Source organism: Calonectris borealis, chromosome 3 (genome assembly GCF_964195595.1).
Source record: "Calonectris borealis chromosome 3, bCalBor7.hap1.2, whole genome shotgun sequence".
NCBI lineage: Eukaryota > Metazoa > Chordata > Aves > Procellariiformes > Procellariidae > Calonectris > Calonectris borealis.
Genome location: NC_134314.1, coordinates 22,916,826 through 23,061,004, shown reverse-complemented (window position 1 = coordinate 23,061,004; position 144,179 = coordinate 22,916,826). Strand labels below are relative to the sequence as shown.

Sequence of the window (144,179 nt, the reverse complement as noted above, 5' to 3'; positions counted from 1 at the left end):
TTGTATTTCAAGAGTGTTCTCACTGGCAAGACCGTGGCCAGCCTATAAAACATTTCACTCATTCACTCTGAACAGATCTATTCCCATTAAGTGATTCCCATGACATCTCTTAGACAAGTCAGGAATGGAAGGACGGCTGCAAGCTACTGGGAAAGCGAGCCTCCATGCAGCAGGGCAAAAGGGCAAAAGATATTTTGAAAGTGTGAAGCACCAATAGGTAAGTTCCTAACCTGGACAAAATTTTTACTTGAGAGCATGGGCAATGTAACGTACATTCATTGAGTGTGTCCATGGTTTTATTTTTAAAAGAAACTACCACCAAAAAAACCCCAACCGTAATCATTCAGTCTATTGACAGAAGAGCTGAACGGTGTGCATACAGAAGAAACGTGAAATCTTAGTCAGGAATGAGAGATGTGTCAAACCACCTATGTGAACTGTGCTTTCTTAACAATAAACCTGAATTTCTAACTAATTAAATATTTTCCAGAAGGTCCTCAGTGATAGTACTTTATGGGGGTAAATATGTCCAAAATAAAGTGTAGCACATAAGCAATGTTCAGAAGAGCATTAAACGTAATGAACAGTACAGAATAATGAAGATACTCTCAAGTCTACTTGATGTGGGAGTATCTGATGAGGAGTGACATGTACCCAGCAACCCCTGCAAGATGTAAAATAGATTATTTATGCAAAAGAATCTGCCAGAGATTGATATTCATAACAACCACATGACTTCTCGGGTAGTCTGCACTGAAATGCGATTGTCCAAGTTGAAGGGCAAGACTATTATTGCTTTGATCGCGGTCATTAGAAAGGCATTACCTTAAGGCCAATATGCTCAAGCCAGGACTCAGAAGGAGTAAGACTGGCTGCAGCCAACTCTTAAAGATAGATGCATTTCTGGCTTTGCGATGGAAAGTTCTGATTTGGCCACCACAGACAGAAAACACACTAACTGCAACAGATAACAGCAAGGCAAGCCTGAGGTGGCATTGCTTGGCTGCTTTTATGTGCCATCCATCCATAACTTCTATTCTTCCAGGACACAGGGCTACGGCTGATGCCGGGCGATCGCGTGGAAGCTATCCACGCTCTCCTCCATGCGTACAGCTGAAAGAGAGAGAATAACAAAGAATACAGCAGAGCTCTCATACAGCTCCGGGAATATTTGTGCAAGCCAAAGTGCTGTATATGAAGATCCAAGAAGCAAATTAGGGCCTGGTTCCCTGCATCTGAGGTCACGAGGAAGGGCTGGCGTTTAGAAAGCAGGTTCGGCTTCTGTGACTGACGGAAGGACCAGCCCCAGGATCAGTTCACGTGACTCGACTGCGTTAATCTTGGCCACCGACATGAAACACACTCGAGACTTTCGGGGGGCTGCAGACAACCAGATCTGCTCTCCCTCGCCTTGCCCAGGTCCTTCCCACCCCCTCACTGCGTGTCCTGCTGTGATGGCACAGAGGCCGGATCCCCGCGCTGGTTTGCCCCATGCTTGCTGCTAAAAAAATGGGTTTTCCATTCCCTCGTGGTGCCCTGAAGCGGCTCCTCAGCTCAAGCGAAGCCGAGGAGGCTGGCGCAGGGTGAGCCGCACACCAGCAGAGCCAGCTGCAATTCACCACGGGTGCCACCCCTAGAAAAGGCCCATAATAGCACTGAAATTGCCATGAAAAATGGAAAAAATGTGCCCGAAGCCCACAAAGCTAGCTAATCCTAAGTAAAACGTTTCAGAGATTTGACACATCCTGGCTACCCAACAGATGTTTCGGAAATCAAAACCTGCGGCTTCTGTGTTTCTCCTCATTTCACTGCTCAGACACAAAACTCAATAGCTTTTCTTCGGTACGTGTCACAAGGCAGCTCTTCCTTCATTTTAAGGCCGTTTAAATTCTCCTCCTCTACCCGCTACCCGTGCTCCAGCAAAACAAGCGTTTCACCTCTCCGGTGAGCAAGACACCAGCTAAGCTGACCTGCCACGTCTCATCAGAGCTGCCCAAACCCCGGCACTCGGCTTACCCCTCGCTGGGGGTGTCCGTGCCCTCCGGGCTCCCGATGCTGGGTGCCCAGCGACACCCCCGGGCTCCAGCTCCCTCCCCAGACACGCATGGCTCCACCGCAGATCTGGCCCCAGCCCCAGCGAGATGCCGTGGGCACCCGTGAGCACCTCAAGAGGAGGCAGAAGGCGCCGGCAGCTGGATTGAGCCCTTTGTGTTTAACTGCCCTTCACGCACGATCCTGCCCTGAATTTGCCTGATTTGAAAGCTCTGAAACTCCCGGCACCTGAAGGGTCCTGTGGCAAGGAGTATCACAATTTGTCCGTGCGATGTATGCAGAGCCCTCGCCTCTCACATTTCGAACCTGCCACCTGCAAGTTTTAGCTGATGCCCCTTTGTTCCCACGCAGGAAGAAAGAGGTTTCCCTCCTCACCTTCTTCCTATCACTTGCGACTTTTAGACCTCTCCCAGCTGTTTCTTTCCCAGCCTGACCCATTCCAAGCTACGTAACCATTCAGAAGCTATTCCAGATCTTTCTCTATCCTCTTTCCTCTTTGCTGTGGTTTTTCCACTTCTGCTAAATGTTTTTCAGATGATCAGCTTTAGGAAAATCAAAATGTCTGCTTGTTTTTTATCAGTGATATATTAGCTGCAGCCTTTGTTTGAGTAACTCCAAGTCTCATTACTATTTATTTTTGTTGTTAAAAAGAACGGGTGACTAATGGGCTTAGTTTTCCCTATAATTTGGATCGGTGGTGAATTTCTATGTGACTGGATTTGAATACAACCGGAGAAGTAAATAAGCAGATCTGTAGTTGAAGTTTACAGCATGCACACCAGAGGGAAAAGGTTCTTTGTATTGGCCATGAGGATAAATAACATCCGTGTCTCTAGTCCTGGAACCCTGAAATTTAGAATATCACAGTTCAGCAGCCTAACCAAAATGAGACACATATCCACCCTCCACTTCAAGTGGCAGCAGAGTTATCAGCTCTTGTGGAACCGTTTCTGTAAGCTTTTACTCCCCTGCTCAGAAAAGGTATAATTTGACCTTGGAAGGTAACTAACACATAAGCTACACTGAAGAAAAAGCACTTTAGCTGCATCATGAGGTAAACTAGGCCAGATCAACCACACCAGAGATGTCATTTGATCCTCCAGATGTTTCACCTTTTGTGAAAAACCCATTGTGTTTTCTTACAGTGACTTTATCTCAGGATGGTTTGTGTCAATTAGTTACCCTGCAGCAAAAACATGTTTTTCAAGCCAAAACTACATGCTGTAGTCAAGTACTAAGAGCAGAGATGAAGACAGCAACCAGCCCCCTCTTTGGGGTGGAGCCTGGCTGGTGATCGGACACAAGGCAATTATTGATGGGCAAACAGCACTTTGCACCCAGTTTTAATTTATATATTTAAATAGAGGACACAGATTCCACTAAATCTGTTATGTGCATACCCTTCCCCTGCAACAAAAAATTACTTTTGCAAATTAAATTCATTTGATCACAATATGAAGGTTCAGTACCATGTTCGCCAAAAGCAAATACAATACGTTTTCCCAGTCCCCAGTTTTAGTTGGTACCTTTCTTTTTAAAGAAACACAATGTTACAATGTTTTCCTGTTTTTCATCACTTTTATTTTTAAATTTCTGAGGCTGGAATTATTCCTACAGCAATTTATACCTCCCCACATCAGTTGCCTTTCCTTGCCCTTAGCAGTAGCCCAGCAAATGGAGAGAGTCCCTAAAACTTGCTCTGCCATTACATGCAGTCACACACAGAAAACGTTCAGAATCACTGGCTTGGGTGCAAAATGGTTTTGGGGCAAAGGGACAATGGAAGACCTGTGAGTTGTGAATAATTTACTTATTATCTTTCTGTTGTATACAATGCAGACCTCATTTTGACATCTCACAATCAGAGTTATTGTACAGTCTCTCAAATTAACAGTCAGTTTAAACAGGAGAAGACTGTTAGCCTTGGAGGAGCTGGAAATAAACACAAATTCAGTGCAAGTGCCTTTAAACACAGAATATCTTAAAAGTGTTAATATATTATGGTAGTTTTCAAATTAAAAATGTCTTCTGATATTTACATTACTTACTGTAAAACATTCTTTAAAAATAATTTTTAACATGCTAATCTTTCACTGTATGTCTACATGAGTTACTACTTGATGATGAAAAGAATCTATGCTTCTTACTAATTTAAGCTCTGCTTAAGCCCTCAGAAAGCACAGACTGGACCCCGAGTCTTCACAAAGACATAGGCTTCTTACTTTGCTTGGTTAGCAACGGATTCTGGGCATAGTGGGTGCACCAGGATAACTGCATGCAGATATAGCAGATGCTAGATATTTTGCCAAGTAAGTCGCTAGAGTTGTGGTTATAAAGTATCTGATGCTGAAAATAAGCTGAAGGGTAAAACAGAGCAAAATGCAGTTCAAAGGCTGCTGTACACTGGTGCCACATATACACAGACAGTGAACTGAAAGCATGATTCTAGAGGTCATTATATGTTTGCAGTTGGTCTACTCCAGAGAAACCACAGCACTTGGTAGTTATGTAGGTAAGCATCTAAGAAAAGAACATTGAAAATATTAAGATTTTCATCTAGGTCAGCATGAGTGGCTACAAAAGAAATATTAGAAAAGAAAACAATGGAATAAAGAAGATAGATTTCAAGATTATAGCTATAGTATATTCAACCAAATACATTTAAATTGCTAAGCTTGCAAAAGGTCATGGTCTTTATGAATCATTCATAATGCATTTCTTACTGGATTACTTTACATATGACGACATGTATCTTCCTCTTTATAGGGACACGTATTTACATCTCAGGCACAGCCTGTGAGCGGAAGGCTATCTAGTAACGTAATTGCTTATATCACTGCAAAGAGAAGTAGCCCGCTCATACTAACAGCCAATAGTTTACTTGCAAAGCAGATAAGGAACTGAGAGCCGTTAAAAGTAATACCCCTCAGTATTTCAAAGTTAGTGAATCTATAATATAAAAAAAACAATAAGCTTCACCCAGTCTGAAGCATGTATCTGGAAAAGATGGGCTTGGATTAATTTCCTTTGGTATACTCTAGTTTGTATATTCCACGGAATTCCTGTATTGTGGCCTTAATTCCTCCAGAAACACTTTTGATGTCAAAATGTATTCTTAAAGTATGTGAGATAAATAACTTAAATTGCATTTTGTACTGCATCCATCACCTCTTCACTTTCACTGTTCATTTTTCACCATTGTATGATTACTGTGTGTAATTAGAAACCAAAGTGAATGCCTACAAAGCAGACAGCTTGAACAGGATTGTAAATCATGCTATGATGAGAGTTTGGGGATGAACTTTACATCCACATTTTTAGATATATCTTTAATAACAATCAAAGACTATAGAAATATTAACAAAGAATGACCACACAAAGAAAATGGAACCTATACAGCTATACGTACAAGGTGTATATATATTGTATAATACTTACTGTTATTTAAGCTAATGTAGTTTATAATCCACTCTATCATCAGATACCATAACCCAAAATTGTACTTCAGGTCCTGCTTTCTTACTTACAGCACTGTTACTTAATTAATTATTAACAAATAAAAACCCCTACGCTTAGTTCAGTTCAAGCATTTTCCGAATTACAGTAACATATTGATACCTTCAATGTAATAAAACTAAATCAAATCCCAACAGCACATGAACACCTAAAATGGACTTAGGGCTTAGAGTTTTTCTCTATCTTTATTTCTTGAGTTGTAAGCTCAGGGGGGAAAAAAAAATTACGGTAGAAAATTATTATAGTTTTGTAAAATCATTCAGTCCATTAAAAAAAAAAAGAAATATAGATAACTAAACATACACGCACAGACTCATACTTTTTTTTTTTAGGCACATAATTTCCTCCTAGGAGACGGTCAAACGGCCAGATCCTGACCTGTTCCCGACGCGCTCTGTGCCAAGGGCTGGCCCAGGCCAGCAGCGGCCGGCGGCCGCAGCCTCCTGCCGCGGGGGTCCGCCCGGCAGCCGCTCTCGCCCGGAGGCAGCCAGCGCTAGAGGGCATTGCTGTCGCGTCCTTAGCACGGAGCCTGGCAGCGTCAGTGCCTTTCTTCCCGCGAATGTTAATTGTCTCCAGTTTTAACAGCATCGCTCTGCTTGTTAGCTTGTTGCAATAGCGAAGTGTCAGCCATAAAAACTTCGTTGCGTTCAAGCAGCCAAAGACCTTTCTGGAAAACATGTTAATGCCCAGGGTTTTCTGCCCAGTCGTCCAGGAGCGTGGTCAGGCACAAATAATTCTCCTCTGGGTCGTGACCTGCCACTTCTGCCCAGCCGGCATGGGTGCCCCTGCCTCAACCTCCCCACAGCAGCAACCCACGGCAGCGATGGCACGGGGGCACACGTCTGGGGCTGTTCTGGCTGTTACTGCATGGCAGACGGGCGAAGAAGGAGAGTTTGGGGAGGTTTCGGGAGTGCCACTGCAAGCGGAGCGACAAGCATTGCCCAGGAGCAATGACCTCCTCTTGGTCTCCCCACCCCAGAGGTGGTATCACACATGGACCACACCATTGCGGTGAGGCCTGAATACCACACTGTATCGTCAGCCCACTGCCTTCTCCAGAAATACAGGTTGTTGTCCTGGGCGCTGAGAGCGGTCCCAGAGCTGTCCCCATGTCTGAGCCTTGTGCAATGCTGCAGGGACATGGAGCAGCAGTGGGTGAGCTTGGCCTTCTCATCCTCATGCTTCAGAGGATGAGAAACCCTAAGGTGAGGAATGAATAGCAATGGGGGAAATATGATAAAAATGCAGAAGACTCCACCCCAAAAGAAAGAGAGAAAGAGAAAAAAAGGGAACGGGTTTTAAGTTCTTGTGGTGTGCACATAAAGCAAAAATAAAACCATGGCCCCAAGAACGCTTTAATTTAATTAAGCATAGCAATGTTGCATGAAACAAGCAAGCATAGGGACACATGCTGCATGTTAACCACCATACGATGGAAAACCTTTTTGTTGTATTCAATTTAAATATACTGCAAACGTTTATAACAATCCTTTTGCTCCTTACATGCAAGATACAGGAAAAGAGAAACAATCTGTAATTGCTCCATCTAGTCGTTCATTCACCAAGTAGGATGGACATTACCTGCTGGAAACACATATAAGTGATTAAATTAAAGAAAGAACTGAGCTTATTTAGGATAATCAGCATAGCAATATAGGCAATCAAAGTCCACTGAGTGGAAAATGCAATGTATTACTATACTGAACCCTCAAGAAATGCGATACCACAATGGAAAAAAGGAAATGTCACTTAACTAAGAAAATGAGTTAAAATAATGATCCTAACTAATACCCAGTGCCTCCTGCGTCAAATCAATAAAATCAGCAATGCAGTCAGACAAGTTTTGTATTGTGTAAAAAAAAAAAAGCATAAAGGTGCATCTTTTGGGAAGGTTGTTTAACTCTTGTTTGGAAATTTGCAAATGGTAAAACTATATAGTACATTCACAGTGAATGTGAGATATCTGAGACACATCAGACCCATAGAGCTGACCCCATATACGTGTGCCCCACAGAGCTGACCTGGGCATGAGCAGGGATCATGTCTGGAGGACATGTTAAACTAATGTGTGTCAAAGCTCTAGGGGTATCCAAGGGACACTTTGAACAACATGGCAACTCAGCTGACAGGCAGGAATTTGTTAATCTGCCATAATCCGGGCTCATTGCATTATGTACTCACACCCTGTCCTTGGTTGACTAATTGATGAAACAGCAGAAGCTGAAGTTCATGGGAAAATGTGATTATCCCCAGCAGAAGCTTCACTGAGGTGGCCCTGAGGGGTTCCCTGGGCAGACGCAAGGAATAGGACGTTGACATATTGGCAGCTATTTGTCCAAGTGTCTATGAAAGGAGCTAAAAAATAAGGAGACAGGAAGAAAAAGCTAATAACCTGGACCTGAAAGGGCACAGACAAGGCCTTACATAGCACAGAAAGCTAGCTGAGGCATACACTGCCATTATTTGTACAGCGTTCAAGGAATTCAGGTTTTGGCTTTATTCCACATTGCTAAGCAATGCAGTACCTCTACTCCAAGTGATTGTCCTCACTTGGAACCAACAACATCAAATGGTGTAGGCTTCCTACACCATTTCCAAAGAAATCTGAAGTACCTAAGGATGGGTCCCACATGAGCCAGCATATTAAAGCACTCGAGCACTGGAAATTATGGAGATGGTTGAATTTTACTACTTATTTTTCTCTGGAATTCAGGAGCTTTCCAGCAAACAGTGGAAAGGAACTTCTTTCTCTTTGGGGACTGAAGCACTAAGCTGTGAGCCCTGGAGCTTCATGAGGAAATACCTTTTTTCTTTCAAAAACTATGGAACTATGTCCTTTCTTTTGGAAAATGCCCAGAGAAATCCCACTTGGTAGTGGCAAGATGTGGGTTCCAGAAAATACTCCCATGAATTCTCTCTAGAAATATGGCCACTTCAATGCTTAGGAGCAAGTGGAGCCTTACCAACAGAAAGTCTCATCTTTTAGGACTTTTTTGGATTATATGCCTATCTCCTGCCTACAGTTCTTTGAAGATTTAGCTCTCTACATACATCCTTTGTAGACAGGGCTACACTAAGGAGAGAGCTGCCTTATCAATCTGTAATTCCATCTACTGGGAGCACCTCAAAACACTCCGAACACACTGCAGAGCTAAACTCAGGGTGCGCTGGTATTTAATTGCCATCAGCATCTTAGCAAGCCCAAAACCCTTCTCAGTATTCTGTGCCTCGATTTCCCTGCAATAGCATTCCCTTAGCTCACTGTGCTGGAGTGAAGATAGGTACCATGGGGCCTGGATGATGCTCAGATATCACCTGCAACACCAGCAAGAAAGTACGGAAAAGCTCAGAAACGCCTGCAAGAAAGTAAACTGAGTCATCTTCTCAGCCACGCGACCCCAAAGGCAAATAAAACAGCTGAAGTCCTGGAGCCATTCACTCTTGAGGTAAGGGCACTCTGAGGGACAGGGTCACCTCTTAATAAAAGGACATCTAAGTTCCCTACCTTCAAGAAAATACAGGGCTGCAGGAGAGCAGGTTGCAGGGGGTGCTGCGACAGGCAAGCACTGTGGCTGTGCAGCAACGATAGTCTCGATCTACTCCTGAGAGCTGCACACAGCCGTGCAGACACAGCCAAAAACACTTGTGTTAGATATATTGGCATTTAAATCTGAGTTAAGCTCTTTGGTTGATTTACAGTAGAAATAGGGCATTTTTACTTTAGCAAAATCAAATCAAATCAAAACAAGTTAATTCCTATTCAGAAACCAGTAAAGTATTTTTTTCTGTAGCCATTAGAAATGGAATGTTAGTTTGACTTGCCTGTCAGCACTGAACACTGAATTACAGCTCACCTTCTCTCAGCCTAATAAACACTGTTTGTAGATATCAAGTCAGCTTGTATGATGTTGGAGAATTCATCCCTGCTACCCACCAGCTTCAGTCTACCCAGCCTGGTCTACATTCTTGCTTGATGTTTATTTGCCCGCTGTTCCACTCTGTTGGTTCACAGAGAAAAGGCACCAGCTTACCTGAACTACCAGGATGGTCTTACATGGGAAACGGGGTTCAGCATTACAGGATAAAGGGACAATTTGGCTTTCTCAGAAGTTTACCTCAAACACAGCCAAAGTGACAAAAACCACGTTAACACATACCATAGCAGCTGATGCCTCACAGCAGAGTGCATCCACCTGTATGGTAGATAATAATGAAGCATTAACCAACATTAATCAGCATTAACCAGCTGTGCTGCCCACAGACCCACATCTACCAGCAGTGGGGGAAGAAGCCCACCAGGCAAACTCAGAAACAAGAGCCTCGAAATTGGAGGACAAGCCAGGAGCGGGTGAGCGCAGCCTGTCCCTACCCACGGGCTTGAGGCCAGGGTGGGCTCAGCCCCTCTGGCAGTGTGGCAGCCGCCAGCCCCTCACCTGACTTCCCCCTCCAGGCTCTGCGCAACCACCCTTCTGGGCTGAAACGCTGGGTTTTAGGTCAAATCACTGCAGGAAATGTGCCTCAGTGCAGAGAAAGAGGCACTGGCAGGCAGAAAGGGTGGTGGAGAGGAGGTCAGAGCCACAACAGCTTATTTAGTAGCTGGCTGCCCCAGGGCCACAGCATCTCATTCCTCCTTCAGCCTCAGAGCCAGCATTTCACGCTCTCTCCAGGCTGTTTCTGTGCAAAGGAGTGAGGAAACCCAGCCCCAGGCTGCTGCAGTTCGAAACCACAGCCACCACGTCGCTTCCCTGTGCAGCCTCCTGCAGAAAGGGGGGTGCAGGACAAGAACAGCCTTTCCTGCTCCCCATGTCCCGGCGGGAAGGTCCCCCACCCTGTGAAAGCCTTTTCTTTCACCTCTGTCCCCGCCGCCTCTGGAGACATCCTTGGAGACAGCATGAGGAGCAACGTTAGCAAAACTAGTTATTCCTCATTAATATTTTTAAATGTTATTATTTATATTTATTATTGCTTATATTATTACTTATTGTTTGAAATAGTAAATTGGATTTATTTGGATAGGATTGCATTAACTGTGTTAGTTTATTTAAATTTGATTTATTTAGTAGTGCTCGCCAACTCCTCACCTGACCCTCAGGACAGAAAGTAGTTGAGACCAATCACCTATTTCAGGTAGAAGGGAAAATTAAAGACCAGATGATGCCTTTTGTGAATGCTCCAGAACTCAGAACAGGACCAAAACCACAGCAGGACATCGGTTTTGCTTCAAAATAAAACCTCAGAATAAAATAAAGAACGAAAGGGTGTAATCATACGTGTTTATGAGAAGTTAATAATTTCAAATCCGGAGCAGAGGGAGGTCCCTGCCATATGTATCTAAATCTTGCAGAGGTCTAAAATGTAGGTCACATCTATTTAGGACACTGAGCATCCCTTTTGGCTAGTTCTACATGGCTTCACACTGAGCTACTTGAAGAGCTGTCTGGTTCAACGTGCTAGGCACTTCACATCCAATGCTGGAACACCCTTCTCTCATCCCAGGTGCTGGATAAAGTTTCGATGGGCTTCGTCTCAGGACTGAGGCCTCTGCTTTCGGGAGACAGGACCAAAAAACAGGCACTGCCGTGCTGGGAATGGGAGTGCACATGTCTTTCACGGATGCTTCCCTGAGATCTCTCAAAGTGCTTCATTGATAAAGGTGCGTTAAAGTGAGCGTGCTAATTTAAGTCATCTGACTAGCACACAGTTCCTTTGTGTAACAAAGAATCTGGCCAAACTTACTCATATTTGAGTCAAAAATTAGGAAAATTCAACAGGATTGTAAAGAATGATTTCTCATAGGCATATGCATGGCCAGTTCTTAATCCTGGACTCTCCTATTCCTCCAAACCGCCAAGACTAACTGAATTCCTCCAAACAGTTGTTATATCAAAGCTTTTGCATAAATCTATGAATCAAAGAACATGTTCAGTCCTGTGTATATTCTTTGCTTGATGCTAGACTCCCTGCTGATTCAGGAAAATATAGATGTAATTTTAGAGGGTCATTTGGTTAAAGTTTCCTTTGAAGACAAAGGATATGTAGTAACTCAGACAAACACAACCAATGCATCTAAGAACTGAACAGTAAAACATGCATCAACTTGATGTTTTCGTGTTACTTTAAGCTAGTACATTACTTTGTTGCTCATTGTTCTTTGAACTAACACAACACTTAGGAAATTTTGAAGTAGGAAATACAGGAGATAAAGGGAAAGCAAAGCATCTCATCCTCAGATGGGGTTTTACAACTATCAGATTTAATATAAAGATTATTGACATTTATAAGCTCATTTTTAACATGGCAGTCTGGGGCCTTGTTTTCAAACTAGGTAGTGCATTTGGGCATTATTTTAGACTTTGGCCCAAGCAGAAGTATAACTCCAAATCAAGGGTTATTTCTGCGTGGTTTTGGTAATATGTGTCAGAAAGGACAAGTATAAATAGGCAAGAGCAATGTTTACCTTTGTGAATTAAAGATTTCTCCTTCCATTTGATAACTTGCAGTAACATAGGGGCTGGAAATATATGCCCTCACTGCTACAGGGAAGGCAGAAGATATTTTTCAACTCTTTTTACAGAGCAGTTTGTCTGCTTATCCATGTGTATCTACCAAAGGCTAAAGAAGTACCGGGTAGCAAAGGTTATCCAAACTCGAGAGAAGGAGCATGCTGGAGTGAGAAACGAATTGGCTATAAACAGCTAATTGTTGAAAAAATAATCTTTTTCTTAGGAATACAGTGAAACTGAGTCATTAACTTCTCATTTGCTCAAGTAACCGTCTTGCACTTCAATTGATTTATTGATGAAGAACTTAGAAAAAGAGCTAGTAAGCATCTTGGAAACTTTAAGGCACATTTTTATGGCTCACAGTTGAGATCCCTTGAGCTTGCAACACTACTGCAGATGAGTAAGCTGGATGGCCATCATTTTTTGTCTGAAAATGTTTCTCTACAACAAACTTATTTGCTGTAGAACAGATTTCCATAACAATGTAAAAATGAATAATAATAAAAGAAGTACAATGTATTTCTACAATGTCAGGTCATTGCAATATTACCTTTCCATTAATAGAACTAGTCTTTTCATACACAACCTTTTCCATAGATGAGATGCTTGGAGAATATAAGAATTTACAAGCTTAGGCTTTCCTTGCTTATCTGAATTTCACAAATATTCAAGATAATTATGGCAAAGATTTTCTTTCATTGTGGAAGATCTCTATGCATTAATGAAGATGCTCATCCTTGTAGCTATAAATCTGTATCTACTGTCTCAGCACACGTGTCTCAGGTCTGGAACAAAACTTTAAAACGCCTGTTTTGTTTAGGGTTCAGCATTAACTTACTTGGTAGTAGTTTGTAAGGATTAGTCAATGCTGGTTTAGGCATATGTAGAACATTTTAGGGAAACCTTTAATTACATATTACTGATACAGTACGATTGCTAAGTCATATCTGGGACCATTTATTCAGCAAAGCAAACGAATGTAAATCTTCTAAAAAAATAGAGAAAGGGAAAAAGAGAGACTTTTCTTGCGTAGATTTCAGGCTGCAACAGGTATGGTCTCTACCCCAAAACCACCACGATTTTAACACACTCTATAAAAGAATACAAAGATGGTCCCCATTTGCAATGAAAGAGAAGTGAAACTGAGGAAAGTGTTTTTGAAATATAAACTTCTTTACACAGTCTTATTTTTCTCTTCAGAGAAAAAAATGAGACCAACTTTTAAGAGTTTTAGAACTCTTAAAGCAACTGGGTTTTTAATAAGCACTTTAGGGTCTTTATCTTTTGGACCCTAAGGAGACCATGTCCTGGGTATGGTCTGGAAATGCTTCATTTAAGACAATGTTTTAGTAACAGTGAAGTGTGAGTATACGAGTAGTAGCGTAAACCTTGTATTTACATTTGAATCTGGCAAGCTTTTATACAGTAATTTTTTGACACTGTAGTTATGAAAGTAGTAAAATGTTTCACATATACATGCAGCAAGTTCATCTGCAGAATGAGTTTGGTACCTAGCAGTAGCGATGCCTCATCTCTGCTATTGAAGGCTGATGAAATGTAAGGAGTAACACTGGCAGAGGCCTGAATCAGTGCAGGAAACCTAATGATGCTTTGAGAGGTTCCTCATAAACGAAAAACACTTTCAACTCCGTGGCATATGTATCAGCAGATTGCAAATTCATGTGTTGGAGGGGCTCCCAAAACCATCTCGCAGACAGCTGAACACCAATGAAAGGCCAACAGTGGCTGGTATTTAAATCTAGCCAGCCCACTAAAGTGTGGGTTTTTTCTGCCTTTCCTCTTTCTTCAAAGAGATTTGGGAAAGAAAGGACATGAATCTCTCTGAACCGAGAGAATAAAGAGCAATACTTTCAATTCCAGCCTATTAATTTCCACAAGCTACCAGGAGCCGCAAGGTATAAAGAAGAGAGAACAAAACACTGAGTAACTTGATCCTTTTATCAGCATTTTTGCAATGTGATGGCACCCCTGAGATTTTAATATCATTGATGAAAGGGATTTTAAGCACTGCACTGCAGTGCCAGTTTGCTTGGAAATCGCATTATAACCTCTATTTGCTAGACCAGTTGAAGCTTGTCCTCCTGTACCTTAGCCTGTGACTTGAGTGACAGCTGAAGGATGCCACTCGCATTGGTTTCTTGTCAACTTTAAGAAACAGCCTAACAAAATTATAAAAACTAAAAAAAACCACCTGCATCAATGCACCTTCCTGGGCTGGAGGAGAGAAACTGCAGCCCATAGTGAAATTTTAAAAACGATCCATTTATGAGTCAAAACAATTGGAAATGGACTCTTTCAGAAGCACAACCACTAGCTATCACTTTTCTTTGGATCAGACAGTTTCAGTAATGAAATAACATTGAAACTTCCCAGCTAAGCAGTCCGAGTCTGTGCTGTGATAGCAGACTCATTGGTGGGAAGTGCAGGCACAGTCCAAGGTGGATGTTGACTCCTGCCCAAACCGTAGCTTGAAGTTGATGAGTGGGACCATCAGAGAGTAATAAACACTTCCAGATAATTGTCCCACAGACACCAAGTAGCAACCAAAAGCCTTTGATGTTAAATGGGTGCAACAGGCAAACTGCTGGGCCATCACCTTAGCAGGGTACTCTTGGGCTAACTGGTCAGCTAAGGAACAGAGGCATTTGGTACAAAATAAGGGCTTTTGCCTGAAAAACTGTTGTCTGAATTGAGTTCAGGCCCCGCTGTGCCAGGAATAAAAGTGGGACGTGGAGTTTCCCAGGCTGGGCCCCCGGATGAACAGGCAGTGGGGAGGCAGCGGCGGAGGTCTGGGGAAGGGGAAGGTGCCGGGGAAGGAGCGGGGCTGAGCGGGGCTAACCCAAACGCCAGCTCCTGGACTAGCTCCAAAGGGACCCGTGGCCGGAGGGAAGAAGCAGACAGGGTAGTGAGGGGAGAGGAGAAAGCAAAATCACTGAGAAATGCCTAAGAATGTTTGGAACTGCTACACTGAAAATATTTAACTTTCTTAAAAGGAATTGGCTTTATCCCTTGAAATAAGAAGTCACTGACTTGACTGCATGGTGCAGCATAAGATAGCGTACAACCAGATAAACACGTAAATTGGCTATGGCTTTAAAATAGTTTCCTCTAACGTTTTGTCTCACTGGCTAAATACTGCCTACATAGTAGCTTGAGAAAAGCAAAACGAAGAAACAGGAGCCTTCAAACAGACAACTTGAATACGAGCTGAGTAACTCGAAGAAGAGCTGGAACGGCACCTAGATTCTGGTCGCAATGTAGGTTAAAGGCTGAGCTTACACCCAGACACAGGACCAGGCATCAGACCTGACACCTGGAGGACTCATTCCAGGGGGACCAGAAATGGGACAGAGATACTATTAATTCCGTAACTGTGTCACCAATCTTAAGCAAGGACTCATGGCTAGAAACTTCATAGAACTATACAAACCTATCTCTTATTGCTACTCCGTCTATGTATTATATATATATATGATTGCCTGTATCTTTAAAAAAAATGCCAAACCTTTTCTGGTCTGGTAATACAGTCCTTGAAATACTCTCCATAGGAATATAATAATAATAATAATAATAATAATAATAATAATAACAACAACAACAACAATAATACCACCATCAAGTGTCCTCTATAGAAAAAGATGCTCTAAAACTATAAATCGTTCACACAAGAAACAAAGGCTTAATATTTTAATCTTTACCCCCACTGGTTACTAAGAAAAATTTTGTAATAAAAACAAAGGATTCCCAATTGTTTCTGAATACCTTCTGAGCAAAAATAAATCATTTGAACTCCAGAGATATTTTTGACAGTGAGCTAAAGATGTATTATGAGAGAGTAGGAGGCTCGGTGGGTGAATATAATTGCTGCTTACCTATGAGGGGTGTATTAGAATCTATAAAGAAAAATGTGTGGTTGCTCCATTCAATGGACATTGGCCAGACAAGTAGTCACACAGTTTATCTTTGCTAGCAATTCCAGTGAGTGTGGTAGGGATTTTAGAGCAGAGCCATACATCAGCATAAAACACAATTATTCAGTTGGATGGCAAAAGCTAGTGCAGCACCTCTGCTTCTGGTAAATGCTCTTGTTCGCATTTTCATAAGCACAGGAGAACCAAAAAGGAGTAAACATTTTCATTTTTGGCATTCCACTTCAGATTTCTTATCTAGATCTTCATGTAGCTAACTGTTACTGTTTTCTCAGTATTTTCTAATAACTTCAAAAGCATCTAAATGTAAACCTGCAATCAAGCACTGACAGTTTGAAAAATATGCTTTGCCCTATTGAGAGAATTCCTTTGAAATGCAGATAGTGTTTTCTTTTAAAATATTTTGTTAAATTATCATGTAATGTTAGTATATATAGTGCATTATATACCACGCTCTCTACTGAGTCTTGACAAAACAGCTTTAAAAGAGATAGGAACTTAGATAATGTGGTTTGGTTATGTAAGATGTTGTTAAATTCTGTTTCTGTGTGGGATCTCCTCTTCTATATGTTCATATTAGGACACTGTGTCAGGATTTGGCTTTGGCCAAACAGGCCAATACAAAGAAAATCCATCACAGTTGCAGCTCCGCATTTAACATGGGCAATTTTATTCAGATTAGTGTCATTCATATAGTAAATTAAGCGACCAGTAGATTGTTTTAATACACTGAATTAAAGATGGTTTAAATATCTTTGTTAATTTCTAATAATTTCAGCTGAACCTTCATTCACAGGGCAATGTAATCCATGACTAACACCCATATTACGATTTTCTTCTGCTACAGTGTTCCTTACCTTCAAGACTCATCTTTGCTGAATCTTACTTAGCATCTGATTTGCAAAGCCAGGGATGCTGTCCAAAAATATGTTCCAGTTTCCGTACAGTATGTACTCCCAACAAAGTGTTTCACTTATACATTTTTAGTTAGAGCTCAGTATTCCACATTAAGCCTAGCTGTCAGTTCCAGCATTCATAATTACATTGCTTAACCATACAAACAAAGCTGAGGTCTGTTTGGTTTTCACTAATTTGACCAATATAATTAGCATTTCATAAGCCTTCCTATAAACAAAATATTGGGTCAAATCAGCTATTGGTATAACTCCATTGAAAACAACATTCTCTGAGTGACCCCAGAGAATAATCTAGCCTATTTAGTTTTCATTTAATTGTGAATACTTAACCTATAATTATCTGCTTATTAAAACACAGCTACGTCCATTCTAGCTGATGGGTCTGGGCCACATCCAAAGGCCATCCTAACAGGTGGAAGACTGTCCAGTGACCTCGGAGAGCCTTAGGTTGGGTCCAAAATACACTACACTCAAGACTTCAAATTCAGCAGAAAATGCATTATTCAGTATCTTGGTCACCGAGCTGAGGGTATCGCCTTAAAATGAGACCTCCTTTCCCTGACCAAACAGCCCTATAGCTCAAGAGAGGCTCAACATCCGTCCCTCTCCAAGATCCACAGTCGAAGCAGCGGGATAAAATAGGAAAGGCAGAGGAGGGAAGGTATAAGTGGGACTATAAATCATAACACTTGAAATGGCAGCCCAGAATGAAAAATCTGATGAATACCTGGCAATGTTTTATGCCATCCCAATACCCTGCTTTACTGCTTCCCCAGCAGAAGAAACTCTTACACAAGCACCTCCTGTCACAAGCAAATAGGCACATTTCGGAGTTTATAGCAAGAGTCCTGTGCCCTTAAATTCAAAACTTCTAATAAAGAGAAAGGAAGCACCTGAGTCTCTTCTATACCATAATGAAAATACAATAGATTTCTAGGTGGGAGCCAAATGCTGGCTGCGACCTACAATGCCTTGTGTGATTTGGGACCATATTACCTGAGAAATTGCTTCTGTCCCTGTGAAATCTTACTGCAGCCAAGATCCGCAGGGATGCTCAATTGTGGTTTTATGGTATAAATGAGAAGGCTTTTTTTGTGATGGGGGCTCAGTTTGGGATTCACTTACCCCCAGGGTTTCTGAAAGCTCAGGTTTGTTAACCTTCAAAGTGTGCTGTAAAACTCCTCTCTCTCTCTTTTCTTAGGCTGCAGTACAAGGACAAGCTAAAAGCAGTGTAAAATGTTATATTCATGAGCTGTCCCCTAGTACTATTTAATGTGTGTTAATGTACAGAAAAGATAAGTAGAACACAGCTGTACTTGTTGCACTGCCTGTAACGATAGCTGATGTATGGAAAGAAGAGGGGCATGTAGAACAGGTGAAGGAAAAGTGCTGACTGGCGAGTTATTAAACCTGCCTAATCAGCACTGGCCACGCAGTAAGCTTAGAACTGGAAATTCAGCCGACTATTCTGCTCATAACAGTATTGCCTTCTCTCTCTTACTGCTTCATTGCTATTGTCTTGTTTAATTCCTTTTGTTTGAAAAAACAAATAATCTCTATTATTTCCCTTCTCTATTTTCCCCTATTTCACCTACTTTTGTTCCTTTTCTTTCTGTAGAACAGTAACTTCCATTTTCTTTCAAGAAGTTGATGACTTGAGGCAGGAATTCTTGGATGAAATTTTAGGGGAGGAAGCTCCTGCTCTTTCCTGACTGATGGGCAGCAATCACTGGTAACCAGTTCTGGAAAACGCCGTATTTTGCTGTGTCAGCCTCAGTTTTAGACTTCTTAATTTCAAGTTTCCCTAAGCAACAACAGGCAGTCTTGAGAGGAGCACGGGTTGAGAATCATTGGTCCCTCACCAGCAACATTCAGGAGGCAAGTTAGGTATTTACGGTAGCACTTTTAGCCTTAAATTCTGTGAATCAGTGAAGCTCTACTCACTACCCCACAGTGTCATCATCTTTCTAGACCATGTCCTATAACATAAGCATAAATAAGAGGTCACTATACCTGCCTCACTGCAGTGCCTCAAGCAGGTGTCCAGGCCATTCCCACGCTTTTACACGTGGTGGATGGAATGTGATACGCCGTAGAAACACCACCTGATACGGAGCATTTATAGATAGGAAAGGATATTTCTACAAAAGGAAGAGAGGGAAAGCCAAATGATGATGGAAACAACTTAAGTTCCCATGACACTACACTCAATATGTGAGGAACAGGGATTTCCTGACAGTGCTGCATCCTGCCCAAGAGAAATGAGTGTGAAGTAGACCTGTCAAATCACCAGCAAAACTGCTTGAAAAGACAAAAAGGGACAGAGGACTCTGACGTATCAGTCATGATGTCCAGGAGAGGAATTCTGATGGGAGAAAGGCCTGGAGGGAGCTAAGAAAAAAGGTGCACTGTTGAGGAAGCTGAAGCAGCATTTAGAATGTGTGGTCCCAAACCTGCAAACATGCAGCTAACCTAAACTATGAGAGTTAACTCAATCCATTTAAGTGGGTAATTCCACAAATAGAAGTATTGGCTGAATTGGGTACTATCTTTCTGTAGACTCTGAGATACACTGAACAGGGAAGAAGCAGCAACCCTTATATTTCTATTATTATAATAGAATAACTCTTATAATATCTATTATTTCCTCTATAAAATGTTTGCCGTTTCCTTTGAAATGTTCTCTTCACAATTTTCTGCAGACTTCAAACTTCAGCAGGCACATAAATCATGGAGGTACTTCTTGCCTTGCCCTGGAAAAAATCCATTTTTATTTGGAGAAGATCACTGAATGCTGGCATTTCTTGTCCATGTGTTAGACAGCACTGGGCACTGTTGTCAGCTTGGTAACAATCTTCAATATTTTATTTCTACTCTGTATACATTGCCTTAGAATTAATATTGATTAGGAACAATTTGATAACATAGATATTTTACTTGGAACAATACTCAGTTCCTGAAAACACTTCTCAAGTTAAAAGTGATATTTTAGTGAGAGTGGGGAAAACAGCTAATAGTCTTTCATCTTGAGCACTGACCAGTGATGTGAAAAAGACAAATTAAGTTAAGCCACTATATCTATGCACAATAAGAATTGAATATTGGTCTTCCACTTTCTAGACAAACACCTTAAGCATCCTGACGGTATTGTGGTGAGAGAGGAAGGGAAGGGAAGGAAAGGCTATCTGATATAGCCAGAATTAAATTTAGTTTGCTTTAAACACTTGGAGTTGCAAGGATCTAGAACAGCTTTCCAAAATACGAAATAAGGACAAAAATAAAAATAACCAACAGCAAATAAAAATGGAATTTAAATCAGTCTTATTGAGATATATGATGATGTTATCTCACTGATCCAAGTGATTCTTTTCAGTCCTGAATGCTGTATTCCTAACAGAGTCATTTTTAATGAAATTCTTGTTCATTGGGCAGGGCCTATTCCAGCACCTCACTATCGCAGTCAAACAGCTACATCGGAGGGGGGGGGAAGGAAGAAAATAATAAACAATCATCAAATGCTTCTGCTGCATCTTTTATTTCTTTATCTGTTTATCTATTTACTTGTTGATTTGCTGCTCCTCTGGCCATGAGGAAGCTGTGTGGCTCTGGGAAGCAGAGCACCATCCCTTCCAGCTTCACTCCTGCGGGTCTCTGAATCCTGCGTGCTTCCAGGGCTGTACGACGGAGCAGAGCTGTACAACCTTGTCTGGCGTGGTGTCGTCTTGTGGAGAAGACACTTGTTTTGTAACCTCAGACAAGACACTACGCTTCTCTGTAAGTGCTTTTCCTTTCGACAGTGTTATGCAGATTGTGAGAAACAAATGCAGTCAGGACCTATATGCACTACTGCAATGCAAATAAAAAAGGGTAAGAGAAATACAGCAAAACTATGCTGTGTAGGTACACTGTCTCTCAAAGTCACCCAGGTATCTGTGTGTAGCTACTGCTGAAGGCATTTCCCATCACTCCCAATTATTACCCGTCTTCTCCCCATGGCTGGTCTAACTAGAATAAATGCCTTCTACGCTTGGATAAATGTCATTCTTACGCATGGGTGACAGAGGTGTGTTGTAGCTAGCAAGTGTGCTACTGATGCGAAATTCATTAACAAGAAAAACTCTTTTTTTTTTTAATCCAAAAGGATCTACAAAAGTAAATGAAAATAAAATATTTTAGGTTGTGAAGTCAGGCACTTGAAAGTCAGGGAACATGAAATGCCTTTATCTGGGCACTTCTGAATATGCATTAGGATACAAACTTAAATTACACAGTGACTGAGTGATGACCAGAAGGACTCCCATTTCATCCATTCAGTGCAAAAAATAATTGTCACCTTGTACATAAAGTCACGTTAATGATTAAGGAAACTCCAGTGTTGCTAAGGGTAATAGCAGCCATACTTCACTAAATATACACGCAAGAGGACATTAAATTACTTCAGAGAACAAGATAAATGAAACAACAGGAGCACATCCAACATCTAGGCCACATACAGAATGGTTCAGAAGAGATTAACCAAGTCCTTAGTGCAACGTGCAAGAGGGAGTTGAAACTGCAAGCAAAGAAATAGTTCCATGTTTCTCAGGGCAAGGCGGGGGAAGACATGACTTGTGTCTCTAAAATTTAACAAGGAAATCAAATCTATGCTCCAATAAAACAACCTGAAAAGCTCAAAGCAGTGATAACCTTTTAATCTGTAAAGTGATAACAATATGTAATTACAGATTTAGACAGCCAAAGTCTGATAGCCAAAGGCTTACATGGGATATGTTAATTAAAGTAGTTTTGATAATTTACTTTCCTTGCTGATGAGCAGTTTTCAAAGCTATTGACTGGGAAGCTGAATACTTTTTTATATGTAAGTCATTCTTAAAGACTAGAATTAAATTCTGTAAGTCCCTATACATGGTTGATACTTTCAAAGAAGCACCAGACACAAGACAGAAACTTAGTTTATGTAAAGTGCTTTAATTTTTCTAATGCAAATATAAAGAATTTTATTAACTCAGGATTTGGCCAAATGTCCACATCCTTAAGAGATTAACCCAAGAATGGCTACACCAGCTCAGACCAGCAGCCCATGTAACACTAGTGCCCTGCTTTCACCCACGGTTAGTAGAAGACACTTCAGAAAGGTGAAGAAACGGAATGACCCTTCTCTGGATACATACTCCTGGCTTTCAACAGTCAATGGTTTGAGATCCTCCTGCCTAGAAGCTGCATCTGATCACTCTGTGAAATAGCTGTTATAAGAGCTCATTCTTCTACCTTATGTTCAGGAACGTAATTCTTTTTTGATCGGCAAACACGTAGAAATCAATAGAACAATTATATGAATGAAATTACTTGCATGTTTAAAAGTCTAGGCCAGTACAGTGAGCCTTTCTGAATGTAGCCATGTCTGCCACTCTCCTGGCTCCTCGCTCCCTTCTCAAGTCAACTTCTCACATGCCGTCCTTTGAGTCTGAGCTGACGACAGCTGGTCATAAACAACTGAAATGCAAGTCCTTAACGGCTGGGAGAGCTGTTTCCAATAGCAGGGACTCCGGGAGGATACACAGGCTTTTCGAAAAGCATTGCTCACAGAGAAGTTCCCAGAAGCGGAGTTATGGCTCAGCCACAAGAACCGAGAAGCAAGGGCGTGGAGGTAAGAGCCGGGGAATACAAATGGATGATTAATGGTGTGACTAGGGTATGATAAAGCAAAACAAGTAAAAATGGAAAACAGCAGAAAGAAGAACAGAGCCACAAGCCATACAATGAAAGGTTTTGTAGACAATATAAGCTCCCATTTGATGAAGCTTAGTGTTGCATTAAGCTCTTTTAATAATCTGATCATATTTTGAACTGCTTCTCTTTCATATAATGTAGGTTTCTTTTGTCAGCTCTTGATTTTTACAATATCTGTTCACACTTCTAGAGTAATTTTTTTACCACAGTCACACCCATTCTGGATTTCAAAATCTGCATTTTATATTCTTATTATACTGATGTAAATTTAGAGAGAAAATCTGGATAGCAAGTGAAGAAGTTGCACTGCTAGGCTGCCTTTCATTCTTCATTTAGGACAGGAACGCTTTGATTCAAAAGCAATCACATAAAAGCACACTAAAACGTTCAATAGGACTGATCTAAAAATGTTTGTTGAAGAGAGACAACAGTGCTTGACAGATTTTAAGAGATGAAATAATAAACCACATTCATATATGGACTAATAAAACTCCCACTGAAATTAATATCAGGATTGCAGGTTTGAACACAACTCCCCTTTGTATTTATGAGTAATACTATCACAGCATTGTGTTACCACACTAATGGCACGAGAAACTACTGAACTGCTACAGACTGCACACAACAGACAACTCAGTTTATCCTCTGTTTAATTATTTACTTACATCTTTTCTAAGTGAGGGCAAGGTGACTAAAATATACCATCATCCCAATCTGTTTACCCTCTCACCAAGCAAAAACTTCTTCACAAATGCAAGACAAAAAAGTTATCCTCCCCTACAAAAATCAAAGTGCCTGAATTGAGATGATAGGTTAATCCAAAAAGATATTTGTATATGAAGTTTTTATAAGCCTTGATGAGTTTACAGACGCTAAAATTTTAGAATAAATTTCAGAGTGGTGCTAAATGTAACAGAAAGCTTCCTTTCTACACACTCAATCTGAAATATTAGTTAATTTCTAATGGTTATCTCTTAAATGTCAGTCATGTCATTTCTGAATATGCATGATGAGTTGCCATTTTCCCAAGATACACCATGGCCAAGCCCTCATGCTCATCAGCAAAAGTGGCAAGAAAAATCATTTAAAACTGCAATTTAACACATTTGTTCACAGACACAGTAGGGCTTATTAGACTGTTCAGAGCACCACCCTCACGTGATACAAGATACTTTACAGTTTGCTTTCCCACCCCTCCATTTAGTTATGCCATTTACACTGCTCCTGACGGAGACGGTGAATATAAGGCTGCTGTGCAGTAGGTACAGGTAAAGCAAATACACACTTGTCCACCGCTCCGCTTAGATACACACAGCTTCTTAACATGACTCACATTATTCTTTCTGTAACCCCCATCGTTTATAATTTGCCTTTCCTGTGGAGTCCCTGACTGGCAGACTGCTAACACTTCTGACCTTTTTTCTTGCCTGGCATTTTCACTAGCAAGAGTAAGGGCTCTGGAGTTGGTACTAAATCCAGATTGGTACTAAATCCAGATTGGTACTAATGGACTTGCCCTTCCAAATTATCATAGCTTACATTTGAACTTTCCCGAGTTTAAACACTAAAAATTTATGATTGATTTTAAAATATAAGATATTAAATACATGCCTTGTGGCTACAGCACTTGAGCAGGTTTCAGGATATCTGAGTTCTGTGGCTTGACTGGCCACACTGACTTAGAATATTTATTCCTTAGAAAAAACACCAGATGAATCACTTAATACTCTTTTGCGACTGCTATGGATATCCCACAATGCACCACTTGTGGTTTCATAGCAAACGTAGAGCTTAAATATTCATCCACTTTAATGTGAATTAGCAACATGCTGTTTCTTCTTCATATTTAAATCATCTAGCGTTTGAATGCAGAATGGAATTTCAAAGAATTTCCTAGTAAATTGTGTGATCAGCATGTGAATAACATTATTTAAAAAAAAATCTGTAAGAAATTCAGCGTCAAACTCTCTATTGGTTTCAGTAAAAGTGATGCAGGTCCCACACATACAAATTTACTAAAATCTTACATAAAGACTTTCTTAGTCTTTTAAGTTGCTTCACAATTTTTTTTTTGAGGGGGGTATTTTTGTTTATTCGTTTGTTTGGAAGTGGGGTATTTTTGCTGTATTGCTGATTACTTAGACATCCCCTACCAGTAAAAGCTGGCACAAAACTACCATCACTCATAGGATCCCATAGAGATCTGCTTTTTTCCAATATGAAGCAATCTCCAAGTCTTTTGAAAGCTGTCAAAATCCACTAAAAGAACTCTTGGATTAATTTGTGAGGTACAATGTCAATATCCAACTATTGCTGTAGAAGAAACATTTCATTATAGAGAATAACAAAAAATATACCATTAATCCTACTCACTTACTTTAAAAGACTAATGTATTTTGCCAGTAGGAGAATCAGGCATGACTGTGAAAGAAACAGGGCAGAAGGAAACTACAGATAATTAGGATGAGAATGAGAGCTCAGGTCAGGAAATGCTTGCAGTTCCAGCGTGGATCATCTGTGCTTGCTCTGAAATTCTCAGTGCGGCAAACTACTGTCTAGAACATGATTTTCTTCTAGATGAGGATAACTTTGAGTTTAAGACATCCAGACATAGTTTTTTACACATATGTACCTACAGATATGCTAGGTATAAAGCTCTTCTTCTACTCAGGTGAGATCTAGGAATTAATACAGTTGCTTAAATGCAGCTGTCCAGTGCTTTTGAGATTCTTTTGGAGACAAACCTAACTTTTTGCTCTGTGGATGCCAAGTTTAGATACCTTAGCAGTAAGGAACGTGCAAGGCGGATGACTCTCTTCTCCATCTCCTGAGTATGCATGTTTTACTCCATTAAATAATGAGTTGAATCAATCAATTGACCATGAAAACATAAAGACTTAGCATACTGGCACCCTCTTACATGTAGACGAGTAAATTTACAGACCTTAATCTTGACATAAATCTTATCAACTGCCCATATATGATGTCCAGTGCCATTCTAAGACACTCAGGCACCAGTACCCAAGTCGCCTGCACAGTGGCAGGTAAGGTACAGAACCTATAGAAGACCACACCTTCCCTAAGTGCCAGCTGGCGATAAACATGGTTACACGAGGGCACCTAGTATTGCATTAGATGCGTGGGGAACCTGAACAAAGTTCCAAGAGATCACGTTAAGAAAGAATGTAGAAGTCCTAGAAATTAAGAAGTCCTAGAAATTTTCCTCAGTCCTCCACTGTGAAACCTTGTTCATCGCCTTGCTTGCTGCTCCAGATGACCCACGCAGACATCATGGGTATTCGCCTCATGTTTGTGTAAAATGATGAAACAATTATTTGGTATTTTTCATTAAGTGAAAATTCTGATATGACAATCTGTGGTAAATGCTTAGAACAGACTTATTCTGAGACACTTCTACATCTGGTGTGCTAACTGTGGCTCAGTGAAGTTATATGTATATTTTTAAAGACAAAATTATAGCAGTTTTGCCCACGGAACAGGTAGGAGGAAATTCAGTTCTCCTACATCTGAACTAGTCACCCCCATGCGTCCTTTGCAGTCAGTCTGCTCTATTCAGACACCTACTTTAGAACGAGATTAATTGCACTTTACACTGACTAGACCTCCATTGACTGTAAAAAAATGCAAGGGCAACAAGCTCAGATGGAGACATCTGCACTGTATGAATTCCACACATTGTGATAAATGCAAAAAAGAAGTGTGCACTGAGTCCCTATTTGCACTATTTTTGGCTGCAAAAACACCCCTGCACTTGCCATTTTAGACAGCAATACCCTCCCAGCTAGCATAGCCTCCCAGCTCCCCACTGAATACAGAAGAAGCACTACTACCCAGCTAAAGTAGAAGTTAACAGTATGAATGATTTTCCTAAGGTCTCAGGAAGAGTTTATAGCTTCTTTTTTTATTCAGTACTCATTCTCACAGACATGGGTATAAGCTAATAATACACACTTCACTCTGTCATGACGTTAATTAATATTTGCAAAACACATTTAAATCCTTCGATGATCCAGAATTGTGAGGTATTGCTATTGTGGTTATTACGTAGTTTGACTTTGGCCCTGACTTCTGTGCATGCTGCCTAGCTGTACTCTGATGGGAAGGCTGCCACGAACCTCAGATTCCCACACTTCAAGCATTTGAACTTCATAAAATTGAAGCGATGTTTCAGTAGTAGAAGGTCAATAAAGGATTCAATAAAGAGCTTGTAGACATGACTTGCCAATCATGGTCCTAGGTACTCGGATGTTGGTTCATTAAAATTAGTAATACTTGCTCAAAGATTTAATTAGGCACAGAAGATGTACAAAATAGGGTATTGTTTGGATTTCAAGTGAAAATCTTGAATAAGATTTATAGGCCAAACAGCAGAGAAGGTTAGTTTATGGGAATGGGACTCTTCAGTTGATGGACTAGTAGTTTCTCGTATATACGTGACAATGAAGTCTTGAGTTACCACATACAAACAGCCGAACAAGAAAATTATGTTAAATTAATATCCAGGTCCTCAATGAGGTGGAATTCAGTTCATAGATCGGCAATGCTCAAATTCAGGTGTCTACAGTTACCAAAGTGCCTATGCCTCTAGTACAGTCAACGGTACCTATGATCGTACATTGAGGGCTCAACGCCGTTGCTCACATACCAGTGCCTAGTGTCACTGCAGGTGCTCTCAGATACCATGCCTAACCTCCAATTGCCATTTCTAAAGAACATACACCCTCTGTACGTCCTACAACATATGTTCTAGCCCATGCAGATGTCTCAGATAACCTAAAGCATCTGAAATACCATAGGATGCTTAAGTTTACTGCACACATAGTGGCTGATCAGCTGAATTTCTCGGTTGCCTTTGCTGTACCACCATGCACCATAGTGGGATCTTAGGTGTGTAGGGATTGAGTCAGTGCATAAATACAGGTGTCTAATGACTTCTGGGGCTGCCTATTTACTCAAGAGCTCTGCTGAGACTGGGAGACATTACACAGGACCTAAAAAGGACTGGAGTCCTTTAGCGTTGTAGCTGAGAGCCACATGGAATAACTTAGGGCTTCTGAAAAGGCACTAGATGTCTGAGTTGATGCAGCTCAATCCCGTCACATATTGGCAGACAACTACATTCAGGTGTCTTAATCCTGAACTGAATATCATCTTTAGTTTCTGACAAGAAACTTTTTAGTACCCCAAGAATTTGTAGCTAGACTGTAGAGCTGATCAGAGCAATAAGTCATAAAGAATGTAATTTTCAAAAGAAACTATTTATGCTCACAGAGAAGTGAAAAGGAGTCTGACGGAAGCAAAGACAGTGGTGCACACAACAGTGACATTTAATAGCTTAGTAGAAAACACCAACATGCCTTGCACATGAACTTTTTTTAACCAAAGAATTTACTGCCGGAATGGTGACAATGCATACAGGCTGTGCAGAAGAAAAAAGGTTACGGTCATCTTCCCTACAAAGTATTATTTATCTATGCTTAAATCTAATTTATAGATATGTACTACATCTATGTATAGTTAATCTATAAACTACTTATTTCTCTTATTTTATGAATAAGAAATGTAAATGTTTTACATGTCTCTACAGTATTAGAATACAACTGATAATGACAGCGTTGATGAGGATTGGAGAGAGAATAGTCATACCTATACTACACAGTTAACTTCTTTTTCCTCAGTGCCCTGCAGAACTAAGCTAACCTAAATATTCAATAATCAAAAGCAATAGAAACAGTTTAGAAGTCAGCTGGACACAAAAAATGTAACCTGTCCATGCAGCTTAAACACAAAGCATACAGGCTCTCTGGAGGAAAAAAAATGCTGAATTTCTAATAATAAAAATATTTAGGGATCTATTTGGAATAAAGAACCACAAAAATTGATTTCATGCTTACATGGACAAAAGAGAAGGCTCTATATTTATGCATGTTCCTATTGAGGATGCTGAACTCAGTAGGACTAGGATGACTTACAGAAGTTTCATATGGAGCAACGCCGATATCTATTACGGCTTTCTTAGGTATTACAAGTATCCGAATATAGAATGTTTTGCATATTTTTTTTACTTTTACGTATAAAAAAATTGAAGTCTTACTCTGAATCATTCCAAGCATTCCCAGTTAAAACCTTCCAACATTGACTCAGTTTGAAAGAAACTTTGTATCGCTTCTAAAAACAGTTGTGTGTGCAGCTTGGTAAAACAGAACTTCACAAGCTTTTAAATCCCAACAATAAGGGCTTCATTTAATTAAAATAATTTTTAAAAACCTTGAAAATTGTCAGATATATCTGCTACTGACAAAGATAATGGGTATGTGTATAATGATGTGCATAATGTATACTGATAATTTATCCCTTTTATGTTAGTAGGATTATGGAAGTATAACTTTTGACTAAACATGTAGTTTCAATTTTTTCTTTAACGTTCTAATGGTCAGCAGCAGATTTAATTCACAAAAATGCCAAAATAAGGTGGAATTAAAATGCGCAAGAATTGTTCTCATTCTAAGACAATGAGATTCTTCTCTTACTTTTTATTTGTTTTGTTATTTTAACTCTGGGATAAGTTAAAGGCAGCACAGTACTGTGTTGCCACTTCTGAAACCGACAACCAATCAGCCAAGTAAATCAGGACGCATACGTTCCTAGAGCACTACGGATGGAGCTGGCGTTTCCAGGTCACTACAGGGCTTTCTACTTTTTAGCATTTTGAAACCAGCACCACAACCATCTAGAAATGAAAAATCTTCCTATTAAAAGGACCAACTTAGAGATCAAAGCTCTCCAGTTCAAACGTAACTGGTGAGGGAACACAAGTATGTTTCTTACGTTTCTGCTAAACTTCCCTCACCGATACTTGAAGCAAAGGCAGTATCAGGTATTCCAAGACACTTTTGCCTCTGCCTTATATTCCTGAATTCTTAACTGCACCCTATTTCTTTACCCATCTACTTTTTTTAATGCCAGAATATTTTATGCTTCTGATATTTTTATGTACTTAACTACAGGCAGCAATTAGAATGCTGGCACTTCCTGGCTACTAACATTTAAAGCTTCTATCACAAGAGAGAAGGAGCATGTCATGTACTCATAAGGAATAGAATCATTACCAACAACTGCTATTATTGGCATGTTCCAAATAAGCTCCAAAGCAGCCTTTTTCTATGCCTTAATCTCCTGTTGCTCAGCAAAGAATAGAATCACTAAGTGTCTCAGGAGATCAGGCAAAAATGTATTTACTGATTTTTAAAAAAAAACAAGAAAAAGGAAAAAAAAGCATGAACCCCAACCCTGCTGATGTGTGGGACTACTCGAAATCAGAGTTCGTCTGCTACAAAAAAAAGAGTGTGCATGCAGGGCATACAACTCAAAGTTAATGCAATCTTATGACACAATTTTCAACTTCCTGTAGAATTCAATGCATGAGAACAGTGGCCTCAATTGCAGCCTTACACCAATGAAAAATCAGTTATTTCTGATGTCTTTATGCATAGATGCTGATCTTAAAAGCATCTCGAGCAACAGTGAGAAACTACAACTAAAAGATTCATTCCTTCACGACCTTTTTAACAGTATGGACAAAATTCTACTGGAATGTGTCAGAAAGAGACTACCTGTAGATTTCCCCAATGGAATTCACCATACCAATATATACATCCTTCATGATAGAAATCCGCCTCTGGGCCAGCCATCCCAAGCTCCGGTGTTGAGATAGCTGGCACTTCTCAGGTGTGATGCAGCTAACCTGCTTTAGGGAGAGGCTGCATCGCCCCTTAGGGCTGCCCATCTCACTCCACTCACCACACAGGGAACCAAGAAGTACCAGTGGACTTACAGTAACCGCTAGTTACTGCTCAAATGGATTCAGCTACAACTTCTAAATTAAATACACATTTAATCAGATGAATCTCATGTCCAGCAACAAAAGTCTCAAAGAAAGAACTGAGTCCATGAGTCCACTTGGCCACAATTTCTCTTTCCTTTAAAATCAGGATCACAAAAGCATGTAAAATATATCAAATACTGTGAGAAATAACAGATGTAAGTTATGAAAAGGAACTAACATATTTCATCAAGATTCACAGAATTTGCTAGGCAACACTTCCCAGCACCGTACATATGGGACCAGCATTATCCACAGATGTAAGCAATGTTCTTATTTATTTCAGAAAATATTAAATACAGCAAACGTCAATACAACATCAGAATTATAATGGTGAGGCAAGGAAACAGCAAAGAGAGAGTGTTAGGGAGAAAAAAGCTAGCAAGGGAGAGCTGCATTAATTTTTATATATTTTTTATAAAGAACTTAAAAATGCTTCTCTGTTGGGAAAATCCAATCCACCCCAAGATCTTTGACTGTGCGAGCAGGGGCAGAGGAGAGGTGATCTCCATAAGGCAAGGCAGGAGCATCGCTTTACGCACCCCAGCGCCCGCGGAGCTCAACCGTGCAGTACCAGCACAGAGGAGTCCATAACAGCACAGGCGAGGGAGGCGCAAATCGGGATTTTACCAGCACCTGACTTCGTGGTGGCTACACAGACCAGGCTTGGGAAGATGTCCTGACGCACACAAGGAAGGCAGGGAGAACAAGCTCCAGGACTCTGAGGAATAGGGACCCCAGAGAGGAAAAGGAATAAAGGAGGAGACACCACATCTGCACCTGTTACTACTCATGCCTTTGAAGGGCTTCAGAGAGAGAAGGTTTCGTCGGTTTTAGTAAGCTGTCTGCTTTACAGAAAGGGGCTATTAATTAGCTAATAAAGGTTGTCATATCAGCCCTGACACATACGATAAATACCGAGGGTCACTGGATTTTTTTTTTGCTCGCTTAAACCTTATCTTATATTTAATACTGCTTATTGATTTCATTTAGACCAAAAATAATTTCATCTTCTGAAGCAGCATTTAAAATAGATCACGCATTGTCAGCTCTTTCAAAGGCAATTTCTGAAAATGATGGAAAAGCACATGCAGCCCTGTTCAGGATAAACACTAAACCTGTCCCCCTTCTCAGTCCTTACGGCAGATCAGCAGAGAGGAGTGCTGACCGCCGCCTTCCCCAACACAGCCACCTGAAGGGAGGTCGGTGTCCATGCGGCGGGGTGAGCTTTAGAGCTTGCAGTTGTGGTTTGGTAGTGAAACGCGATATGCTGCTCAGTGTTAGTATGGCCTGAAGACGTCACCTTGGACAGAAAAGGCAGCAATCTTCAGGTGCCCCCGCCAGGCACCTCCTTCAGGTTTCTCTGACGTCAGCAAAGGAATGGCCCAAAATACTCCAGTAATTCCCATCGTGCTGGTGACTGGGGCAGCTCGCAGCAAGTTCAGAGAGATGGGCAACTCACTGACACCACAGAAAAATGGACTTGCCCACTTGCAGACAATTTACAGTTGGCCACAAGCCCCAAAGGTGGTACGTTCATCAACAGTGCAGAGGCAGTGGAGGGAAGTCTTGGTCCCAGGGACCTGGCACACCTTCCGTGGTCATCGATGGAAGGGGAGGCTATCAAACAAAGGGGACTGCAAGAAGAATAACTTGGTGATGCTCTCTCTTCAGGCACCAGTAAACCAATACGCCAGCCCAGTGTTTTGGGGTATTTGGCTACTTTTCTAACAAGAGCAAGAACAAAAAGAAAACGCTGTTTCCCAGTTTTCCATTACAAGAAAAATAACATAGATTATTTGCTCACATAGGACATAGCGGAGCCCAAAATACAGCTCCTCTTGTAAGCAGTCTTAGCTCTTTCTGACTTGAAAATGCCCATACTTGCTCTGTCCAAATTAGGTGATTTTTTTTTAAGCACATTTTGCTCAAAGAGTTAATAAATTCAAGTCACTCCTGGGTAAGGCTAAGGTATGAAAATAGCTGAAGTACGACACAGCCCAAATACGATGCCAAAACCGAAAGCCCTGCTCACGGCAAGGTGTGTGCTCAGGGATGTCTTTGCCAGCCGGCGCCTAAAAACCAGGTCTGAGTTCAGTGGCAAAACCTTCCTTGTTCACCCGTAACTCAAATGGCTGAATTCAAACATTTCAAATATCTGAGGTGGCTGGATTTCACCAGGAAGTAGGCTAATTTGTGAAAACCAAATACAAATAAACTGAAGATTGAGCAACTGACAGCTCAAATTTGCACACAGGCAGCACAATGTTCTCCAAGCATATCTGGAGAGCACTTTTATGTGTGCTCATTTATTATATCAAATAACAAACACAAATGCATTTACATCTCTAGGATCCGTTCATTTTAAATTTGTTTTCCCTGTGAAGTTGTTTCCATCAAAGTCGATACTTACAGTTAGGTACAGCCTCTTAAACAGCTCCCCTTGGTGTGATGGAAACACGCCTAGGGCAGGATTTGGTTGCTTGCAAATTGGTTATTTGAGAAACCTCGAGATACCCGAGGTCAGTAGATACGTATCAAGTTGGCACATGGGTCACACGGGACCCTTCTGGAGCAACGGCTGAAGGGCAGAAGGCTGAATACCTAGAGTCCCTAATGTGGCCCTGAGCTCCTCAGTGATGGCAGGGGAAGGCCATCTTGGGCAGCTGGTGCTCCCCAAGAGGTGCTGGGTGCCCCCGGCCCAGACTCCAGCCACTCTTCTTTGTACCGGCCAGGTCTGCATGGGCGTCTTGGAGATGCTAAGGCACCTCAAGTGATGCCGGGCCCTAATGGGAGCCCAACGGCATCTAGTCGCTAGCGCAAGCCAGTGCTATCAAAATGTTTCCTCCTGTCAAAAATGAGGATGCTGCTCTCTCCTTCGCCTCCCGACTCACCCAGATGACACAGAATCAAGCACAGCTAAAGCAAAGAAACAGCCAGTGTGAAAGAGAAAGCCTGCAATTTTCATAGGGGCCAAACCACAAACGGAAACAGCGATTTCAGTCAGCCCCTTGTACTGCATCAAGAAACTGAGTGACGGCCCAGGTTCCAGCACAAACACGTGTGGAGGGTATTTTTAAGTGAATTCACATCTATATCACTTCAGCGCCAACTGAAATTTCCAAGTAGTCTGCTGTGGGAAAAAAACAATGAAATTCAGAGAGATGTCTTGTTTCCTGGTGACAACAGGCAACATTCCAGGAAATTCTTCTCGTTGATTTCTGACTAAAAATTTTAAGTCACGCGTGAGGAAGAAAAAAATTCTACACATAATCACTAAATGATATTACATCATATTTCAATTTTTACAGGAATCAGTTCTATTCTGTTTTAGTCTTTCAGTTCATGAGTTTTTCCATATACTTAGGAACAATTAACTGCCTCCATATGGAAAAAAGTGAAATTATTACTAGCTTCATCTTCATAATGACTATATGAATACTAATTTGCTATTGCTCAGCATTGTTAATTCTATATTATCTTCTGACTTTCCACTTTGTTTCGTTTCATTTTATTACACTTTAGTCACTTCTTTTATCTTTTTTTTTTCCTGTGGGAATATTTAAATTATTCTTAAAATTTCTGTGAAATCTAAGGATACTAAAGATGTTGAAAAGTTATGGTTAGGTCTGCAATCTTAACTCTTTGTCCACTCTCGTTTGTGGAAGGTATATAAATGCTTGGGTATAATCACAATTTGTTGCTTAGGTATACAGTCAATTTTTCTAATAGGTTTATGGTATATAGGTTGGCACAGATTTGTGTTAAAACAATACATGAAAAATCAATCAATTAAGAAGAATACCACAAAATCCTCTAGATCAAACCACACAGTATTAGTAGCTATAGCCAAAAAATAGTAGTAGTGGATGGTAAAGTAAATTTTCACAGATACAGTTTTAAAGGGAACGCATCAAGAAGTTTTTACTGAGTAATATTTTAGTGTATCCATTATTCTTTCATAACCAGGACATCTTGCATGCACACACATTGCTGTTTGTATTTGTACTTCTTGCAAATCTTTCAGATGAGATTTCACCAGTGGTAGTGATTACAAGAGCTGGATGTATTTACGAAGGGAGGACAAGGCTGGAGAAGACGTTTTTATGTTTTGCTCTGAAAAAAAATGAAGACTAATGATCACACTGATGTCTTTCAGAAGAGAATTCTCATGGGAACAGCCTGGCTGCCAAGAATACTTTGTTCCTTGTGCTCCAAAATCAGAAACATAGGAAAAATTTGTTCCATTGGTCAAGAGGAATGCAGCTTACGTGGCAAGTCGTGATACTAACGAGTAAGATATTTCTTCAGGGTAACTTGGACCAGCCCCATGAAAGATGTTGAAAAAGAGAGGCAAATTTTATTCATCATTATGTGGAATTATGCAACTGAAATTAAGAGCGGTGTAATGTTTTCTTGCAGTAAATGACTTCCTGGGGGGTTTTTTGACAAGCTATCGTATTTTACGGGCAATCTGTTTTCCAAGAAAAAAACACTGCAAACGCAGCCTGGCAGCCACCTCACATCAGCTGAGCCCCTTCTACACATTTTTACATATCAAGATGCATTATATGATGCTGATGACTGTTTCCATAGGCTGTGCAGTTTTACCTTGTACACGTGAAAATATTTAAGCGTTAATCTTTCGTGATGCAGTTTGTGAAACCTGTACAATACCTCAGGAAAGAGATGTTATGCAGCTTGTTCCTGCCCCTTACATGTAACCAGAACAAGACAACCAAAACAGTCATCCCCTGTACTGCCCTATTAGGATCTCTTCACTGTTACGTTCAGGCACTTTCATCTATATCCTTGATCATTTGTCTCCTTTTCTTCTGGTGCCAAGCAGTATCACGAGGCTTCCCTAAACCCCTCCATAATACTCTCCCTTTTTTCCAACGTTAACCTGGGCTTGCTCTTGCGTCTGCTCGCCCTTCGGCTGATACGTTGCAACATTAAGAAGTGCAGGAAAACACAAATGTTAACACGACAAGCTGTACTTAGAGCACTGATTTTTCAAGCGGTGAAGCAAAACGTTATCTTTCATTTCAACACTGTAATCAGAATGTAAGGCTTCACACATTCTCTTGGTTCTCAGGCATCACACTAGTTTGCTAAGTTTCAGTGTCCATGTACATGCTGTGGAGTAACAGATGGACATTTGTCAGAACATTTTAAATGAAATTCCATCAAATTAGGAACCGTATCACAAAGTTTTTAAAATAATGGAGTGTAATTTAAAGAAATTAATAAACACATAGAAAATATTCTATTAAAGGAAGTTTGGAAAAGGCATCTGTTATCTTTCTAAAAAAACAGGAAAAAAAAAAAGTATTACATTATTTGGGTATGCAACTAAATAGAAGGTTACCTACAAGCAGATGCCAAGAAAGCTCCTGAAAGAGATTGCAGTCTGAATGTGATAAGGTACATAGGAAAAACTTTTCTATTTTATTGACCAAAGCAGCATTCTACAGCCTGGCACACACTGCACTTCTCAGCTTTGTATTTTGCTCTTTCTGCATCATTTTTAGGACAGCAATTCATGACAATTTTGGAAAGTAAAAAGAAATAGCAAATCACAGGGAATTGATCAGAGACCTGACACTGGTTAGCAAAGGAAGTGTGTTTCGTAATTTACCCACAACAAGGAGTATTTGAGTGACTTTCACCCTGCTCTAAATCATAAGCACAGTACACGTTAAAAATATTAATGTATCAGATAAGACATTTACTAAGGAATGTACAATCTCCAAAAGCCCCATAAAATGAAAATGCTATTTTGAAATACAATAATTAAGAAAAAGAAGAATGAAATGTATGTCAAAAAGAAAACTCAAAACCAAACAATATAAAAGAACATTAACTGCACTATAAATGACCTCAAGAATGAACAGACATTACTACAGGAGATCTTTTATTGGTGGATGTAAGAATATTTCCACTGATTTATGTAACCTTTAACAATTTATTTTAGCTGTGGAGAAACATTTTTAGGGAGGAAAAAGAGAAAAACTTTGGGAAGCATCCAAAATTAACATATCGCTTCTTAATTTGAAAAGAAATATATCAGACCTTCAAACTGTTGAATTTAACTATTTAGATCTATTATAATGCATTGGTCATCTGTTTCATTATTTTCAAAGGTCAGTGTATGTGCCTTTGAATTCATAAAGTAAAATATAACTTTCTAAATCTCGTTGCAGCTGAAAACTTGAAGTGTAGAAAGTTCAAGTTTTCCTAAGAAAGGTCAGTGCAATATAAGAATGCATCATTTTACAAAAGGAGGAATGAGGCTGAAACGTAACGTAGAGACAAGCTTTCTCTTTTAGAAGTGTCATAAGGTTAGGATTTTGGAGTAGTAAGTTCTAAATTACCATTTAAGAAAACTGTTATCAAATTAGTTACCATTCATATTATTATAAAAGTACAGGATATCAGAACTAATTGCATCCCTCTTCAAATTTATCAAAAGAATTTCTTCTGAAACATATACCCACTTCTTGCATAAGGAATTTCAGGACTGGTAGCAAAAGTGATGCTGCATTTTCAGATGTACTGCTGCCTTTTCTGCATGTAATGCTATAAACTGCAGATACTTGTGACAAAAACACTCTGATCTACAAATCATAGTGCTGTGAAGGAGCCATGCCTAGTCTATGTGTAACATTTTGATTTCTCAGCCTACTAAAACTTATGGGAAAAAAGCAGCAGTCCTGTTTATCCATTTGAATTCCAGAAAGGAAAAGAGTAAATTTAAATTTCTGTTAAGCTACTAAGAAAACATCACTTACATTAGTTATTTTAAAATGAATCTCTTAAATATCGGAGTTATTTGCTTAAATCCAATAATTTATCTAGCTCTGAAAACTAATTTTGGACATTTGCTGTATGAATAGTAGCTATTCCTAAATGACACCATTTGTAGAAGACCCTCAAATGAGTGAGATTAAAATCTCAGACTGAAATAAAAATCAAATTACAGTGTACACAATGTATAACAGGAACACTTAAAAATCACATTTTAAAAATGTCTTGCCTTTAAGTAAAACGTTATGGCAAAGATAACCCCAAAATAGCCAAAAACAGGCCAGATGCTGGATAACAAAGCCACAAGTCGCGATCAAAGAAAAGTTCAGTTTCACGTCCTGCAGCCAGAAATGGCTGGAAACGTCAGAGGGGCTTGAATTCTCCTTCAGAGGGAAGGTGAACCTTGTGTCACTCTTACCAGTGGGAGCCCAAAGTCTTTCCAGCTAGAGGATATTAACACTTCTTACTCATACACAACATCTTCTTGCTACGTGATGTCTTCATGCCCCAATTTAAAAAAAAAAAAAGCATTATTAAATCTACATATTATTTCCTCTACATCGTTTTATCATGAGGAAGCCTGGTTAAGAGTATGATAAAGAATTCAGACAGATGCATAGTCTTTTCAAGAAACTTGATTGTGCTTTTTCATTTCCTTTTCTAGCATAAAAAAAGGCCCAGATTCTTCCTGTAGATTCAACTACGCAGGATTTGAAAAGCTGCAAGATGAAGGGAAGTAAATCAAAGGAAGAAAAGCAAGCTTTGTCCTCCTTTCTGCTCATCAGGGAAGATAATTGTTTTCCATCTCTAAAACTAAAGAATGTATTTGTTCATTTAAGTGAAATCTGCTGTTGCGCAGGGGATAAATGTGGCCTTATACCGACGCTCTTTGGAAAGAATTTCACTCTGCATGAATGAAGCAAAAGTGTCGTCTTTTATCTTACTTGGATTCTGTTTAGACAAATTCGATAGAGTAAGAGTGTTTATGCTCTGTAGCTGTATATCCCAATGACTTATTAAGCCATAAATCAATAAGAATGTGAAAGTGGAAGATCCTCTGGGTTTTCTTCCTTCCCCTCCTATTTCTAGATTACTCTATAAGAAATAAAAGGAGTAGTAACTACTTGAGATTCTCTCTCTACTGTCTGCCATTCAGGGGAAAAAAAGAGGGTCAAAAATAACGTCCCACTTGTGGCGATTGAAGCTATTAGTTCTGTTTTTTTTTTATGGGCTACTTGTGAAACTAGAGGCAGGCGTGAAAGCTGGGAAGTTCTTTCTACTCCTCGCTGCCAGTAAAACACACAATAATACAAGAACCTACTTCTGCACCCCTGCAGCTGCACAAGCTCTAAAAACGACCATGCAAGAGTGAAATGGTTTGGACTAAGTTGATTATCTGCATCATTAATAATATCATAATATGGTTTCTATGAAAAGTCACCAGCCTATCCAGTTGCGGAACTAGAAGAATTGCTGGAGACTTTGCTGATATTTTATGATATGTAATTTGCATAACATTATTAAGGGATTAAAATGTTTTACAATACAAGTCATACTGTCAAGAAGTAAAGAATTACAGGAAACTAATTCAGTTGACCTCCGATGCACAAAAATAAACCTCATGGAGGAAACCAACGTATTAAAAAACACTGGCATGCTAAGGACAATTACAGTCCAGCTTAAACAATTAATTTGCATTCTCCCCCACACCTTAGGGATTATGAAAATACAGTATCACCTAAATTAAAGAAGAAAGATAATAAGGACGTAGTCCAAAAAAATGTTTTGAATTGTTATTCTCAGTACTGACCTGCTACCTCTCCAGGGCAATGCAGGAGAGTTGTTCCCTCTGAAAGGCAGCACTCCAGAGGCTGAACACCGCTCGAGCAGCCTCTCAGCTTCCTGGATGAAATATGTATCAGAGACACCTTAAATGATGACTACACAAGAAGAGGCTGGTGTCCAATTTCTTCCTAAATCTGTGTTTCTTAGTTTTATGCTTTCCTAAGTGCTTTCAACTTCATTATCAAGACTTAACCTTTACATTTGCTGGAATAAACTTTGGCTTGCAACAACTTTTTGTGTTCAAACTGAGCTCAGGTCAATCTGACTACCCTAAGATGCTCTTCTTTCCTTTGACGTAACAAATATGCTTTTTAAAGAGAGTAAGATGGAAGATACAAAATTGAGAGTGGTGGGAGGATTTTGGGTGGAGAACGAGCAGCTAGGAAGGACCCAAGATGGGGAACTATAGACAGACAGAAAGCTCTGGCTATAGATAGATAGAATACGCTCTTTCTATTATTTGCGTATATGTACAATCTGAATCTCTAAATTACTGATTTTTGCCTTTTTGGATTTACGTATGTATTTGACCATATTTTTGACATGTTTCATTACTGTCAATTTATCTACTTTATCTACACACAGCGGTAGCAGCATCTCCTGAAGATAACAGACACTGATTCCCCTTGTGAGATAAAAGCCTTCATCTACGACATACCTCATGCATCTCTGCTAACTGCAGGTGTATACTACATTTACTACCAAAAGTGGAAAGAAAGGCTTTTTAGATTGTAAGAACATATGGTTATAAAAGCACAAAAAAATTTAGAGGGCTAAAGGCCAATGCCATACTGGAAGCCATTTGTTGTTCATTTTCAAAACTGGCAAGGACAGAGAAATGTGACAAACGTGGAATGAAAATGCATGGAAGATAAGTAAATTTTATGCACAAAACAAGTATTTAAGAAAGTACAGTGAGAAACAGATAAAAGCAAAGTGAGACCAAATATATATGCATGCGTAGAACCACTGATTGAGAAATCTAACTGCAGTGATTTCCATCCCTCTCATCACAACTGAGCGTGTACTAAATGAATAAACTGCTACTTGACATTTCCTAAATAAATATCATGGGAAGAGTACTTATTTTACTTTAATGAATCATTTTGGCCCCTACAACAGAAAGGAGCTGTGATGAACCATAATCTGTTTTGGGAAATATAATTCTATAATGGAGATATATATGGACTGAAATATGAGAAGTTTTGGTCTCCAACAGGTCTACTTTAAAAGAGATTCTGATTCACCCATGCCCACTTCTACTTATATTTGATCACAGCTGTTGACATACTGTATCTGCCATGCAGAGAGATATTTCTCTACTAGAGGTAAGAAAGCCATATGGTTCGTGGATGACTATGACTTTTCACAAGGCAAACAACTACGTATTTTTTTTTCTGTAGTTATTCAAACAAAACTACCCATTTAGCAAACAGAATATTTTAGATTCAGGTGGGATATTTTGGCCCATGTAATACATTTCTAAGAACTGAAAGTCTCTCTTAAATACAATCATAATTGATGAGCTAACACTAACTTTCTGCATTAGTGGTTCTCTTGTTCACCATGCATGGTTAGATAAACAAATTCACTGTAGTGATGAACTGAAGCAGCAAATAAGACTTGTCTTGTTCATGGAGTAGAACTGAAGCAGCTGTTTTTGTTTGACTGATGCAGTTTGAAAGGGCCCCCTGATGGTATACCTTAGAAAAAACAAGGCTTTATTTCAATGTTCTTTTTATTACCAAAACTACTCATAGGATTAGCATAGCTATACAAGGAAATTGCTTTGACTACATGTAACTGCAAACAGGAAAAAAGTTCCTGCCAAAGGCAGGTGTAAAATAGCATTTTATCACCTTTGTTAAGTCACACAAAAACTATCCCAATAATTACTCCAATGTCCATAATTTAGCCAGACAAAGCTCTTAATCAAGCTGAAATTTAGTCATCCAGACCGCGTCTACGAATATTTCCTATTAGAACATCCGCTGTCAGAAAAAATCTGTTGTAACTGTGAAGTGGTAACTTGACCAGGATGAGCAATGTTCAGGAGAGCCTGCAGAGGGTACCCTCTGGGTGGGATGCTACCTGGTGTCCAGACACAGTGAAAACTGAATCCACGCTGTCCTCAGGATCAGGTATGAATGTCCTATTCAGGGATACATTTCTCCTATCACAACTACCAACTAATATGAAAGTAAGTTGCTTCATATATTGGAATTTATTAAAATATAATTTTTAGTTAGCCATAATGGACCTTGACATTTTTGTCTTGATTTTGTAAATTTTTCTTTTAATAGCTTGGCATAGCCAACAATATCACCATTAATACTGGTGGGACTTTGCGCTACACAAATGTGAAATTCCGATCACATTAAGTCATTAGGAATATTATCACCGATTCAGCAAATCTTGGGTTCCACTGTGCGGTTTTGCATGTTATATAGGCAAAACACATTCTCCTCAACACCTCTGTCAAAAGCACTCTGTGTTTGCAGGTTGTTAAATGCTTGCTTAAAGCATTTCTGACTTCACTTTAAGTGTAACTTCAACTTGTACCAGAAATTTAAACTCATTTCAGAGGGACAGAAATTCTAAAAAGTTAAGAAAGAGGTATGCCCTATACCGTTCTAGTGCAAGCTAGATATATGTGTAACTAAATGCAAATAGCACTTTATAGTACTAAAATGAAAAGCTAAAAATAATCTAAAATAGAATCAACTAATTTATTTCACAGTCCTAGATTTTACTTTGTGTGTAACTGAACAATGGCATAATAAATGCATTCTTTAACTTAGGAATATTATGTCAGATCACACAGAGTCTGACTACAGCACTCAGAATTAAATCTCCAAAGCATAACACTGTAATTCATAAAACTATTAAAGATCATCTGAGTCCATTTTAACCACATACCAGCGGTCTTGAAAAGCATGAAAAATGATGGGGGGGGACCAACCTTTCAAATATAAACGATAAAATCTGGTTAGCACTGTAAAAATAGCTACACGCAGTAAAATTAAAACTTGGAATTCTGAAAGAAAGTTCTTTCTGCAAACCATCTGGAAATGACTTGAAAGTATAATTGCTATATTGCTGAAAGCACAGAAATATAAAACTTCTACTCTTCCTATTTTACCTGTTTTCCAGATAAAACACAAAGACGGCAATGAAACTAACCACAGATGTGAAAGGCTGATACCTCAAATACATTTGCATTATAAAATAGTATCATCCCCTGCTCTAGACCAGAGTAACTTTTTAAAATAAGCCCAGTACAACAAATAGGGTCCCCCGACATATCCCAAGCTGCAGTACAAAGCATTCAGCTACTAAGACCCCACACGAGATTTCTCAGTCATCTGCACTTGGATTTGCACTCAGTCACATTCAGGTGACCCCTCCTCCTAGCAGGATGCCCCCTTGCAGCCACCTACTACCTAAATAACTTAAGGTATTCAGTATTTCAAATTTTGCTACTGCTCTGCTTGTGATGCGCTTGTGAAGCACCCAGAAATACACACAAAACACTCCAGCACTGAGAAAGGCACTTGAGTTTCACAGCCTTGTTCTTGGGCTCACAGCACCTAGAGTGATTGGAGCACTCGATCTCGTTCTAAGTGCTTTAATTTGGAAGAGATTCAAGCATCATCTGCTCCCAACACACATTAAGTCGGTGTAAGCCTGTGCCGTAACGAAGCACAATCGGAAACAAACCACAAAAGGGTCGTCGCTGCAGATTAGAAACCCTCGGAAGTTTCAGGGAAGTTGAGGCCGAAGCACTTATATACGCATTTATCGCTAAACGCCAAGCTGCAGGGCACCGGCACCGCTACTGGAACTGGGGCACCAGCAGTGTAAGAATCAGGTTACGAAGGCGACAGAACGCGGGGCCGCAGGAGAAAGCCCCTTCGGCACTTTCCGCCGTCTGGAGGGCTCCCCCCGCTCCCCTCCGCCGGACCGACTCGCACCGGACCCGCCGCACTGCACCGCGCCGGGGCCGCCGCTCGTCCCCGCCCGAGGTGGCGGCCGCCGGGCGCTTCGCCGGCTCCGCTGCGGGAGGCGAGTTTCGGGGAGCCGGGGCGCGCTGCCGTTTTCGTATGATGCTGGCTAACGAGGCAGATGGTGTTTGAAAGGACCGCGGAAGCGCCCAGCCAAGCCGGCTGCAAACACCACTCTCCCCGTGGGGAGAGCCACCCGTGACTGCCCCGGCCACCCCGGGCAGCGCGGCAGATGCGTCCGGCACCGCCTCCGCGCTCCGCCTGCGCGCCCGCGGGCTCTTCCAACTGCGCCGAGCCCTGCGGTGGGGCAGGTGCGCGGAGCCGGCGCGGATAACGCGCGGGACGCACCTGCCGCCCGCCCCTCCTCGGATGCCGGGCTGCGGCCCCGCCGCCCCTCGGGGCCGGGCCGCCCCTCCGGGGGGCTGCGAGAGGCCGGGGGGAGCACCGCGGCCCCTCCGACGTACCCGCGCCCTCCGCGGCACGGCGGCCGGGAAGGAAAAGGGGGGAAGCGGTGCAGGAGGCGGCGCGGCTGCAGCCCCGGTTCCCCCGGCTGCCCTGGCCCCTCCTCGCGGGGCAGCGCCGAGAATCACGCGCTCCCAAAATTTAAATCGCCGCCGGTACTGCGGCTCCGCGCGCAGCATCCCCCGCCCCGCCGCTCCCTCCGGCCGCACGGAGGGTCCGTCCGTGCCGCCCCCGCCGCCTCTCCCCGCGCTCCGCGGCCGGAGCCAGCCCGCTGCCGCCCCGCGCCGGCACAGGGCACCCCGCCGCGCAACCGTCCTGCCCGGGCTGTGCCGAGGGGAGACCCCGCCGCGGCCAGCGCGGCGCCGGGAGGCGCGGATGATGGGGGAGGACACCACAACCGACGGCGCGGCTGGCGCGCCCTCGCCCCGCTGCCCGGGCACCCGTCCCCGACGGCGGCGGTCCCGCGGCACCGGCACCCCCGTTTCCTCCGCTGCCTGGGCGGGGGCACCCCGCGAGCGGCGCGCCCGCCGCCCCGACGGCGGCCCCCTCCCCTCCCCTCCCCTCCCCTCCCTCCCTCCCCTCCCTACCTTTTTCAGCGCTGACATTCTAGTGCATTATTAACGCGGCGGGTGCGGGCTGCGCGCGGGGCTGCCGGTCAGGAGAAGGAGACGCCCGGCCGGCAGCGGGAGCCGCGCCGCGCGCCCAGCATCCCCCCGGCGCCACTCACCCCGCCGGGGCGCCGCCGCCGCCCGCTCCCCGCGCGCCGCCGGGGCCGCCCGCCGCGCGCCGCCCCCCCTCCCCGCGCGCACCCCCGCCCTCGCTCCCGCGCGCGCGGCGGCGGCGCCTGCCGGCTCTGCGCAGCCGCGCTCCCCCTGCCGGAGCCCGCGGGCACCGTGCCGGCCACGGCGGGCGGGCGGGCGGGCGAGCGGGGCGGGGCCGCGCGGCACCCAGCCGGCGGCGCGGGCACGCCCCCGCCCCCGCCTCCGCCAATGGCGCGCCTCCAATCCCGTGACGGACAGGCGCGGCGGCGAGCAGGAAGGAGGGCGAGCGCGGAGCTGCCGGCGGCGCGGGGCAGGTTGGGCTCCTTGGAGGGGGCCGCCCGTGCGCCTGGGGCCATGGCCCTGAGCAGGAGGGAAGGTAAGGCAAGGCAAGGCAGGGCCGCGCCGCGCCGCGCCGCGCCGCGCCGGGCGAGGGGGCATCGAGCGGGGGCGTCACTGCTGCCGTGCCCGCTCCTTGGGGCTGGGGACAGGGAAGGCTGGGGGGACGGCCGTTAACGGGCCCAGGCGCGGCTGCCCTCGTCTGAGGCGCGTTTCTGTCCGGGCGTACCGTGCGGCTCGCGTCTCCCTCGCCGCGGCGCCCTTCCCCGCTGGTGAGGGCGGTGGAAAGCCGGGGTGGGCGGGGAGGGGAGCCCGGCAGCGGGGGAGGCGGGCGGCCTGGGGCCGTCTTGGGGGATGGCTCCCCGCGGGAGGGACCCTGAGGAGGAGCGGGGGAAGCGCGAGGTGGTGGGCGAGCAGGGTGGGCAGAGGCACGGCCGTCCGGGCGGCAGCAGCGCGGCCTCGTGGTCCGAGCCCTTCTCGGAGCTCCTGTCCTGTACCCCTCTGGCTCGCAGGCGATATTCCTGACTGGGGGCTGGAGTAAATAAAATTACTTTAATCACAAAGTATTTTAAGATGAACACCTTTTTTCTCAGTGTGCGTATACACGTGTGCTTGTTAGTGGCCACACAGCCTGGCTTATTTAAAGCGAGTTAGCATGATTCTGAAATAACCACGGTACTGTGCTTGCAAAGAAAAAAAAATGCCTCCCCCAATCCAAGCATAACCAGTCCATTTGGTTTGCCTTTATGTTTTATAAGATGTGGCCTTGCACAGGAAGAGTGCAATAATAAAAGTACAGGTGTTCTTTAAGTGATATCTTGTTCTTAAGGGTGGTTGAGTAGGGCTGAGCTATAAGAGAGCTGAATGCTTGCCTGCTGTAGTGACTTTGTGGCTGGCTCTTGAGTTTTCAAACAGTTCCAGCATCCTGAAACTCAAATCCTTCCTGCGAGGATAACAACGTGAGAGTGAGGCTGAACAGCAAGGGTTAGTGTTTAAGCTATTTGGCGGCTGACTGCAACTAGTGATAGTTTTGAAGGAAGAATAAAAACAGAGTAGTGTGCTCTGTGTTTTAGATGCAGCTTCATTGCGAGAAATGAAGAAGGCTGATGGAGTAACAGTTTTGCTTCTACTGTGAGTTCCTTTGAGGAAAGGCAGAGAATTACAAACTGATGTCTTCTGGGAGAACGTTAGAGAGTTGGGAAGAGTGAGTTCATTCCCCTGTAAATAAACGCGTGACTCTTGAGCTGAGAGTGGGAGAAACAAATTCCAAAGCACTCAAATTGTTTAAAACGAAAGGTCAAATAAAGAACCGTTTGTTTCTGTGGGGGGGAAGAGAAAGTTAAAATGATTGTGCTGAGTGACCATCTTTACTGTGTAGTTAGAAATCACTCAAGTTTTCTTCATCCACTCTAAGGAGTGATGACTTGAGATTGGGAAGAAAATACAGCGAGGAATAAAAGGATGATGGGATGCCACGTGGTCACTGGGGATGAAATAACAAGATTGAAAGAGTTTATAACCTCATCTGATCAGCCTCTGCAGCTGATAACGTATATGGAAACTGTTGACTTTCTGTTGTGTAAAACTGTATACATTTTAAAAAAGACAGGTGTCTCAGAAAAGAGCTGAAAAAGAAGGTTTAGGTGCTTCTCTTTTAAGGTTGTTTTTACTTCTGTGTATAGGAGTAGGTTGAAGATGCTGAAGGTAGACTTTTGTCTGCATTACAAGTGAACACTGAAGCTCTTTTATTTTGTATTGAACTAGGCCATAATACAGAATAAATGGGATGGTCAACAGGTTGTAGGTTGTGGGTCTAATTCTTAATGAACAGAATCTAAACAACTGAAAGACAGTAAGCCAGCAGTGCAGGTAAGTGAAATTCACTTTGCCAGGAAAGGGTGGGGCAGGTGTAACTGAGAAAGTGCAGGTTTTTTGAGTTTTGTGGGTCTTTTTGTTTTTCAGTTGCTCATGTACCAATGATTCGTAACAGGGCTTAGAGGTACTAGTAGTTGTCATTATATGTATTACTGACAGGATGACTATCCTCTCTGGGACAGCTGGATTCATAATTCATAGCTGTTAAGCATCATCAATTGCATCTTAAAAGCTGTAGTCATCATTCTTGAAAGTTCGTGCAGCCCCAAGGTAACACTATCATAAAGGGTTATAGAGTGGCGTTCCAGTTTCTAAAGGGTAGCGTTAAGATATTGGTGTAGGTGTAGTATACATTACTGACCTTAACTGCTAATAAGAAGTGATACAAAAGTTAGTATGCCGTACAAAGGATGATCTAGTGGTACTACAGAAGACTTCACATTTGAGAGACTAAACTGAAAATCAAATGCGGCCAATTGGTAGTCATCAGTAGCAACAGTAACAAAAGGTTTTAAACAGGGAAAGTATTGCATGGAGGAGTGCTGTTTTCATCTCTTTGTGATGAGTCAAATGACTTGGGCTTGGGGCAGGAAGCTCATAGTTGTAATAGGGATTGACATGAGATTGCAGTTCCTTAGTTTTAGGGTTTTGTTGGTTTGTTGGTTTTTTTTTTTAAATGGACATATCAGCTATAAAATAGCTTAATTCTTGCAGAAAAACACACCAGTGTTTTTCCTTTTTTCTAATTGTTTAAGAACAACCTTGCTTCTTACAGGTCTTGATTTTTTTATTATTTATTTATTTATTTTTGTTTTTTAAACTCAACATAACTTTTGGGAAAAACTTTGAGACTTTTTCTGGGAAAAAAAAAGTATAAACATATTTTTTACAGTGGATGTCTTTTCTTTCATCAATATATGTTTATCAGTAAGGGAAATATTAATTAGAAATGGAGTTTGATGCCTGATACTACTTTCTTTTGCTCTGGGAGAGGTATCTTGCCCCCTCCCCTGGCTTTCAGTGACCTAAGATTTATTACAGCTTACCAAGATCTAAATTTTATTTGGATTGTAGTTGAATAAATCAGGAATATCTGGGGTTTTGTGATTAAATGTAGAAGTTGCACTAGAGCAAGTGTAATTGACTCTGCCATTAAAACCTTTTGGGGGAGGGGAGGAATCTTAGGCCTTTTTTTGTTGCTGACTTCAACCTTGTGCCTGGATGAGAAATCTAGCCAAGGAGAAAGGCCAACATGGTGACAAAAGAAGAAGGAAATCATAGATCAAATGGCTTTGTATTTAGAAAGTCTGTGAGGGTAACTCATGCTCACAGATAGCTGAATATGTAGAGCCTGACATAATGTGGTCTTCAGAGTTCTGTGTTTGTGGGGGTGTTTTTTTTCTTTGGGGGTTGGTTTTGGAATTTTTAAGAATTGCTCCAAAGTATAATTTCTAATCTACTTTGCAGTGAGATAGGATGGTCCACAAGAGATAGATAGGACGGTCCACAAGAGATAGATAGGACTCTGTTTAAACATACTAGGATGTTTTTAGGAACAGGTATATGTGTTTGTGTTGTTTAATAAAAGTGATATGTGGGGGAGGATGTGTGCCATTTTGGTGTGTGGTGTGGGGTTATTTTACCTTTTTAAACAATCAATATGTGATGCTTTTCACTCAACACTGGTTTTGAGCTTGTTATTAGTAGATTTCTGGAACCTATAGGCTATCTCGGAGCAATCCATAAAAAGTTAAGATTGTGTCATGGTTTAACCTCAGCTGGCAACTAAGCTGCACACAGCTGCTCGCTCACTCCCCCTGCAGTCGGATGGGGGAGAGAATCGGAAGACTAAAAGTGAGAAAACTTGTGGGTTGAGATAAAGACAGTTTAATAGGTAAAGCAAAAGCCGCACATGCAAGCAGAGCAAAACAAGGAATTCAGTCACTACTTCCCATCAGCAGGCAGGTGTTCAGCCATCTCCAGGAAAGCAGGGCTCCATCACGTGTAATGGTGACTTGGGAAGACAAACACCATCACTCAGAACGTCCCCCCCTTCCTTCTTCTTTCCCCAGCTTTATATGCTGAGCATGACATCATATGGTATGGAATATCCCTTTGGTCAGTTGGGGTCAGCTGTCCCAGCTGTGTCCCCTCCCAGCTTCTTGTGCACCCCCAGCCTACTCGCTGGTGGGGTGGGGTGAGAAGAAGAAAAGGCCTTGACTCTGTGTAAGCACTGCTCAGCAATAATGAAAACATCCCTGTATGATCAGTACTGTTTTCAGCACAAATCCAAAACACAGCCCCATACTAGCTACCATGAAGAAAATTAACTCTATCCCAGCCAAAACCAGCACAGATTATTTCCAGCAGGCAATATGTGGTTTCTTATGTTTTCAGTTGTCTTTAGTTCAAAAGGTTGAAAACTGTTCTCTAGAAGTTAGCATTTCAACGGCTTAAATTAGACTAGAAAGAAAAGAAAAATTCTCTCTCATTGAAACTTCCAGTACTTTGTAATTATGGGATATTTGGTATGATATTGATTTCTTTTATATGTATATGTGGGGATGCTTGCAGAAATTGCTGGATATTATGTTACAATCAAATACTGAAGTCACAGCAAAATGTGATGTATTTACTCCCTGAAGCAGGCTATGTAGACATTCAATTGTATTTATATTTTATATAATATGAACTTATGAAGATTCCTTTTAAATAAAACTTAAATGATACACAGTCTTGTTGAACTCTTGCCTATTCTCAGTGACATTACCCCTGCCAGTTTCACGGTTTGTTTTGTAAATACTAGTATATTGAGCTTCATTTGAGTTTCATATGAGCAGAGGGAGCAAGCTGTCTCTTTAAAATTTCTAGATTTTTTTTCTCTTCAGTAATCTGAACTCTGAATGACTTTTTTTACTGTTTTCAGCTATTCTTATGGCAGTGCTTTAGGCCATTATAGTACTATTTGTCTGTTTCCCATGTTACCCCCAGCATCTACCATAACATTTAACTTTAGCCCACACATGTGGTATAGTTTGATGTTCACTTCAAGTCATATGCTGTTTGCATCCGGATAAGAGTTCTTTAGGTTGAAGTAAGGTTTAAACTTACTGAAATTTAGAAAGTTTACACCTGTGCTGGCAGGGGACTGGTCTTGGTGACCAGTGATGTTATAAGTGCACAGCCTTTTCTTTTTTTTCCTTCCCCCCAAAGTCTGTCTCAGAAGAGAGAGGGGGGAAAAAAGAAGTCTCTTACAACTATGGTTTACAGTTGGCCCAACTTTGATGAGCTAGAATTCTTATTATTAATAATAATAATATTCAGAAAAGTTGAGCTTCTTCAGTAAGGGTGGGTGAGATATCTTTAGATGTTTTGAGTGAGGTCTGTTTGATTGTGCCAAGTAAGATCAATAATGGTGCAGTACGAGAAATGTATTGTTAGGTATTGTGAAAGATACTTAGAAAGATGTATAGTGTGCACAAACTGAAATAATGGTGAAGCTGCTGTGTTTTCCCAGGACTGTAGTAGGGAGTACACGTCTTACAAGGTTTCACTACAAGGCATTCAGTGTTTTTATGAACAGCTGGAACAAAATCCTGACGTTCTCATGGTATTGGTTATGTAGCTTCTTATCATCTGTGTCATGTCAAGTTTATTAGATGTCTAGGAGCTTGCATTTGCAATTAAGGTGGCCTACTGAGAGATCTCTAAAGCCTTTGTTGAGACAGCGTGGCACGATCTATTAGTTAGATTCTTTTTGAACTACAGAGTCATACAGAATTTGCTGACAAATGTAACACCAGTCTTACTGATTTGAAACTGCAGTGTGACACAGATCATGCTGGCTGAAGCTGGATCAGTTTCATCTAAGCTAAGAAGAGAAAACAAATGTCTACTTTTTGTAGAGAGTAACTTACTGTTTTGTATCTGCAATTGCTATGAGCTGTGTTGGCCTGGATGCACACAGGTCAATCTTTGAGTGGTAAATCACTCTCCCATTGTGACTCATTCCTTAATTTAGGTGAATACATAAATGTGGGGTATGTAATCACTATATTTTTTTTTTCTTTCCTTTCTTTCTACCCTACTGACATGTGCTATATACTTAAATAAGCTGCTCTTGTTCAAAGGTTGCCTCAAAAATAGGAGAATGGTATATTACTGAATTTCAGATAACATTTCGTATATTATAAAAATTAGTGCTACGTGAAAAGATAAATGGAGCCATGTTTTATGGACTGCTATATTAGAGCACAAAACTGGAGTTTTTTACACTATGTGGTTCTTGAACTGTAATAAAGAATAAGATGGGAGTAAAATCTAGGCAATTAGCATCTGCTTTTAATGTCTAATGGGATGTAGAACACTAGTAGATGCTGTTTCAGTGAGAGTAATGTCAGAGGTCTTAAGATGAACCTTGATATCGCGAAGTTACTATTACACGCTAGATTTAAAATGGCAGGATCTGAGCTTCTTGTGCAGCGCTCTGTGATGTTTTGGTTAACAACCATGCTGAGATGCAGACAGCTGATACCTAGTAGTTCAAGCACAGAATTCATGTGAGCTTGAATACAAATAAATCCTTCTGTTATTTGATTCCCAAACACTACATGCGGGTTCTCCTTTATCCCACTAAATATATAATAATAGCTTTAGCAGTTAAAAGTAAACCGATCTATGTTATATGGAATGTCAATGAGATCAATTGTAAAACCGGGAAAAAGGCCCATTCCCGCATTACGTGTTGACATTCTGTTTAAAACTGTACAAATTTGTCCCTTGAAGTTGTCATTCAAGTTTTATGAGGCTAGTACAACTAAAAGATTGTGTAAGGAGCTAGTCAAGTTAAAAATAATGAGGTTGTGATATCAGCATTTCACCATGGTGTTCCTACTGAGTCTTAATTCCAGAGTTTTGTAGTTCCAAAAATCCCAAAACCAAGCAATCCACCCTCCTTGACATCTGCTGACCAAGGTGGTAGTAGCTTGGGGGGGGAAATGGGGTGAACAGCCTTTGTTCAAAAAAGCACTTTCTTTGCGAAGGCAGATAGTTAAAAGTAAGGGATATGAGGCTGAGAGACTGTACCCTCCAGACCAAAAGACTCTTCTTCAGAATCAAGGTTTCTAACCTGTGGGGAGATCTTCATAGGAAACAAATTACTGTAATGTAGGATTGCTTAATATAGTAAGGAGAGGCAGAAAAAGGACCAAGGTCAAAAAACCTCGAGCTTTTCAAATGTGAGTAACAAACATGGTGTGTGTTTTATGCCAAAGGTGATTAAGCTCTGGAAAAAAACTAATGTGAACTATTTAGTTCCTGCAGTTCTTGAAGGCCTCCAGAGTCTTTTGAAATATATTAAAAGTATTCAGACACAAGTTGTTGGTCTCAGTGTGGGTAGGTGTGTAAAATTAGTTCTTCCAGTCATTCAGACAAGATAGCCTAGTGCTTTTTCTGGCCTTAAGGTGCAGGTGAATTCCACCCTGAAATTTGAAGCTGAAAAATTACTTGGTGTCTTCCTCAAGAAAGAATTTCAGAGAGTAACAGTGCTGTTTGGAAACAAGGACTATAAATTTATAGATAGATGCAGTTAACTCTGAAGTATGAAAACTGAAGATGTTGTAGATGATCTGCAGAATGGCGTCTTCTCTGACCAAACACAAGATCCTGTAAGATGTTAGCTTCTGTGTTTGTCTACAAGTGCCTCTTTTAAGAGATAGTCAGCTTCAACCTGAATTTGCTGCAGCAGATCTTTCAGTCCATACTTTTATCTTGTTTTGTCCTTCAGCTACTCTTGTAAGAGCCTGTTACCATAGCTTCAACTGCTTGCAGACTGTGAACACAAAGCAAAATACTGTAAAATTGGAGGCTTCCCATTTCTATGTACATAAAACTGTACCTCGACCACAGCTAGGATTCTGCATATTTCACACTTTTCCCCACCACCACTTTGAAAAGATCAGTTTTGTTATTATCATGACAGTGCTTTGCTTTGGTTTGCACACACTCTATCTATGATGGAATGGAAGTATGTCACTTTTGGCAAAGCTGACCTTGCTGGTAGCAGGAAAATTACATTTTCCTTTTCTTCCTCCTGCCTTGAACAAGAGCATCTCTTCTTAAATATAACGTACACCCTTATGATGATCTGAACCATCAGGCTATACAGGATATAATTGCATGTCACTGCATTCTTCTTTTCTTCATATCTCTGTGCAGCTTGAACATTTTTGGAAATGGGAAAGTCCTATAAGAATGAGGGGGGGTGGGAAAAGGATACCCTGTTCAGCTGCTGTGGAAAGTTTTGTTCTAGTTAATTCCTCCCTTTCCTCTTTGTTTGATTTTAATCTGTTGGTAGACTGAACTGATATCCCAAGTCTGGGAATCTTCTCTGCAGCTAAGTGATTTTTGAAGTTAATGTTTAAATAGCTAGTCATTGCCCTCAGGGCTAGAACCTGTGTGTGTCTGTCTTGACTTAATCCAAGCCTCTGGTCTCTGCCATTTCTAGCAATGGTCTGGGGTCTTTGAGCTTTCAGCTGTGTCCTTTTTGTTTCGCTTGTGGGGTTTTGGCTGCAGGGGTTGATGATTGGAGATCTTGTTTTTGTCTGGGAGTGATGCATGTGTGGCTTTTGTTGTATTGTGAAATTCGGGTCAAGATTAATAAATTTGACTGTTCTCAGAGGTCCTGTGTATTGGTTTCCATTGACTATAACGGGGGCTTGTACTCATTGCAGTATCATCTGTACTGAATACATCTTGGAGACCAAGTGACTGGTCAGCAGAATTGGTGTCTTGTACACACTAGGTCTCTGCAGGGGTGTCTAATGTGTAAAAGGAGTATGATGCCTTGCATGTGTCTACCATTAGGCATCATAACTGCAAACTGAATTTTGCCCTTAGTGTCTGAAATATAAACTAGGTGCCTTTGTCTTTTTGAGACTTACGGAGCCATGATCGAAGAATCACTGTGTGTTAGGCCAAACAAATACAGAGTGAAGACCTTTGTTGATCAGTTTGGCCAGTTGAGCAACTCCTTCAGAAAGAATCCAGAAAACATGAAACTCCATGCAAGTAAGCTTTGTGGGGAATGGTTAAAGGGAATGGATAGTAACTCCTAGCCAATGTCTTCCACTTGCTAGCTGGTAAGAATGGCAGTCTGGCTAACATTTTCTGTGTGTAGCAGTCTCTTAAAATTAAAGTGCTTTTATACCCTGTTGCTTTGCGTCCTAATGAAATCCAGGTATCTCTTTTTCAAGAGCCACTCTTTTTCAAGGGGTCCCCTTGAGCATCTCCGGTCAAGAGTTGACTTTCCAGCCATGATTAGAGAAGAGGAGATTATCCAGGCAATGGGGTTGTTATACCCAACTAGGCAAGGCCCTAAGCAATCTGCTCTAGTTGATCCTACTCTGAGCATTAAGATTAGACTAGATGATATCTAGAGGTCCCTTCCAACCTTAATGGTTCTGTGATTTTTATGACCATTGTGTAAAGTCATGGCCTTCGTAGGAGAGCTGATACTTAAATACTAAAAGAGACTTCAAGGATTTAAATCCTTTTTATATCAGAGAGTAATTCTGCACTAACAGAGATGAACTGAACATTTTAATGAAGCCTTGTCCATATGTTCTGCATGTGGATTATCATTCTGTCTGCTCTTTCCATCCTCTTCTATTCTGCTGTACTATCTTTTCTTCTGCTTTAGCAGAAATAACATGTTAACACATCTTACACATGGGATGGTTTCAGAAGAAATTCCTGACTCTTCCTTTTTTGGGAAAACTCTTCCGTTTGTGGGAGAGAGAGACCAAGTAGGGCAACTTGCAAGCTTCACAGAGTTCTAATGTGTTCAGCGCTCTTGATGCCACTTATTTTATTCTTGCTGCCCAATTTGCATTTGAGTAGGCAGAAGGCAACCAATTGAGAAATGTGGTGGGGGGTGCTTACAGTATGTATGGCAAGTAGCCAAAAGTATGTGGCAAGCATTGTCCACAGAAATGGTTAGGAGGAAACCGTCGCCTCCTATACTCAGCTGGACAAGAACACTTCTGATGTCGTATTTGCTTAGTTATTCAGCATGCTTTTAGAACCATAGAATCATAGAATCGTTTAGGTTGGAAAAGACCCTTAAAGATCATCAAGTCCAACCATAAACCTAGCATGACAAGTCCACCGTTCAACCACATCCCTAAGCACCACATCTACATGCCTTTTAAATACCTCCAGGGATGGCGACTCAACCACTTCCCTGGGCAGCCTGTTCCAATGCTTGACAACCCTTTCGGTGAAGAAATTGTTCCTAATATCCAATCTAAATCTCCCCTGGCGCACTTTGAGGACATTTTCTCTTGTCCTATCGCTTGTTGCTTGGCAGAAGAGACTGACGCCCACCTCGCTACAACCTCTTTTCAGGTAGTTGTAGAGCGCGATGAGGTCTCCCCTCAGCCTCCTCTTCTCCAGACTAAACAACCCCAGTTCCCTCAGCTGCTCCTCATAGGGTTTGTTCTCCAGGCCCTTCACCAGCTTCCTTGCCCTTCTCTGGACACGCTCCAGCACCTCAATGTCTTCCTTGTAGTGAAGGGCCCAAAACTGAACACAGTATTTGAGGTGAGGCCCCACCAGTGCCGAGTACAGGGGCACGATCACCTCCCTACTCCTGCTGGCCACACTATTTCTGATACAGGCCAGGATGTCATTGGCCTTCTTGGCCACCTGGGCACACTGCTGGCTCATATTCAGCTGCTGTTGACCAACCCCCCCAGGTTCTTTCCTACCAGGCAGCTTTCCAGCCCCTCTTGTCCAAGCCTGTAGCATTGCATGGGGTTGTTGTGACCCAAGTGCAGGACCCGGCACTTGGCCTTGTTGAACCTCATACAGTTGGCCTCAGCCCATCGATCCAGCCTGTCCAGGTCCCTCTGCAGAGCCTTCCTACCCTCCAGCAGATCAACACTCCCGCCCAGCTTGGTGTCGTCTGCAAACTTACTGAGGGAGCACTCGATCCCTTTGTCCAGATCATTGATAAAGATATTGAACAGGACCGGCCCCAAAACTGAGCCCTGGGGAACACCGCTCGTGACCGGCCACCAACTGGATTTAACTCCATTCACCACAACTCTCTGGGCCCGGCCGTCCAGCCAGTTTTTTACTCAGCAAAGAGTACGCACGTCCAAGCCATGAGCAGCCAGTTTCTTCAGGAGAATGCTGTGGGAAGAGGTTTCAAAGGCTTTGCTAAAGTCTAGGTAGACCACATCCACAGCCTTTCCCTCATCCACTAAGGGGGTCACCTTGTCATTGAAGGAGATCAGGTTAGTCAAGCAGGACCTGCCTTTCATAAACCCATGCTGACTGGGCCTGACCACCTGGTTGTCCTGTAAGTGCCACGTGATGGCACTCAAGGTGGTCTTGCTCCATAATGTTTCCTGGCACTGAGGTCAGACTGACAGCCCTATAGTTCCCCAGATCCTCCTTCCGGCCCGTTTTGTAGATGGGCATCACATTTGCTAACCTCCAGTCAACTGGGACCTCTCCAGTTAGCCAGGACTGCTGCTAAAGGATTGAAAGTGGCTTGGTGAGCACTTCTGCCAGCTCCCTCAACACCCTTGAGTGGATCGTATCTGGCCCCATAGACTTGTGTGTGTCTAAGTGGTGTAGCAGGTGGCTAACCCTTTCCCCTTGGGTTATGAGGGCTTCATTCTGCTCCTGTCCCTGTCTTCCAGGCTAGGGGGCTGGGTACCCAGAGAACAACTGGTCTTACTATTAAAGACCTGAGGCAAAGAAGGCATTAGGCACCTGAGCCTTTTCCTCACCCTTTGCCACTATGTTTCTCCCCACATCCAATAAAGGATGGAGATTGTCCTTCACCCTCCTTTTGTTGCTAATGCATTTATAGAAACATTTTTATTGTCTTTTATGGCAGTAGGCAGATTAAGTTCTAGTTGGGTTTTGGCCCTTCTAATTTTCTCCCTGCATAACCTCATGACATCCTTGTAGTCCTCCTGAGTTGCCTACCCCTTCTTCCAAAGGTCATAAACTCTCCTGTTTTCTCTTGAGTTCCAGCCAAAGCTCTCTGTTTAGCCAGGCCGGTCGTCTTTCCGGCCAGCTCGTCTTTCGGCACATGGGGACAGCCTGCTCCTGCACCTTTAAGATTTCCTTCTTGAAGAATGTCCAGCCTTCCTGGACTCCTTTGCCCTTCAGGACTGCCTCCCAAGGCTCCTTAACAGGCCAAAGTCTGCCCTCCGGAAGAACAAGGTAGCAGTTCTGCTGACCCCCCTCCTTACTTCTTTGAGAATCGAAAACTCTATGATTTCGTGGTCGCTATGCCCAAGATGGCCTCCAGCCGTCACATCACCCACAAGTCCTTCTCTGTTCACAAATAACAGGTCCAGGGGATGCCTTCCCTAGTTGGCTCCCTCACCAGCTGTGTCAGGAAGTTATCTTCCACACGCTCCAGGAACCTCCTCGACTGTTTCCTCTCCACTGTACTGTATTTCCAGCAGACATCTGGTAAGTTGAAGTCCCCCATGAGAACAAGGGCTAGCGATTGTGAGACTTCTCCCAGCTGCTTATAGAATATTTCATCTGCCTCTTCAACCTGGCTGGGTGGTCTGTAACAGACTCCCACCATATCTGCCTTGTTGTTCCCCCTGATTCTTACCCATAAACACTCAACCCTATCATCACCACTGTCAACCTCTAGACAACCAAAACACTCCCTAACATACAGGGCTACCCCACTGCCTCTCCTTCTTTGCCTATCCCTTCTGAAGAGTTTATAGCCATCCATTGCAGCACTCCAGTTGTGTGAGTCGTCCCACCATGTTTCCGTGATGGCAACTATATCATAGTTTTCCAGCTGCGCAATGGCTTCCAGCTCCTCCTGTTTGTTGCCCATGCTGTATGCATTGGTGTAGATGTACTTCAGTTGGGCTGTTGATCCCACCACCTTTTTGGAGGAAGAACCCCCAATTCCTACGTGACCATTCTTAGGCACTTCCGTGGTTTCTAACACGTTCATAACGCTTGAGTCTTTGCTGCCACATGGATCTCCATCTCCTGCCTCCACTGAGACAGCAGACTGAAGGACCTCTTCTGTACAGTTTGTAGTCTTAACTAAGTTTTAAGTCATGCTGTCAACCCCAGGAGAAACTTTATAAATCTGCAGTGCTATTCCAGTGTTAGCACGTGTGTGTTTGTGGGTAGTCTGCTTATGTACATAAGAAACTTACAGTGTGTCAATTTAATACATAGATGCCAAACAATACATTTATTTAAAGGAGGTTTTTTACTCTTCTCACAAAATTGTGGTAGAAAGATCCTGGATGTTCACAATTTGTATCACTAGCCAGTGTGTGTTCTGCACTCTATTTCTTGGGATTATATTTTGCTCTGTTGATTTTATGTCAAACTGTAGAGACCTGGTGCTTTTTCAGTTTTCTGATGTATTTGTACTTCACTGTAACCACACATGAGTTGTCAAGAATTAGCCATGGAACTAGTTCGGTACCTATGGCAGCTTGTTCTCATTTCTGAAAATACTGGGTCTTTTTCGTCACTGAGGAATTCCTGCAAAGATACGTCTTCTGGTGTTGCTTCAGCTCATTGCATGGTAGGAACATTCAGTGCTTTCAATTACAGGCTGGGTATTTTGATAGTGTTGTATGTTTTCAGCTGGAAAGTGGATTTGTATCACTTTTGAAATCTAAATAGAAAACTTACTTGGAAGACAGGACTAGAGTATGTAAGCTTTTCACATTTTTATGTCTGTTAGAACTGAAGTTTTCTACTGAAAACTTGCAGGCAGTTGGACTGGATGATCGTTGTAGGTCCCTTCCAACTGAAATATTCTTTTCTATGCAGAAATACATCAACTGCTCTCTTCATCTTGTGTTTACAGCTCTCTACATTTCAGACACAAGACCACATTGTTTTTTGAAGCTGTAGAAGTACACAGAAGCCACGTACTTCACTGTAAAATGGCGTAGGCTCTTAATAATGCTGTGAGGAAAGTTCATGTGTTTAAATATAGTTATGTTTTGAATGTACAGTGGCTCTACAGATTAAAAGCTTCCACTCTTGGCTTTTTAATCTGTGTTATTTGCCACTAATATATGCCAAACTACACTTCCTTTTCTTTAAGTGGAAAAACTTGATGTCAGTGAGGAAGCTGAGCAAAATCTCATCCTAATGCTCTAAATGAGTTGTGTATATGCATTTTTATGTTCTGCCCTTAAACTTGACTGTGCCTTAGGTACTGCTGAAGTACTAAGCAAAGTTCAGGATCTTGGTTACTGCACTAAGATGTTATGTAGTTTTTACCCCTTTAAAAAAGCAGCAGCCATGCAGTGGGTATAGCTAGTAACTTATTCTTTCTTTATGAATGTCTGTCTTGTACACTATTAGTGTACCTAATGAAAGGCAACTTAGCTGGTATTTTTTGACATGTGATGACTCCTTTTTGCTAGCTTTAGCTTCAGAGACCTGTTTTAGACTTCTTGTTGGTCTAAATTTATCATACAGTGGTCTAAATCTATCATACATGTAATGAATCCAAAATCTGTTTTGTGTAATAGATCTACTATTATGTTAGGAAAGCTTTTCCACCATTATGTTGGAAAAACTTTTCCACTGTTATGTTAGGAAAATTTTTCTTTCCCTGGTGACCTTTGTAATAACTAAGATAAATTTTGTCTACTTCCTTTTAACAAATAAAAAGATCCAGTATGTTCACGTATATCTGATCTCTGGCTTAGTTTGTGTACATGTCAGTAACCAAATGTAAGGAACCCTGGAGTGATCTATGAAGAAGATAGTATTAAAAGCAGTCTTCAGTGCATTTGGTTCAAGTACTTTCTGTTTGCAGTTAGCCCTGTAGTGTTCATAGGAGTTAGAGCTCAATGTAAGAGACTTCTCTAACTACACTGTTTTATTTTCTCCTGTTAGTTTACTAGAAGAATGTTGCAATACTTCTAGATGCTCATCAGTGCATTGAGATTGGCAATTCTCATTCATCATTAGTATCTAATATTTTTGTGGCATGATCTAATGCAATCTTATCCTTGAGCTACATAATGCTTCTCACTACTTGCTTAAAATTTTTTTGGTATTTGTTTGCTTATGCTAAACAGCCCAAGCTTTCCTTGTTCTTCTATGTCTTGTTGGTTATTGTAAAAATTTTTCTCTGTGTCTGCTCAGGTTTGAGTTCATCTGGTTTGTACACAGCAGACTTAAGGCTGTACAAGGTTTTCAGTGAGATCTTTCTAGATTCATATATCAATGTAGTTCATTTTCCTGTCTCAGATTAAAAAATACTTGGCCCAGTAGGGTCCTGCATCACGTTGTCATTGTATGTGACCTCCATTACAGTGGTGGCTCAGTCTTCTCATTATTGATTAAACATGCAGGTTTTCATCTGTAGTCACCTCCAGCTTAGTAATCTCCCCTGAGGAATGTTTGCTTGTCCCCCTAAGTGTGGAGCCTCCCCACACCTGGGGGGGAAAAAGTACGTAAGGTTTCATTTCTCTCTTTAATTTTTATAACCTTGTTAACAGAGGCAGTGTCAGTGTAGCCTGGTCTTCCCCTAGAGCAAAAGAGTGAAGACTCTCTTTAAACCTTTAGGATTTGGGCCAGGTATTTCTGTTAATATTATTACCGTGCAGTACTTCCTTTTGGCCATATGTCTAGCTCTAACGTTGTGAAGTTTCCTTTGTATAATCTTGAACTGTGATCAATCTATTCCACAAAACTGGTGTGGCGTGCACAACTCTTGTCCTCACCACCACATGTGTGCACACATACAGTCTGATGTCTGGCAAATCCAGGTAGATTCAGAACACAAAGTCATCTTTAGTTGATGATTATAAAAAGTTTAATGCTTCTCTCACCTTTACTCACCTTCAGTGCCTTGTTTTCAACACTGTACATCTTGCAGCATAAAGAATCTATCCATTGTAGTGTTAAAGTCCTGTCAGATTCCTGGAGGTGAAAGAGCACACAAAATGTGGCAAGCACTTCTTCCTAGTTCTATTTGTGCTTCTGTTTTAACTCTGGAGACATCAGCAATGGAAAAATATTTCTACACACTACTCGGAACTAAAATGGCAACTAAGTCTGCTATGAGAACACAGAATGCCAAAATACGGCAGTCCCTGGGCCATGCTCATCTAACCTAGAGACTTAGAGCTTCCTCCAGCTGTCACTGTGTGGCCAGGTGTTCAGAGCTATGTCTTCCTTCAGTAATGTATAGCTATGGGGAAATTTTTCTTCACATTACAGAATACATTCCCTATAGAACTCAGAAAGCATCTTTAGTCTTCAGTAGGTTGGGAGTAATGAGCTATCAATTATACCTCAGAGAAACAGAGCCGTGATAAGCTACTGTGGTAGTTTTTAAAGACTTACCGTGGATTGGGTGAACTGAAGTCTTCCTTTTCATTGATTCTTGCCTGGTCTATACCCTATTGGATAACTATCTGCTGTCCTAGATTTTGTAGGGAAATAAGGACAGTTGAAAGCAATGCAGAGCTAATGCTAACAAACATTCTGTGTTGCTTTCAGCTGCATCCACATCACTGCCATTCCTGGCCCCTAAACCTTTTTAGCTTATCTGCTTTCCTCTCTTGCTTTCAATTTCTCATCTGTTAGTTCCGGAGACTGCTTTGTTCTAAGAGGAGAGATATATTTGAAGTAGTCTGTGAAACAAGGTTTCCCCTTTTTTCCTTGTAATTGGCTTGTTATTGCTGTTCGCATTTCTTTCCTGTTCAATTACAGGCTCAGTTCCAGAGATAATTCCCCTCAAACTATTCTTTCTCTTCCAGACCAGAACACCAGGTTTTGTAATGTGTGAATACAATTTTCAAGAATGTCCTCAAAAACATACCCAGTAGAATATATTAAATTTACTCCCTTGTACCTTGTGCATTAACGCTGTATGTAAATTTGGCAATTTTTATTAGTTCTGACTCCAAATAGTGTATCCCTCATCTTTCTGTGGTCTCCCTTGTCTTTTCTTGAGGTCTTTTTAAAAACACATCTCAAAATTGTATATGCTTGTGTAGGGACATTAGTCAGCTACAAAAAGTGGAAAAGTGTTCCCAGATCGGTCTATTAGAAGACCATATGAATCTGTACAGGTCCTCCATCAGTTATGTTGACTGGAAAACAACAGCAACAAATAACCATATGTACTTGGCTATGCTATGGGTATGGTGAGAGCAAGTCTTATTCCATTTTGGAATTCTGATAGGTTAGATATGTCTCTGTTAGTAGATAGTTTTCCTTGCATTTTCTTTATTGCTAACCTCCTGTTAGAGATAGTTACTTTTAAGGATTTGAGCAGTTCTTACCAGATGGACTGATCTCTGATACTGCATAGTACCAAAGACATCAGGCTAGGGAGAGTTTTGAATAGGGGAGAAAAGCTGCAGCATCAGGCATCTGTAGCATCAGGCAAGACCAACCTCCTGTGGTTAAGCCAATGCTCATGGATATCACAGGATATCTTTTTTTAAGTAATTGCAACAATAAAACCCTAAGGAAAGAGCATCCTCTGTCATCTGAAAAACATTTTGGTAGCTCAGCTCTGAGACTCTTAACTGCAAAGCAGAGTGCTTCTTTGGAGCATGTAAAGCTGCTGAGTATGGCAGGATAGATATTCCTCAGAGCCTAATTTCCTTGTTCATTCATACGCAGGACAAACTTGTTCAAAAAGTTTTGGGCTGCAGGCAGATTTTTTTTTTTTTCTTCAGGCTAGACTATACTTAGGATTCTAAATAGTTCAGACTAAATAGTCAGTTTTTTCAGCTGCTCTCTAGCGATACCACCTTCTTCATTCTCCCAAGGAAGGTGTACTGCTGGGATACATTGCTTCCTGCTGTCTTCAGAAGGCTTGAACTACATCATGTTCCAAACAGGGACCTAGTCATGCCTAGGTGTCATCGCTGCTCATTTCCATTCTGTTGTGGTTATTGGGTATTACTGGTCATCTTAAGAGACAACTTTGCAGTGCTGAGATGCACTGACACAGGTGTGAAAGCTTTGTGCGCAATAAAGAACTCTCCCTCTCTGCACCCAGCTGCTTCTTCCTGTGTCTGCTGAAAACTCCAGCCTGTAACATTGGATACTGCTTTGGTGTTGGCAGTTAACCCACATCTTTGCTGAAGTAAATCTATCACTGCTACTGATCTAGATATTTCTTTCTAAGCAAGAGAGATTTTTGTGAAAGAATACTTTCCTCAGTATTCATACCCTCCCAAGGCAGGCATTGTTTCAGCTTGCTTTCTCAAGCATAGGTATTAGAGATGGGGAGAGCCCTGTATGAATGAGAAGGAATGAATGCATCAAAACTGGTCTCGTATTGCTTTCTGAAGCAATACTAATGTGTGTATGAGTATAGTCCTTCTATTTTAAAAAGGAAAGAAAAAGAGTGAAGTCATTTTTTTTTGGGGGGGTAACTGAACAGATGACTAGAGAAATCAGATTTCAAGATGGGGAGCATGAAATCCACTGTAGCTATGAGGAGGCTGGCTCTCCTCAGCAGATTTGGAGAAAATGTATTTCCATATATAGATTCATCAGTATCTCAATGATCATTTGTTTTGGAAGAATACTTCCTCAATACAAGTGCTTGAATGTTAGTTTTGTGTACTGGTTTTGGCTGTGCTAGTTTTCTTCATAACAGCTCCTGTGGTGCTATGTTTTTTGGATTTGTGCTGAAAACAGTGTTGATAACACACCAGTGTCTTGGTTATTGCTGAGCAGTGCTTGCACAGATCAAGGCCTTCTGTTTCTCACACACCCCAGTAGCGAGTAGGCTGGGGGTGCACAAGAAGTTGGGAGGGGACACGGCTGGGACAGCTGACCCCAACTGACCAAAGAGATATTCCATACCATATGACATCATGCTCAGCATATAAAGCTGGGGGAAGAAAAAGGAGGGGGGAGGGGCATTCGGAGTGATGGTGTTTGTCCTCCCAAGTCACCGTTATGCATCCTCCTGCTTTCCTGGAGATGGCTGAACACCTGCCTGCTGATGGGAAGTAGTGACTGAATTCCTTGTTTTGCTTTGCTTGCATGCACGGCTTTTGCTTTACTTATTAAACTGTCTTTATCTCAACCCACGAGTTTTCTCACTTTTGCTCTTCCGATTCTCTCCCCCATCCAACTGCAGGGGGAGTGAGCAAGTGGCTGTGTGGGGCTTAGCTGCCCACTGGGGTTAAACCATGACATTTAGTAACGGCTCTACTGGAGTTCATTAAAATGCTGCAGTGTTATTAGCAGTACTGAGGGAAAGGATCCAGGATAAACCTCTTAGATAACTTGCTTTAGAGTCAGAGATCTGCAAAGGGCAGTTAACTTTGTCTTATTACAGTGCTTATTTCTGTCTACTTTCTCTAGTTGTCCTCTGAGGAGAGTAACTGTGGATTTTATCTTTCTAGCTGTAGAATATCCTGGCAAGGGAACCTTATGAAAAGAAAATATACAGTCACTTGTTGATGTCTGTCTTTCTGGGAATGGTAGTCTTAACCCATAACTTGCAAAATGGATTGTGCTTACTTGATGGGGACATCACTGGCAGCTTGTCACAGGTTTTTTCATGTCACTGAATGATGGATAAGTGTAGAAAAACTAGAATTCGGGCTTCATAAGTAAAGCTTTCTGCACAAGTATCTCTTCAGGCTTACATCTTGTTATAGGCCTTTTATAAGGTCCCCGATTATTCAAGAGATTGGGCACAAGCAAAGAGTAAGTGATCATGTATAAACTAGTAAGAGCTCAAAAAAAGTCTAATAAGACATTCTCCCCTGTAGTTAGTCATTTACATGAAGCATATCGCCAAGGTACATGTGAAGATAAAGTTTGTCTATCAAGGACTGGTAGTTCAAGGATTTCCCACCTCGATGAAGGTGATTTTTTTTCAGTTGTGCAGGTAAGTAATTTATTGAAGAGAGTTACATGATGATAGTATGTTCTTCTGTTAAGCTGCGGTAGGAGCCATTCTTCTTATAACAGCGTAAGTCCTTTTCTCTTGGCAGAAATATTTTGTTAGGAATCTGCACCAGGTTGCTTGTGTAGTGTCCATACACTGTATATTAAATTTAAAATTGGAGTTTAGATAACAACATGTTTTTCTCTAAATCTCTCTTTTTTCCTCCTCCTCCCATCCCACAATATCTGCTTGACCATGTAGAATTCATGAAACTGGGGATGTTGTTTTGCAATAGATAAAAAATTTCTTAGTATTACTTCATATTTTTATATAATATGTGATTTCAAGTGATCGAAATATGCATGCATCCATATAAAGATGATAGTTTTGTTGAGGAGTAGATTATTTGCATATATTTCTTTTCTTTAATCAAATGATGCTTGCATTTGAGTAGCTAGTAGCAGATTGCCAGTGTCGTCAGAAGGGGGCCCATAAGAGGAAGAGGCGTATAAGAATACTGCTAATTTTGTAGAAATAATTGTGTTACCATGTGTTTCTGCTGCTGTCTACTTCTAGTTTTTCTATGTGATTAAATAGTTGTAGCTTACCGATTTTAATGAGTGATTCAATTGCAATGCTTCTGTGCCAGAAGAGGCCTGCATTTTGAGCAGCCTTTATAACACTTGTGTAGGAAGATACTTGTTTTAAAAGATATCTAAAAAATTAATGTGTTTTTAGTCTGTAAATGTACTGTATTAATTTTTGCCAAAATGTAGTCAAATTGAAGACTTTAAATGTAACCTTGCTAGTGAATTCTGGGGTTTTAAAGCTGCTTTTCTGACTCAAGTTTAGGACTTCAGTATATTATTTTCAGCTTTACCTGTGAGAGGCAGGGACTACTGAAGACAGACCTGGATGGAATATGGGGCAAACTATCTTGTACTAATTAGCTGTTGTTTTTTAGTGTTAAAATACCTTTAAAACACTGCATTTCTTTCTGTTTAAAAAAGTTTTCTTACCTCACAGTGTTCATAGGGAAAGTACTGAAACGACTCTATGCTGAAACTTCATCATCTTCTCTTGTGCATACTTCAAGTAGAGAAGAGGAGGCGGTTCTCAGAAATCTGGGCTCAAAATCCAAAGAAAAGAATTTGGATAATGTTCAGACTTCAGCAGCAGATGCTAGCACATCAACAGATACACCCTGCAAATCATTTCAAGGTGAGACTGCATGGTCCTTTTTCTGATAATATGCTTTTAAATATAGTTACTTTACTTGAGAGCAGTATAGTATCTACTTTTTTCATCTATTGATACCAACAGACAAATTTGAATACAAGTGCTATAGTGGTGCTTAATATCTAGAACACTTGAGGTCAGTGCTTAAGTCCCGTGAAAGCCAAGAAATAGTCTTGGTGTATATGCGTGAACGCAGCGTTTAACAGTAGCTAATAGAAACTTCAGTGTAAGCTATAACTGTCTTTGGTGAGCAGTGAGAGTGTCTGTTGAGCAGTGAGAAAATTACTTATACTGGTACAGCTCTGCTCAGCTATTAGAGATACACTCAAAGATTGGTGGGAATACATGATCCAGCACTTCCTCGTGCCCTCATGTTGCAACAGAAACCCCATGGGGAACGTAAACCTAACAGAAGGCAAATATCAATTCAGGCACTATGTTAGTACCCTGCTAAAGAGCATTATTTTGTGTGTGTAATGGAAATGGCACGTGAATATTTTGACAGGTAAGTAAAAGACCTTTTTCAAATGGGTTGTAGAATGTGGATGCTATGCCAAAAGATGAAGGAATTGCAAAATGAGATAGCTGTGGTATTACTTGTGGGTGAAAGGCTCTGCCTAAGTATAGAAGAATTGTGAATTGCTTTGTGTTGGAACTCATCTAAAACCAAATTTTGTCATAACTGAAAGAGGTTGTTAAACTGACTTGAAATAAAAAGGCATGTTTCCTGAGAGTATAAAAAGCTTTCTCTAGGGGAGGTGCTCAGCTAGACCTGTTACTCACAAACAAGGAAGAACTGATTGTGGATTGGGGCAGGAGACTATAAAGTCCTGAAAGAAGTGAACAAAATGAGTAGTAGGATTAGAACCCTGTACTACAGAAGAACAGATGTTTGTCTTGGTCAGGGCTCTGCTTGGTAGGATCTGCTTGAATGGAAGACTGGTCTGAATTGCAAAGGAGCGCTCGAGAGCTGGCTGATCTTCAAGAGTAACCTTCTCAAAGCACAAGAATGGCTCATTTTGACATGCAGAAAAGTGAGCAAGTGTGGCAGGATGCCTAACTGAGCTCAGGTGTGTCAGGGAGTAGCAAGGGGAAGGTGAGGGAAGGCTAGCTGGGACAAGGCAGGCACAGGAGCTGTGTCATCACTGTGGAAGCAGTCCCACAGTACCTGAAAAAGGAGAGCAGAGCGTGTCCGGTAACAGTAACCAGGTTCAGCCAACAGTCTGGTGACACCAGGCAAGTCAATAGTGACAAGGCAGGTCTGAGGTCAAGCCAGTATGCAAAGTTTGTGAGTCAGGGTGTGTATCAATTGGGGTATGTGCCCAGGCACAGTCATGGCTGCAGTCTGGCTCAGGCTGGGAGCTGCTTAAAAGCCTCAGCTTAAAAGCAGCTCCTGAGTGATGTGAGGGGAGCCCCTGCTGAGGGGGCTTCTTACAGGTCTTTAATAAGCAGCTCGTTCTTCACAAGAGTCTGGATCAACAGCTGTGTGACATTAGAGAGCTGCCCAAAAGTGCAGGCAGCGAAGCTCCTAAGAGGTAGCTCTGAGCCCTTACAACACAAAAAGGAAATAGGGAGGAGATGAAAGCAGGTATTAGCTACCCAGGAGACATATAGAGATGTTGCCTGAGTATGCTGGGATGGAGTTAGGAAGGCCAAAGCTCAGCTGGAGTTGAAACTCATGAGGGATGTGAGAAGAAACAAGAAGGACGGGGCAACAACTGGAAGGCTAAAGAAAATGTGGGCCCACTGCTCAATGGGCAAGGGACTAGTGATAGAAGACAAGGAAAAGGCTGAGGTACTTGGAGCCTTTTTTTGCCTGTTTTTACTGGTAAGGTTTGTCCTCGGGCCTCCCAGGCCCCTGAGCCTAATGATAAAGTCTATGGGAGAGAAGCATTATTCACAGTAGATGACAATAGCTGGGGAGTAGTCAAGCAAGTTGTGCAATTGCATGTCAGTGAGACAAGATGGTGTGCCCGCAGGGATGCTGTCTGATGTCATTGTGAGGCTGGTTTCTATCCTTTTTGAGTAGTTACCGCAATTGGGAGGTTCCTCAGTGACTGGAAAAGGCAAACATCATACCCATTTTCAAGAAGGGCAAGAAGGAACGTCTGGAAAACTGTGAGCATGTTACGGAGTAAATCCTTCTGGAAGCTCTTTCCAAGCATGTGAAGGATAAAAAGGGAATTAGGAACAGTAAGTCTTGATTTACCAAAGGCAGGTTGTGCAACCCGGTTGCCTTGTATGATGACATGACTGGCTTATAGATAGGGAGGGCACAGTGCATGTTCTTTATTTTTTTTAGGAGGGCCTTCAACATAGTCTCCCGTAGTCTTATAGCCAAGAAGGTGAAATATCAACTGGGTAAGTGAATGGTCAGATAGATAGACTGCCAGGGTCAAAGGTTGGTGATCAGCAGTACAAAGTTTGATAGATGGCCATGTGCCAGTGGTGCACTTTGGGGATTAATACTGGAATGCAGAGTCCTGTGTCTGACATGCAATAACCAACAATACAGGCTGGGGGTAACCTGGTTGGAAGCAGCTCCACTGAAAAGGACCTAGGGGTTCTGGTGGATACCCAGTTGAACATGAGTCAGCATTGCATCCTTGCCACAAAGGCAGCTGACGACATATTGTGCTGTATTAGCAATGTAACCAGCAGTTTGAAGGAAACAATCGTTCCTTTTGTGAGACCACGCTGGAGCAGCATTTGTGAGTCCATACTGGCAGTACCGTGACCAGTGGGCTCCTTCATACAAGAAAGGTAGTGACAAAGTAGAGTGAGTCCAACGGAGGGCACCGTAATGGCCAGAGAGCCAGATGACGTTACGTATGAGGAGAGACTGCGAGAATTGAGTTTGTTCAGTCGTAAGAAAAGAAGGTTAAGAGGAAATCTCATTACTTCAACTACTAAACAGGAAGGAGGAGTATAGAGAAGACTGAGCCGTGCGCTTTTTGGAGGTGCTCAGCAACAGGAGAAGGGGCAACAAACAAGTTGTGGCAAGAGTAATTCCAACTAGATGGGGGAGGGAATTCCACCTTGGCGATGATCAAACATTGGAGAATGGGCTGCCCAGAGAGAGTTTTGGTATCTCCATCCTTGGAGGAGCTGAAAACTGAACAGTGTACTAGAAAACTTGATATAATTGGGTCAAATTTTAATGGAGTTTAGGCTAATGACCTCCGAAAGTCCTTTCCAACACACATTACTCTAGAAGTCTGTGTTACTGGGGGGGAGGGGGGGAGAGGGGTTTGTTTGGGTTTTTTTAATTAAAAAAAAAAGGCACTGCATCCAATAACAAGGATGGCTAGTAACAGGTTGGCTACAGAGCTTTCTTGCATATGTCTGTGGTATAATTTGCTTTTGAAGGATTGTGTGGCTGTTGTCCTATATTGCATCCCATTACTGTGACAGAAGATTGCCTGGAAATCTCAATTTGTTGCAGTTCCATTTGTTTGATATCCATTTTGTTTTTCTAGATCAGTACTTCTAGTACTTGTTTTGCATAGTCAATAATGAGAGGCACTTTTTCAAAAGGCTGATAAAGCATTAAGCTTATTCTATGAAATGATATTTGATAGCATTGGGAACTAATTGTCCTTTCGAAATACGTAACAGGCTGTTTATTGGCTCTATGATGAAGATGTGCTAAATAAGCATGACTATGGAGTAATTTCTTAAGCTAAAAACACCTTCATTTGTAGTGAGTCTATACCATTACTTATAAATTAGGGCCTGCCCAAACTCCCATTGAAGTGGGAGGTGAGGGGGAGAATTTAGTTGACCTTGTGATATATAACTCCTCTGATTGTTTATACCTGGTTCCTGATACAATGTTCTTCAAGCTAATAAACAAAAGCTTTTGATCCAGAATCCTAATACAGTTAAAATATAGCTCATGGGAAAAGGAACATGGAGCAAAAAGAACAGTTCCATAGTTAGGATTTTCACAGCAAAGCAACAAGGCTCATCGAGAGGGCTTTAAACTAGGTTCGAAGGGGGAAGGGGATAAAACCAGGCTCACTAGAGGAGAGCCTAGGGGCAGCACGCCAATGTCGGGGGAGAAATCGGCAGCCCAGCTCAAGTGCATCTACACCAATGCACGCAGCATGGGCGGCAAACAGGAGGAGCTGGAAGCCATTGTGCAGCGGGGTAGCTATGACTTAGTCGCCATCACGGAAACATGGTGGGATGAGTCTCACGACTGGAGTGCTGCAATGGATGGCTATAAGCTCTTCAGAAGGGACAGGCGAGGAAGGAGAGGCGGTGGGGTAGCCCTGTATGTTAGGGAGTGCTTCGACTGTCTGGAGCTCAATGGTAGTGCTGACGAGGTCGAGTGCTTGTGGGTAAGGATGAGGGGGAAGGCCAACAAGGCAGATATCCTGCTGGGAGTCTGTTATAGACCACCTAACCGGGATGAGGAGGCAGACGAAATATTCTACCAGAGGCTGGCAGAAGTCTCCCAGTCGCTAGCCCTTGTTCTCGTGGGGGACTTCAACTTTCCGGACGTCTGCTGGAAATACCACACGGTAGAGAGGAAACAGTCGAAGAGGTTCCTGGAGTGTGTGGAGGATAACTTCCTGACGCAGCTGGTAAGCGAGCCCACCAGGGGAGATGCCTCGCTTGACCTGCTGTTCACGAACAGAGAAGGACTGGTGGGAGATGTGGTGGTCGGAGGCCGGCTTGGGCTTAGCGACCATGAAATGGTAGAATTCTCGATACTTGGTGAAGTAAGGAGGGGGGCCAGCAAAACCACTACCATGGACTTCCGGCGGGCGGACTTTGGCCTGCTCAGGACACTGGTCGAGAGGGTCCCTTGGGAGACAGTCCTGAAGGGCAAAGGGGTCCAGGAAGGCTGGACGTTCTTCAAGAAGGAAGTCTTAAAGGCGCAGGAGCGGGCTGTCCCCATGTGCCGCAAGAAGAACGGGCGGGGAAGACGACTGGCCTGGCTGAATGGGGAGCTCTGGCTGGGACTCAGGAAAAAAAGGAGAGTTTATCACTTGTGGAAGAAGGGGCAGGCAACTCAAGAAGAGTACAGGGATCTCATTAGGTCGTGCAGACAGGAAATTAGAAAGGCAAAAGCCCAGCTAGAACTCAACCTGGCCACTGTTGTGAGAGACAACAAAAAATGTTTTTACAAGTATATTAATGACAAAAGGAGAGCCAAGGACAATCTCCATCCTTTATTGGATGCAGGGGGGAACATTGCCACTGAGGATGAGGATAAGGCTGAGGTACTCAATGCCTTCTTTGCCTCAGTCTTTAGTAGTCAGACCAGTTATCCTCAGGGTACTCAGCCCCCTGAGCTGGAAGACAAGGACGACGAGCAGGATAAACCCCCCATAATCCAAGAGGAAGCAGTTAATGACCTGCTACGTCACCTGGACTTTCACAAGTCTATGGGGCCGGATGAGATCCACCCGAGGGTACTGAGGGAGCTGGCGGAGGAGCTTGCCGAGCCGCTCTCCATCATTTACCAGCAGTCCTGGTTAACTGGGGAGGTCCCAGATGACTGGAGGCTTGCCAATGTGACGCCCATCTACAAGAAGGGCCAGAGGGAGGATCTGGGGAACTACAGGCCAGTCAGCCTGACCTCGGTGCCGGGGAAGATCATGGAGCGGTTTGTTTTGAGGGTGCTCACAAGCCATGTGCAGGACAACCAGGGGATCAGGCCCAGCCAGCACAGGTTCATGGAAGGCAGGTCCTGCTTGACCAACCTGATCTCCTTCTATGACCAGGTGACCCACCTCGTGGATGAGGGAAAGGCTGTGGATGTGGTCTGCCTGGTTTTCAGTAAAGCCTTTGACACTGTCTCCCACGGCATTCTCCTAGAGAAGCTGGCGGCTCATGGCTTAGACAGGTGCACTCCTCACTGGGTAAAAAACTGGCTGGACGGCCGAGCCCAGAGAGTTGTGGTGAAAGGAGTGAAATCCAGTTAGCGGCCGGTCACGAGCAGTGTTCCCCAGGGCTCAGTACTGGGGCCGGTCTTGTTCCATATCTTTATCAACGATCTGGACGAGGGGATTGAGTGCTCCCTCAGTAAGTTTGCAGACGACACCAAGCTGGGCGGGAGTGTTGATCTGCTGGAGGGTAGGAAGGCTCTGCAGAGGGACCTGGACAGGCTGGATCGATGGGCCGAGGCCAACTGTATGAGGTTCAACAAGGCCAAGTGCCGGGTCCTGCACTTGGGCCACAACAACCCCAGGCAACGCTACAGGCTTGAGGAAGAGTGGCTGGAAAGCTGCCCAGAGGAAAAGGACCCGAGGGTGCTGGTTGACAGCCAGCTGAACATGAGCCGGCAGTGTGCCCAGGTGGCCAAGAAGGCCAATGGCATCCTGGCCTGTATCAGAAATAGTGTGGCCAGCAGGAGCAGGGAGGTGATCGTGCCCCTGTACTCGGCACTGGTGAGGCCGCACCTCAAATCCTGTGTTCAGTGTTGGGCCCCTCACTACAACAAGGACATTGAGGTGCTGGAGCGTGTCCAGAGAAGGGCAACAAAGCTGGTGAAGGGCCTGGAGCACAAGTCTTATGAGGAGCAGCTGAGGGGAACTGGGACTGTTTAGCCTGGAGAAGAGGAGGCTGAGGGGAGATCTCATTGCGCTCTACAACTACCTGAAAGGAGGTTGTAGCGAGGTGGGTGTCAGTCTCTTCTGCCAAGCAACAAGTGATAGGACAAGAGAAAATGTCCTCAAAGTGCACCAGGGGAGATTTAGATTGGATATTAGGAACAATTTCTTCACCGAAAGGGTTGTCAAGCCTTGGAACAGGCTGCCCAGGGAAGTGGTTGAGTCACCATCCCTGGAAGTATTTAAAAGACGTGTAGATGAGGCGCTTAGGGACATGGTGTAGTGGGCATGGTGTGTTGGGTTGACGGTTGGACTCGATGATCTTAGAGGTCTTTTTCAACCTTAATGATTCTATGATTCTATAGTTCTTAATTTCAGAGGATGTAAGGAAAGAGTTTTTTCTTGCATTAACATAAAATTAAAGAGGGTCTAGATAACCAGCTTTATTACCTTCAACCATTTAAAAGTTACGCATACATGTGATAAACCTGAGCCTTCTTGGCAGGCAAAGTATTAAAGAGAGCAAATGGAAAGCTCCTACAAATAAGATGACATAATTTCTTTTTCCTAAGCTTGCGAATGTGCTTCTAAGTGCAGTATTATAAATGCTTAAAACCTTGCTGTACCGCAAAAAAAAAAAAAGCGTCTGGCAAAAGACTGAGAAACCATTTCTAAGTATGAATTACTCGCTTGGATATGGCCTTTGACTAAATTTTGTTCTGAGGATTGGTTTTGTTTGTTTCTGACCCTTGTTAGGGCAGGATCTACTTGCAACAAGCACTAATTTCATGGAGAATGTTTTTCTTGAGGTCTGCAGTTCTGTGATTTCTTTACTTTTGCTGATACTTTAAAACCTCACTAATTATTTTTAATACCTTCATAGTATATATTCAAAGTAGACATGCATGCTTCTGACTAGAGACTTGCTAATTGTAGAATTGGCTTTTTTAATGGCCTCCTTAGTTTCACCTTGCCTTTTTCTTTGGCAGAATTATAACCACTTTTTAAAGGACTTGGGGTTTACTGATCGATGTTTAGCATCTTCCTTATAAAAATTAAAATTTAAGAGTTGCTGAAGAAGGATAATTGTATACAGGTGAAATGTATAGTATTCAATTTCTCTGTATAAAGCATGCTGTTCCATTTTTGTTTTTTGTATTTCCCCTAATTCTGAAAAAGGAAATTGAAATGCAAGGAGCCTAGGCAAAGTCTCAGATCTTGTGGAGATAACGTATTTGATATCTTTTTGTCTCCTTCATTTATTTAAGTAAGAGGTAATGAAGAAAAATACTAAGCTGTTATTACTCCTAAGTTTTAGCTGCTTTTAAAAAAAGCTATCCATATTATGCTATATAAACAGACAAAATGCAATTTACTCCATGTTCGTTAAATAAAAATGTGAATGTCTATCAACTGTGAAATATCCCAGCATTGTTAACCTGTATAAGGGATTCCTGTCAAAATTCAGTACAGCTGTGTGATTTTTTTTTTTGTGTATGTGTTCTCCTCCTTACTTTTTCCGTTAACGTTTTTAATGCTGACAGTATACTTTGTTTTAAGAAATCATCACTGGGACCCCTGGACTGTGTCCTTACTCATCCTAATCCTGTCTTCCTGCAGCCATTCTATTATAGAAAACTTAAGTTTGTGACAGAAGTGCCTAGAAGACAAAACTTGTCTAAAAATATGCGTGGACAAGCCTTGGCTTTTAGTTGATTGAATTGATGAAGTGCATATGCTTGAGAAATCAAACTCTAGCAATACCCAATGCAGTAAACAGCTTTAGTGACTTGTTAAACGATTCAGCTTCATTTTAGTTAATTACTCTGAAAAGCTATCTGTTGTGAATAGAGAGCAATGGAGATCATAATTATTATACAACAAAGTGTTGTCATGCTCTCTTATGTTCTTTTCTCAAGGGTTTAAAAATTCTCTCATTACATGCTATATTACTGTGGCATTATGCTGTGAAAATGGGGCAGGTTTATCCAGAAGTGAGTAAGAGTATTTGACTGAAGACACCAACCTCTGGTGGCTATGGTAGAAATGGTGCCCAACCAGATTTACAAGCTGGTAGCTATATTATTGGGGGCAATGTAGAGATCTGGGGTTTGGGGGAGGCAGGGGAAAAAAACAACCAACCAAAACAAAAAAAAAAACACAAACAAACAAAAAACTTGTCTCTGTTCAGACTGAGTGGGCTGCATGTATAATATATGTAACTTCTGTTGTGACAGAAACAGCCCTGTAGTTCAGTCTCCCATTCCCCTAGCAATGCTTTTTTTTTTTTTTTTGTGCTGCTGGTTGGCAGTCCTTGGCATCCTTCCTTTTCCAGTGTTCTTATGTATATACATTCACTCATTCTTCTCTTCTTTTCTACATCTTCATTTCAAACAGTTTAGCTGTCATAGAGAAATCTGCTGGCCTCTGCGACAACTGAAAACAATTTAACAAGTAGCTCTTCTAATAGTATGTAGCAGTTGCCTAATTGGAGTAGAAAATGCCAGCTTTAGCTGTCAGTGTAAACAAGCTCTAAACCTAAATGTAGCCAGCTGCAGGAAAACTAATTGTCTTGAGAGGGGAAACAGAAAAATGGCTTCTGTAAGAAGTTGATAAAATGGACTTGTTTCAGATACAGATTCCATTGATAAAATGGACTTGTTGTCTGATAAGACAGTTCTGAGATGAATCTAACTAGCATAGTAATTGTGTGTGTTAGCGTTCTCACTGTCCATCTTGTCTCCCTGTTTTGAAATTATTTTTAATGTATTGATGACAAAACAGGTTGTGTGAGATGCCTCACCTGCTCCCATGTACACTGGGGAGTTTGTTACTTTAAGCTGCCGTTGTCAAAATCGTAGTTATTCAGAGTCGAATTTCATGTTTTCTGCTGTTACACAGCTTACTTTCCTACTTGTATTTCCTACCAGCTGTACCCTCTAACCATTATTTGAAAAGAGGAAATGCTTATAATGTGAACTTGGTACTGAACTAAGTAATCACTAAAATGATTTTCCATAATTTTTTGTGCTTCTGTGGTTTGCATTATTTTTGTTCACAAACAGGAATGGACTCTTACTGATGACTTCCAGTTATGGAATAAAAAATGTGTGTGTTGGGGAAAAAAAAGTTTAGAACTTTAAACTTTGTTAAACTTTGTTTGCTTTTATTCTGATGAGCATATCTGTTTATTTCCTGGTCTAGATTCAGGTGAGTCCCAGTAATGACATAATCACTTAATCAGTGAGGGTAATTAACTAATTGCAACTTAGACATGGCCTTTTAGATTCAGTGTTATTGCATTTATTTAAAAAAAATACATTGATTGACAGGGGTGTATTTGGCTTTTGAAAAGTGTGTTGAACAAATAAGATCTGCAGCACTAGGAGAAATACTTGAGCTGAGTACTAACTTAACTTTAGTTAATTAGCTTTAAGGTAGCCTTATTCTCCTGTTTGTACAGCTAGAATTCTTATACAGCTAGAGGAAGAAGGATTTTTACTTTTTTAATCTGTTTTCTCTCTGCGACAGAGAATGTCTGCCACTTCTAATGTAATGAAACTGAGGCTGACTTATAATGGTTAAGTCCTGTCTCCAATAAAACAGGCTATAATACAGCTTTTCTAGGTGTCTGAAAAATATCTAAGAGTTAGTGTACTATGTGTGGGAGGTGGTGAGGGAAATAAATTTGAGCTCTCTTGTTCCTTGTTTTTTATGAATTTCCCATCCCAGCTTTGGGCCTTGTAAAATGGGTATGTCTTTATTGACCTCAATTTCCTTCTGAAGTTTTTGGTTTCCATCAAGCTGAAGGAAAAGACAATAATGAGGAACTACTTCTGAGGATTTTCTCAAGTTGTTTTCTTCTTTTAATGCTTTAGTCCTGAGCATCAAACCTCTTCTCTTCCTTCTTCCCTGGAAACTTCACTGATGTAATGAGGTCTGTAAATTCCTAGTTTGACCATGTCACTTTAATAGATAAATTTTGCGATTATTCCACTGGAAATATTCACAGAAACCAGAATGGTTTAAAAATGTGTTTTAAACCAAACTTAGATGGTGATGTCATTTTTATTAGCTACAAAAAAATCCTTTTAAGGAATGACAAGCAAGAGAAAACAGTACTTTGGTTTTTGTGGTTTTTTTTTTTCTTTATATGGATATATAATGATCTGTGGCATAGTTTAAAACAGGAAAAAAGACTTTGTATTTGTTTTTAGGTCATCTTACACCTGTTTCAGTTCTTAAGAAAGAAATTGGGTTCCTGCTGTTAATACAAATGAGAATATGATAAGGCCTAGTATTCAGTGGAAGAGAATGTTAATTTTATACTGAAGAAGCTGCAATCTACATTGAAATAAATACATAGTCATAAAAAGTGTAAGAAGTGCAAATATGTTTGTGGAAATAAACTACTAGCCTTTAGAATGGGAGAAATCATAAGACAGTGTGACAAAATGCTATTGCATGGGAAAGACTTCACTAAGCCTGCAGAGTAGATAATGAGACAGCTTTGAGAAATAATTCTGGGCAAATAATTGCACAAAAAAGCCCCACCCTATTCAGAAGCCCTCAAGAAGGGGGCTTTGATTGCCCGTCATTGCAAATAAACCCTTACAGCAGTTTGAAGAGTTGAAGATCTCAGCACTGCTGGGTAACAACACTATAGTTACATGTTTCTCAGTTGGAGGATGAATCTTAATAAGGAAGTGTTAAGATAACCTGTAACAGGTGTTTGAACCTTAGTACAGTAGAATTTAATAAAGTTGAAAGTTAATTTAAAACACAAAACAGAATTTAAAAACAGAATAAATAAAATCCAAAGTAGATGGCTTTTCTTAAGTGCAAAGGGCTTAACAAAAAGGTAACTAAGGTGGCAATATTTGTAGAAGTATTTGAGATATTTAATACAAGATGAGTGCATGGATCATCATTCATTTGGATGCTGTCATTATTCCTCTTTCATTCTCACTCCCTTCTAATCATACTTATGCTTGAACAAGAAGGCTGAAACGTAGCTTGTCAAATATTAAGTAGACCCTTCTTTCAAAAAATATTGCAATGTGCTTAGTTGAAAAGGGTTGGGAATCCATCCCACCAAACTTATGGGTACCACTGAATGATTGTATCTGGTTTCACCAAAAATCTAGTCATTTTCTTAGTGCGTTGGAAAGAACAAACTCTAAGGCTGGCCGTCAGCTACCCTTTTCCATTCACTTCAATTTTCATGCTCTCCACAGGGGAGAGAGCTGGGAGGGGAGCTGCTGAAGGAGTTGATTCCAGACCCTTCATCTGTGCTAAGCCATAGGCAAGTGTTAGCTCCCTAGGGATCTGCCTAGTGAAACCTTGTATTCGTCTGAGCTCCTAAGAAGCCTGGTGGTCATGAGGACCAGGTAGAGATTGTCATACACTAGTCTTATTTCCTCACATGTGGAAAAGGTGGGATGAAGGAGAAACTACTTGTGCTCATCCATCTTGTTGGCTTTCCATCAGTGTCATAACTGGCATAAGTCATTACAAGCCAGGGAGCCATGGCCTATGGGTAGAAAAAAGAATTTTCATTCAAAAATAAATCTTGAAGACCTAGTTTTATTCATCTAATCAAGTGTACTGAGTCACCAAGTCATAAAAAGGAATGCTTAGGAAAGACTCCCATAACTACTGACTTTGTTTACTCTATAGTCATTTCCATTATTTGAAAAGAGGGAGCAACCTCTGTAATCTAGACTTCCTCTCTTTAATGAAGTGAAGCACTACTGGTGATGTGAAGTGTCAGGAGGGAGGTTGGAGTGAACTGACGTGAGTGACAACATGCTACCAGACACCAATGGTATACACCCTAAGAATCAGGAGCAGATTTCTGTAATATGGCTAGGCTTCTACAAAAAAAAAATCTGGGAATGAAGTGAAAACACGCTATTTCTTGAACATCAAAGGGTAGTGGACTTCCTCTATTTAAAGATAACTGAACAAAGTTACAGAAATTAAGGTCAATCCAAAAAATTCAGTACTGCTGTCCACACTAGTATGTAGTGACCAATAGTATTGTCAAAAAGAGTATTGGAATAAAATGAGCGTATTGTACTACTTCCCCATAATGTTCTCCAACACTGCTGCTTGAGGATTTTCTGAGCCAGAGGACAATATGTATCTGTTTAATTATCTGATTTTTTTTTTCTTTCATTAATTTGTTGTTTGAATCTATGTGATTGTGCAATTTGGAATAGAACTATACACTTTGAAGTTTTACCTGGCAAGCAGGGAAATTTATTATTCAAAACAGATAGCAGACATCTTCAAAATTTTAAAGCTGAAGTGAACTCTGCAGAAGAAAATACTTTTTCAGTATTCTGTTACAGGTATTGGTGCCAATAAAATACGTGACAGTAGCAAGTAATGTAACATGAGATAATCAGATGTCCAAAAGACATTCAGTAAACTTTTTTATTTAGAAAGAGATGAAGAATCTTTGGAAGGAGTGTATCTTCTTCAGCCAAAAATTGGCTTGAGTGACTCTCCTTGTTTATCCAATAAAGTACAGATCATGAGGGGGATGGATTGGACACTAATGTTTGCAGATGAGAGAAATTTTTCTTTTGCTTAAATTAGTAAAATTGGGCACTAGAGGTGTTAAAACAAACTAAAGGATTTAGACTGTAATAGTAAACTATATTTATTAGATCTCCATAAAGGGAGTTCCATCACTTTGTGAGAGGCGAGTTCCTATCTGCAATAGTAAATTTGTACAGAAATAATTCATGAACTACTCAATCACCCAGCAAAGTAGCACAACATTTCCATTATTGTGTGATGCTTATTATTTGAGTAAAACAAGTGACCAGCAGTAAGTGACTGACTGTTTTTTGCTAGTTGCTTATTATTATAATCATTTTTTCTCTCTACCCAATGTGACTTATCTAGTATTGAGAGAGGGAATCCTGCTGAAGACTGAGGTCAAGCAGCAGGAATTATGCAGCACTCCAAGGAAGAGGTTTGTACTTTCCGATTGCACAGAAGACTACTTCAGCTAAAAGGTTCTGCCTTTGTGAAAAGCACTCTAGCGTGTGTTTACTGGAAAACAATCCTGTGAAAGTCAACCTGTGAATAGAGGACCTCATGTCCCTGAAGTTACTCTCACATACCTTACCGTGACAGTCTAAAGTAACTATAGCTTGATGTTCAGGAACTTGGATATCCTCTGAACAAAAATGTGTATACATTGGGGGATGGGGATTATTTAGGATCACCAGATTTGTTTTATAATGTTCATGCTGATGAAGGATAATCTGATGTCTTCACATTGATCAACTGGAAAAGTACCTATGTTTTGGTACCACAGCTCAAGAGGACCCTCAAAGGTGTGTGTGTTCTGCAGTTAGTCACTGATATAACCTTTGCTACATTTCAATTTATGAATGTTTTTCGGAGGAGACAAAACTCTCTTGCCCAGGATTTCCATGTGCGCTGTCTTTAAAGATGCTTGTCTTGCTAGTCAATGAAGGGGAAAGTGATAGTGCATCTGTATTGCGTAGAGATGAAGAGGAGTTGCATATGTGCATTGGGGATTGTCATAGTTTTCAGGTTGTAGTCTCAATCTCTCTTATATGTAATAAAAATGAGGAATAGCTAGAACATGGTCATATTCTAGCTTACATTATAAGGCAAAAACATACTTTAATACAAACTTTTTAAAGGAGATAACAGGCCTTCTTCAAGCCTTATTTTTGTCCAGCTCATATCTACTGTAACACCAGCAGTAAGTGCTTACTAAGACTAATGAGTTTTGTAAAAGGTATGATACTGAACTAATCAGACCTTGGATTTGATCCAGCATCAATCCCTCTCCTCCTGTGCTTTTCTGTAAAGACCTCTTTTTGGGAGTGAACTCTTTTCTTCCATTTGGAGAAGTGATGGCCAGGTGCTTCCAAGGGGTAATTTTATGGAAAAGATCACGGTCTTGGACAGATTGGGCTAACTTGATGGTTGTTTGGGGGAGGCTGCAAGATGTTCTAGCTGATCTCCGGACTTGGATCCTCTATTTGCTCTGTGAGCCCTGCCCTATGGGAACACAGCAGTAGGTTACCGGGGCTTTCTGAGTTGCAGGGAAGCGCTTCATGGGAAAGAGAAAATTTCTGTGTGAGACTGTGAAGCTGTACGGGGTGCAGTGCCCAGGCGCTGGCAGGGGGGCTGCAGGGTGGCCTCTGTGAGGAGGGGCTGGGGCTGCCCCGTGCCGGACACAGCCGGTTCCAGCCGGCTCCAGCCCACCCACCAGGGCACCTCTGGGGTGACATGTTTAAGAAAGGAGAGGACGCTCCCGAGAGAGGAGGGAACTAAAAGGAGTGAGAAACAACAGTGGGAACACCAGGGTCGGAGGAGGAGGAGGTGCTCTGTGGTTGCGCAAATGTTCCTGAAGGACTGCAGCCCACGGAGAGCCCCCACTGGCGTAGGGGAAGCGTGAGAAGGAAAGAGCAGCAGAAAGAAACCATTACGTACTGACTGTGAGCACCCACCACCACCGCCTTGCGTTGCTCGTTGCCTCACTGAAGGGACGGAGTGTAACCTGCGGCGATAGTAAGCGGGGAGGAGAGAAGTTTGGAGTGAATATGAGCCGGGGAGTAAAGATGTTTTTCATAAGTGTTTTAATTTTGTTTCTGATTCCCAATACCTGAGTCAGTAAATAAATATTTCAAGTAATTGGCATAAATTAAGTTAATTTTCCCAAGTTGAGTCTGTTTTGTCCACAGCAGTAGTTGGTAAGTGATCTCCCTGTCTTTGACCCGTGAGCTCTCTTGCTCCTGTTCTTCCCATTTTTTCCCCGCCAAGCCCTCGTCCTGCTGCGGGAGCGAGCGAGATCTGGCGGGGAGTTTGGCTGCTAGCCAGGGTCAACCCACCGCAGAAGCTGGAAGTGATTCAGTCTCTGCCCAGGGTTTAATCACTCTTACCAGCAAGCAAAGGACCAAGATTATATGAACATGTGTTCTGGCCATGTCTGTATTTGAGGTATGCCCAAGCATAATTGCGTTCAGGTGATCTGGAAGCCATGCTAATGTTATGTACCACCATTCTGAGCTGCAGGTAGAGGAAAGTTTAAGGATACTGAAAAATAGCCTTAAAACAAAATATACTGTGTCTACCTGAGATGATGACAGACTGGGCAGTTGGCAATTTTACATGGCTAAGGCGAGATGGAAGCTTTACCCTCAGCCCTTTCTTAAAAGGTCTGCTACTTGTTTGTAGTAGGATAGCAAGAAATAACATAGCTAGCCAAGCTACTGACATACTTGCAGATGTAACCTTGGTAACGGCGTAGTTTAGATGCACTTCCCTACTCTGTGTACAAGGTTGATTTACATGCAAAGGAGCTCTTCATGTGGGGAATGTTGTGGAGAAGAACATGAATAGGAATGTTCGATTCAAAATATTTATTTTGTATTCTTAGTTTGCCTTTAAAAGTAATGCTTGTTCTTTTTTTGGTTTTGTAAACCTCCTTTAAATGTGCTTTTTTTTTTTTCCATAAAACAAAACTTCATAAATGGGATTCATAACTTTTGACTAGTAGAAAGAAGAGCATTCTTGAATATTTCCAGTATCTGATTACTTTCGTCAGTCAAAAAACCCTTTTTATGTCACATTCTTATAAGCTTAGCCATTTGCTTTGCAGCAATTTTTATGACTTTATAACCAACCCACCTCTTCTTAGCCCAAGGACACTGTGGCCCCAGGCTGGAAAAATCCAGACTTAATGGCTTGAGACTGGGAGATTTGTTGATACACTGAGATTATAGAGTTATGTGTATACTTTTTTTATGATATGGTAACAGTTTGATTTGACATACTTGCACAGAACTAGCAAAGAGTAATGCTTGATTTATGGTTCGTAAACTACTTGAAGATGCATATGGGGTGAATAAATATGTAATTTGGGGACTCCCATTTAAACAGGTTGACTTAAAAAATTGTTTTGAGTCATCACTCATTTGCATAGTAAAAGTTGTTACTGTTCTTTGTAAGATAGGTGTTACAGATAATCCCCCAAATTCCGTCATGTGTAACTGTTTTGTCCTGGGAAGTTAATATCCCAATATGTCTACTCCTTTTATGATTAAAGGGTTTGAGTTAGTCAGGACTGCTGCAAATTGAGTTTAATGTTTTCATGGTCATCTTTGTTCTACCAAACCTAAATACAAAGGGGAAAAAGGGAAACTTGAAATTTTTCAGAAGGGAGTAACTCAAGAAACGTTTATACATTTAAAACTATCACCAATTAGCACTTCATCATTAATCAACCTCGGTAGGGAAAAAAAAAAAATCAGTGCAAGTACTGCCAATTCAGTGATTTGGCATCATCTTCATAGAAAGGATCTGTTGAAGAATTATTCCAAATTAATTTTTAGTAGATCTTTTTCCAAATCACATAATTGCTCTTCATCTTTCTGTATTTTTTATTTATTTTCCTTTATTACCCTTTAAAGTAAGCATCATCAGTATCAGTTTGAAATTTTCTGGCTTGTTCAAGAAAAAACAATAACTTTCTAATGTGTTCTCAAAACAAAATTATTACGTCCTGATGATGAAAACAACTGCAATGTAGCTTTTGAAAAGTGCCTTGAATGTTCTGAAATGTACTTTATCATAGATATCTAAGATGATCAATCGTGCTGAACTCTTTGAAGTGTGTTATCTGAGAAATGTCAGTGTATAGTTAAGTTACATATTTGCATACAGTGTGATAGTAAAATTACATATTAGAGCCATAGATCCCTAACAAGAATTATTTCTATCATGTTTAAGTATTAGTCCAAGCATAGCTGCAGCTTGGTAATAGACTCAGATCATCTGGGATCTTCTGGCAAGTTTGTGGTGTAAGGAGGTTAATTGTGTCCACCTGCCACAGATGTTTTTACTGTATATTATTTTAACAGTTCTGCCTAGTGTTTTAAAGGGGCAAATTGCCCCCAAGAAGGGAAGGCGAGTGCTGTGGCTGTGCTGGCTTATGTAGCTGGCTGAGTGTAGAAAGAACACACTGAACCATCTAAAATTATGTTGCAGCATCTGGAGACACCCTGAACATCCTGGCCTTCTGGAAAGGCTTTTGTCTCCCTGTGTTTGATCTCTCTTTACTGTTGTCACTGCTGAGCAAAAAAATACAGTCTGCTATTTGGACTGCTTTCGTGTAACTGGAGCAGAGATGCATCTCTGTCATTCCAAGTTACTTCATGTCAGGTGAACAAATTAAAAGTTTATACTGCCACTCTTGCACGTATTTTTAAATACCTTTTAAAGGGGAAAGGAATACAAAAACATCATCACAAATAGTTTCCTATACAATGAAATAGTTGGAAAGCTGGCCATTGGCACTTGTCCCCCCAGAAAGAGCAGAGAAAGGATGAGGAGATGAGCCCTCTTGGGCAGGCACTGCTGAGCCTTAGTCAAGTGTGGCTTTCAAACTCGCTTTATTGTTGTGCCCTTCAGAACAGCATAGGGTATGTTTAAAAGGTCTGCAAATGGATAAACCACAGTTTTGTGATTCTTTTTCTGTTGCTTTTATTGCTTCATAATCAGCTTGTATCTCTCCATCCATCTTTTATGAAATGGTTCCTAAAGAAACAGCGTCTGCTCATGTTGAATGGGGAAAATGTGTAGAGTGTCTCTTAAAAATCACAGTAAGTGGAAGCTTCTTCTGAAGTTAGGGCAGAAGAGCTGTCTGATGCAAGGAAAGAAGAGTGTTTCTGGTGGAAAGAACTAACCTGTGGAGTATTTGTTTATTTGTAGCTGCTACAGAATTCAGTGCAGTTTTGTTGATCATAGGATAATTTTAGTGTTCCACATCTGACTTTCTCTCACTTCCTTTTCCTCTGTAAGGAAAGAGTAAGACCACTTACTGTCATTGCTGTAGTTACTATCATTGCTGTAGTTGGGAAAACGTTTGAGAAAATCCATACTGAGATCAATAGCCAGACACTTTGTTTTTTTCTGTTTTGTAGGTGGTGACAGTACAATTCTGTCTCCAGGCAGAATGTACACAGTGAATCTTCCTTCGGAGGGTTACGTTGCAGTTACTCCAGATGCTATTAGTATTTCAGTTTCTGAAAACTCGGACAGTAGTGCTGACTCAACAGGTAAGTCTGTATGGTTGTTACTATGATGAATTTTTCTCAAGAGAAACTTCTGAGCAGTTCTTATCAGGTAGATCCAAATTGCAACACTTAAGTATTTAAACTGTTGCTGCCAGTGGGTGTCACTGTTTTGCAACATAAGCAAAATGAGGATGTACATCCCTTTGGGTTCATTTCCGTTGTCAGAGTTTGAAGACCAGATTCAACATTTGGTTACAGCCATACAGTGCCACTGATCTTACTGAAGTTACATAAAGTGTAACTGAAGATAAAGTCAGCTCCTCCCACTCCAGTGCCACATGTATCTTCATATTATGCCTGCTTACAGTCATATTATTTTTATGAGTAAATGTTAGATAAAGCTGTTTTAATAAGTCTTACTCCTGATGTTCTGAGGAATTGGGCAAAGACTTAACGACCTTTCAAATTTACCTCTCCCAATTAGAACAGATGTTCACCTGATAGGAGTTGGTGGGGGGAGATACCAATCCTTTAGCGTTAAGAGGCCTTCTGATGAGAAGTTGTGACCAGGTAACTTCAGAACCAATATTTAATGTTGTCAAAGGATACAAGAGAAGCAGCACAGGATCTGTAAAGGAGTGGGCTCTAAGTTGACCTCAGTTAAAAACATGGTTTTCTGAATGACGTTGCCAGAATTACATTGTTTCTCTCTGTCTTAGAAAGAAGTCCTAAGCTTAGATAAGACAAATTCATTCAGGCTTTTCAATTGCTGTGTTCCTGTGGATGTTTGTCCAAAATTATTTATCACTATCATTTGCTGCTAGGGGCAGTTTACAGCAAAGAAAATATCCAGGTGAGCCTGCTGAAATAAAACACTTGATAAGCAGTGTTTATTAAACTACCATATCTATTTCAGCCTGGAGGCTGCCTAAATGTAAGGAAAACCTGAGATACAACCTGCAGATACAGAAAGGCAAATGCTCCTTGCCTTTGAAAACAGCACCCACAGGGGTGAATTTTCGGCTTGGAAATTGGGTCTGCACTCTATTCTGAGCTCCATTCAGAATCTGAATACAAGTAAAACTATCAAAGTAGCCCAAGAGACTGAAGCAAAGTACAGCATGACTGGTGGCACATCAAGAATGTTCTTTCTTGGTGTGAAATGGTTTAAAGACATTTTTTGGATTGGGGAAGAAGTATCTTCATCAGAGTAATATAACAGTAGATCTTGATACTGTTGGGATTATGGATAGGAAGGTGTTCTAATGCACAGCTTCCAGGTTGTGCTTTTCTCTTTATGTTAGGTAGGATTCATGTTCAGAATCCAGAGTCCATTTCTAGACTATCCTTAAATTTGTTTGGTTACACAGTTCTCTTTGGACAGCTCATTGGGTTTCTGCTTCCCAGCATGTCAAATTCAAGCTGCTTATTCTGATATTGAAGTGCCCTTTCTCTCCCTCCGTGCCCTATAATCTCTATTTATTCTTTGATGTGATCTCCTTTCAGACATTAGAGGGACACTCCCCTTCTTCTGTATTTTGCTAATAAGACTAAATGAAGTCTCATAATACTTTGTAGGTAAATAGACCTATAACATTCACTTTTATACAGGGACTTAAGTGACTTCTAAATAAAACATTAGAATGCAGGCCTCTGAACACTACTGCAACTGAGATATATCCTTATTAAGGTATCAGCCCAGAACTTTTGTGGCAAATTTACTCAGCTTCGGTTTAAAATCTATGAATAAATCAATATGTGTTAGATGTTGATATATTGCATAGCAGTAGAGTAGAATAGAATTTAGGATTGCGTTATATTGTCCCTTTTTAGGGTCACATAAATATTTGTCTGGTTTTACAATGGATCGATTATTGAACAATGGCTTTACTTGCTCATTTTTTAGATTTAAACTTTTCCTCTAGTATTTCAAAACAAACGTACTCAACCATGATAGCAATAAGTAGTGTTCTGGTGTTGCTTACTGACATATTGACTGTTTGGATGGTGATCTCTTTCAGCTGACCCCAGTCTCAGTGTTCAGGAAGAGTAGCTTTTGGACTTCAGCCACTTTTTTGGCAGTTAACAAATGCATCTGGAATTTTGGGAGACTTATTTTTGAATTGGTTTGTTACTTGACTTTACAGTTTAGCACAGAATCAAGAAAAATCAAGTTTGAAGTGATCTTTGGAGGTTTTTAATCTATGTTCTCTTTGCAAGGTAGGTTTGACTATAAATGTCTTTCTTGCCAGGTATTTGCCTAATTTGTTCTTAAAAACCTCCCCGTAGGGAGATTTTTCTTACATGCCCTTTTCTGTTTGCTCTAGTGTTTCAGTACCCTTTAATGCTAGATCTTTCCTGCTGTAGCTTAAGGCCCTTATTATTTGTTCCGTGTAAATATGGATTGCAGAATTAGAGATCTGTGCTAATCCTGCAAGGTTGAGGGACATGGTTAACTTTACTCATATGTATGTCTTTTATAGTATTTAATTTAAGCATATACATAAAATCTATTGCAGGATGAAGGCTGTAATTTCAGGCAGTGCTCATAAAATACAAAAGGAACAGTTTAGATCACACCATGGATTACTTAGTTTGCTCACTTAGATTTAGTTGTATATCCCTTATTTAGATCTTTTTTTGAAAAGATAAAAGAGAGCTCCAATGAGAGCCTTTTACACCGAAGAAAAAAGAGGGAGCATGCATGTCTGTATGTATGAACATTTTATATATATATATTTATATACATATATATATATATAAAAAAAAAAAAATCTGTCTTGTTTAGAAGTGCCTCAGGTATTCCCAAAGAACCAGCTCTATAAGGCGGAAATGCAGATCTAGTGTTTGCATTGTTTTACTCCTAATTCTATCTACATGATATATTTTGAAGGGCAACATGCTAACTTCTGCTGTGTTTCCTAAAAAATGGAGCATGTTGTATATATGCTAGGTAACAAAAGGCTGCCTTGCTAGCCTTTTCTAGCCTTTGGATCTAGAAGTAAGGGAAATAAATTCTGTGGAAATTCAAACAAACAAAAACCTGAGTTGGAAAATAATTTTGTTTATCAAACCTGTCTCATGAAAATAATCTGACCATATTTTGGGATTAAAATTTTTCGGTTGTAACTTAGTTATATATCAATGTGATTTGCTATGTCTTTTCAATAAATTAAGAAAACCAAATCCATGTCTGTCTGAATTAATATAACAAGATTATCAAGAGGAATAGATATGCCATGGCTGATATTTCATTGCGTTAAATTCATCTGTGGAAGAATGAAATATTCAGTCACTAGAATATGAATTTAGACATCAGCTGTTTTTGAGACGTTATTTAAAAGTTGAAGTTAATTACAATTATAAATTAAAATAATTTCGTGTCAGCTCTAAAATATATTTGGGTTTGTCCGTTATTATTCTTCTTTAAACTAGTAGTTACATTATGGTAACTGTCAGAATGAAATTAATCTCGTCCAGACTAGCTTCTAAACAAGAGAGGGGAAAAAAAAAAAAATACCCCACAAAGCAGGTCTGTGTGAATATTTCAGTATGTCTTTCTCCATCTGTCTCTGCATGTTGTTTTTAGCACTTCAAATAATTTTTCAAATACTTTTCTCTGTGTCAAGTAAATTGTGACCAGTTATGCCCTTAACATTACACAGTCACTTTGTGATGCATGCATAAATGAATAACGGCATCGGGATTTAAACTTTTGTGAAGTGTCTTGGCTTCCTTGCGTAACTCTCTTCTACGTTTCCCAGAGGTGGAGGGAATAAAGCTGCTCTTTCAGGGTTTTCTTCACGCAAGCAGGTGATCGATGTAGTAATGAGAAGAAAAATTTAAGACTGCCTTGTCTTTCAAGAAAATAATGAAAATTTAAATTTATCCAACATTCTTAGAATAATAAATTAGACTTAGGTGTCTAATTTTTAAAAACTCCCTTGACTGTTTTGGAGGAATTGAGTCACTATGATGGTGTGATCATGTCAGCCTTCTGTTGACTGAATTGAGTAACAGGAATTAGACAGTCAAGGGAGGAAATAATGCAGAGAATTTCTTTCGTTTCTCACATGATTTTTGTATTGACTTTGGTACATGTTAATGCATTGCTAGCTTTCTTTTAGCAATAGACTACACTTTTGACAAGGGCATTAAAAATGTGTAATGTTCAAGCTACAGATAAGTTATCATCCATCAAATTCTGGTCATAAACTCAATATCCTCATAGCTTAAAGCTCTTAAATCAGAGATCAAAATTAATTTATTTTTATTATCTATTTATTGAGAAATATTTCTTCAGGAGCAGTCACTTGAGAGATACACCATCATTTTTAAAAGGGTGTTCTACATGAAAGGAGAATTCAGGAAACTTTAATTATGTGTTCCTTAACTTACTAGGAAGCGGTAGCTTAGTTTTGATTTGTTCTGGTTTTTAGTTTCATAAGTTGAAGTTAAATTGTGGCGTTCTTGCTTCTTATTTTCAGACAGGTGAAACAATAGGAAATACTGTATCCTGCATTAAAATATGAATTCTGAAAATGTAACCTTATTCTTTCTAGAAGATAAATTGTTTGATTTTATTTCTCCAGCAGTGTTTCTTCATGGATACTCTAATTTAAGCTATGACAATAGAATGTAACATATAAAATTATTTTATTTGTGCACAAAACAGTGTGCTGAATTATTTCTCTCTGAAGTGCTTAAATCCATATTTTTATGTAGAGTCCCAAAGTGGTATTTGGTGTTTCTTAGACTCATGGCAGAAGAAATTCCTGACCCAGAGACTGTGGAAAATAAAAAGACTGTGCATGTAGGAGTTCAGAAATATGCAGTAGTTGAGGGTACCTGGAAGAATAGATAAAGAGAATTCTAAGAAAAGCGTTCTTAGGGTATTTTTTAATTTTTAGTTTCATAAACCGTTCTTTTTGTTCTTGTCAAGTCTTGCTCATTTTTCCTTCCTATTTTTGAACTGCAATGCAGTATTCATCTGATAATATCCTGTTGTTACTATCTTCATAACAACCTACCCAGTTTTGGTGAAACCCTTTATATAGACAAAAGGAGCAAGACCTAACTGGGCTTTATCCTACCTCCTAATGGGTGTGTTATGAGACAGAGTTTTAGCTAGGAGGAGGAGTCCGGTCTGGATGCTCCATTCCCATGCTGAGAAGAATTCAATTTAGGGAAATAGAAGCAAGCAACCCATTAATTTTTTTTTACCTTTTGGCAGCTGACAAATCTGAAATAATGTGGAAGGTGGTACTTCTGTGGGGACACTTCCTCACCTAGTTAAATTTGCTTGTTGACCTGAGGCAGTGCAATTGTACATGACAGATGTATACAAGTTAGTTGTTAATGTAGCTGGCCTTTCAACTTTTGCTTTTTTGATTTGTTTCTGTCAGAAAGGGCAATACTGAAAGGAATCGCTACTGCTGCAGCAAGAGGTTCAAGCTGAGGGAATGAATTGAGAGATCTCTCTCATTTACATACAAGTATATCAAGTTACTCAAATGAGATGGATCCCAGGAAATTATTAGCCATATTAGCCATATGTCAGTGAAGGATAGTAACATTGGGGAAGGGTGCTTAGCAGACCTCCTAAAAACTACTGCATTTCTTGAGTTTGGTTCTGCTGACAAAAATGTTTGGACTTGCTGATCAGCAAAAGATAAATTTGGTAAAGGCATAATCAGGTAGTCTTTTATCTGTCTGTGGTGTCCTTTTATCTGTCTGACTTAAGGTTTAAGGCAGCCATTTTAGGAAGACTTAATAATATGTAAGCCTGTGTTTGTTGTTAAGATGCTAGTATGAATCATGTGTTGACTACTTACGTTCTTGGCAGGTGGTTGGGGATGTGATACAGAACTGATATACTCAGCACACCAAGGGAACAATATGTTTTAAGCAGCTAAGGCTGGCAGCAAACCTTTTTCACTGGTAGGTAGCACCAGTTGTGAAACTTGAGCATTATGAATCTTTTTGTAGCCTTCAAACCAGAGGGATCATTAGACCGTGTAATTTAATCTTCTGTACCTGTTAGAGAGGTCTTGCCCCCTATTGAGCTCAGCAGTTTGTGTTTGCAAAAAAAAAAAAAAAATACCATGCACATTTCAAAGATGTCACAGAGGCTCCACTACTTTCTGATAATTTGTTCTAATAGTTAATTGGCCTCACTCTATTTTAAAAAAAAAAAAACAATTTGAAAATTGCTTTTTTCTGCCTTCCTGCATTTGAGTAAAGAGCCTTTATTAAGCAGTATTTTCTTCCCACAAAGCAGCACAGTAATCAAGTCACCATCAACCTTTTTTGATTACTTAAATAGATTCATTTGTGTTTTGCTCTAAGATATTTACTTCAATCCTCAAGTCACTTCTGTAGCTCTCTTATGTATCTCCCTTTTCACAGCATCCTTTTAAGAATATAAACTCCAGTACTGCATGTAGTATTTGTGGTTTCAGCAAGGCCATGTGTTGAAATAAAATAGTCTTTGTATTTCTACCCACTACTCTGGGGTTTTTTATATGTCAAAAAATTGCATCAACGTTTTTCTACCACAGCATTCCACCAAGAACTCCTGTTATTTGATACAATGATACCTTGGCTATTGCCAAAAATCAGTCTCTTGGAAAATGTTTAAAATATGTGTGGTTTATGGTCTGATTTTTCTTTTTTGGTTGATTTTGGAGTTTTGGATTTGTTTTTGGTTTGGTTTGGTTTTTTTAGAACTAGGTTACCAAGAAGTGCTTATATATAACTTCCCAGTTATCATTGCTTTTTTTTATATCAACAGTAATTTTAATGTTAATCACTGATGAAAAAGCCAAGTAGCTGCAAGCTTCCTGCCAGGCCCTGCAGAACTGGGCTTTTTTAAATTGACAGTTGTTTTTTTTAAAAACCTCAAACCACATCTCAAAATCTCAGTGCTATGAGTTCATAGGCTATATGTGTTGCAAGAAAAGGGTATCCAAAGCTATAAGTGTTTTTATTTTCCCTATATAGTAATACAGCACACGTACAATTACTTTTCTGAATCTGGTATCTGTGCGAAAGAGCTATAAAAAAAATTCCTGTGAATCAGGTTGTCTTGTAGTATGTTCTGTCAGCTGCTTCTAGATTGACTGTCCTGAGTCTTGTGGCATCTTCTTGGGCTCTGAATATTTAAAGCTTTTATCAAGACAAATGGAGGGAACTGCGGCGATTTGGGGATGAAGATTCTGCATTTGCAAACAAAAAGTAATAAATTTTTTTCCATCCAGTTTTATTCCATTAAAAAACAAAATTGAACAACAAACCTATTAAAGGATGCTTGCAGATAAAAATCATATCTAATTTAGGACTTCATTAAATACACCCAAATAATGAAAGATGCTAAATAATCATCTCCAAATAATGAGATGCTAAAGTACAGCTCTTAACACTGACTGTAATACTAAGTTTTGCAACACAGATGCACCAAATCATATTTCAAATGATAGCATTAATAAGTGAATATGATTGATATGCAGATGTCCAGATTTTTCTTACAACTTGCTGAAAAAAAGAGAGAGACTTCCTGTCCTGCATTCAGCTACTTCTAAAACTGTTGCTGTAAGGTTTGTTTCTCTCCCCCCCTTTCCTCAGACTTGTTAGCATGGGTCTTTCCTCTTCCAGAATGAATAGTATGGACTTGCAGCTTGAAAACTTATTTGTAAAAGAGTTACTACTTTAAAAAGTGGTTTTCAATAATTCAGCAAGAAGAAGCAGTGATTATATGGTGGTTCTGGCCCTTTTGTATTCCTAATGGTTTTAATTTCTATTAATGAATTCCCCTTTTGGATGTTCTGGTTTTAATTCTTTGCCAGTTTGGATGTCAATGTTTGTTATTAAAACAATATCTTTGTGCATGATAAAATTATAGGTGATAGCGTTCTGTAATTTAGCTCTGTCCTTGCAGAAATTAATGTATGACCTCCAGTTTGTGAATGGCAGACTTTCCTGAGCTTCCCAAAAGCTTCAGGCATTCTCATGTGTATGTCATCCTCAGAAAGCAAGCTGTAGCAGCAATGACACCTCTGTTATGGCTGTTAATAGAAGCTTTTCCATAATGTTGCTGGTGTTTATAGATTAATCAATAACTTGGAAGGGGAGATGTCTGTGAGGTTAAGCAACTTTATCATCTACAGCCAGTTTTGTCTTCAGCTTAAGTGCACTTGACATTTTGGAACCAGTTACAGCAAAAGGTGCCACAAACAAGTAGAGATGTTGGACAGCTATAGCTAAAGAATTCTGTATTTCATATGTTTTCTCCTTGAATATCCTTTCTGCAGACCTTGTATTTGTTGATAGATGCAATGACATTCCGAATAGATAAAACCACCACAAGTTTCTTTCTGAAATTGAATATGATTAAATAAGCATTTTTATTTTCAGAGTTCAGATGAAGTATTTAATCACTTCTTCTCAGGCTGAATTTAAAAAAAAAAAATTAGATCCAGTAATGCTCATATTTACCCTGACACTGTTATCAGTTGACTTACATCACTGGAATTAAACTGCAAGGTTAAGAAAGACCTAAATCAACTTCTCTAATTTAATATTGCTTTGGAAAAATTTTAAATCCTGTTCTATCTGAACAGGAGAAGGTTTCCTTTTTAAAGTGACACCTGATTTAAGCATCATCCAGAATTCTAGTCATGTGTTTAACTTTTATCATATTGACCTCCGAGGAATTAAATGTATGCTTAAAAGGAGGTGCTTGCTGATGTACCATGCTGCAAAAGCTAGCTGACTAGTGTGATCACTTCTTTTTGGAAATCTTTCTTTGTACTACATGTGATACAGATTATAAACATTTGAGGTAGGTGTAGCTTGGGCAGTTACTTACAGAAGCCATCTCCAGACTACCGGTATCCTGTAGCAGTATTACAATCAATTTCAGTGATCTGTCAAGCAGCTGGCTAGAATTGAGTAATTGCCTCCCTTGATTTCACAACAAAGAAGTCTGAATCTTCTGAAGGTGAGTGTGAAATTCACCAAGAAATTCACCGCTGCCCACTGAGGGTTTTTAAACACAGGATTTAAAGGTTTATATACAATGTAGAAACCAGTCATTTCCAACTATCACGGTCTGTAACTATTTATATCTTCTAAATGCCAATATATCCACAATGGGACTATTACAGAACTCGTGCATCATGGTACAGATTAGGAATTGTTTAATGTCACTGAAGTCTTCAGTAGTTCTCATGTGATTGTTTCTAACATTAAGACATTGGTAGACACAGCATTTAAAAAAAAAAAAACCAAACACAAAAAAATCACAACAAAACACACACAGAAAGAACAAAAAACTCTGGAAAATGTCTTTGGAAGTGGAATGGCAAAGAATTCTGCCCCAGATCTTTAGTTCAAATTTGTGTGTGGTGTTAGGAAAGGCTGTAAATGCTGAAAATGTATTAAGGAAAAAATAAACTTTATAGTAATGTGATACACTGGTAATGCTTTACTTTAGCCACGGCTGCACGTTAATGGTTTATTAAAGATCTTTGATTTATATTTGTATAACTGTAAATAAGTACACTTATAGGTGCTATAAGTATTAGTTAACTTTCTGCATGCTTTTGAGAAAGCCTTGAATAACAAAAATGTACCTTTGAAATGAGATCTCATTCCTATGTGTTTCTGTAGCGCAGAAAACGATGTATCCTGGTTTATGCCTTTACATTTTAACGAAGGAAAGAGACCGCTCAGTTGGAACCCAGAGGGCAAATGTGTGTTTTAAGCAGAGTAAGAACTCACCAACAAGTGCATTTTTAATGAGACACGTTTACTCTGGCCATTACCTTCACTTTCTGTGGTGGTTCTTGTCCTTCATCTTTTCTTTGTTTCTTATTCCTCCATGATACAATCAGTATCTCAAACCGAATCTCCTCTTGTTTACAGGTCCGTAAGTCTGAAAGTAATTTGATTAAAGTAGGTTCAGCTAGTCAGGTGGCAGTATGAGAAGCAGGAGGAGAGGGAATTAGGGCTTTATCTCTGTGGCATTTTTTTTATTGCTTTTTGTTCTACTTTAAATTACAGTGATGACAAACACTTTGGTTGAGCCTCCCCTCCTCTAATAGAAGGCCACAGTGCCTTTTCATTCTCATCTATTTTCTCTTCTTTCCTGACTTTCCTGACTGCATCCCTTTAGCTTCCCACATCGTTTTTCTATTCTTGCCCCCCACCCACTGACACACTTCTCCCCTCTCAGCTGGAGCGTGCTCCCCCTTTCTCCCTCCTTGCAGCTGTGTTACAGGCTTCCCGTTGTCATAGCGACAGTAGGCAACTGGTCGGAAAGGAAAATAGAGAACGGCACCAACAACCACCTTAGATCCCAAAAGCTAGCGCTGTTATAATTGCTGCCTCACTTGAGCAGACACCTAGCACTTTGGAAATCTGGCACTGCTTAGCTACTTTCACCTCCTTATTTCATCATGAAAACATAAGCAAGACCTAAGCTTTTGTACTTAAATCGTCATGGAGCAGCAGGGTAAAGATAATAGGGTGCTGGATTAAGGGGAGAGGCATGTCAGTGAACTTACAGCTTGGTCTCTGGCTGCTCATCTGCTTCATCATTCTGTATCTCAGTTCATCACCTGTAAAAGCAGGAGATCCGATTGTTTTGTAGATCTTGGAGAGGTTTCTGATCACTATTAATATACATGATATTTTCATTTTGGCTATCAGTTGTATAGTTGGTTGCATGTAAAAGTATAACCTCTGCTGCTCTGCTATTGCCTATGAACCTGTTAGTATTGAACCAAAGCAACATGTTGCTGTCCTACGTGTCAAGTCCCAAATATCCACTGACAGAAAACACACTTGTGAATACTAAGCATGCGAATGTGACCCTGGCTTATCCTCTCATGGTTAGGGCTCATGTTGCTCTTTCTCTCTAACAAGACTTGTTTCAATGCAGTATTTTCAATTCTCACATTCAAAAAAAAAAATAGGGAGCAGGGGAAGAGGAAAACCATTTGAATGCAGAATTTCTATTGTTATATATTACCCTGATGTTTAAATACTCTGGACACCATGAAAACAGAGTAGAAAGCTCATTTCTAACACGAAGAGGCTTACAATCAGTATGGCTGAGTGGACAAGGAAAATGAAGACAGCAGGAAAAAGAATGTGAGTAGTAGTAACTCTTTTTTTTTCTTAAACATTTTAATGTAAGTGTTTTGTATAACACACAGAAAAAGCTGCTGTCTCATGTTGGAAGTCAGAATCAGGCCTACCCAATGATTTCATTTTATTGTTATTCTCTTATAGGAGCAGTTTTAATTTACAGCAGTTTGTAGGCTTACAGCCACATGTTGATACAGCTTCCAGTAGACTGTCCATTCAGTCTCCACTTGGGAAATTTCTTGATCTCATATCATTTGCCTTTGGTTACTGCCCTCTGCAAAATTTACAGGTAGAAGTCTTTTAAAGTACTGAACAACCCTCTGTACAATTGTAACCTGTGCCAAGGAAGCTTTCAAAATCATCCTCCATCCATCTCCCTTTCCTAATACTTTTCTTAAATAATTTTGTTTGCTAGTTTCATGCTATCTTCCTTCCATTTTATCCCTGCAAGTGGAAATTGGTTCATAATTGGAGGATGCCCTGTTAGTAATTTGAACTCTTATCAGAGCCTTTTGTATAGTAGACTAATGGAGAGAAAGGAAGTCCCTTACTTCACTGTAGAATCATGATTGCTCAGTATTACAGGATTTGCATTGCACATGCCATGCATCAGCCTCACTCACTCTCTCTCTTCTCAGCAATCTGTGGAGGGCTGAAAAAAATGGAAGTTATGTTGATATAGCAAAAGACAGAAATACTAGCGCACACAAATTTATTGCTGTAATCTAGCCAAAATGCACTACAAGGAATCTAAATGCATTCCAAGGATCCCAAGTTGCTTTGAACAGCATATTCTGGCTGACCAAAGTTACTGCAGTTTTTCTTGTTGCTACCAAAGTTGTGTATTCCTTTGCTGCATCTATGTACCATTAGTTTCATTTCCCGGCTACTTTGGCAGTATGCAACTGCATGAGTAGGCATTAGGGTAAATATGCAGTCTCTCCTGATAAAGAGCAAATCACTTCAACAGCTGCATCTCTGGTTCACAGTACTAGATGATTTGTATCCAGCTGATGATGCTCCACCTCACATATTCCTCTGCATGAAATCTGAGTGTTCTCAGACTCTCAGCTGGTATACCCAGCACAGCTGTACTGATGTGAATGAACTGCTAGTTTACAGAGGCTGAGCACCTAGCTCTATGTGGTTGTAGTGGGAGACACGACCTTCACTGACCTGTCGGCCGCTGCCAACGTCTGACACTTTCCTCTTTTTTTTGATACAGATATTTTAAACAATAGTCTTGAGCCTCCAGTCTTTGCCTAGCTGGTCTAAGGACAGGTCGAGTTTTGTGTGAATTCATACCTGTTCTGCCTGCTTCTGTACTTTTCTGTAAGAATTGAGTTACCTTACTTGCTCAGAGCTATTTATTTCTGGGTGGATTGGTGATATTTGGCAAGGACTTCCATATGTCTTGCCCTACAAACAACTATCTCTCTGCATCTTGCTGCTGAGGGAGTAGGAGAGAACTTAGAACCAGTTTTATGGAACTATTTTTGCTTCATTAGGCTGATGATACCAATTTTTCACCAATCTAATTTAATAAGCACGAATGAAAGGTTTCTTGAGTTGCTTTTTTACAAGGGATTATTTAAAAGCTGTATTCATAAATGTTAGGAACATTGAGGGAATGTAACATAAGCCTAATTCACTGATTAGTCCAACTTTAAGGTGTGTAGAACAGGATCAAAAATGCCAAATTTGTTTAGTACATTAGTCTCAATGCGTGATGTGGTGGTGGGATTTTTGGAACCAGGACCAAGATGCGACTGTAACACTGAACTGAATATCAGCATCCTTGCGCAGCTAGCCACAAAAATACATTTATTTTGTTGCTTTTTTTTCCTCTGGCAAATAGAAACTGCACTGTCACAATGCCAGATACAATATTAGATAAAAACTTTGTTTTGGTAGCTTGAATAATAGACTAACTAGATGCAAAAAATCTTAAGTGTAATGGAACTGTAATGATTGCAACACCTTAAAGAGAACCTGACAGACATTTAATAAAAAAGACGCATCCTTAATGCACGATGAGCTTAATTCCTTTCATGCTTCTCTCTTAAATCCAACTTAGGTACTTTCTCATCTGGATAGCTTAGGTTTGCAGTGTGTTCACAGACCATTCCATTCTGTTACATTTTTAGTATGCACTCAACTCCATTAGTATATCAGCATTTCTTGAGTATTTACAAGTGGAAACATTTTTTCTCAGTCTGGACAAATAAATACCTCTATCTAATTTTTTGATCATTGTCTCTCTAAAGATGAGGAGTTAGAGGCTAATACTCTTTATTACATGTCTTTTTTTTTTTTTAATAGAATGCTTTGTTATCCTGATTATAAAATGAAATGTAAGGTATGATTTCCAAAAATTACAAAGGCATGCAGCTGTTTAGTTGATAGGAAAATGATTTGTTGTGAAACTTTATGAAAAATGACTATCATTAAATATAGGAATTATATCTGTAGTTACTCAGCTAGCTTTTTAGAGGAAGCAGCAAATTAAGTGAAAGTGTCTCAAGTAGTTCTTGGTGCTCAAGTGTAGCACGTATTCCTTTCCAACCTTCATTCAATATACTAAAATGCCTTAGTTCTTTTATATTTAACTAACAAATTTAGGTTAGTTTTCCATTAACTTTTAAGTCTGTTATTTTTCTGTTTTCAATCTTAGCTATTCCTTTGTATCTTTATATGTCTGTCCATCATCTATACTCATGCTGACACAGTAAGCTCAAACATCTTGGGCTGCTGTTTTAATAAACAGTTGTGTTGGGTTTAAAGACAAGATAGCAGAATTAAGTATGCACCTTTATTAAGAGTAATTCCCCAGAGAATTTGACCTTTCTGAATGCTCAGATCAATGTACTTTTCATATCATAAGCTATGTAAAATAGCAAAGACTCTGTTGTGGAAGCCCAAATGTATAAAGACATGAGTAAAAATATGTATTATAAAAATGTGGTTGAAATTGAGACAATGTTGATAGAGTAGCTCATAGGCAGCAACTGCTGCAGGCTCCAGGGCTGGTCTGCAGGTCTAGAACACTTCATACCCTGAACTGCTGCAATAGAACAGATTTGTGCAAGGACCTGATTTTATTCCACCTCTTCACTGAAGTATATGAGAATACCCTTCTAAACTGCTCGTATAATTAGAAGAGTGAGGCATCTAGTGATATTATAACAAGTGATGATAATAAAGTCTAGCTAGGATCAGACTTACTGTTTGGAGGAGCCTGTCTCTTGTTATGTTACCACAGAAAGGAGAGTGAGTATTACGGTAGCTTATACATCTCAGGTAAACACCTTAGCTGAACTGTAGCATTTTTACTGAAAAGAACATAGGGTCCATCCTTCCTGTTCTTCTGCCGGAGGAAAGAATTGATTTATTCTTTGTTCAGTACTTCTTTATTTGGTATATAGGTGAACACTGTAGAGGAATGTTAATTTGTACTTGTTACAGCTCCTTAAGAAATGGAAATACATAGCCTTAGGATAAACAGGAAGACTTAAAGTAATAAAACAGTGATACAGCTCTTCTGCTTTCATCTCAGAATCCAGATTTAATCTTGTCCTTTTTTGCCAGCTTTTCTCCTCCTGCAAAAAAATGTCAGATGTTTTTGGCATCTCCTTTGTAGCACTGGCCAATGGAAGTCTCACGTTTACCTCCACTACTAACTCACTATCTCTTGGGCTTATTGTGTTTATTTTGGGCTTTTTTTTTCCCCACACATTTTCTGATGCCCCTTTTGGTTTTTCTGCTCTTCAGTGATTATTTAACTATGTTTGCCTATGATTGTTTTAAGGCATACAGGTGCCTGGTGAAGTAAGTACTCATAGTCAATTCTGAAATGCTGCTCAGCTGAACATTGGTAGCATAATCTTGAACATACTATTGACAGGTGGACTGTTTAATGCTAAGTATTATACAGCTTTGGATGGAGATTTTTTTTTCTCTGAAAGGGAAGAAGAACATATCATATGTATTATACACGCATATGTATCTGTGTTTCTAATTTCAAGCAGATTGTAAGATATTTTAGTGATTGCATGGAATTTAGATGTATGTTTAAGTAATCCCAGAAGTTACTTTTCCCAAGAAGAAAATTCTGTTACAGTATTTTCTTTGACATATATTTAGAAATCGTAATGATATACAGCATCTACTAATAATCAGAAATGTTTGCATTTGAAAATAAACATCACACTTTGTTTAGTGCAACACCATATATATATGCATAGAGAACTTCAGCAAAAGCTTTGTAGATGGTGTAATAACTTTTGCACATATGCAGAAAAATATCTGAGTAAAAATGGAATGGTTAAGTTACTTGAATGTGTTCTGTAGTGATCATCTACAGTGCTTTTGCTTTGCACTCTATAACTCCAGCATTTTTGTTTTATTAAATACATTCTTGGTTAAATATGTGTATTAAAGTGAAATGCCTCTAGCAGCTATATTACAAGCTGTATAAACTTTCATTGTGTATTATATATCCGTTAGTTCGAATGTGTTTACAACATTTTTATACTTCCCTTTTTCATACCTTCTCTTATAATGACAGCAATTCCGTACACTTAAACTTGTCTGCAGTTAATTTTTTATTTTAAAAGCCAAGTAAATGGAAAGCCCTGAATTATTTTGAGCTGTTTGCAGTCTGTTTTCTGGTGAACTTCTGCCAGCTTTTTGTGTCACTGTACTTGTTAGTACAGTGGAAGTTCTCTCTACCTGCTACAGTATAAAGTAATGGCAGAAGCGAATCTTGTGTGAAGTCCTTGGTTAGCGTGTGTCTCCTTCAGAGGATGAGTGAGTAGTAGAATTTAGGCTGCAGTCTCCCTTGATGTTGCTCAGCCAGAGAAATAGCCAACACCACAGAGCCAGGCACCTGCTGTCTCCATCCAGACGGCCCCGCCATTCCCAGTCCTGCTTTCACAGAGGTCAGTGCTCTGGCCCTTATCTCCAGAGAACCTAAAGCCATTGCTGCAGTTTGTTGGTTGTGTCACTTGCTGCAAGATTTTTGTGAACTCTTTAGTATTCCAGAATGAAAAATGTCCTGTGAACACAGGAACTGACTCCCAAAGTCAAACTGTCAATTCTTTGAGAAGACAGAAACCTGTACTGTGTGGCTTCTTGTCCAGCTTGACTAAAGATAGCTTTTATGAAGGGGGCAGGAGGGGGACTTAAAAACCATTGCTTGTGGTGATTTCAAACTCGGCATTCCAGTGAAACCTTAAGAAACTTGCTTTTGCTAATGACATGTGCAGGTAGCTTGTAACTTTACTACAGATTTCTTGGACTTTATTTTTGGTTTAAATAAGTTAATTTTGTTGAGTTTCTGTCTTTCTTTCTGTTTACTGTTCATCAGTGTATAAGAAAATGATCCACTTTCTCATGGGTCATTTTACATCTTTTAGTTATCCTTTTGAAAGAATTGAAACGGAGCTGAGCTGTGCATAAAACCCTGTATCTTTAGGACCTGTATAAAACATAGTACATTGGTTTTGTTTTTTTGTTTTCGTTTAGTTGTGTTTTGGTTTGGTGTTTTGTGGTTTGGTTTTTTTTTTCTTCCTAAAGCACTTTTTCATAAAGTAAACAGCCATCCAGGAGTCTTTATACAAAAAAAATAAAACCTTACTTTCCAAGAAAGCAATTTTGATCTCCTGTATCCCCACGGAAAATATTTGGGTTGATACATATGCAGTAGTTTTTCATGTGCTTCATGAGTAGTGTGTGATACAGGCATGAGAGTAATGGTAGGATAGTGTAAAAGCACTTGGATAGTTTGTACAGATAGGAACAGCAACAATTATGTAAGATATATAATTATTACAGAAGCACACAGATCTTTAAATTTATGATACCTACTTAGCCAGCCTGCATTGTCTAATCAGCTGTAAAAATTTGTGTGTTCTCAAGGTGAAAAAGAAAAGGCCAAATGAAGCTATAGTCTTTGACTCCAGCAAAACATTTGCATTTGCAATGAGGTTTCTTTTTTTTTATCAGACTTGCTTTTGTTAATTAAAGGTAAGGAAACTGTTACTGCTTAAACAAATTGAAAAATTGTTCTCAGACCTATGTTCCTTGCATCTAAATCCAGCGTCTTCACTTTATGCAGTTGGCTTAATAATGTAGGGGATGGTCTTGTAACCGGAGCCGACAAGCAGACTCCCTTTTGTTCTATACAAGTAAAAAGAAGAAACAGTTTTTACATTTTCTTGTTTAAATAAAATTCTGCATGGGACATGTCATCGGGCTCTGAACATAAAAATATAATATTCCTTTAGTGTTAGAAAACTTGCTGTGGTGTAGTGGCTATCTTAGGAAAAATCAGATATGACTTGGCTGCCCCAAGTATTGGTGGAAGCAATTTCTGCAGCTTAAGCATAGGAAGTCTGAATACCCCTTTGACAACAAACATAAGTCAGATGAGATAGACCAGACCCTTTGTGAGGGGGAAAAAAGTTATATCACTTAATTAGTTTCCAGCTTTTGAAAAGGTTCAGATTAAAGCATAGCAGAAATCCAATGCAGAGGATATACTATATCAAGTAATGTGATTTTGTAACCTTGTCACTACTCCAAAAGAGCAGTCTGATTGACTTCAAGCTGAGTATCTTACTCAAGTTGTGCTAAAGGTTTGACAAAGTTCTGAGTATCTTGCTATTGGAACGATGTGGAGATACTCCAATTCCAGCAATGGGAAGCAGCATGTTTTTCACTCTAAACTGGAAAGAATCATGTCAAATTACAAATATAAAGGGAAGCAACAATTTTGCATCCCGTATCAAATTACTTCTGGGTGGAACCAGACTAGGACGACATAAGGAGGACTTTTGAGGGGGGTTTTGTTTGTGTGCACTTGTTAAAGTTTAAGTTTCTAATCTATAGTCTGATAATGTAATTGCATCTCTGCAGGAAAAATTTATCAAGTAGATCTTAGTGATGAACGGTAGCAACGTTAGAGGCATTGCACAAATACTGGCAGCATAATAAAAGGAACTTTTATTGACTAGCTGAGAAGGCACCGTGAGAACTGTAATGGCAGGAGGATGAGAAGATGACCAGAACAGTTCTGCTCAATATTTTTTTTGCTGTCCCAGTCATAGAATCATAGAATATTTTGGGTTGGATGGGACCTTTAAAGGTCATCTAGTCCAACCCCCCTCCAATGAGCAGGGACATCTTCAACTAGATCAGGTTGCTCAAAACCCTATCCAACCTGACCTTGAATGTTTCCAGGGATGGGGCATCTACCACCTCTCTGGGCAACCTGTGCCAGTGTTTCACCACACTCATTGTAAAAAAATTCTTCCTTATAGCTTGTCTAAATCTACCCTCTTTTAGTTTAAAACCATTCCCCCTTGTCCTGTCGCAACAGGCCCTGCTGAAAAGTGTGTCCCCATCTTTCTTATACGCCCCCTTTAAGTACTGAAAGGCTGCAACAAGGTCTCCCTGAAGCCTTCTCTTCTCCAGGCTGAACAACCCCAACTCTCTCAGCCTTTCTTCATAGGAGAGGTGTTCCATCCCTCTGATCATTTTTGTGGCCCTCCTCTGGACCCACTCCAACCCACAGTACTCCAGGTGGGGTCTCACCAGAGCGGAGTAGAGAGGCAGGATCACCTCCCTCGACCTGCTGGCCACACTTCTTTTGATGTAGCCCCTTCTGAGCTGCGAGCGCACATTGCTGGCTCACGTCCAGCTTTTCATCCACCAGTACCCCCAAGTCCTTCTCGGCAGGGCTGCTCTCAATCCCTTCATCCCCCATCCTGTATTGATACCGGGGATTGCCCCAACTCAGGTGCAATTATGAAGTAATGTGTAAGCCTTTGTGATATGTGTTATTAATTACTACTAAAAGGTCAGGAAGAGCAAAACAAAGTCTGAAAGGTTTGAAGGAAAGGAAAAGTATAAAGCAGATGATGTGCAGTGGGATCAATCTCTAGGAAAATAGAGTATGCATAGTACATGATTTCTTGTTTAGAACGTGTGACAAAATTATTTCAGTCACTTCCCAAACATTTATTTGTGTAGTAGGTGGTATCAGTAGGTTGGTTTTTTTCAATTTATTATGAATAATCACATGTTTATGTCATATATCATGTTTCATTCTTTGAAAAACTGTAGCTGCCTAGTAGAGAAGCCAGGATGGAGCCCTTAGGAGGTGAGGAGACATTTGCTGAGAGAGAGTAACTTTCTAGAATGTAAAGGACAAACAGGTTGCGGAGGAATGATGGTGGCCAAGGAATAAGCCCTATGTATAGTAGAGACCAGATGTCTGCTGAGAACAGCGGGAACCCACGCTTCAGAGGGACTTTCCCTAGAGACCCAAAGGGGACTGTGCAGGCTTTTCTGCAACTCTGAAGTTGCTGATGTGCTGGACTGAGAGCAAGCCTAAGCAAAGAGGATTGATTTACCAGGATGCAGTAGGCAGGATGGAAATGCGGTTATGTATTGTTTTGATTTTGAGTTTTCTCCCCAAAAAGTCACTTGTTCTAGTCTCTGTTCTAATAAAATCTAGCTTTCCTATTTAAAAGCTGTTTTGGTGTGTTCGCTGGGGGGGGAAAATGGTTTGAGCAGTCTGACCTCACAGCTCTGGCCAGGGCAGAGCCCCATTGCAGCGCAGCATGCAGTCAAGAACAAACCTACATCACTGGGAAGACTGTGGCACCAGATTCCCATCTATTACGAATTGGCAGATTACCAGCTTACACAACTGTTCAGGATCTTCCCTATGGTGTTTCTCATTTTTACAGCATACCTGTCTTGCATGTTTATATGTATGATTAGCTTAAAATAGAGCACTTGGTCATTAAGAAATTGCTTACATTAATGTTTTCAACTATTCTTTAAAACGTAATTGATTTAGAATGTGTTTAATAAAAATAAGATGAACCCAGACCATAAAACATCCCTGTTTTTACAAAGCTGCTTAGAAACTATGTAATTACATTTAATTCAAATCAGAATTAGGATCCAAAGATAAATGGATAAAGGAGATAGTTTAAAATAAAACACTTGGAAGGTTTGCATTCTTTCAGACTTTTGTTTTTCAAAGTGTTTTGAAATAGGATTTACTGAAAGAACCATTGGAGTTGTGAATTGGAGTTGTGGCAGTTCTTTCATATATGGGGTTAACTGTGATTGGTTATTGGATGTTGTGTAAAAAGTGAAGAAATGTTGTGAAATGTTGCAAAAATTGAATTGAGGTATCATATTTAAATATTTCATAACTGAAATTCATAAATTGGGGCTGGGTTTTGTTGCTGAGTATCTTCATTTTGCTGCATCAGTGTCTGTGTATTTTTAGATAGCTCTTTTGTACAAAAGATTGTACTTTAAGTTTACATCTGCTCTTTGATACTGTTTCATCATGGGGAAAACTAGATATCAGTTTTCCATTAGGTTGCTTATCATTTAATAGTCTGTGGTCCTTCAGTCTAAATATCTTCTTACACTTTACACTATTTTAGCTGGTGTATTTGGAAAAAGCATTTTAAATGCTGAACAGGATTTTAAGATTGGAGCTTTTCTTATAATTTCTGTTGTTATTCTGAGCAAAGGGAGAGTTTTGGATTCTTTAAACTAAGTATTGATTGAAAACCACCTCTGGGGAAAAAAAGACTTTAAAGAAAACTCTGAATGTGTATTTGTGTCCTCCAAAGTTAAAAGAAAGAACAAATTTAAGTGTAAATGTGACATCAAATGTTTAAAACATTTCCATTTTTTTAATATAAATGTTACAAATCTCCCCCTCCAATTCATGGTGATGCTTTCTTTCAAATACAAAGTCGTAATCTTATTAGCCAAAGACTAAGAAGATTTCTGTATTTAGTAGCAATTAATCTTTGCAGCTGCTAAACTGTAGAAACACCATAGGCAGCTTTAGGATCCTTGATCACTTCTGATTTAGTAGCATTCAAAACAGTTACTGATTGTCATTGAATCTCTGTTCTTCTTTCATGTCTGTGAATACGCTCTGCTCTATGATTGTATTTTATTTTCCTCACTGAGTCAACATAATAATTCTCAGTGGTTTTGGGTAGCACCACTGAGCCCATTTAAGAAGTGCTGCGTGATGCCTCTGTACAATGGTGACTGACTCAGATTGTTTGCACATCACCCCAAAAAAAGCCAAAATGAATGAAGACAGTGAGCTTGAAATTTAAAAAATAATAATGAGAAAGATCAAGAAAAGGTTAAAATATTTGCTTTTGTTTAAAAATTAAGTCATTAAATGGTGCAGAACTTGTATCAGAAAAGTTGTTATTTAAGAAAACTTGGGGGCTTCATCAAGCATAGCTTTTTGCATAAAGTGACGGGAGGCCCAAACCACTATTGTCAAAATTAATTTATTCATTGGAATAGTTTCAAGTATCTCCAGGATGCCTTAGATCGATGTGTGTGTGGACCGAGTGTGCATATCAAAAAGCAAAGCAAGCTGAGAGTCTTTCATCATGTATCCAGCTGGGACTGTGAATACTCATGGCTGTATGCTGAAAGATCAGAGAAGCAGCAGAGAGAGTGGTAATGGGATCTTCAGTTTCTCCCTGTTCAGATGACGTGGCTGTCATATCAGGATGTTGTGAAAAGTCTCAGGTTTTAGACACCGTGAATAACCAAGGCATTGGTTGGTGGGGCTGCGAGAGGAAACGTGACTGTTGACTTTGTCCTGGGTTTGGCTCACAAGAGGTGCATTGCAACAGCAACCATCAGGTCCAACATCCTACTGAAACGACGACAACAACAACAAAACAAAACAAAAAAATCCACAAGAGTTGTGATCCACTTCAAGAAGGGACACTACACAAAAATAAAGGTACTTACTAAAAAGAACCTAAAAAAGGTCAGCTAAGAGAAGGAAGTTGCACCAGGTGGTGTGGAAGCTACTTAAGGACACCATATGTGATATTCAACCTGTCATGAAAGGCTTGAGAAAAAGCGAAAGGAAGACAGCAGAGCTAGGCAACAGAGTAAAGGAAGTTGTTAGAAAGAAGTAGGTGTCCTTTAAAAAGTATATTCGCACCCAAATGATGTTTTAAACAGATTTAAATGTAAAAACATGATAAGACAGGCTAAGGAATATTTAAGCAAATATTATAAAGAATTAAAACTGGTAATAAATCTTACTTCTGATGCATCAGGAGCAATGCGCCTGCCAGTCTTTTGAGCCAATGATCGTGGTGTAGAAGGAATACTTAAAGAGGCCTGTTTCAGAGAAGTTAAATAAATTCTTTGCATTGATGTTACTGTGGAAAAAACTGTGGAGAGTCCCATGATGGAACACTCCTTCTTGGACTTTCTCAAAGGATATGTGAAATTGAAGTGACTTAATGGTCATGCAACAAAATAAATGATAAGATAAAATCACCAGTACCAGATTTTATTAACCTAAAATTTCTGAAAGAATTCAAGGAAAAAAATTGCCCAAGTTACTGACAGTGATGCATAACCACTTGCTTTTCAAATTGCCTTGTTATCAGAGACTTTGAGGCTGGATAGTGTGATGCCAGTTTTTTAAAACAGTTCTTAAATTATCCAGGGAACTGCAAGCCTGTAATCCTGGTGTTTGCCTTAGGCAGTTCAGGACAAATTATAATGCAAACTAAGTTTTGAGGATGTCCAAAAACCTGTGATCTGCGTGGGAAAGATCAACATGAGGTTTGCAAAAAGGAAATCTACACATATCTTGGAATTCTTTGAAGAGCCAGGAAATATAGGGTTAAGGGTGCTACAGCTGATGTGGTTTCCTTGAATTTCCTCACAGTTTTTGATAAAGCCCCTCACCAAAGGGGGCACATAGCGTAAAAGGGAAAGTCCCAGAATAGGTAAGTAGATGAAGAGAATGCAGCGGTTCTCAAAACAGGGAGGTCACAGCTGGAGGCTTGTGTTCGATAGATGGTCAAGTGAAAAGAGTGAAGTCAGAAGGTTTCCTAATGGCTACACAGATATTGACTGCACTAAAGGCAAGAGCTGCGTGCAACATAATCTCAGATTGAGTGATTTGTCAAAAATGGCAGATGAAACATATTTTAGATAGTTGTCAAGTGGTGCACTTAGGAAAAAATAACCAGTCAAAATTAATCTGCAAAATGGTGGGCTCGGAGCTGGCTGTTACAAAGCAGGAGCAAGATTTTACAGTATGATAAATAACTCTGTGAAAACAACATTTCAGCACTCAGCAGCAGTCAAAAAGCACATAAAATTATGGCAATTATTAGGGTAAAAAGTACAAAAGAAGGAGCATCATTATAGCACTGTATAAATCCAAAGTTCACCTTACTTGAATGCGGTGTATGGCTACTGTTTGGTACTACGTAGATGTTTGTTGTGACCAAGTACCACTCCTTTTATGGCAGGAGTTTGACGTAGCTTATGAGTAAGAGAAATTCATCTGTATATGCAGTCAGATAAACATTTAGGATTGAAGACTCTTGCAGACCATGATATCTGCCTTTACTTATTATTGTCATTACTGTTAATTGGATTTGCTTTAAATCCAAGAAGTAGTACTCTGTTGTGGTAGGCAGCATATATGCAACATTTGCCAGTTTTGTATGAATTCTTCATTTGCGAGTATGCAAACATAGTATGAATGAACAAACAAAAGATGGTCCCTATCCTAAACAGTTTCCAGTCTTTTGTAATCTTCTCCAACATCAAAAGCATTGTAGATTACTAAAACCTTTGAAGTGTTTATTTTTTCAGATTTCAAATGACGATTTGAAACAATTTCCAAAAAAAAGAGTGTAAAAATATTAGCGTTGTCTTATGCTCCTGAGATCTTTTCAGTATTGCTTTTATTCTAATGAACCATTACCTTTTATTGCATTCGTTAGCCACAGCTTTTCACTCTTGGCCAAGTTGCAGCTGCTGCTATCTTAATTGGCACTAAAAATAACATTATTTTTTTCCCTTGCAAGATCTTAAACAAAAATTGAATTCCTTTGCATTGACTTCTTGGTACACCACGGAGAACCATCCAGTATATCAGGGAGAAGAAAAGAGTTTAAACTGGATGAAAAATCAGAAGAGGCACATGTCCTGTTTCAACTGAGCAAAAGAACAAAATTACCATGAATGACATCTGGAAAGCCTTCTGTGGGACTTGGTCCTTGAGCAGGAGAGCTAGCTACCATACTTGAGACATGATGAGCACATTACAGAGGAGATTTCTAAAGCTCAGAGGATATTCTTTGACTATCTTTTCCTCAGTCTGCTTTATCTCTTTTTTTTTTTTTTAATGTTCTGTTCTAATGGTTTGTTCTAATAATATTTAGGGACCTGATTTTTAAAAATCTCTAGTATCATCAGCTTATTCTCAGATACTCAAAGCCAAACTTCAGTTTGGCATGCTGTGGGACTATGTATACCTTAGACTTGCAGACATCTAAGTAAATAGCCTCCCATTTTTCATTGTCTTATATGATGCTTTCCCTGAATGTTTCCATCTGCAGTTTTCTGAAGGAACTGAAATAATACAGATAAACTTGAGGAAGCTCATCTTTTCAGTCACAGAGTTGCCAGCGATGTGTTCATGCTGATGGTTAGTCTGGATGGGAGGAACAGTCAACTGTTGCTGTTAGCCTATGTTTAGCTTTGTATTTAATCTCTTTGTGTCTCTAGCTGCCCTGATGATGAATACAAAATAACTTGCTAATATAATAGAAGTTAATAAATAGAAGTCAGCTTATTTGGCGTCTTGATGTAAATCATTATTTTTATTATTTTCTATTTTTCCTTGAAGATAGAAACTGCATGTGCTGACTTTTCATTATCAAAATTCAATAAGCAGTATCTATTGAGTCCTCTATTTCATTTTAAGTCTGTTTTTTGACATATTTCTGCCTCTGCTCTGTTAAGGAGACATGCAGTTTGCATGGAGAAAACTTTTTAATGTTTCAGACTAGATGAGATAGGCTGTTAGAAGATGACTTTTCCTTTTGGTGCTGACTCTCCTTTTCAGGCTACTCATTCCCACTTCCATATCATTCTGTCAGTCAGGTTGGCATGACTGTGCAGCTGCATGGTAAACTGCATCAGGAAAGTAATCTACACTAAAAATAATCCAGGAGGAAAAAAAAACCAAAACAAAACAAAAAACCTCAAAGAAAACAGTTATTTTTAACTCTGAACAGTTCCTGAGGAGAGTATTCTTATTAAGGCTGAAAGAAATGCTTATGAAATTATGACCGTGGCTGGAAAATGGGCTTTCTGTCTGGAAGCCACTTTGCTCAGTCTGAGAGGGCACCGAGTCCAGACTAAACTGGATAAAGACAATTGCTTCTGGATAATTGGATTATGTGATAAATTAAGCCACTTGTTGGAGCAGAGATGAGTCTTAGGAAGGAGAGAGGTGACAGGCCATTATGGAACAGAAGGAGAAGAATCATCAGCTCTTGTGGAATTAGGACAAGCTGTAGCTGCAGTTGTGGCTATAGTTAGTGTGATCCAAAAGTTGATATTCCTATAGATGTTGCTTAAGTATGTATTCAACACCTTACTAAGATTGCTTGTGTAGTATATATTCCCTGCATTTGTTATAATTATGTTGCTTTGACAAACAAACCTTTTCAGTCAGTGGGAAAAATTATTGGAACCAAATTAATATCTCTTGAAATTTTATGAGGCCTCCCTACTGGTTTGAAATGTAGACAATTAGTCAAAAGTTTTGGTTTGTTTTTTTTTTTTTTCATAAAACAGTGGATTTTGTTAATTAGTAAAAATCAGTCAGATGAGCAGACTCATGTTAAGAAGCACCTTCCTCCATACTGTTAATTTTTGTAAAAGAGACTAATTCTTAGTTGCTGCAAGCATCTAGTCCAAATTCATTGTCTACATTTCCTTTGTAGTTAATGGAAGGGGAAAAAGAGAGATGAAGACCTTCAGGGTGCGTTTCCATCCCAGCTGGTTTTGGTAAATTGCTTTCTGAAGATGCTAGCGTCTCTTGGTTTATCAGAGGGAGCATAGGTCTAAATATGCACTAAATATTTTCTTTTCAGACAGATGAAGTTGTGGGAGGTGAATCCCACTGAACATTTCGTTTGTTAAGATCATTGTGAGGGCTGTGACCTAAACATTATGGTTTATATTTCTTGTACAACTTTTATTTATGTTGTAGCATAGCTGTTATAATCAGGTAGCCTTGCTGGCTATATAAACAACCAGTTCTTGAATCCCATTAAGCTCGTGGTTCCTGTGCATACCATACCACATGCATGTGAATTCAATAAGCTAACTGTACCATTTGTAAAACAAGTATTTACTTTCTTCTATTTGCTTGTGAAACTGCTCAGATTAATTAGATGTCACCTTGTTCTTGCATGAGGAGGCAGAAAGAGAGCCCATTTTATTACTCAGTCTTTCAAGTCAAATCATACAAATCTTTTTGGAGTTTCTTTCTCTGGTAACTTCTGAGAGAGTCCTCCTTTTGTCTGCCAAAGTCTTACTGTGCTGGGATTATGCTAAGAAACATAGCATTACAAGCTTGAAGAGTACAACAGATTTGTATAATAGCTTTGGAATATTTTTCCTGTTATTTTCCATCCTCTTTCTTATGTATGCAAACACGGTGTTTGCTGTTTTGATCACTGATACCCGCTGAGCAAATGTTTTCATTGAATTTTCCATACTGATGCACAGGTCTGGCTTTTGTTTTGTTTTTCCTGAGCTGATAACAGTTCACTCTAACCCTAGCAGTGAGTTGTTCAAATTAATCCCTGTTGTGTGCATTGGTTTGCATTTGTCAACATCTAATTTCATCTGTTCCTGATGTTGAATCACTAGTAGCTCCCACACATGGAGCAGTAGATACTAAAGAGATATTAAAATATGGGGCGAAGAATGACAAAAACTGCTAGAGGACTGCCAGTTTAACTCCTCAAGAGAACTAGGTAAGGTCTTGTGTTTGATTTGTTTTCTGTGTTGGAGGAAACTCAGCACAGTTCTGATTTTCTTTCAATCAGGTATTTATCTTAATAACATACATATGGGAAGACTACATTCATTCTGCCTTTTGACAGCTTCACCCTGGTCTCTTCAGACTTTCTGCTGTCCTGAGCTACCAAGGATAAGCAAACTTTTGGATTTGACTCCATCAATTATTTTAAGCCCTGTTCTGCTTTCTGCACTATTTTTTGGCTTCAAGCCAATTGAGGGTGCTTGACTGCACAACATGCTGTAGTTTTGCTGAGATTTAGTGATTCTTGGATGCTTAAAGAGCATGTTGGGCCACTTTGCTGAGGGCGCAGATTACAGTAGCTTTATTAGCAAACAGTGTGGTTCAGGTTAACGGGGCTGAGAAATTTTATGGAACAATGTATCTATGTTTACAGTGAAATTCACTTATTATAACACAAATACTCCCATGAAAATCCAAATTAGATCTTAAGATGAAACATGGATGTTTTGTTTATAGCATCTTTCACCATTCATATCTGCCTTCAGTTCTGGTATTTTATTCCTGCAGGACGACACAGACGTTATTTTTCCCACATCCCATATGTCCAAGTCATGTATAAAGATATTTAGCTCAAATACCATGCATGCGAAACATTCCACACTGTGGGTACGAGGTGGCGTTTGGTGTGTCTTTAACATGCTGTGGTGTTCAATTACAATACAGCAAATTTATTTTTATGCAACCTTCTTCAAAAGTATGGAAATTTGCTTTGCAGTGAGTCATCTGTCAGCTAAAGAACTAAAAACCTTGTAGTGATATTTAAAGAGAGAAAGTGGCTCAGAGCTGACAGAGTTCAAGACAGAAAAAGAAACAGAAATGAAAGAGTAGGGCCTCCAACCATGGAGAAAATAGAGGCAAAGACTGCTAGGGGGAGGAGTGATGAGAAAGCCAAACAAGCTGAGAATGTCAAAGGCAGTTCAGGAGACTATGCAGATCATTCAGAACAAGCATTGGGCTTCAGGCGTCTCTCCGTCATTACACCAGCGTTAGCCAAGCAAAGATTCTTCGACCTTAAGGTAATGGTGTAAAACCAGATAAATAAGAGCACTGGGCTGAGTGCACTGTGAGGAATTTAGAAACATGCAGGTAGAGGTTGAGGAAAGAATAAATGGCTTAACTTTCTAGAGCAAGATGTTAGAAGAACACTGGCATTCTGGTCTCCATGATATTTAAACGTGTGAGGATTTTGTTAGACCATGAAAGAGGGAATTTCAGTTAATTAGACAGGAATTATTATAGGCATGAATATGGACTTCAGCAGCAGTGCAGTCAAAGGGAAGATGGATTCTGGCAGTCTTCCCTTGCTAGTACCAGGAGGGCTTACTACACTCAGAAGTGAGTGTGTGGGAGAGGCAGTCAGTTCAGGGTCAGAGATTACTTTAGAACTCTGGCTTTGTGTACAGGGATAAGATCTGAGTAAAGAAGCATGAAAACTGTCTTGGAGAGCAAGAGGGACTTCTTTCCCTTGACATTTGAGGCTTTTGAAGAATTAGCTAGTCAGGAAGTTGCAATGTAACAAGGGAATGACAGAACCAAGACAGGCTGTGAAAGAGATCAGAGATTACTTGCCAAGGTCACTGATGTCTTGCATGCTTTCCCTATAAAGCTGATGTCCAAAGCTGAGCTAGCAGTAAGATATCCCAAAGGAGGAAGATGTTTAAGGAGGAGAAAGTAGAAGAATCAGAAACAGATGCCTGGTGTTTTCATGGCATAGCACTATCGTGGAGGGATATCGTTGACATAAGCACTATCGTCTTTTATTGTGAATTACATGCATTCTTCTTGCATTTTTGGTCAAGTCTACCAACTGGTGGTGTCGGGGAGCTCTTGGGGGAGCTCTCTCATCCCGCGTCCCCCAGCCTGCCCGTACTGTTTTTTTTGCCCTGGCAATTCTTTTGACCTCACTCTCTGTATAGAACCGTATTATCTGCTTTACGAAAGTAAATGTGATGTAAAGTATGTAGCACAAAGGAGAGTACAGTCTTTACTGAAAGCAAAAGGGAAAAGAACTTGTCTTCTTACTCAATGCATTCCGAAAAGTTGGCTTTGACATTGTAGTACTGAAAGGCATTCTAAGCATAAAAGTAAGGTTAGAGCCACTCAGACATCCAGAATTTGAAGGGAGTAATATTTCATTGTATGCAGTTCCAAAATGCTTATTACAGATTTTCTTATTTACAACTATCATGTCTCTTTTGAATCTGCAGAGGAGGAATATCAAGGACAAACCAAGAGAAGGCGCATTCGAAGGAAGAAACAAAAGAACAGTTTGCAAAACTCTAATAATTTACATGGAGAACAAACAGAATCTGGAATGCAAGAGACTCTTGTTCAAGATAATTTACAGCTGCAGCAGATAGACAGTCCCAAAATAAGTAAAAACAAAAAGAGGAAAATTAAGAAGAAACGACAGAAAGAAAAAATGAGAGCAGCTGGCTTGGTAACAAAAACTACCAGTGTGGATTTTACATATCAGCCTGACAAAAACAACAGAGAAGAAACAGCAGGCTTAAAAGACATAGATGAAAAGGCAGACAGCATTCTGGACTTCCTGCAGGCAACACAACAAATTTATTTTGCTGACAGTATGTACCACTCTTTCTCCTTTCTTTTCATGAGTATTACCACGTAGGGCAAAATAGATGTGCACTTATTATTGCTGTAGAATGGGCCAAATCTACTAGAGAAGTGTCTCTCTTGAACTCAGTAAGACATGCGAGTACTTAGTATTTGTCCCTTTTTTCTGGTGTGTACGTGAGTATGTAAGAATCCACGTCAATATAAAAAACTGTGGTCCTAATCTCTTTGTTTCTCTATCTTTGAAAATATACATAATATTCCTTGCTCTTTTTTAAAATATTTCAGTGCACTTGGGGTAAATGCAGTGGTTAAAACGGACCAAATTCTTCTTTCCTCTGCAAGCAAACATCCAGAAGGATTACTTCCTTTCAGAGGGCTTCAAATAAGGGCAATAATTGCTATCCTAAACTACTTTCATGCTTACTATCTCTGAACCAACCTACTTTTCAGAAAGTTCTCCTTCCCAGGAGGAGATTTATTTGTAATATAAAAGGAAATCTAGACAGACAGCATCCAGGAGGAAAGGGGAAGATACTGCTGGCGCTGGGAAAGTGTATTGGCATAAAGCACTTGCGAACAAGATGAATGTGAACTGATGCTCAGTGCACATTCCATAGCACTTTAAAAAGGATTGCATGGGTGTTATCCCTAATGGCCTACTGAATGTTCATCTGGCCACTAAAATCAGAGAAATTCCTACTGTATGTTTCTTCTGTTGCCTTCCTAAAAAGCTGCTTGTATGGTGCTTATGTCATAAATGCCTTTCAGAGAGAATGAAGTTTTAATGGTAAGCATAGTAATTATGTATATAGACACCAGATTATGTTGGTATCATCTAGAATTAAATATGTTTTCTTAAGGGCAAGTTGGTGTGTTCTTTAGTTGCTCAGCTCAGGACATAGCTTTAAAATTATAACTGTCTTGTAAAACTGGAAAGAAGCAGTGAAAATTCAAAGTGCATGGCCTTGACTGTCTTTGTGGAGCTGAATGAAGAATATTAAAGAGTTTACCTACCTGTATGAGTCCATCTTAAGTCAGAGCTGTCAGCTTCTAGTCCCATAAAATTCATCTTTGACTACAGAATTACTTTTAAAACCCTGTTAAGATGACATCAGGGATTTCATGTTAATGTTTTTTCTCAAGATTTATACATAGAATTTTCTTTGCTTACTGTTAAAATATTTCTGCTGTGTCAGGTCTTCATACTAATCCTAGCATTCAAAATCCATCCTACTTTCTGGCTAATGTATTTCAATCACCAAAAATAAGATTTTTACTACTTCAGTGTATGGCTAAGTAAGCTAAAATACGTGCGTTTGCTGCAGTGTAACTCCAGAGTAACTGAGCAAGATTGTAAACTCAGTTAACAGTTCTGTTGTTAATGCATGACCCAGAACAGAAACCTGGTCAATTATCCACAGCCATGTTGCATGTTGAATTTTAAGAAAAACTGTTGAGCTTCCAGCTTTTCTGGAAGTCAAGTTCAGGTGTTAGCAGTGGTTGACAAACTGACTTGGCCAAATCTGCAGATCGGAGCATTGAGCCAGTGAGGACCTTGGAATCCACAGAGAGAAATTCTTAGGTAAAAGAAAGTTCATCTGCAGATAAGATGTCACATCCATAAATCAGAGTGTGACTAACTTTCTTGTTAGGCAAATCCCAGTTTATATATAGATCTGACATTATGCTGTTTGCCTTTTATAGTTGAGTGACTTTAACACTCCCCATTTTTTTTAGATAAAATTGGAAGCCATTGCTTTTAGCAGTATTTTCAAATGGTCACATTGGATTATACTTCTTGTACTTATGTCAGAAAGCTGAACTGGGAAAAATCTGTTCTTCTCAGTTAGCTTGCTGATAAAAACAGAAGAATTAAATAGAGTCTGGTTAAAAGGACAGACTATATACATTGTTACTGGAACGGAAGAATGAATTCATGCTTTAGTACTATAGAAACAGTCCTTCTCTGCTGTCTTGCATGCTGTAATATCCACTTTTTAAATAAAAACGTAAAAGTACAATAACAAGATAATTGGATGCCTCCAGAAGTGCTTTGCAGTAGTTCCACGGAGTTGTTCCCTGTCTCCACGTGTGTGTGCATTTTTATAATACATGGTGTGTAGGAAGCAAAACCACAGTGCTTTGGCCACAGTACGGTTTCTTCATCACACCTTCTTCCAGCGCTAATCTTGAAAATTTATATTCCTCTTGTATTCCTATCACTATGAATCCTATTGTCCTTTTTACTTTTTGAATTTGATACTTTCCCCTCTTACTTCCCCTCTTATATTTAACGAAAAATGGGAGGAGCAAGCTGCTCTTTAGTACCTGATATTTGGTTGTAAGTTGTACTAAAAAGGAAAATGCTGTCTTTGAAAAGAAAGTATAATTAGGAAAATTCTCTGTGCTCACTGAGTATTTTTTATGTGGTTTTCCAATTGTTTTTCCAGATAAATCAGAAGGCACAGATTCTGCTGTAAATTCAGCAACTGCCCAAGAGCTTTTACAATATCTTGAATCTCACACCATCTCTTCCTCAGATGTTACTCTTCTGCATCAGCTGAAATCCCTTGTATTGCTACAGGATATTGAGAGATTGAAGGATGCTTTGAAACGATTCCAAGAACAAGCCATGATGCCTCCTGGTAGGTACCATTCACTCATGTTCATTCACTGATGTTCTTTTTTGTGTGGATTAAAATTCAGATTTGTCACAGGTTTTTTATTAGGAAGCTGTAAATAATTATATAGTGGTAAACTTATGCTTATACAAGATTTGAAAGCATAATTCCCACCGAAAATAAAGTGATTTTTCCTGTTTCTTGTTTGGTTACGATCAATACAGAAGCTTTTCATACTTTGCAGCAACTATAGCGTACAAGATGATTCAGGTTCTTAACACAATATTTTTTAAATCTTAACTGTTTTAATATTTAATCATGTTTAAAGCGTATTTTTAATACATTCTCTTTGTAGACTTTTTAAATCACGGCAATTAACTTGTTTATCTTGGAGATTTCATTCATCCAGTTAAGGATTAATTTTACATGCATCAGAATCAATAAAGCCCATTATTTCATTTCTTCTTGGTCACCTACGTGGCTTCTTTAACCCATAGATTTTGCATGCCAAAGTTTGATTTACAGCTTTGTTTTTGTTTAAATATAAACGTCTGGTTTAAGCTTCTAAAAAATACTGTTGATTATGTAAAAATGTAAAGTCACTCTTTATAATAAATGATAGTGTAAAGTCATTCATAAAAAGAAAAATTATTCTGTTACTAGATCTTTTCATCCCTGAGGCACAAGTCTGATTGCATTCATGCTCCTTTTGTTCTCTATTATAACCCCTATAATTTTAGTAGAATTTCTTCTTGGACAGTTAGTAGTTCCTCAAGTTAATGTGGGATCAGCATGTAGTCTATAGAAGCTATAATAATTCATTTCCCAAGTAGTCTTCATTTAAACAGTCATTGTTACTTGTCATTAGTACATTTGTTGCAGCATCAGCCAAATCCACAAGATGTGCTGAATTTTCTTGCCTCCCAAAGAATTTAATCAGAGTTGAGAGCACTTGCTATGGCACGAGAGAATCTCAACCATTTTAGATAGTGCTCTAAGTCTTTTGAAGAGTAACGACTGAGCTGGCAGTAGTGTGGTAACAGAGTAAATAAGATCATAGCCATCAGAGGCTTAGCAATAACATTCAAACAAGAGACTTCTGCTTGTAACATCATTAAATAATTTACAGCTAAAGATCCCAGTCAAGACTGGAGCCTACTGCATGCTGTGCATTGTAAAAACACAGAAAAGAGAATTCCTGCCTGTAGAGTTCATAGCTGATACATTTTGAAAAGGACACTCTTACATATGTATTCTTTAAAGTGTACAGATGGAGTATGACAGCCCTTAAGGTTCTGATAGATCTGAAGTATACACATATACATGGAACAAAATCCTTCTGTGCATTCAATAATTAATTCCAAGCCTAGGTTCTGTGGTCTTAATTATAATCAGGTAGTCTCATTGGATGTAATACACATTTGCAAACTAAGTAGGACTCAGCATGAATAGTGGTAATGGTATTGGCCCTTTATTAAATGACCTAATTCAGCTTCTGTTGACTAAATCAAAAGGGAACTGTTGAAGTGACCACATTCAGGATATTCCTTACAGGCCTCATCCAAATTCTACTCAATACAATAGGAATTCTGTTGGGTTTTGCAGCCTTGAAGCAAGCTGCTCTGTTTACTTTTGTATAGCAGAAATGTCAAATTGAAGAGAGAAGAGAAAACAGAAGAAAATTAGAAACAGATCCATGCAACTACCCTAATTTTCTGATGTATGTATTTGTCACTTGGAAAAGCAGAAAACAATTTTCTGAGTGATTTTTAAAATTCATTTATGTTTCTGCTTATACAGCCTGAAATTGTTTACTCTTCCAGTTGATTTTTTTTCCTAGTAACTGTTGTCACTCCGGGCTCAAGTCTAATCTGATTCCAAGTTCACAGTGGTGTAACCGTAGTAGTTGATTTGATATTCATGATGTACAGCAACATAAGAAAGAGGAAAATAAATTGTTATAAATTATTAAAGAATAATTAAACACCTGCTAGATATTAATTTGCCTCAGCAGAGTTTAACAATACATTCTATTTGTAATACAGGAATTTCAGTAAATGAGAATATAGTGCTCTGAAATTTTACCTTAGGCTTTTAATTATACTTTTTTTCCTACTTTTGTCTCAAAAATAGGTCATCTTGCCCAGTTTTTTTAATTTGTAGATTTCATTCCCAATGAACAGGTGATAAAAGTTAAGAGTTATTACAAAAACTTCTTGTCTCAGCAAATTCAAGTTCTTGTTATAGAAATACAGGTTAGTGCTGTTTATGAAGATAAAAATGTACAGTACATCATAATAATCTCAAATTTTTGTACAAGTTTGATTATCTTGCCTTTTTTCTCTTTTGTTTATTTTTACTGGGGCATGATGTACTAGAATAAAAGGTCATTCCTTACTAACATGATGAAAAGGAAACAATTTTTCTTAATTTTAGCAAGGTGTATTATTTTTACAAAATAAACCTATTTTTAGTTCAAGAAGCAATATGTTAACCCTTTTTCCTGTGGTTATAATTCTACTTAAGATGCCAGCATCAAAGGAATAATAATGGGTGCTAGGTTTTGTTCAGTTTTGTCTTTAATTCAAGGAAGGAAAGAGTAGGAAAAAAATGAGAAGTGATTCACCTCTTTCTTGTAAGTGTACATTCTCCATTAGTAAACTTTACAAACTAAACATACCATTATATATCTTTTATTTGTCATATATACATGTTATGTTTTAATCTAATTTTCCACTGGGGCTACCAAGTCCCACTTGGCAAGTTTATGCCTACTGATGATAAATTTGCTTTTCTTAGTAACTTTTCACAGACCCTTTAGAGTAAAGCTGAGAACTGCCCAAGGTCTGCAGACCACAAATTGAAAACCACTGCTTCAAGACCATGTTTTGGTATTTTCTTCATACCTCTTAGCGTGTTATTCACATTGGGAATCATGGTTCAATCAAAAGAAAAAAGAAACAATGAAGAAAAAAGTTTCTGTTTTATCTTAAGCTCTTAGATCCCAATATCTGCAGTCATATCAAAGAAAGGTCTAACAAGGTTGGTGGTAGGGTCTGAAAAATTTTGCAGGAAGAGGAAGTTGCTAAGGAGATTGAAACAGAAAAGTTATCAACATTAAGGTATTATCTTTATCCCTTCATTTAAATGAGAAAACATACTTGAACAAGAAAATCTCTACTGGTTGTTCTGTCTGGTTGTCATCCTCCATCAACTTACCTTGTACTTTGTGTTTCAAGATACTCCATCAAGTAACTTTGACCTTGTACTTCAGCAATCATACAAAGTCGAGGTTGGTCAAGAGTTTTTGTTTGAACATTAAAGCGTCGTTGTTCTCAGACTGTAAAAAAGAACAAAATGTCCTATTACTATTTCCATTTATTTGGTAGTCTTTAACAAAAAGTACTTACCTCTACCTGAAGTATTCTATAAGTGCAGAGTAGAGAATTTTTAGAAGTCAAATAAGTACGCATTTCTCGTGATGGGGGCTTGGCTGATCTCAGTCAGAAAGTCAGTGGCCATTTGCAAAAGGAAGCCAGACACCTTCATGATCCTGCACAGTGCAGTGGGCAAAGGAGAAGAGCTGTGACTGGAAGTAATGCTCCATTTGCTGGTTGGAAACTAGCTTTTGAAATGAGGGCTACTTAATTCTCATATCACATCAATTATTAAAGCATAGGTGATCGCCTAATTAAAAAAAAAAGTCATTATCTCCTAATTTATGAACTCATTCAGCTTCTACTCATCAACTTCATTCTGTTATCTATTAACATTTTCCCTTTGTTGGTTAGTATCAAGTCTCAAATATACTCTTCCCTTGTTGCCTAGGAAATTATCACTCACAGAGAGCTAGAAGCTTCTATTAACTGCCTTTTTTGGGAGAGTTGTCCTTTATATATGTCTCCATTGCTGGGTGCGGGGTGTTACATTTTGCAGACCAGAAGTAATACAGTTACTGTGTGCCAACAATGCACAGGCTGGATACACAGAGGCCCTAAAATGATTAAATTTAATCTTTTTTTTTTTTGAATGAACACTTAAAGAAAAGGAAATGAAATGTGAAAGCTATGTTAGCATAACATTATAGAATCATCTTAAATGTGATATTATGTGATAAGTACTGTAGAAAGTTCTGTCGTTAAAAGTAAATAGTCACATAGATAATCTCTGAATTAAGACAGAAGCCATGGCATTTTGAGGCTGTAATGCAGCTGTCTGTACAAGACAGCTGATTCTCAACTGGGGCTTCTAGGTGCTACTGTAAGCTAAATAATAATGTGTGAAATTAATGTCCAGACAGAAAGAAGTGGAGAGAATTGCACTCTTTTAGCCTTACACATGTGATCGTGTCATTTCGATCTCCTTTTTTTCTGAATTATTGAATCATAACAAATAGGACATTCCAAAATATAGAACCAAAATTGTTTCTCATACAAATAACTGACCTCCTAAAAGAAAATGCACCTGTTTATCTAGAAATTCATATGTATTAATCTTCAAGCTCCAATATCTGCATTGGTTTTACTGAAATGCTAATGTTGAGTGGAAACTGATGTTTGCACAAGTCCTTTTCTTTAATGTTCAGAAATGTCGTAGAGTTATTTCAGGAGGAATGTGTTTTCTTTGTTTCAGATCATATCAAGATAGTCACGTCTCTGTTTCACTACTGGATTACAGATATCCTTCCTGTGAAGAACAGGAAATAAAGCCTTGCCTGTGTCCATATGCGCAGGGTTAAAATTTAATATACAAACTCTTAACTAAGTAGCAATTTTTCAGGAAGAGCAGTGTCAATACACATTCTACACCTTCAGGTAAAGGAATTCTTTTTCTGTGTTACAAACTCCAGAAGACAATAAACAGGGTGTAACTACATGTGATTTTTGTGTTTCATTGGTCAAGAATATGCATATGCTGTGTGGCCTGAGTCTTCAGCTGGATTAGTATGTACATTTCACTTTAGGATAAGGGACTTAACCGGAATGATAAAGTCTGTATCAAGTATTTTGTTTAAGAAGTATGGTTTTTTTTTTGTTGTTTATAAATTGATCATTCCTTTCTGAAGTTTTATTTCTTTACTTTTCTTGTTTATCTGATATATCTGTTTACCTGAAAAACAGAAATATATTTTTATATTTAAATCTAAGCAACAATACATCTGAGGAATGTATTTTTGCTGAATAAACTGCTAAACTATGGAAGTAGATAAATTTCTACATGTGGGTCATGTAGGTACTGTTTGGAGTTATGGAGAAACTTGGATGGCGTTTTCAGAACTATTCCACAGCCCAGCCTGTTACAGACTGATGGCTTCACTGACTGCAGAATTGTGGGAGTGGGTTCTCCTCACTGATTACTGTGTAGTCTTTCTGCAACTGAATTTATCCATGTGTAGGTGATATGGTAAATAATATCTATGGTTGTAAAATGTTTTGGAATCCTGAAGAAAAAAATGCTTCATAAGTGAGAGGCTCTTCTCTCAGCTGAGTCATTCACCTGATAGGTGATACAGAGCAAACCATTTCTCATATCTTAGAGTGTTAGCTTCCTCATCAGTAGGATGGCGGCAACATATTTATCTCCTCCAACATGTGCTTGGAGATATATTACTGATGAGACTATATAAACATTGCGTGGGTTTTTTGCTTTGGTTTTTCATTATATTGCCTGATATATCCTATTGCAAGGCATTGTTTTTAGTGACGCTCAAAAATGTGTAATAAAAATACAATCATACCTCTTTCTCGTTAAGTGAAGAAGTTAAAAGGGATTCCTTATCATGCCAAAGGATTGCAGGTGCTGAAAAAATGGTCTTATGGCTAAGGCAGCTGTGTGCAGCTCTGGAGAACTTGAGTTAGGTCTGTATCTGCTAGGAAAGATATTTAAACCAGACTTTGCAGAGGGGAAGCTAATAGTGTGTTCCCTCTTTCAATGCTCCTGACTTGCTACCACACAGGCACTGAACTGTAGCTGTGACTTTTCACTGAGATGCTATGTGCCTCAGTCCCACATCTGGAGAATGAAGAAAATACCACCTGAATGTGAAGCACCTAGATACTCTATTGACAGACCCCACAGGAAATTAATCACTTCATCCTCAGATTAAGGTTTGAATGTTGTGCAGTAAATGAGGCCTGGGAACCACACAAAAAGGATATGCAGCAACTCATTAGGTAAGTATCATCTGTCCTATGCACTGAATATGAAAAAATAAATGAGATCCTGTAATTAAAGACAGTATTTTGAAACACAAGTACAAACCAGGTCAAATTAGAACCGTACAAACAACTGTAGTGCTTGCATTTCCTCATACTCGAGTGACTGTGCTGAGGGACGTTATAAGGCTGCTGTCTTGGGTGGATGCCAGGTCCTGGGGGTTCTTCCTCCTTCTCCTCTGGGTACCAGGCTGCTGCACCTGGAGACCTGGTTGTCTCTCCGTCCCACGCCGGTGGAGGTGACTGCAGCTTTCATGTTTCCAGGTTCAGCCGGTAGTGGGGCTTAGCAGATACCTCAGGGACACGTGCACAGACACGACACTCAAGGCTGCCACAGACAGGGCACTGCCTGTAACAACACCCATGAGTAACCCTGCCAGGACTCACATAAAACACAAGTACAGTCATCTTCTCTGACTGATTGGAATTGAAGTTCACGAGCGAAAACACGCATGCCTCCACCTCCTAGATTCACAAGCATAGCCCCATTTACAGATCCCTCGAATACCAGCACAGGCCCCCAGCTTCTCTCATATCCCTGCCTGGATCCTGGGCCCTCTTACCTGCTCTGCAGTTCTCCTACTCACCAGCTGGTCCAGCCTGACACACGCTGTCACACGCTCACGTACTCATCTCACAAGCTCTCACGAGCTCATCTCACAGCTTTGTTTATTGCTTTAATTTCTCTTCTTTAATATTTCTGTTTCAGTGCTTGGCCATTTCTCATAATATTGAAGTGATTTTTAAAACTATGCTGAATTTTAGATAGCTGCATACAGAGGAGCAGATTTGGGTATCTTTGCCAAAAAGAAATATTTTGTACTATCAGTAGTCTAATCCCAGAATGTGAGTAAAACTTCTCAGGTCAAAAACGTACTTTGCTTGAATCGGGTAATAATGCGGAAAAGATTGGTTTAAGTCTCTCTTTTTTCCTTTCACGTTAACCACTGTAAGAGCCTTATATTCTGTGCAGAAATCAGCTGGTCCTAAGAAAGCAAGGCTGGGAACAGTTTCAGAACGTAGCTAGTTAGTCAGTGATATCTGATGTCTTTGTAAATGACCTGCGATAGGAGCTGAATCTTACACTTATCAAACCTGCCACTATTACACTAACAGGGATTATAAAGAGTAGAGGATAAAGTAAAATCTGAGATGTTGGAGAGTTTAGAAAAGTGGACCGAATTCAGGCAGATAAATTGTAGATTGTCATTGTAGATAAATGCAATCACATAAGAGTGTATTTGTTTCTGAAACAAACGTGCCAAACAACAGTGTGCTGAGCTGCAACGTGCGTAAGGACACTTAAGAGCAATATACAAAAGAACACAGCAGAAAGATCTAGTTTAAAAGCAAAAGAAATGGACATTACTCATCCTATAATAATAGCAATTAGGCAATGTACTAAAAATGGCAGGGGGGAAGGATTGTTTGGTTCCATGTTTTACATCCTATTTGCAGTCAAAAAGATTTCATACACCAGAATTTTAATACCTGGTCACTTTCTGTCCTTCTTCTCTGAAAGAAATGGTGCTGAATGTCCCTACACCTTTTATGGTTTATTTGAGCAGCAGTATAACCAACACGGCTGGGATATGAAAACTGAAAAATTTACATTAATATGCATCAGTGAACACAGTCTGTTTTACATTTCACTATACATGGTTCCTTCAACATAGCAATGAAACATTTATCGCTTTGGATTTTCATGCTTAATTCATAAATAGCAACGGAGATGGCCTTGAATTTTTGTTTCTTCCGCATCATTTAGTCTAATGAATGTGCAGTATCATGTGGAATTTCTGAGACATTGAAGAGTTTTTTTAGTGGACTTTGCATCAGAGAACTTCAGGCTGAACTGTACACACACTATTATCAGCATATTTCAAACTTCTGGGAAGATAGAACTTTAAAATTTTGTTTTTAAAACCTACATGGACTCCAACAGTAGGAAGAATTTAAGGATCAACTGGAAAGTAGCCCGCATGTGGCTTCAAGGGTTACCTTTCTAGATTGCATAATTAAACGTTACACAGTAAGGAAGGAATAGCAGCACAGTGGGAGAGAAATCGGGCTCTGAGTAGATGGTGGTCCCTTCGCTAGGCTCCATGTACAAGGAAGACCACAGAGGCTGAAGTTGTTTTGGGCATCTGTAGTAATGAATAGCTGGTCACTATGCTTGTATGCAAGGCTATGAGTTCAAAGCTATTATCTCTATATATAGGTACCTGTTTTATTCTCAAAATTGCCTGCAAGACCTTAATTCTTCTCTTTTGCGGATATGTAATGTGGGAATCGGTCTCTAATGTTACAGACTTTTACTGCTTCATAAGTGGTGCAATATTTTACATAGTACTTTACAATCAAGAGTTATAAATTCTTTAATGTGTTTTCTATGACAGCTGGTTTTTCTCTCCTGCACCAGTGCAGGGGGGTTCTACTCAGTGGGCTGAATCTCTGAAATGACATTTGGGGAAAAAAAACACTTAAAAAAAAAAAAAGACAAGGAAGGAAAAAAGTGGTGAGTGGCAGCATGAAAGCAGAAAATTGTTAAGCTGTCTTTGACTGAAGAAGACATATTTCATCCAGTAATATCTGGTATATCATAAAACCAGTCCACAGAAGTCGAGTGGAAAGTGATGTGTGTTATGCTTGTACAGTATGCTACACATTAGGTATAATAACACGGAGTGGTAGTGAAAAAAAAAAGCAAACTGTAAGATTGGAAAAATGCATTGTATTTGATATTTAGGCCAACCTCAGGTTATAGCTATGTAGATTTTGTGATTAATTGCTTCAGCCTTAGATTGCACCTAAGGAGGGCTGCATTGCACATGTTTGTGCAGCTAATTTAGCTTCACTGTTAACTACTTTATCCTCTGCATTGCGTCTAAGTAAATTTTGTTGAATAGGGTAATTATAATGTCTGAGTATTTCGCAATTTTTAATATATGTTTTTCTTAGATGAAGAAATGTGTATTTTTGAACTGCCAGATATATGCTGAGCTAAGCCATGGGGGAAAAGCACCACATGAGTATAAAGAAAAAGCAGAAATTTACAAATGCTATATGTTTACTACATCTACAGATCTAGGAAAAAACTATATATTATTTGATTATTTGAAAACAGTGTATATGCACCACAGTCACTCAAGGTCAAATATATGGCTTTAATAAGGACGTTCTTCAAGTTGAGTGCTTAACTTGGTAGAATTAATAGTCTGTAGTCATTTTAATGAACTGCATACATTTGTAAAATGTATAAGCAAGCTGTAGTTCTCTTTTACATTATTACTGCAATGCTACATCCTGTTTTAGGATACATAATGCAAAAAAAAAAGTGTTATTTAAGATTGAAGAGGACTACACAAAAATAGAGGAGGAATGAATCTGTGGTTCAATACCTTCTTTTCTTTTGCATCAACTGTAGGCTGCTATAGGTGGCATCAACTAGAGGCTGCTTTTCTTCACTTTCAGATCTTTGCCAGTCCTCTCAGTCCCTCAGTCAGTGCACAGATGATTCCTCCGTCCTCTCAGCCTCTGGTACTAGCTTCCATCACCCATTTGCTACATTTTCAGATTAACATATTTGTACTTTTTCCCACAATGCCTTCCACAGCTCTCTACACAGCAGTCTTTCTATCATCTTCGTTTCCTTCTTTAAAACTCTCCTTTGCTATGGTGCTGCCCAAAAGCTTGGCAATAGTTAGGTCAGTAGTGTGCTAAGACAACTGCCAACTGTGCTGACTAATGTTGCCTTATTCTATCTGTGTACCCCCACATCAGTCTGCCTATTTTCTCATCTGTTTTCTTCTTTCTTAAACCAGTACCAATTCGATGCAGGGTTTGACCTGCTGCACAGCGAATTTCTATTACATCTGAGGTGCCAATATGCTGGGAGAATGTAATAGACTTAACTACAATCAAGAATATGCTAGAACATGTAAGCAAGGCTGCTGATAGTTAAAAATGGCATAATAATTTTACATTGCACACATGATCAGTCTAGTAAAACAGGGACCTGTTTCTCCCCAGTAGGCACTTTGGAGGCAGTGTTCATCTGCAGCTTGCTAAGGAGAGCTTGGAGGCATGCAGGGTGGGATTCATTTCTCCTAACTTCAGATGTCTGCAGTGTAGATGTTTCCATCTGAGCTGCCTATCCTAAAGAACTTTATAATCACTGGGATGAAATAGATACTTGTACAGCCCAGTATAACTGATTCTAGACGTCTATATGGATAAGAACAATGGTAGGAAAACTTATGTCTTTATGTTGACTGTTATGGGAGCATAAACAGGTAGGTCAAATGGAAACATCTGCATTGCAGGCATCTGGATCTTGTAAAAAAAAATTCATTTACTGCATCTGAGAAAGGGATGGGAATGTACATGTTGCATGACCAAAACATCGCCTACTCCTGGTGCTGGTCTGGCAGTGGCAAGCTCCTTCAACTTGGGCAAGGGTGGTGACCCCCGCCTCCTTGCTGCTTTCATATCTTCTGTTGGGAAGCCATTGCCTGGGAGTGGTAAAAGGGAGAAGGAGAAGAGTAAGGAGCTGTTGTACAGCTGTGCTTGGAACTCACCCAACACAAGCCGAGGAGGTGCTTCTCCTGCTCTTCCTCTTCTTCCCTTCATGTGATCATGCACAAAGTGGCCTCCACCATTTCTCAGATAGGCTCAGTAAAAGATTGCTGTGTGATTTATTCCTCCTCCCCGTAACAATAATGAAGTGGAAGTGAATACAAACGCACGGAGAAGGAGTAACAATTGCTAGGAATATCAAACTGATTACCCATTACCTGTGTTCTAGAGAGTGAATCAATAGCAAATATATTTTTTTCAGAATCACAGGAGTAATCACCAAACTCTGTAAACATAATGATTGCTGTTTGATCTCTGTCTGGCACGTTGGAGCTTAAAATGAAGGTCATGTTCAAATCTGATTGGAATTCAGGGAAAGCATCTTAGCTTATTACCATTACTATAGTGCTGGATTCTATTTACATTGGTGAACAGTTTAAAATACTTGACATGTTATTCAATTAAATCTGTGATTGCTAACTGACAGAACAAAGTGCATTGATTTTTCCAACCACATTAAGCTAAGTACATGGCACAGTGTTTCATTAGCCTGTCTGCTTAACCCTTTCACATTAATTCAATTACCCAGTGTAAAATTAATGTGTAAAATATTAAATAACTCTAAATTTCTAAATTAGAAGGCATTGCAGGAATATATTCATCTCGATAGTTTCTGACATGTATTTATTACTGGATGATTTACAATCTGCTATGGATCACATTGTTATCCAGATAGCAAAAGTCAGTCAAAGTTTTTTCTCTGTACTCACTCAGTAAATTGACAGATTCATAGAGGGTAAGACTAAAAAGGACATGAGATTATCTTCTCTGACCCCATCTAGATCCCTGGTCATAAATTTTCCTTTTTCTTTACGGTGAAGACCAGTAGCTTGAGTCTGAAAAAGACACAATTTGTGGTTTTTGCTAAAGCAAGTCTTCTGCAGAGACAGGCAAGCTGGATTTAAAGACATCAAGAAATGAAGACCTAGCTCCTTCTCTGGTCATTTATTCCAGTACTCAGTCACTCTTAACGGTTAGAAACATGTGCCTTATTTTAAATTTGAGTTTGTCTAGATTTAACTTCCAGCCATTAGTTGTTGGTATGCTTTTCTTCACTAGATTAAGTAGTCCCTCTCTAGCCACTGTTTTCTGTCTGTGAAAGTTTTTGAACACTGTAATCAAGCTATAATGCAACCTCCTTTTTGCTACCCTAAACATTATCTCTTTAAATTATTTTAAGGCATTTTCTACAGCGCAAGGCTCTCTTGTACATTCTCTCTCATTTTTTTTTCCACCATTTAGAGAACAAGTGTGCTGGAACTGCACATAGAACTTAATTTAAAATCTTAGCAGTGCCAACTTTCGTACTCACTATTCCATTGTTTGTGGGTCCACTTTTTACCATAGGATTGTATAGGGAGTCCATGTTGAATTATTTGTCGTAGTAGACAAGTACTCGAAATGTATTGCTTTCCAGAATTTAGTCCCTGGTTCCATACTTCTTGTTCTTAAATGTCTGACTTTCTGTTTGGCCATATTAACGTTAATTTTCTTTGACTATACCTAGAACAGTAATTGATGGATTGTTTTGTGTGCCTGTACTGCTTTCATTAATATCGACTACCTGCTAATCTTAGTGTCATCTGCAAATTTCACCAGCAATGATTCTATGTTTACTTACAGATCATTAATAAAAATGCTGAACGGTGTTGAGTGCCACTACTAACCTTTATGGGATCCAAAGAGGAATAACATCATTCAGTCACGATTCCCTATTTATACTTTCTTTTTGAAAACAGAAAACTGAGATCATTTAGCAGATTTCTAACGTATTTAACATGTACTTTATTGTCTTATATGCTTTTTTTGTTTTGATCAGAAGGTCATGTGGCACTAGGTAACTTCACAGGAGTCTTAAATAGCACAAGGTGCAATGGTTTTCTGCTGCTGTCAGCAAGTATTTCTTCAGCTTTCTACAAGAACAAGCTTTAATTTTTTTAGGTAAGGATAAGAGTCCAAACTAAAGACACTGTACAAAAAACCATAGAATTGTGCTTCAGAGTATGTCTAAGGGGAAGCAGAATAATTGAAAAGTATTCAAAGTAAATAGGCTCTCAAATTTGTCTTATGTGTTTTCAATTTGTTGCTCTGCGGGGAATGATTTGCATTAGTTAAGAATTATTGTTGTGAAAGATTCCTTGTTTTAAAACATCAAAGGAAAATTCGTATTTCTTTCTTTTCCTGCGAGATGTGATCCATAACTTTAGTTATGAAGATGTCTAGTGTGTGCATTATCTGTTCTGTTGCATTTCTTCCAGCTGGTAATTGAAGAAAGATCCTTGCAATAAGTTCTTTAACTACTGATGAAAAAAACAGGTTTGAGACTTAGAAGTTTGCTTAGGAAGTTGCATTCACAGTTTTATAGTGGGATGTGCAAATTTTCAGTTTTTTACAGAAGCAGTTCTCTGAGCAGATTTCCGGGCCACAGCACAGGCATGTTAACTGTCAGTATCAGCATTAACTATCTAAACCCTAAGCTATTGTTGGAGACCAGTGTAAGGATTCATCAGAGATATTAATCGAAATTCAGTTTAGTCTCCCAACTTCTGCCGCTCATGGAGTGCCAAGTTGCAGTTGGTATCATGAATCAAAATGCAGTCAGTTAACATTTTCTGTTGGAGCTAGAAATGGCAGAGAGAAGTCCCTGTTACTCTCCGCCCAGAGCTGTCACAGTCCAGAGAGAAGCAGGAGCAGATTCTCAGGAGGATCCTTGTATGAGACACAACCACCGGTGGGATTCCTACTTCATTGCAGTGGTTTATCACTCTCATGGTTCCCTTTAGTCAAGGCTGTCTCACAGGCTGGCCCCAAAGCTACACAATGGAAAAACAAAGGGGTAATAACAGCCTGGCAGCGCAGTAATGAGCAAAGTCACAGTACGGCCAGTTAGTACAGGAGCTAAACGTGAAAGGGAAAGGATTTTAAAACAACTTGCAACTGGAAGTACCACTCCTGCAGCAGCTGCAGGAGCCCACAGTTCAAAGGCAGAAGAGAAAACTGAAGTGTTTTGTACCAGAAATTGCAAAAGAAAAAGAGCCAAGATAAGAGATATTCAGAGCAATACATTGATTTGTTTTCTCAATGTGAATAAAGCTGGTGAATGCAGTTCTGCTGCTTTATTTAGAATCATAGAATCATTAAGGTTGGAAAAGACCTCTAAGATCATCGAGTCCAACCGTCAACCCAACACCACCATGCCCACTACACCATGTCCCCAAGGGCCTCATCTACACGTCTTTTAAATACCGCCAGGGATGGAGACTCAACCACTTCCCTGGGCAGCCTGTTCCAAGGCCTGACCACTCTTTCAGTAAAGAAATTTCTCCTAATGTCCAGTCTAAACCTCTGTTGGCGCAACTTGAGGCCATTTCCTCTCGTCCTATCGCTAGTTACTTGGCAGAAGAGACCAACACCCGCCTCACTACAACCTCCTTTCAGGTAGTTGTAGAGAGTGATGAGGTCTCCCCTCAGCCTCCTCCAGACTAAACAACCCCAGTTCCCTCAGCCGCTCCTCATAAGACTTGTGCTCCAGGCCCTTCACCAGCTTCGTTGCCCTCCTCTGGACACGCTCCAGCACCTCAATGTCCTTCTTGTAGTGAGGGGCCCAAAACTGAACACAGTATTCGAGGTGCAGCCTCACCACATTCATTTGAGGAAAGTCTAATTGCCCTAGCCAGAATCTGACCTGTGGCTGTATAAACCCCTCGCATACAAATAGCACAGAGCCTCCAGCTCCCAGGTTCTGGCTCTGTGCTACCAGAGAACTGCCTTGCAGGATTCCAAAAGGTTCCTTAACTCTCGCCTGCACTGGAAGCCCTAGGGAAAAAAGCAGCGTTTCTGTCAAAAGGCTCTGGTGGCATCCTTTCTTTCAGTCTGATTCCCTTATGCATAAGCAAAAAACATCAGACTTCAATATCAAGCCAAAAACATTTCAGGTGTCCTTGTCAGGGTACCTGAGACACAAAGGCTTAGCTGACTGTTGTGTTTCTAGAAGTCCCATGCCCATCCACTTTCTCCATAATTTGCAAGGCCTTGCCCTGTTTCACAGAGTGAAAAGCAGTCTCAAACTACCTTGCAGGTACCATAGGATGAGAATCTGAATATGGGCAAATCCTGGGAAGCAGCTGGCAACAGTGACTTACCAGGAGGGAAGGAGAGATGGGGCTACATGAGTGTAGCTTTTCCCACGTAGGTTGCGATGGTGTTTCGCAGACCCGTTCTGCTCTGTGCTCAACAACATTCTCATGGATAACCTGAGACTTGCAATTTCAAATGAGAGTGGTGGGAAACTTGGGAGGTAAAAGTCACAAAGATGAGATTGCATTGAGCAATCCTCTCAGCGGATAATTAGTCTTTTGAATAATATCTAAGGGTCCTCTCGATCAACCTTGATGCAGCTCCAGTTGTCCAAAGCTGATCCCAATCATAGGAATTGCTGATATCCAGAAATCATAGATGCTTTGTACAGCAGTCTCCTGCATGGTATTTTGTTTGAAGCCAACCAAAGAAGTCTGAGAAGAACCCTGTAATACTACAAAATCCATGAAACTATCTGTTAGAAATCCAAACTAGGCTAGTCTTTGTCACCCTTTTTTTTTTTTCCTGAACCTCTAAATTGTTGTTGTTACTCTTTGTGAATATCCAGGATAAGCAAGGCATCTGAAAAACCTACCCAATAAAAGCATTCTACCCACAGTTGCTGTTCCTTCTCTTCTCTGGATTCAAATCTGAGTCCATGGACCTGAATATTATCTCAGTGCATGGAATAGTGTGCTCACATTGTCATTATGCCCTGCAGGGGTATTCATTCCCTTTCCCAATCTGGCAGCCTGTGCTTGTGAGCAAGAGTCATTACAACCGAGCATGCTGTTCTATGGTATATCCTAAGGCGGCGGAAATGACTGTGGTCCAACTCGCAGCTCAAGAGTATTGTGCACCAGGATATTAACTGTAAAACTGGCAATATTGCTTTGGTGCAGAGGCTTCCTCCAGGCACCCACAAGACAGATGGCTTTATCAGTACGCAGCCATTCACTTCTGCATTGCAATTGGGAAGAAATGCAAACAAATTTCCAACTATCTTTGCTAAGCAATTTTACAGCTGTCTATCTGAAATTAAAGCACCCTCCCTTGGTTGTGCTTTGCATTTTTATAGTGATTGGCAATCTTTTTTCCACAATGCTACACTCAGCCTTGCACAGAGTTTTTAATGCTCACAAAAATACGTGACACTAAGTTAACAAAGATGAGTGCTTCAGACTGCAGGGAACCAAGCAAAGGAGGATTCTGCATAATCTGTATAACTGGACACTTCCTATAGACCAGTGTAAAAACCAAATCGTCTCTGGCAGGGGAAGGCTTTTGTGTAGAAGTTCATAGGAATGAATTGGTACGCACCTCATGGAAAGGCTTTGCAGAGCCTATACAAAGGGCAGCTTCCAGCCCACGGCCCGTCAGTCCTGTCCCTCCTGAACTGAACTGTGCACCGGTCTTTGAAGTGGTATGAGCCAAGGATTGAAGCAGTGCGTTTCTCAGTAACTGAATATCTGTCTTTGGCTCAAATGAGTGGGAATCCATGAACGCGTCTCTCAAGTTGGAGTGAGTTTTCCGTCAGAGTCAAAAGCTGGTCAGAGCTAAATTTTAAGATGAAGCAGCCAGGGCATTTGCACCCCCTGGCTATTGTAGTACCTGTGTTCTAGTTTCCAAATAAAGTTGACACAAACTTCCCATAAGTGAGAGGTAAGACTGAACCATGCTTAACTAGTAGTAAGTACCACCTCGCCATCGGGGAAAAGCAGTTGGCTGAGATTTCTGTCAGCTGTGAAAAGGGAGGAGTTTACAATCGGCTCCGAAAGTAACTTCATGATGGGACAATCTGTCACAGCAGTTCCTAATTCACAGAGAAGCTGTGCACTGAAAGCAGTCTCTCTGCCTCTGAACTGGAGAAGTCAATGTCTGATAATCAGTAAAAATCTTGTTGGCAAGGCTATGATGCAGGAAGGAAGTAAAAAACTCAAAGGAGGTTTTTTTTCCTTTGTGTATTGGGGCAGGGGGGCAGCGAATCCTCAGGCATTTCCTGCCTTGGAGAAGGAGTGTGGGAAGATCGGAGGAAGCCCGCCCTCTAACTCTGAGTGAGGAAAGAAAATCCCCAACAGCTTGTATTTCAAACCCTCCGTTTGTCTGCAGGTCTGTGTTGGTAAGAACACAGTGACAAGAGGGAGAGGAAGACATATAGAGGAGGTAAGGAAGGAGGAGAGAAGAGTAAAAGGACACATCCAACTTGAAGAGTCCTGTTTGCTCATTCTTCATATAGAAACTTTTCCTACTTTTCTTTATACTCTTTTTGTCCTTCCCTGTACCTTTTCTGAGTCTGCTTCATCCTTTCAGAGATGGGAGGACCAAAACTGCCCATGTTATTAAAAATGCAGGTTCACCATGCATTTTTGAAGTGTGCTTTGATTTGTTCTCTAGTCCTTTCCAAATAACTCGGTTGCTTTTTTGACCCCTTACTGGGTACTGACCTGACATCTTCATAGAACTGTTATTTCATTCCTGAACAGTCCTTATCAGTTTAAGTAACTATGTGCACCATTTTGCAATACCGTACACAGAATTTCATGTGCTGTTTTATCACAAGTTGTTCATGATCGTGGTGCTCTTCTGCAGCTTTGCACAGTCAGCTTTCAATTTTAGTCCCTGTGATAACTGTAGTGGAGTCAGCAGTCTCTGTTCCCCCATTATTCATCACCTTTTCCAGGTCATTTAGGACTTTGCTGAGCAGCACAGATCCTGGCACAAAGTCCCATAGGATTGCGTTGGTGATTTCCTTCCAGTGGGAAAACTCTGCATTCCTACTTTTTCTTTTGTATCTTTTAATTGCTTATTCATTCAAATGAGGATCTTCTTAGCCCATGAGACTTCCTTTTTAAGAGCTTTTTTTTTTCCAATGAATTTTAAAAATGCAGTTTAGTGTACCTTGCCTGCTTATTTGTCGATTCCTCAAAAAAAAATGCCAATAGGCTTGTGAAGTATGTCTTCCCTTTGCAGAAGCTTAATGGAGTGCTTCCCAATATATTTTTCCATGCGTTTGCTCATTCTGTTCCTTGCAATCGTTCCTACTGGTTCCTATAGACCAGGTTCACTGGTCTGTAGTTCCTCAGATCACCCCTGGAATCCTTTGTAAAAATTAGCCATTTCACCACCTTCCCGTTCCCCGACACCGAGACAATTCCCAGTGAGAGGTTACACACCATGTCTCGCAGTTGTGTTATTTCATCCTTCGGTTGGTTTAGAGCTCTTAGGTGAATACCATCTGGTCCTAGTGAGCTGTTAGTGTTATGCCATGGGAAATACGATCTCTGAAGAGAGAACTCCATGCTAAGTCCAGTGCATCGTGCTTAAGTGCAAATGCTCACTACTGTTCCCCTCTTGTTTTGTTTTCCACTCCTAGGTAATTTGAATTCTGTTTTAATCATTTCTGCTTGGCCTCACAGTCAGACAGCCACAACATTTAATCAGAATAAAGAATACCTAATGAAAAAATAAACCTTATAGAAACGCTGCTCTTTTGATTAATGTATTTTTCATGCTTTATTTCCTGCATAGATTGTTTTACCCTCTTCTTAAGTTGATGAAACAATCTTCCAGTGTTCAGCAAGAGAGTTCAAAACATAAGACATGTACCTTTACGCAGGATTATGCCTAAAAATAGATTACCAGTCATGTTAAATAGCCACAACTGTGCTGGCACAATGCCATGCCAGAAATAATAGATGTTTCTTTAAGGGATTAGAACATTTAAATAGGAATACAGATAGTAAGGGATGGGAACCATGTGTAATAAGCATTGTGAATGTAATTACAAGGAAACAGAAGAAGGGGACATGTCAGAAAGTGTACGACAACAGAAATTCAACTAGCAAGGTTCCCACTAAAGCTATGTAATTTAATTTAAAGCTTTGAAGCATTTTCTACCATACTTGCAAGGCTCCAGTAATTTAAATCTTCTTATATGGCAGTTTAAAGTCTTGCAAGAGAATTTATAGACCTTTTGTGGTTTGGGTGGACTAATTCATTAGCCTGTTGCACTGGAAACACGCAGCATACAGTGATATATATTCAGGCCTTTACATCTGCAAGGATGGATCAAAGCATTTACAGTTTCTAAATTAGAAAACATTTTTGGATGTTATAGATAGATATAGATGAAGATATCCATTACCGCTAAATGTAAGTAGCTTTCTTAGCAGACCACTAAGGAAGACTTCAGAACCTCTCGATGTTCAGATACATTTGCTTATGCAGGAATGGCAAATGTCAATAAAATTCTACATTTTGATAATAGCTCCAGATTTATTTTAACTGTGATCACCTGTAGAACAAGTACCAGCCCTTCCAAAAAGAAGATTCTGCAGGTTCATTTAGAAGGTGGATCGGGTGCTTTGAAATGTAGACCTTAAAGTTTGGGTTTTAAAAAAAGGAAAAAACCACTAAACTATCTTTGTAGGATTCATGACTCACAATTTATAAAGCCATATGGAATATAGTAACCCACACATTTTGACTATCTGAAAATTTTGTTTGAAAGGAACAGAGAACCAGTGAAATGATTGACTGAAGTTGTGTACTTCTGTTGTAAATCAGTGCCTTAGAATTAGAACTAAAATTGTGGTCATGCTTTGAACAGTATCTATATTATCTTCTTAGAATGAATCCTTTTCCATTCCAGAGTCCTGGTATCCCAAACATCCCTACTGCGGCTATTTTTTCACACTGTGGCTGTGCTCTGAAACAAATGAAAAATGTCCCTAGCTACAGAAAAGCACAGTATACTGTATGTTAGGGTGTTTCTCATACATAAAATATGGCAGGTCTTTGCAAGCCTCCCAGTCATTTGCAGGCGTCGCAGGAGATCTCGTGGCCTTCTATCCTCAGCTGCCCTACCCAAATACCTGCATTTCTGGAATTACATGTCTGAAGGCTGCTTCTCTCATCTGTGTGATTCACTGTGAAGATTTGGCATGTGTGTAACAGGGTTGCAATGTGGGATGTAGAGGAGGAGGAAGAACCCGGCTCAGTAGTTGCATATGCACCTGCTCATGTGCACAGTTTTACTGATGAGAAAATTTCCCAGCAGCAATACAGAACTGCTGGGAATGATCTGCCCAGCTTTTTACAAACAAGTGGTTCAAATTCAAAAGGCTCTGGGCTGCGTGTATACATGCATTGGACAGGTTAAAACCCTGCGCAGGTCAGTATAGCTATACACTGTGTATCACGCTGCAGAAGATATCTGGGGTGCTGGAATGGAGCCTCTCATGATCTGGGACCCTCTGCAGATGGAATGAGGAATGCCCATGAGGACATGGAGTCTGACAATCCAGCTTTTTGTCTCATCTGGCACGGAAGCAGCAAAGGACACAACGTGAAGAGTTCTCGTCACAGATTGTAATACAATTTCTCATATCAACTCTCACAGTGAAAAACACCCACTGAGGGCTGGCTAGCCAGGAACACATGCTCAGCCTGGCAGAGGAGCCAATAGCTGGTGGGTGTCTTGGTATAGATACCCATTATAGTGGACTTTGGGGAGCAGAGCAGAGTGAGAGGACATGCCTTGCTCATTAAGAAGCTCGCCCGTCTTTGCTCCATCTCTTCTAAATGGAAAGGAAATTGCAGGCTGTTCACAGGAAAGAGCCTAATGCCTTGTTTCTTAGCAAAATAGCAGCCATTGTATGTCACTCCTTTAGAGCAACAATTAATATACTTGGATTAATAGCAACTAATTGGCACATACAATCCAGGAGTGGATGTGCTCTTGAGTAACGATGTGTCTTGTGAGTCTTATGTATCCAGATATATCCATAGGTGTGCCGTAGGCTTCCCTAGTCACATCAGCACATCCTTGGTAGCTGAAAAATGACGTTATGTTAAATGATGATACCCACCTTCTTCACAAGCTGTCAGGATTGCATTGCATGTCCTTCCAGTGCGCTACCTTGCTGAAGTGGTTGGTACGTGCTCTGAATACTGGGATCATTGCAAGACAGTGCATTACACTTGTGAGAAAAAGGGAGCTTGATTACCAACTGTTTCTGGGGTTAACTGGGACTCTGGACCTCTACTGGAAGTCTGTCCACTGCCTGCCAGATGTGAACCTTCCCAGAATAATGGCTATAGATAAATCTTTCCACCAATATGCACCCAGATGATTCTCAGGCCAATGAGGAAGGCCTATAGTGTTCCAGCTTCTCTGGTAGTGTGTTGTGCTGGTTGGTTTCTGAAACCGCCTCAGAAGCAGCAAGGCATAAAACTGTTGCTGAAAAAAGACAGCTATTATTCTGCTATGCGTTTTAAACACTCAACCCACTTCCAGGAGTGAGTATTAACAGAAGACACAACAGGGAGGTGCTTGTGGTGCAGTGTCACTTGCACAGCAGAGGCGGGCAAGCTTCTCCCTGCCCATATCTGCTAGACCAGTTTTCTGTTGCACTCCAACCTACAGATTCTGCAAAGTTGTACAAATCATGAAGGTGGACCCAAACATCAGAGCTGTCCGTGGTTGGCGTGAGTGTAGCAGCACCTTTTTGAAAGGTGCTAGCTTCCGTTAAGGTCTTAAGACCTGACCCCAAGCCTCTATTAATGCCCATTGTTTATATTCTTGGTTTGGGGTTGGTTTTTTTTTTTCATTTTGGTGGGGTCTTTTTGGTTTTCAGTTGTAAAAGGAGTAAATACATCTGTACTAGTACACACCTTAGCTACAGAAAAACTGACAGTTTATTCACCCAACTGATCGTTCATGGATCAGTAGCAGTCAGGACTGGCAATGTTCTGTAGGACAATGACTGTCTACTGGGACATCGGAGATGGTCCCCTCAAAGATGCTGTACTGGCACATCAGGTCAGATAGTACCTGTTTATGCAGAGCCTTAAATGCAGTCTTTCTCATGTGTTGGCTTTTCTGTGTGTAGTGGGCCACTCAATTTTACCAGTGTTGCTTTCCCTCTATGAAGACCTCCCCTGAGCAAGGGGAGATGAAGCTAAGCTATTGACCACATCCAGTAGTTGGGGAATGAGGCAAAAATCAATGTTCAAGGACATAATCACTGCTCATCAGTATCTAAGAGGAGAGGAAGAGTTTAACGATCCTCCTTTTGTGAGGTTAAACATTTTTTATAGCTTCTTGCTGTAATACATACTTTTCCTTTCTTTTGGTCATCTTAGTAGCTGTTCTTCATACCAGCTTCACTTTGAAATCTGCTCTAATCAGTGGGGTGCAGTTTACACGACTGGCTGTATTTACACTATCGATGTCTGTGTCTGCGCTAGCTATAGTAACTCACTACTATCAAGCATCACTTCTTTCCCTGATCTTAACATCTAAAATAGGTAAATTACAATGGGAGATTAGAGCAACTAGTTCTGGGGCAGGCATCTGCTCTAGCCATGTCTGGAGTTAGGAGAGAGGGATCCAGTCCTGCTTGACCAGAAATGGGTTCCAGATGAGCTGTGCTAGTGCCTCTGTGCTACGCCTATGCTGCTGCCAGTGACAGGAGCGCTTACCTGCCTTCGCTTTGGAAATACTTTAGAAAAACATTCCAGGATTATTTTTTTCCCTATAGTTTCTAAAGATACAAACTGCAGCAATTTCTAATGTAAAATTTTCTTTCATAACAGTAGTTCTCCTTTCTCTGTAGCAGAAATTAACTTGATTTTCTGCTATTAAGTCTTTTGCTGTTAAATTTTTGTTTGTTTCTATTATTTCGTCCCTCAGTGGCATCAAAGCACTATAGCTAGGCAGGCTGCAAATACAGGAGTAACCGCTTGGCAGTGGAGCTGTGGGAAGTGAACGAGTCAATTCTCAGCAGGAAATAAATGAGTAGTTTAAGCTACTTCAATGGTAACTCCATAAGCCTCAGCAACACAATCTCTTGCTGCTCTCTATCCGTAACCTTAGATGACTTTGAGGACTGAACTATCTGCAATTGTCTGTCTATGTCTCAGCTCATCTACACAGTATTCCAGTCTTCTTTTATTGACAGTATTTCCTACTTCTGTTATCAACATATTTCAATACATCTCCCTAATTTTGTGCTCTGCGAAGATATTACTGTGTAATGCAGCAATATGACTAACATTGTTCCTGTTCCTTCCCTGCCTTATCATCTTAAAATTCATTAACCACCTTCACATCCCTCCTTAACACTGTGCTTTGCTGCAACGCCTACAAAAATTTGGAAACAATCTGACTGTGAGTGAGCTGAGAACATTGCCTCGCATGCCAAGCAATATATTCTCTTTGTTTCCCTGTGCTCCTCCATCTGTTGGCATCCATCTGCCTCCCCACGGATTGTAGGCTCTGTGGGGCAGGACCATCTCTTTCTTCTATGAGCTGACAGCGCCCAGTCCTGTTACCCCTACAGAGCTGGTGTTTTAGTCACCTTTGGTTTAGGCAAAATTCCTTTTAGCTTAGCTTTAATTTTTAAGTAATGCACAGAATGATTTGTGAGGGCGTACTCTCAGATCTAACAACTGCTGAAGTCAAAAAGCCCAGGATTAGTCATACGGTTGTGTGTGGAGGAAGATTTGCTCGTTTGTTTTCTTTGTATGGTTTGTTTCATTTATTTGCCTACAGTGACAGCACTTTGTGTTTACTCCTATCCTGCACAAAGAGCCGCAGTGGAAGCCATGGGTAGGTTCAGAATCCTGCCCATATTCCTCTACCCTGGCCTCTTTAAGGATGATGAATTTTGGAAAGTACTTCTTTAGTTAAATACCTGAATTATTTTCAAAATTATGACTTCAAAATAATACATTTTGCTGTAGTTGTCCAGGTATAGAATGAAAATTGTGTGTGCTTTATGGGAAATCCTCTTTTAAAATGCTGCCCCTGTGTCAGTGTGGAAGGCCTAGAGTAAATCAAGCTTAATGACCCTCAAAGCCAGGGGAGAGTCTTGCTTTAAACCAGTTTAGTGTTCAGAAATGCGACCACACATAGGCAATCCCCTGCAGTGTTCCACCTGCAATCTTCATCTCTCAGGTAGGGGCAACAACTGTTGGGAGACATCAGCTCCAACCACTTGAGCATAAAGTGAGTCACAAGTAACTGCTGCCCGCAAGCATGCGCGCTTGCCACCCCCTTGCCTGAGGTGCCGAGAGCCTCCTGTCTGCGGGCATGCAGCCTGCCTTCCCCTGGCAGTGGGGGTGCCCCGCACCCCAGCCGCCCGTGGGGCAGGATTTTCCCCTCCTTGGTCTCATGTTCTTGCTCTCGCGCTGTCATTCTCGTGGCCTTGCCCCCACACAGCCGGTAATGTGGCTGTGGCGGGTTCTCATTGGAAGTGACTGCCATCAGTGGGAGAATCACCTGCCTTTCCCCCGCTTCTCCCGCCATTGCTTGGGGCCCAAATAATACATGTGCACGGAGTGTAGCAGCTGGTCAGCACACACCAGCACCGGCCAGCACGCACCAGTTGCGATAACAGCATCGCAAGCAGGAACCACTGACAGCAGCTTGAACAGGTCCCACTGAGACTTGTGTACTTTCTGCAAGGGACTTTCTGGGGCAACCCTGCTGCACTGGAGGGGAGTCCTGGGGAGGCTGCTCACCTGGGGACCCCCATCGTTTCTCTTCCCGCTGGCCACTGAGGAGTTTTCCCTTTTCCCCTTTTCTATTTTCTGTCTCTCTCCCCTCTGCTCCCCCTTCCTCTTTGGTTTCCATTTCTCACCAAAAGCAACGCTCCGCGTTAGGCTCCCTGCGTGCCGTCAGCCGCAGGCCCCGCTGATGGATCCTTGTGCGTGTGAACCTGCCTGGACATCCTTTGGGTAACAGCCACGTTTTGGCTGCAGCTCCCTAGTTTGGGCTTCCACGCAGGTGTGAGAGAAACCGCTCTCCCCAGCTGCCGTTGCCTGTGGTTTAACTCAGACACCCTACCAGCTCGCCTCACTCCCTCTGCTTCAGGATGGCTACAAAAATTTTTAGAAATAGGGTTGTTTGAGAAATAGGAAAGCAGAGGCAAAATAGCATGTCTAAATGTGTGCAATGGACTGCCGTAGGGGTGAGAGTCAGGGCCCGCTAGCGTCCAGAGTCTCTCAGCTGCCACAGACCATCGCTATCCTGGCAGCTGCAAGGGTCCACGATGGCAAGAACTGACCGGCAGAAGAGCGCAGTAGGGGTCCCTTTTCTGAAGAGACATTTCTGCTGCTAAAGCTGAAGTACTGGCGTAGAGGGAAATGTTGATGTAGCTGCCCTTTCGTCAGGATAAAAGTAAATATACTGGAAAGTAGCTGGGAAAGTGAGCTGGAAGATAGGAATCACTGTATGGAGTACAGGTAGCAAGGAAAACTGGGAAGTTGAGCCCGATTTTAGGAGATAACATATTTAAGGATCTGAAAGGGATTTCAGGATGATGGGAGAAGCAGCTGTCTGTGAAAGAGAAGCAAAGTCTGGGGCACATAGAGAAAGCAACAAGTCTGTGAATGATAAGTTGTAAGTTTGCAGACGACACCAAGCTGGGCGGGAGTGTTGATCTGCTGGAGGGCAGGAAGGCTCTGCAGAGGGACCTGGACAGGCTGGATCGATGGGCCGAGGCCAACTGTATGAGGTTCAACAAGGCCAAGTGCCGGGTCCTGCACTTCGGCCACAACAACCCCAGGCAATGCTACAGGCTTGGGGAAGAGTGGCTGGAAAGCTGCCCAGAGGAAAAGGACCTGGGGGTGCTGGTTGACAGCCGGCTGAACATGAGCCAGCAGTGTGCCCAGGTGGCCAAGAAGGCCAATGGCATCCTGGCCTGTATCAGAAATAGTGTGGCCAGCAGGAGCAGGGAGGTGATCGTGCCCCAGTACTCAGCACTGGTGAGGCCGCACCTCGAATCCTGTGTTCAGTTTTGGGCCCCTCACTACAAGAAGGACATGGAGGTGCTGGAGCGTGTCCAGAGAAGGGCAACGAAGCTGGTGAAGGGTCTGGAGCACAAGTCTTATGAGGAGCAGCCGAGGGATCTGGGACTGTTTAGTCTGGAGAGGAGGAGGCTGAGGGGAGCCCTTATCGCTCTCTACAACTACCTGAAAGGAGGTTGTAGTGAGGTGGGTGTTGGTCTCTTCTGCCAAGCAACAAGCATTAGGACGAGAGGAAATGGCCTCAGGTTGTGCCAGGGGAGGTTTAGATTGGATATTAGGAAAAATTTCTTCACTGAAAGGATTGTCAAGCCTTGGAACAGGCTGCCCAGGGAAGTGGTTGAGTCACCATCCCTGGAAGTATTTAGAAGATGTGTAGATGAGGCGCTTAGAGATATGGTTTAGTGATGGACTTGGCAGTGTTAGGTTTATGGTTGGACTTGATCTTAAGAGTCATTTCCAACCTAAACTATTCTATGATTCTATGATTACAGTGTAGTTTCAGCCTACGTATTTGAGGCATCTGTATTGAAGTGGTCAACAGCACAGGCACGGTGTGGTCCACAAAACCTACCGAAAGAGCATGGGCCTGACCCCCATGCTGCCATGCTTGCCCTGCTGCTTGCCACCGAGCTGTGGTGGGCAATGCTAACATGAGTGTCCCTGCACCATGCTCCAGAGAGGCAGAGATGCGCTCGTGGGCAGCACAAATTGCTTTTCAGGGAGTGCCAGCCAAGGAGGGTGTCCTGGTTCCGGCTGGGACAGAGTTAACTTTCTTCCCCATAGCTGGGGGATGCTGTGTTTTGGGTTTGGTATGAGAGGAGCATTGACGGCCCATTGATGTTCTGGTTGTTGCCGAGTGGCGCTTGCACTGGGGACTTTTTGGCTTCCCATGTGCTGCCAGGTGCATGGGAAGCTGGGGGAGGAGGGAGCATAGCCAGGGCGGCTGACCCAGCTGGCCAGTGGGATATTCCATACCATGTGATGCCATGCTCAGTATATAATTAGGAGGCGTGGTCTGGGAAAGAGGGGCTCTTGCGGTTCAGGACACAGAGGGTGTCAGTCGGCGGGTGGTGAGCAGTTGCATTGTGCATCTCCTGATTTGTATATTCTATTGCTATCATTGTTATTATTACTGTTGTACTTTGTTTTATTTCAATTATTAAACTGGTTTTATCTCAACCCGCGAGTTTTCCTACCTGTGCCCTCCCGATTCTCTCCCCCATCCTACCGGAGGCAGGGGCTGAGCAAGCAGCTGCATGGGGTTTAGTTGCTGGCTGGGGTTAAACCACGACAGAGGGGCTTCTCACCCTGTGAAAAGAAGTTGTTCCTGTTGGTTGATTCCTGCTGCATTTGGGGAAACAGCCCTTGCTGGTCCCAAAGGCACAGAATTATAGCAAAGAAATGTCTAATTTCATTATTGATTTCTCCTCCTAATGAAAATAGAGCACAAGGTGGTGAATATTGACAGCTGGGTTCAAAGTGTCCCTCGCCTTTAATTTTGGGACGGGGAGGATGTCAGCATATCATTTGCATTCTTATCTGCTTGACGCCTGTTAGAAAACAGTGTCTCCATCAAACAGTGAAGGCATCAGCAGATGAATGAGGCGCGTAGCCTGCACTGCACGTGGGATCCCCGTGTATTTGCCAAGAGAGCCCTTTGC

General features: G+C 40.5%; 1 protein-coding gene across 3 annotated transcripts; it reads left to right on the top strand.

Moving 5' to 3' along the window:
- The first annotated feature begins 44,683 nt into the window (after positions 1-44,683).
- Positions 44,684-128,203, top strand: ERICH1 (glutamate rich 1). Of its 3 annotated transcripts, none has more exons than XR_012672898.1 (7): positions 44,712-44,829; positions 65,608-65,802; positions 84,368-84,502; positions 113,780-114,157; positions 116,603-116,797; positions 121,406-121,587; positions 122,730-128,203. XR_012672898.1 is itself a non-coding variant. In XM_075145179.1 (7 exons), coding segments are annotated over exons 2-7 (978 nt in total). In that variant the 5' UTR covers positions 44,738-44,829; positions 45,863-45,992; the 3' UTR covers positions 121,480-128,203. The 3 variants fall into 3 exon arrangements, 2 of the variants coding, with proteins under 2 accessions (XP_075001279.1, XP_075001280.1); XM_075145179.1 differs by adding an exon at positions 45,863-45,993 and having other exon boundaries at positions 44,738-44,829; positions 121,406-128,203; XM_075145178.1 differs by having other exon boundaries at positions 44,684-44,829; positions 121,406-128,203.
- The last annotated feature ends 15,976 nt before the right edge of the window (positions 128,204-144,179 follow it).

Bases quoted from the DNA above. Each gene is read 5' to 3' on its own strand.
- ERICH1 (XM_075145178.1), top strand. From the start codon at position 44,808: ATGGCCCTGAGCAGGAGGGAAG. The intron at 44,830-65,607 runs GTAAGGCAAGGC...CTTACCTCACAG, and splicing joins GGCCCTGAGCAGGAGGGAAG to TGTTCATAGGGAAAGTACTG. The intron at 116,798-121,405 runs GTAGGTACCATT...TCTTTGTTTCAG, and splicing joins ACAAGCCATGATGCCTCCTG to ATCATATCAAGATAGTCACG.